Source organism: Aquila chrysaetos, chromosome 16, assembly GCF_900496995.4.
Source record: "Aquila chrysaetos chrysaetos chromosome 16, bAquChr1.4, whole genome shotgun sequence".
NCBI lineage: Eukaryota > Metazoa > Chordata > Aves > Accipitriformes > Accipitridae > Aquila > Aquila chrysaetos.
The window spans coordinates 12023467-12161652 of NC_044019.1; the positions used below are offsets into that span (position 1 = coordinate 12023467).

The following is a 138186-nucleotide window of genomic DNA, read 5'->3' on the forward strand; positions in this document are numbered from 1 at the left end:
ACCACAGCTCGGCCAGGCTTCCTGGGCAGCTGGGTGAACCGGATCCCATGTGAGTACAGTGGTGCTTGCCCTGCTCTCTCAGGCAGCGTTATCTGGCGGGGTTCCTGGAATCTGAGGCTGTGTAACCACTTCTCCCTCCCTCTAAAATCCCTTTTTCCGGTGGGGTCCATCGGGGTGGGGATGCTGCAGAGTGGTACCGTGCTGCTTGAGGAGCGCAGGGCATCCTTGCTGCCCATTTGGGGAATAGTCTCCAGCCTCAGCCTCCCTGCATGGGGCCTGTCCAGGATTATAAGGGCAATTTTGAAAGTACAACTCCTTAATGCTGAAGCACCAGGAAGGGGTTTAAATGCACTCTATATGTTTTTGCTTGGTTTTAACTCTTCTGTTCATCTCTGCTCTCCGAACATCGCACCAGTACCCAAATGGGCGCTCATTGCTGTGGCTGTGGCAGTAGGAGTTCTTCTCCTCCCCTTCCTCATCTGCGTTGTCAGGTGCTGCTGTGGCAAGAAGAAGCCTAAGAAGAAGGAGAGAGTCAACATGTGTGCCGTCAGCAGCTCCACCACAGCCAGCCTCGTGCGTCTTGCTTTCCCCTCTCCCTCACCTCCCTCCTCTCTGAGAAGTTTGCTGCCATGCTGCCTGGTCCTGGGGGTGGTGGGAGCACGGCATGGCTGGGGATGTGGTGGAGCATGTCCTGAGGGTAGTGCTACTCTCTGCCACAGGTCCAGCCCGAGATGGAGGACCTGGAGCAGGGCACAGAGCAGACGGGGCGAGGAAAGCTGCAGTACTCCCTAGAGTACAACTTCCGTGCGCAGGAGGTGGGGATGCTCGCGGCCGCGTCCCAGCAGGGAAAAGGCTTTGCTCTTGCATGGTCCCTCTTTGCTACCCACTGAGGTGGACCATACCCTCTTGCACCTCTCCACCTGCCTGCAGCCTGCCGGCTCTCGTGCCCGCATGGCGTGGAGGCATCCTCCCTGCTGCACTCACTTCTCACTGAGCCCCCCGGGTCATCTGACCCCATCCTCCTCCACCTGGTGACCTTGTGCATCACTCCTTTTAAGTTGAAAGTCGGAGTGAAGCAGGCAGCCGAGCTGAAGGCCATGGACAGCGGAGGCACATCTGATCCATATGTGATCGTCTACCTAACGTCTGATAGAAAGAAGAGGTATGAGACCAAGGTTTACCGCAAGACCCTGAACCCGGTCTTCAATGAGAGCTTCACTTTCCAGGTAGGAACTATATCTGATGATGTTTTTTTGGTCCCATCAGGAGTATTGCATGGGCCCTGTTCCCTGGGAAAAGGCATCTCCAGGCAGGGAGATGCCTTTGCAACCAGGATGGGGCAGCGTCAGAGAGAAAGACTTGTTGTCGCATCTGCCGCCCCATCCCATGGGGCAGGGCTGCCACCAAGGAGTGAGCCCAGGCTTTTGGGTCCTCCCCTGCAGGTACCCCAGGCGGAGGTGCCTGAGTCCACACTGGTGATGCAGATCTACGACTTCAACCGCTTTGCCAAGCATGACATCATCGGCGAGGTCCGGCTGCCCCTGGCCAGTGTCAGCCTGCAGCATGTCATCGAGCAGTGGAGCGACCTGGCAGCAGCCGGTAAAGTGGAGGTTGGTCTTGGAGAGTGGGAAACTCTGCCGGGAGGGATGTGCCGTTGCTTCGCTTGCCACCACTCCAAGAAGCAGGCCCTTAGGGCCAAGCATGAGGGTGGGGGAGACCCAGGAAACCTGGGGCCAGCCTGGTGCTCCAGCCCCAGGTCAGCCGGCTCCTCTGCCCAGTGCTCATCACTGGCATCTCTCCATCAGGAAGAGCAGCTGGGCGAGATCTGCTTCTCGCTGCGCTATGTCCCCAGCACTGGCAAGCTGAGTGTGCTCATCCTGGAAGCCAAGAAACTGAAGCGGATGAACTCCCATGGGCTCTCAGGTCAGCAGGGGCTGCCCATGCTCAGATCCCCCTACTCCTGCCCAGGCCTTAATGACGGCACCAAGAGCTGCAAAGCATTGAAAGCTCTTGGTGCTGAGACCTGCTTCCCGCTGCCACCACCATACCCAGCCCTCAGCCGGCTCCCAGCCTTCCTCAGCACAGATACTTCAGCTTTGGGCAGAGCTGGAGGTATCTACCAGGAGATGTCATGGCTGGATGGTTCGGGGAGCTTGTGGCAGGAGGTGGTGAGCTCTGAGGTGGCTGGCAAAGGGAAGAGGGGTGGATGCTCCCACGAGGAGTAACAAGTGGGATGCTGTGCTCTGCTTGGGAATGGCTCAGGGAAGGGGTTTTGTGGTTGAGCTCCTCAGTCAAAAATTGTCACTTGTGCCAGCTGTGTCCTCTCTCTCCTCAGATCCTTTTGTCAAGGTGCATCTCATCCTGAACAGGAGGAAATGGAAGAAGAAAATGACAAGTGTGAAGAAAAACACCTTAAGACCTTACTTCAATGAGGTGTTTGTTTTTGAGGTGCCTTTCAATCAGATCAAGGTGCGTTCCCCTGCAGCACCCAGGGTTGAGCAGGTCCCTGCTGCGGTGAGTCCCTCCCACTGACCCTCTTTCTTTTGTTCCCCCTTCCAGAACGTGGACGTGGTCATCTCCGTCTGGGATCACGACAAAGTGACCAAGAACGAGCCCATCGGCAAACTCTTCCTGGGCTGCCGAGCCACAGGCAACCAGCTGCGGCACTGGTCTGACATGCTGTCCAACCCACGCCGGCCCCTCACCCAGTGGCACAGCCTGCAGCCCCCAGATGTTGTCGACAAAGCCCTGGGGCTAAAGTCTCACCTCAAGCTGCCCCTGCCCCTCAGATAGTGGGGAGTCTCCTCCTCCACCCAGGGGAAGGATGGAGGGCTTGTGGAGGGGTGAGGGGCTTCTGCTCAGCAACATCTAGACATGTTGGTCCCTGCTCAGTGTCAGCAGAGGGGAATGGGAGCACTTTTTGGCTAAGAGATGATCTGGCTGCTGGTGCAGCTCATGCCCTGTGTAATGCCCAGAGCGGGGCGGCTCAGCACCCCAGGGCAAGGCTGGATGTGGAGAATACTAGAGGGGATGGCATGGGCACAGGAGCCGGCTCATCCCAGCTGCTCGCAGGCTGGGGGGACAAATACACAGAACTTCAAGCTCATGCAAAAACACCGAGTCCGTTGATATTTTTAAAGCAGAGGATTAATGTGCCAGGAGCCTGGGGTGGGCAGTTTCTTTAGTTGTGAATAACTCCACAAGAGGCGAGTTCTTGGGAAGGCTTTATGTGTCCTGTGAAGGCTTTTAAACAAGACCAAGATCTTAAAGCACCCTAAGAGGCTTGAGAAGAGAGAAAGAGGACAGGCTGACGAGGAAGGTGTTGGAGATACAGGACTAGCTCTTTAGTGCCTCTGTGATAAGCATGCTCTGTGTCCTGGCTAGAGGCTAAATGAGACAGCAAAATCAGCCACTGGTTGTCCACATGGCTTTACTCTTAGCCTATTCCCAGCTCGTGCTGACTCGTGCACGCCAAGACGTGACTCAGGTTATGGGACTCACCAGTGACCATCCCCATGGACCATGCAGATGAGGATGCACAGTGTCAGCTCCATCCACCCTGCATGGTCCTAGCGCAGCAAGATTTGCACCTCCAGCACCTAGAGGTGCTGCCAAGGTGGAGGGGCTGAGAGTCTTGCTTTCATATCATGATCATACTACCCTGTTGAAGGCTGGGTTGCAGCCCTCATGTCACTTCTGGGCAGGTTTCATGTAATCTGGGAGGTTTTTGTGGCCAGATGTCCTGCCCTGCCCTGCCCTGCTTCATGGGGCCTTGGAGTGGGGGCTATGTAAGTAAAGATCACTTCTAGAAGGATGAGGGCATTGGAGAGCTGCCACCATCCCTACCCAACCTTGAGTACTCTGCACTTTGTGGTGGCTTGAGAACAGCTCCTCTGAACCATCTGCAGGAGGAAGCTCACCGCATTGGGCTGGAGGAGGGACTCACCCTTGCTCCAAAATACTTCTGCTAAAAAGCAGCCATAGCACACAGATGATCTGGGCTCATATGATGGAATTTCAGCCCAAAAGACAGAAGTAATTTGCACCACGGGGAGCTGCGGGCACAATGCTAATCGCTATCGCCTGGGCTCTGGCGGGGGAGGGAGCCTGGCGCATTAATGAAGAGCCATTAATATTGAAAAGCAGTTAATCTGCAATTACCCGGAGCTCCGTGGAGCGACCATCTGAGAGTTAAACAAACACAGTGAAGCTGAGGAAGATTGTGAAAACTCTCGATAGAGATTAATGACCTGAGCTTAACCATAAAAAGTTACTGCGTCTGCTTCTTGATAAATATTCTCCAGGCTTCACCATGGCCGTGAGAAGGGAAGAAATGACAGGGTGGTTTTGAGATAGCTGTAACAAGTGGAGTGTGGCTTGTGCTGGGGAAACAGCATCTGCTGGCAGCTGCTAATGAGATGGAGGAGGAAATCAGTCACCTGAGAAAGACTTGTAAAGGGATGCTTTAAAGCCTCAACCTTCAGTCTCAGCCTTAAATCAGGCTGGAACGGGCTGTGCAGAAGGGAACATCTCTGAACTGGGTTTGGGGTCCCAAATCCATCACCAGGTTGTTTTTTGGTGATGTTCTGTGGTGATTTAGGGTCATGCAGGACCCAGAAGAGCTTTTGGAGGTGTTGGGAACAGGCATTTCTTATTTGTGCGTGTGTGTGCTTTTTCTAGCCCTCTTTTTTGAAGTCATGGCCTTGAGGTTCACTGCATAATTTATGGGGCCGGGCATAAAAGCACATACATATTAGTCCCAAAACGGACACGCTTGGAGAAGGTGCAGGGACATCCCTTCCTTGAGAAACATTACCCCCAATACCAGTGCCTGCCGCTCCTCTCTCCAGCTTTGGCCCCACTCAGAGCCTGAATCGCTGGTGCAGTCCTGGGTGAGCAAAGCTGGCGAGGGAAGCCCCTGGTGCTTTTAGGGGGGAAGCCAGGGAACCTGGGAGCAAGTGCTCAGCTGGGCTGGCGCTGGGCAGCCTGGGGTGAGCCTTGGTGCCGTAATACTCAGCAAACTGATTTGTTTGCTCAAGAGGGAAATGTGAGCGGGTGGGGATGATCTCCACCCAGCTCCAGTTTTTAATGTACTGCCGAGGCTGCTTTCTTCCTCCACCATTGCTTTTCCTTCTCAGTCTGCTTTTGCTCTCACAACGAGGCTTTGCGTGCTCTCCTCTGGCAGGATCCTCTTAGTATCTGCTGGCAGCTGTTTGAAGCAGGGCTGGTGGAGCTGGGCTTCGTTTCGTGGCTTATTTGACCCAAAGTGAACACGGCCTGCTTGGGAGCCTGTTCACAGGAAGGCGGACAGCCCTGTCTCGCATGCAAGCATCTCCTTTTCACCTCCCTGTGGCCTTGGCAAGGCTAGTTGTCCCTCATCCACCAAGGCCAAATGTCTGAGCATCTTCTGCCTGTCCAGTGCTCCTCGTGTACTTGGGAGGGCCTAGAGCAGGAGGATTCCCCAGTGGAAGATGCAACAAAAGAGAAGTTAAAGGAGGGGGGGAAACCAACTCCTCCTCAGCTTGTGTCTGTGCTGGATTCCCACGTCTGCATCTAGAGGGCAGGGCAGGTACGTGCTCTGAGCTGGCTCTCTGTATCTTCTGGTCTGTGGCCCCCGTTAGAGCCTCACCAGCCAAGATTTCTTCTTCTGGAGATGGAGCATGTATGCGAGAGGGAGAAAAAGCTGTGATGCTGTGGTGCAAGCCCCTTCCCATTGCTGCAGAGCCATGCGGCAATGCTGGGGTGTCCAGGTGGCTTTTTCTAGGAGGCAGGAGCCAGCCCTTGCCTGATCCTGCACCACAGGGCCAAAGGGGGTTTTGCTGGTGGGTTAAGAGGGGGCAAAAGCAAGTATCCAAAGCCAGTCTGCACTGTGCAAGGTGCCCGGGTGGTGGGTTGGGGGGTTTGTTTCTCTGCTTCACACAAGGGACAGTCTCCCTGCATTTAATTAGCAGCTTTGCACATTGGTGGAAAGGTGAAAAGCAGGACTTGGGCCAGGCAGAAGTCTGTTAAAGGAGACAGGAAGTACTGAAAATTGAGGTGTTTGCTATTAAGATTTATAAGCTCATTTATTTACATCCAGATCCAAGATTTCTGGCCTTCAGAAATCCCTTCCAAAGCAAATTATTCCCTTGTTTAGTGATTTTTATGATATTTGTCCCTGCACTTCAGGAAATCAAGTGGGAGAGCTGCACCAGGAGAAGGCTGAGCCTTATACGTGCTTGTCACCAGTCGTCTGCCATGAGATAAAAATGATTATGGGCTGTCATCATTCAGCCTGAGTATGGGCTGGCTGTCCTCCAGCCACAGATTTTTTGGCTAGTCTCACAGTTTTTGAGAGCTGGAGAGTATCTAGGCTCTTCTCACCAGGAGCAAGCGTGCCCGTTTTATAAATATTCGTTAGCTAGCATCATTATGTCTTGCAATTTTATGGGCAAAACGTGTACTTTGCCATGCATGGGTCTCTTTTTTAAAAGCTCCAGCTCCTGGATTTGTGGGGTCTTACGCAGGTTTGCAGCTTTTTCTTTTAAAGCACATTTTTATCCTTTGTGGTTGCGGGGAGTGGGGCAGAAATATATGAGGATGCCTCCCCGCTCAAAACCGAGAGGATGGTTGGCTTTTGATTGAGGCTCTTGCAAAGTAGCAGGGGTCCCGGCAGCTGCCCGGACATGCTGCAAGCCCGGGGTTTGCCGTGGAAGGCTGGCAGTGCGTGATGGCAGAGGGAGGCCCCGTGCCAGGGTTGCTGGCCACCGCTGAGGTTTGGAAGGTGGGTGGGAGGAAAGCCGGTACCCCTCGGCAGGAGCAGAGGAAGGGAGGTGAGGCGGCGTGGGCTGCAGCCAGCCTCCCCAGCCCGGAGCCCTGCTCTGTGCTACTCACCCTCAGGGGCGCCTGGCAGCCCCGAAACTACTTCTCTCAGGCTGCCTGGCATGCTGTCCTGCTGCTGGCTCCCCAGGGAGGGCTGCTTGGGGGAGGTGGGGGGGTAGCCTCTGGCCCCCCCGGCACCCACCGGTCCTGGCATCCTGCCCTCGCCTACAGTAAAGCACTGTGGCGGTGGGGGGAAACTTTGCTGAAGGGTCCTGCGTGACTTGGGGCAGGAGGGATGGCTGCTGTTGGCCTCTGGGAAACTCCAGTGGGAGAGGGGGGTGCTGGGAAGGGGTGCTGGGAGAGCCCCCCCGCCAGGTGCCGGTGGGAAAGGGGTGGAGGGGAGAGGTCATGCCTGGGTGCTGGGGTCTCCGGGGGGGGGGCACACGGGAGGGAGGGGACGGGGGCTTTGTGTTGAAGCTGGGAGCAGGGAGCAGGGGAGAGGAGAGCAGGAGGGGGGCGGTGGGATGGGGTGCTGCTGCCTTTCAGGGTAATTGCTTCCTCCTCTGCCCTGACCGAGTCTGCTGTGGATGTGACTTTCAGTTTCTCAGATAGAGGCAAGGAGCCCTGCCCTTATCCCTACCCTTAACCTTACTCCTTTCCCTATCCCATTTTTCCTACCCTTTTCTCCCTTTTTCCTGCCACTTTCCCCTGCCCCGACTGCTGCTGGGGCTCTTACATCTTCCTGCCCCAGACTGGGCTTGTTTTGCTTCTGAATCAATCTGGTGACATGGAGGCATTTTTAGGACCACTTTATATCCCAGTGTACCTTCCACTTCCATGGCAGGAATGGAGGAGGGTTTCCCTTGTGGGCGTAGCAGCCTCCTGCCCCAAACAGCCCAGTGCAAGGAACAGGACTGATAATGGGTACGTGGAGACGCTCCCCAATGGCTCCTTCCATTTGAACTTTGTGGGCAGACCTAAAAAACCTAAACCTCCCATTTCTCCATATTTCAGGTCTCGGCAGGAAGAAGCCAGGGGAGAAGCAGCAGAAGAACTTCATAGCTTTCATGTTGCTGGCCAAAAAATGCCCCCCAAAGATGATCGGCATTACGGGTGAGTGGGTACCCAGCAGTGATGACTTGTTGCATGTCAACAAGATGGGAATTTCTCAACCAGCCTTGCTAACTTCACATAGAGGTGATGAAACCCCTGCGGGCATTTATTGCAGTTCAATTTGAGCAGAAACAAGCACAAAGTCAATTAGGAATAGGAGTTCAGCTGGGCTGAAATGAGGCCTTGACCTGCAAACAACCTGACCCATATCTTATTTTAAGTCCTGTCAGCAGTGTCAGGAACGATGGTAGGTTTGCAAACAAGTGTTTCATCACCCTGCTCATAAACATGGACATTGCAGATGTCCCTGTCTGAGCCACCTATCTAGGGGCAACAAGCCCTCTGTGGGTAATGGGCACTTTCAGTCGTTGCTTAGGACAAGAAAAATTGCACCCTTGGAAGAGCCAGTGAAGAGCCCATTGCCTGTGAAGGAGGTGGCTGGTTCAGGTGGAGACTTCTGCCCAGTTGGCATCTGGGTTTGCCCTGGACGGAGAGCATTTTCCTCTTAACTTACATAAAAGTCAAAGCAGTTTAGACATAGGAGCCTGAATTTTGGCACGAAGGGTGTCACTTAAGACAGCCCAATTAAAACACTTGGCCTCGGTGTTATAAAAAGCTGGTGGAGAATGTCACTCTGGATCTGACAGAAGACATGTTCACATCTGCAAAAGCCTCCTCTGAAGGTGTCTCTGCTTTGGTTGCACTCAACCCCCACCACCCCTGACTTTTGTGCATGTGCTAAACTCAGGTCTGGCTCCACAGGGGAAAATTCATGTCTCAGATACTGCCCGAATTAAGCAGCATCAGGGATGTTCTTGAAAGATGCTTGGTGGGGTTGGGTGTTGAGTTTTCCTGGCTCCGCCCTTGCCTAGTCTGAGCTCATGTCCTCCCTTCCCAGGCCTGATTGCGAAGCACCTCCAGAAGACCTTCCAAAGGCCCATCTCCTTGCAGCTGTCTTCTCCCATGGCTCTCTCTGTGTTGTGCAGGTAGGTGAGGCTGCCAAGGGTCTTCGCAGCTGCCAGCTTTTTTATAAAATGTGGTGTCTAGGTGCACAGCACTTGCAAAAAGCCAGTGAGCTTGAAACGGGTAATTTCTGCAGAATCGTTGCCTACATGGCCACTGGTTTGTAGGGCAGTTGCTGACTTTGTGATTTATCACTCTCTTTCTTGGGCTCTAAGGACACTTTTTTCTCCTACTAACACAATATTGTCGCTGCTGCTTTGTTTTGGCACAGAGAGCCTGAAAGACCTTTTGAGAGCAGAGACATGTTGCAGCCATACTCATTTGAGCACACAGAGGTCTCAGCCTGTTCTCCAGACATGTTCTGGATCATGTCCTGGTCTTTAGCAGGCTTTGAGGATGTGCAGACACACAGAGGATTGTGATCAGGTGTCAGGTCACTGCAGTAATACTATCCAGGGGCAGGCTCGGTAGGAATGCCAGAGGGATCACCTCCCGGACACATCAGCTGCTGAAGGCCTGGGCACGGACCAGTGTTGGGCAGAGATGTTGGCTTTCCAGAGGGCCTGCCAACTCAGGCTGAGGCTGCAGAGAAAGGGCCACACTGTGGTAGGGTGCAAGGCACCTTCTGGTCCAAGTGTCCTGGGTGGAAATGGGAAAAGCTCCTGCGAGGTGTGAGGTGTGTGCCTGTGGCTGAGCTGGAAACCAAGCGATCCTAACCCTGGCTATGAACACAGCCTCTCCATCACTACAGACTGAAGCCCCCAGGTGCTACTGTGGTCAGAAGGGGCTTCATCTAGAGGGGTTTTCTGTTATTTGCCCTCTCCCTGCAGCTGCTCTTTACCCCTTTGTGTTTTCAATTTGAAACGCTGTCTTTCCTCCTGGCTCCAGTTTGCAATGAGTTGCAAACCCCTCCAGCAGCCCACACCGAAGAATATCCCTCTGGAGTGGAAGAAATCATTAAAATGCCTTGTTTCTCTTCAAGGCCAGTGTTTATATCGAAAGCACCTGCGTGTGGGTACTTGTGCATGTCCATGTGGAGTTGTTCTGTTCCTACAGGCTCTTGTCCAAACTTGGTGATGAGTAAAAGTGAAGCACGTGAAGAGAAGGGTGGGAATGTGGTGTCTGTAGCCCTGCAACCTGGCAGGACGCACTGGTCACTCTGCTTAGTGCCATCAGCAGGAGGGGACGACCGCTCCAGCAAGCCGGCACCCCAGGACTGGCAGAGCAGTCTGCAGGTCCAGGTGGGCCTTTATGGTGCGCTCGTGCCTGTCCCAGGAGAACAGGATGGCTGGATATTTGGGCTGGTTATGTGCAAGGTCTTCAGGGCCTCTGGTGTCTCCTTGTGCTGCTGTGGGCAAAGCCAGCTGCCAGCTCGTGTCTCCTTGCTCATGCAGCTGCAGAGCCACGTTTCTGTAGTCTCACCAGCCCTTTCCTTTTTCTTGCAGATGGAAGAGGCTGAGAGCAGAGGGGCAGCCCACAGCACTGGTGCAGGCATACCTTTCTTGTGCCCACGGATCCAGTCCCACCCCTGGTCCTCCCCTGCCTTGTCCAGCAGACTCCCCTTCTAAGGCCAAGCTCTCCAGCCACTTCTCACCACTGTCACAGGGCTCTGAGCCCAATTCCAGCCCCCTGCCCCATGCCAGCTCCAAAAAATTCCTCAGGGGGAGCTGGAAGAAAAATCCACAACCTAAGGAGCCCACTGGCCCAAAACCAGGGGAGCCTGCATGCTCCCCCTTTACAGGACCCATCGTTGCTCAGATAACCGACTGCACCTACCTGGGGAATCTCAACGCTGCCTACAGCGGGCAGGCGCTGTGCACAAACAGCATTTGCAGCATCATTGACATGAGCAGCCTGCCCAGTGACCGCAGCCTCAGTGTCATCCCCTGCACCTGCCAACAGGGAGGATTCAGGCACAGCTGGTCATGCCTCAAGGTTGACATCCAGGCTCCGCTCCATGGGGATCGTCATGAAATGGGGCAACCCCGCTTCCAGGGCATCAAGTGCATCGAAGCTTCACTGGAGAAAGGGAATTGTGTCATCATCCACTGCAGGGATGGTTACTCTCTAGGTCCTACTTGCATCATTCAGTACCTGATAGCTACTGTGAGGGCACAGTACTCGCTGAACATCCAGGAGTGTTATCGGGTCCTGCTGGTGGGTTTGGAGATGTCCCTGCAGCCTGAGGGCATCAACATCACATGCCTGAAGTACTCCCTGTCAAGGAAGATGGCATGGAGCTAAATGGACAGGGTGGCTGTGTTGTTTGTCAGCGGCCGTGAAAAGGAGAAGCCAAAAGCCTTAACTCCACCTCATGGGTGCATGAGGTGACTGTAGCTGTGGGGTATGCAGGACAGCACTAGCACAAGATGCACAGGTGATGGCCTTCCTTTGTAGCGGTTCCTAGAGACTGGTGGAGGCAGAAGTAGAGCATGGGGAGGTCTTTCAGAGATACACTGGAGGGAGAGGAAATGTCCTGGGCAGGATGGGAGCCATGTACTTTGCTTTGGTCTGATGTGATTTTGGGAAAGCAAAGGGCAATCGGACATTGGTTTGCTCAGTGGTCCTGCCTGAGCTTTTACCATGAGAACAATTGCTGCTGAGCAGAAGACTTGTTTTTTTGCTAACAGTGTCATCCTTGGAAATAAGACATAGTGTCATCTGGTGTCATGTCACTCCATAGTGCCTGCCCACTTGATTCTTGTAGGATGTTGAAGAGGAGGCAAGGTGTAAGGGTGTGGGAGATGGCCATGAGGGACATCGTACATGGATCCATCAGCCTAGTCCTTCCAACACGTGGTGGTTCCCTGGACGAGCCCGGCCCAGAAGTGCCACACCTGAGTCTCTCTAAAGCATAGGGCAGAACGTCCTGCATGTGCCAGGTCTTCCCTCTGTCTGGCCTCACAGGTTGGTGAAAGTGCTCTGGGAATGGTGGACCGTACCCATGATGCATTCCTCTAGTATGAGTGGAGGGGACCGAGGGAAGGGAACAAGGTCATCTGCTCCACAGGAAAGGTACCCAAGTGTGAATGGTGCATCCATTCCTGGCCCCTGTGCAATACCCTCACTCGTGCTTCATATTCACAGAGCCGAGCACGTAGAGCAGCCTAGAACTTCCTTATGTCTTCCTTGAGTTTTTCTGCAATGAGCTTGTTCATTCATCACTCAAACACTTACACTACTTCCCTTGGATACCTCTGTCTTTCTTAATGTTAACCATACCTCCTAACTTCAGGATGGTTTTGTTTTTCTGTTCTTCCTGGTCCTTACTGTGTTTCTTCCTCCTGACATTTTAGGTCTGGGGCCTCTTTCTTTTTCTGGGAGAGCTACCCTACAGCTTAACCTCTGTGCAAGGTTAATTCTAGGGAAAGCCTTATGCAGATTCAGAGGCTCAACCTTCTGCTCACCCTATTACCACACCTCACCATCCACTCCTTTCATATCCTACAAACACATCTGTATCTGTTGTGAGATGGACCCAAAACAAAATTTTGCTCATGGGAGTTCTTTCTTTGAACTGCTTTATTTAACTATTTCAGGCCAACACTTCCCTATCACAAGGTGATAACCAAAACCTTGAACTCAGGGCAAATTTCTTTTGCTGTGCTGCAAGCCTGGACTCCAGGAGGTTCAGAAAGCCTTCATTTTACAGGGCTGAAGGAAACTCCTTGGGTGTGGGGAATTTTTTAATAGAGAACTCCACCAGTTTGGATCTCTCCACCAAGAGCTGAGCTGCTCTCTGGAGGACCAGTGGGCCAGCAGTGGCTGGAATGTGTGTAGTTGCGTAGGAGATAAAGAAAATGGCTGTAGAGACTTTGGAAAGAACAATAGTTGGTTTAACTCTAGAGTCAAACATGGCTTATGGAGTTGGCATGGAGAGGTTAAGCGGCTAAGATGTCCCTGAATGGGGTGATTTCAGCTGTTGGCTGTTGAGGGTGGCTGCTGTCTGTCTGAAAATGTGCTTGCTTTGGTCTCTGTTTTTTCGTTTTCTGAGAAACTGGCTTTAGCTGGGACAAGCAGACATTCCTCCTGCCAAACTGTCTGTTTTTTGCTGAAGTCCAGGTGGGAGATGGGTGCTGGGTGCAGTGATGCCTCTACCAATGAGTCTTCCTCAGTCGCCACAGTGAGGTATGCTCCTGAGGGCTGCTGGAGGTTAACCTCCGTGTTTTCTAGGTCTGCCTGGAGCTGAAGACCCCTGTCTCCATTAGAGCTTCCCATCTGGGGGATATGAATGTGCAGGAGGTGGGCGGGGAGAAGGGTTGGATCGGGCTGATCCTTGTTAAAGCTCTTCCCAAGCCCAGCTCTTTCACTAGGTGCTGACCCACAGCCATTGCATGGGAGCCCAGATGAGGGCAAAAGCAGCCAAAACCTCTGCTGAACTGCATCTTTGCTGTGTGTTTTCAGGAGTCTCACGGTGGATTTGCAAAGGGGGTAGCTCAGATCTACAGGCCAGCATACACTGACACCAAGATGTTCACTACCCAAACCGTCTACCTCTTGACGTTTCAGAGGGACAAATCCTGAACGGACCCAGCCTTGCCCACACTAGGAGTTTCTCCCTCCTCTACCTGCTATGGGGGAAAACCCTTGCAAGACACCAGCCCCATCTCAAGGACTTGCTCTTCCTTCACCGGCATCTGCAGCATTACTTGCACGATGCTGAAGGTGGTGAAACAGGAAGCCTGCATCAGCGGATTTGCCACTATCTGTATGATGTCTGAGAGGTGCCTGGAAAATATTGTCAGGCCCGTGTCTGAATCAGCCTAAAAAACCCCAGCTGAAAGGGGAGGGAGTGTCTGGGCGGGTGGAGGAGGGTAGGAGCTGTTTGGGCTCCTGTCTCCATGGGATCCCCTAAACACACACACTACTTGTGCTGTGACCAGGGCTGGTGAATATTTCCAGCTACATTTCCACCTGCCTCTCCTTCGGAGATATGGGTCTGGGTCATCCCACGGCAGGGATTACCTTTCTTGCTGGTAGTGTGGGGCTGCTCCCCCACGCTCTGCTGCCTCTCCCCAGCCCCTGCGCTGCAATGAACCTTGGGGCTGCCTGCAGCAGCTCCACAGGTTTGTTTTTTAAAAGACCTTAGCTGTGTTGAAATATTTCGCATGGGGAGGAGCCGCAAATGTTTCCCATGTGGTAAGTGAGGTTAAAAGAGTGTGCTAGAGATGGGTGGCTTGCTCAGGGATCGCTCTTGCACGTACTATCAGTGGTAGATTGTGGGGTGCAGCCTTTTTCCCCTCTTCATTCCTGAAGGTCAGAGCTGTTGCCAAGCTGTTGGAGGCTAATGGAGCCATGCCCTTGGCCATGGATAAGCCACACTGTCTCCAAGGGGAAATTTTATTAGTGGCCTTGCAGGTGGATGGCTGTGTGCAGGGAGCCCAGGCTCCCCACAACCTTGAAACCATATCTAGTGTGGCTGGTTGGTGGGAGGAAGAGGGAGAGGAAGGCTCCCTCCTCGGCACTCCCAAGGAAAAGCACCTCCCTGGCTACTCCGGGGTTGCTCCGCTTGCCCACCCCACGGGTAGAAGGTGTCCTCCCCCTCCCCACCCCTCCATCCCCGGTGGCTGCCCTCTCCTCTGGGGCTGCCTGCCTGGCCTGCCCCAGCCAAGGGAGGTGCACAAGGGACTCTTGCACATCATTGGTCTGAGAAGGTCTCCATGCCCTTAAAGAGAAGGTGGATTTTCTGCTGAGCCACCCGAGAAGCCCTTTTATACCTCCTTATTCAGTCAGCTGTCTGCAGCTCTCCAGTCCGTCCTGTCTGGCCAGTGGGACTCTCTGATTTTCTCCTCCAGACTTGGGTGAGCCATTTTGCATGTCTCTTAATGACCCAGCTTGCTCTTATGGGGTGATGGGGGAGCAGATTCACTCACCTGAGTTTTGGGGAGATAAATACCAGGTGGGAGTGACCTGCTGGGAGAAATGGGGGATGCTATAAAACCTTCTCTACCCATTGTCTGTTGGAGAGGGTCTGTGCATTGGAAAGTCTCCCTCTTTTCCAGTGACCTTCTTTCTCTTTGGTTTCATGCCTTCCCCTCCCTTAGTTGGTTCTGCTCTGCAGCTTGAGTGGCAAGGGAGCTGCAGGCTGCCTAATGCTGACCTGCTTAGGGCCAAGGACACGGGGATCGTTGCCTGCAGTAACATGGCAATGCTACCTACTTACGCCCCTTTCTCCAGCTTCCAACCCGGTCTTTGCAGTGCCTTCCTCCCCAAAAACACCCTCAGACAGGGACTGACATCCAAATTTACCATGTCCCCTCCTAGAACAGGTGATTTAAAGCCCATGTTACAGGCAGCAAGCTGCAGCTTGGTGTTGTCCCCTCGCTTTCTCGGCATCGCTGTCGCCGAAGTGGGTGCGTGCACGCGCGGGGCAGGGATATAAGTAAAAATAGCTGGCGTTCCTCAGCCGCCCCGTCCCTCAGCTGTAGCCCAGCCACCTGCGGTGGCTTTTGCTTTGCATCGCCCCGACCTCCCTGAGTCACGGGGGCTGGCACCGGGGAAAGGCTGCTGTCCGAGGAGACAGCTGCAGCTCCTTCTGCAGCTCCCTGACCATTTTTAGAAGCACTTTTCCTCCCTCCTCCCTAAAGTAATGTGATGGGCCTGCACATTTTCCAGGATAAAGTTTCCTTGGCCCTGCAAGCTGTGCCTCCTCCCTCGGGCATGAGCCCCCATTAACACTTCACCTCCTGACAGAGCCTCCCAGGTCTGCGGATGGCTGTGTTTCGGGGGCTTGCCTGCTCTGCAAAGGACTAGCTTAGTTTGGGCTCAGCTGACACTCCTGCATCCTTCCATTAGGAGATACAAGCAGGAGATCTAGCAAGCTCTGCTGGAAAAGTAAAATTCTATTTACAGGGAAATAATTTACAGCAATAATTCCCTAATACTCTGCGTTGTACCTGTAAAATTTCCACTTAAAGGAAATGCAAGGAATCATCTGAGGAAACTCTTTATGCCTTTACCAACTCAATGACAACTTTCAACCCTGTTCTACATCATCTGTGCTGAGGTTGTTTCAACACACTCTGCTGCCCCATACAATGGGTGCATATACTGGCAGCAGCATCCTCTGAAGTCCTTCCTTGTCACCTGGGGTCACTGCTAACCCTCCGCAGGCTTTGGGGTATTTCTTGTTCACAAAGTGGAGCGAGACGGCATGGCAAAGTGAAGCAGTAAACTGAAAATAGCTTCTTCCTCTGCTTCATTGCATAAAATGGTTTCCTGGGGGTCAAACAAGAGATGTACCTGCAGGAATTACTGTCGCAAATTTCTCTTTTTCTGGCACAGTGCCATTTGGTCTGGTCCAGAAGTCCCCCAGTGCTGAGGTTTGTGTGGCTGTGAGTAGGCATGTGTTTGGCTCTCATCCACAAACTGCAGCCTAGTTCCCTATGTGATGAAAATTTGGAGAAGTTGGGAAATAAGAGCAAACCTGTTCCTCTTTTTTTTTTTTTTTTCTAGAGGAATCTTGCTTTGTTTTTAAACCCAAGAAAGTCACCAGCAGCATGAATAATTGTGAACCTTTTTTCTTGGTTTTCATTGCAGGCTCACAACCATCTAAAGCAAGATGTCTGAGTAAGTTCCCATTTTTCTGTCTCTAATATGTTGTTGGCATTTAAAAACTTTTGTTCAACCCCCAACTTTTTGCGCTTGTTAAGATTCCTCTGCTTGTTTCCAGTTCAGATGCTAACTGCCTTTTTTAACTCTTTCCCCTTTCTCTTCCTTCCCTTCCCTTCCTTGTCCGTCTGCTCTTCCTGAACAGTGACGAGGTAAGTGTGTCTTGCTGGGGTTTTTCCTATAGCGATGCTCGTGGCTTCAATCCTGGCTTCACTGTTCCTCCTTAGGAAAAGCAGCTGCCGGGTGGGGAGGCTGGAAGAATGGTTCATGGCAAGGCTTTCTTGCTGACTCCTCCTGGTAAAGATGGGAAGGAGAAGAAAAATCCCTTTTGAAGGTCTTTTCTGCCTCCTGGGTTGGAGTTAGACGGTTTTTTCCCTCCTTTCCTGCTTCCCCAGCAGGCCACAAGATGGTGCTGGGAAGGCGGTGGTCCGGAGCCGCCTCTCCTCTACCACCCACCCTCCACCCAGCCCTTGGCCTAGCATCGTCTCCTCCCTCCCCACACCTAGCCCCTCAGTTTCTGCCCACCGAGCACTGCCAAATCGCTTCTCAAAGGCGATCCAGGGGAGACCTGGATCTAGGGGAGTGTGAGCAGGGTGGAGGTTGCATCCTTAGCAAGTTTTCCCCGGCTTCTGGCAGAGCTGGAGCAGGGCTGGGCTTGAAGCTTGGCGGTAGCTGGGGAAAGGCAGGGGAAGGGTGTGGGAGGGTTGTGCGTGGCTTTGTCACTCTACATCTCCTCTTTGCAAGTTGCTCCATCCTTCATCTCTGCTTGGCATCTTCCCATATGTCCAAAAGACCACAAGCTCGAGCTTGTCCTCCCTGAGAGAAAAGAGGGTTTCGGGGACACATAGAAACTCCACAACATGGTGCTGATGTCCAACAGGTGCTTTTATTTCCTATCAAACCCAGTGCCCCTAGAAAAGGCTGGGAGGGCACTCTTTGCTAAGGTACCAGTTTTCAGGTGGAGAATAAGCCCTGGGCTAACAGTGCTCAAGGGCTATACGCTCTGTCATGGCCTGCATTCATATAAGTAAAATCCTGCCGGTTAATGGCGCACCGCATCTCTGAGCTGGATGCCTTTTCTCTGTAGAGCCCTCCAGTCCTGTCAGGAGGGCCTTAGCACCATTTGCATAGGCAAAACCCGTCAGATTTTGTTACATTTTGCTCTGCAGATCCTTATCCACTTCCTCCTCTATGCAGCACAGACTCACACCCAAATGCTGCTTTCTACTCCCCCACCACGGCATATCAGATGTCAGGGTGCATTTCCCCTGCCCCAGACACACTCAGCCTTGCTTGGTCTTCTGGGCAAAATGCTAAGGAAACAGGCGCAATGCAGCGGCACATCAAAGTCGTGGCTTCTTTTATAAATAGGAGACCTGTTGCTGCTGTTCCAGTGCATCATGGGTACAGAAGGGCAGGCTTGGTCTTCCAGGCTCCCCATATTATTTCTTACCTGGCATCCCAGGGAAGAGGGAGCTGGCTTGTGTCTTGCAGCCGCAGCCTCGTGGCCCTCCACCTCTCCTGGCCAGACTAGCCTCCGGGCCTGTAGACCCTGTAGTCGTGTCTGTCCTCCAGCTGTGAGGAACCCCCTTCAGTGTCACTTGCACTGGGTCTTTTCAGCTCCAAGAAATTATGCAGCCTTCATGTTTTCACCGGCCTGTCTGTCCTTCTCACTAGGTGTGCCATGGACCACTCAGAAACACATCCCACAGCTCCCGCGTGCCCAGGGGCATCACTGCTGTTAGCTTGAGTGCAAAGCAAAACACATGTCTGAGTGAAGAGGAAATTAGAGAAAACACTAAAAGTCGCAAGAAGCCAAGTTTGAAGTTATATTTTATATGCTTATCTTCAAGTTTGTCACCCTCATTATCTTTTCCTGAGGCACTTTGTAGGTTTTAGCTACCTGAGGCTGGCAAAGCTGGGTTCAGCAGGGACCCTCTTCTTTGAGTGCCACTGGTTTGGGGACCAACTGTGTGTCAAGCTGTCCGTCCTGGCTGGAGCCAGATCCCTGCCAGGGCTGCGGGTCCTCAGTGGACTGGCAGGGCTGCATGGGGGAAGGGGACAGAAAGGGGAAGGGACACTTGGTAACCTGCTTTTCTCTCATTCCTCCCACTTGCAGAAAAAAAGGAGGGCAGCCACTGCCCGTCGGCAGCACCTGAAGGTACGTGGCACTGCTGGGGCTGGGCGAGGTGTGTCCCAACCATCCCATCTCCCACCCTGGGCCAGCCAGTTCTCAGCAGTCTCCCTTCTGGAAGAGACCATGATGCACAATGTTGGGGCCGCTCACCCCACTCCTTACTGGGTCCCCCCCAGTATCCTTTGGTTGGAGATGCTGGTATTGATGGGGAGCTCCCGAAGCTGCCTCTCCATCAGAGCTCTCCCTCCCTTCCCAACCCCCCTGCCCTCCTCCCTTGCCTCTACCCGGTGTTGACCATCCTCCTGCTGCCTTCCAGAGTGCTATGCTCCAGCTTGCTGCCACTGAAATAGAAAGAGAAGCAGCTGCTAAAGAAGTGGAAAAGCAAAACTACCTGGCAGAGCATTGCCCTCCTCTGTCACTCCCAGGATCCATGCAGGAACTTCAGGTAAAGACTTCTTTAACCCTTTCACCGTGCCAGAGCAGAAAGGATTTGGCTCCATCAGTCAGCCTGGTGGATCTCGAATGGCTCTCCCATCTTGACCCCCTTCTCGCCTGTGGGTGCCCTGGAGCTGGCTGGATGTGGAACTGGCTTGAGAAGCAGCTGGAGTCTCTCTGCAATAAACAGGGGTCTGGCTGGCAGGAAAGCTGCGTTTCTAAAGATGTGTTGAGGCAGCACTTGCATGAAGCCAGTAACATGGAGACTAGGAGCTGGCCTGCAAGCCACTCTTCGCCATCTGGTCTTGAGCCCATCTAGTCTTCTGGACTGAGGTCTTTCAGAGCCAGAGTGGTCAGGAGAGAGGAACCACATGTGTGGGTCCTAGCAGTCGACATCCCTCTCTGCTTTTCCTCCCAGGAGCTGTGCAAAAAGCTTCATGCCAAGATAGAGTCAGTGGATGAGGAGAGGTATGACACAGAAGTGAAGCTACAGAAGACTAACAAGGAGGTGAGTTTTCCCCAGAGCCATCCTTCAGGGGAGTCTCCAACCCATCCTTCATGCCTCCCCACACCACTTGGGTCCATCTGACAAAATCCACGCCTTGTTCTCTCTCTCTGCTCCCCCTCATTTAATCCCCCCACAGCTGGAAGACTTGAGCCAGAAGCTCTTTGACCTGCGGGGCAAGTTCAAGAGGCCGCCCCTGCGCAGGGTGCGCATGTCCGCTGATGCGATGCTGCGGGCCCTGCTGGGCTCCAAGCACAAGGTCTGCATGGACCTCCGAGCCAACCTGAAGCAAGTCAAGAAGGAGGACACCGAGAAGGTACTCCTTCCCTCTCCCCTGTGCCCATGCAGGAGTTGGCCCCTGTTTTTTGGGACTCATGCCTCCCTGTGTGATAGACAGGGTTGAGCTTTAGCCTTTCTCCGTAATGTTCTTCCTGCTCAATATTTTCTCCTCGGGAACCCATGAAGTTGAAAAAGGAGGGTGCAGCCCAAAAAGATGTACAGCATGGGTGGAATTGGGTTCCTCTAGCTGACATGAGGTTTTCCATCGGTGGACATGGCCCTGCCTGGGTGGGTTCTCACCCTGGGGGGCACCGCGCTCACCCATGCACCCATCCCTCCCCCAGGAGAAGGACCTCCGTGATGTTGGTGACTGGAGGAAGAACATTGAGGAGAAGTCCGGCATGGAGGGCAGGAAGAAGATGTTCGAGGCTGGCGAGTCTTAAGCACCTGCCTCTCCACACCCATCCTCCGCTCTCTCCTGTCCTCACCTTCCCCCCGGGGCTCAAGGGCACTGACTGTGTGCCGTTTTTCTCTGTTTTTGCGAAGAGCTGCATCCTGGCAGCAGCAGTGTAAATAAAGCTTTGGCAGGAGAGGCGGGTGTTGCCTGCCTGGGGGGCCAGACCCCGACCCATGCCATGGTGCCAGCAGGGTCTGCCCCTGCCATGGGGATCCTGGTGGGGACGGGAGGCTTTGGCGGGGGCCGTGCTGTGGGGATGGGGATGGGGTTGGGGGACCTCTCTGATGTTGGTCCCCTCCAAAGCTGGAGATGCTCATTGTCCTTGTTGCGGGGAGAAAAGGCTGAGGCCGCGCCACTGTGCTCTGCTGGCATCCTCCTGCCAGGCTGTACCACCAGCTCCTGGCCATGTCCTTCACCAGTGGTGAAGAGACAAAAAGATAAGAGGCTAAGCTCCGGGAGGTGTTGCAGAACCTCCACCCATGGTGGCAACAGCAGGAAGCCGTGGGGTAGGAGCAGAGGTGGGAAGGGAGGTGAGGGGTGAGGGCCGCAGGGTAGAAGCAAACTTTTCAGCTCCAGCGGGCTTTGAGAGATGCAAAGTCGGGACAAGCTCGGCAGCCTCTGTGGCAGCATCCTGGTACTGGTGCACTGTAGGGTGCTGTGGTTTAGAGATGCTGGCTGTCCCCAAAGCTGAGGGAGCAGCAGGTCACTCCTCTCCTTGCCACGGGGGGATGTCCATGCCCCCGGCTTTCCCTTTGGGTTAGCCCAGCACTTCCTGATTTCAAGCTGCTGGCAGAGGCAAAGCATTAAAATAGTCCCAACAGTTTTAAAAAAAACAAAAAAAACCCCCCAAATTTGCCTTCCGTCTGCCCCTCTCCCATCCCCCCAAACCCTCAGCCCATGAAGTTTCCGGCACAGCTCACTTCTGCTGAGCACAGGAAAAGCAAAACGGTGGCAGCACCCTCGCGCCAGAGCTGTCCGCCGGGCTGCCGTGCCACCCGGGGGAGAAGATGTCGGACTCGGAGGGGTGCCAGAAGGGTGCGGAAGGTGTGAACCAAGTGGGAGATGAATCCCCTGGGGAGAGTGAGAGGTGAGGCCTGGGGACCCGGTACCACAACACCACAGCTGCCTTCGAGTCCCGGGAAACTGGGAGGCTGGGAAACGGGGCGGGGGGTGATGGTGGGAAAGGAGGATGCACAGCCAAAACGATGATGACCCATGAGACTGAAATGGGTCAGATGCTCTGGGCGGCTTTTGACAAGCTCCTCCAGCTAGGGAGAGACTTAGGCTTCCTAAAGGTCTCATCTCCTTTGAACTTCAAAGCCCTTGGGAGGGGGTTGATCAAGTGGGAAACGGCAGCTCCAGCAGTGGGCAAGCTCAACAAGGGGTCTGGCGACCTGGACCTGCTCCACAGCTGAAATCAGCCCCATCTTTCAGAGCAGTGGGTGGAGATCGGCTGCTTGCTTTCCTTGCAGGAAACGCTGGGCACATCTGATTTCTTGCTGTCCCCTATGTCTCTAACCAAATTAACCTAGCAATGTTTCAGGCTAGCTGCTGTAAGGTTAGACATCTCCCTGTGGCTCCGCTCTGCTTTGTTGCTTTATCAGCAGAGATTGTAAAGTTTGGAGTCTGTTCGCTCCAATGCAGTAAGCTTTCCATGGGGGTTAAAAGAAGACAGATCAGTGGCGGAGACCACATCTGCCTGTGATGGAGGCAGACAGAGATAAGCTCAGCTGAGGTATATCACCCAGAAGTACTCAGATTTGGACTGGATTCAGGCTGAGCATCCAGGGAGTTGGGGGGTTGCCTGATTTTTTGCCTCCAGCTTCAAAGCTTACATTAGCATTTCTCCCCAAGGCTTCTGAAAGCCAGTGCAGTTAATGTTGATGGAAGAAAACCCCCCTTGAGTGACAATGAGAGTAGAAAGGTGTGTCATCTCCTGTCGCTAATGGTTGCAGTAAGTGTTTTGGCTGACACCTGACAGCAATTAGCCTTGGCTGAGGACTTGACTGGAAGCTTCAAAAGGTGCTGGAAGGCTCCATGCGTGATTCTCTGCTGAAACAAGGGGGAAGCCTTGGCTGCTGGGGGAGCACAGGGGTTTCTCAGCGTGATCTATGTGATTCCCAGCATTGCTCCAGCCTGGCTGTGCCTCCGCCACAGGCTCAGCTCACCTTGCAGGAGCAAGGAGCAGATGCTGGGGGTGGCCCACGGCAATCGTGCAGCAGCAGGCGCAGGTATGCCAGCACAGCCAGGGCCAGCAGCAGGGGCTGCTGGTGGGGCAGGGTCAGCTTGTTCCCTTCTCTGTTTCCTGCTAGAGTTTCAGCTAAATAAGAGGCTGTCTGGAGGGGTCTGTTCTGTAGCACTCCAAATCTTGCAGCCTTTCGATACATGTTTAAAAAGTGCGTATGTGAATACTGATGGCAGGGTGGCACATCCCTTCCTCCCTAGCTGCATTTTAGAATTTTAATGAAATATGAAACTTGATGGCAAAAGTAGTGAGCAAAAATAACTTCCTTTTTGTTTTTAAAATACAGAGAATTACTTTTCCTCTCAATTTGTGTAATAGTTTCATGTGCAACTCTAAACTTCTCCTGCTTTTACTCGCGCTATTTAAACGCTTGCTAGGCTCTGGTGATTTCCACTCCCAAAATGGAGGAAGGAAGCATTTACTTGTTGTTTGGGGCTACCTTTTCTCACCCTGTGGCTAGCTCAGCTCTCTTATCTCCTCTCCTTGAGGACAAAGCTCTTTTCAAGCTGACCTGTGTATGGATGGAGTCAGGACAGTGCTCCTAAGACAGCTGAAAGCATGCTGGAGGTCTGAGCAGTGAGTCTTGTGATGGAGCTGCCAGGAGAGTAAATCCCAACGCTCCCTGGTGTAAATGCACAGTGAGGAGATATGGGGAGAAAAAAGGTGCTGGGTTTGCTTAAACAATGAATCTTATCTATTTAGCTGTGCCCAGGGTATATAGAAGAGGCGCTTGCATTAGAAAATGTCCTAGGAATCCTAATTTGGATGTAGCTTATTCTGTTTCCCCATACAAATGGGGATATGCTGGCAAAGTCTTGCTGACACCAGCATAACACCACCTAAACCAAACTGGTGTTATGCTCTCTTCCATGAACTGGAATTGCTACATAGGAAACTACTGCTGTGTAAGCCTGATGTGAAAAGAAGTGAGCAGCTGTGGGTTGCTCTGGAGAGGTGGCTGCTTGGGTTGTCCTGCCCTGATGGGACACCATAATGCAGGATGAAGGAGCCAACCCTCCTGCTTTGACAGCAAGAGGTTGGGAGCCTGAGGTGTGGGAGAAGCCTGCCTTGCACCAGGGCTAGATAACCTGATGTGTATTGGGTCTGTTACTCAGAGCAGTCTCCATAAAGCTCTGGAGGCATCAGGTAGCCCTTGACCTTAGCTGCTACACCCATGGCTATGCCCATCCCTACGGCTTGGGCTGTGCTCTGCAGGATATTCTCACCTGAGTGGCAGCACAGATCATGAGGCAGGTTTCTCTTGTCTATGGGGTCTGAGATGAGAGACTGGCTTCTCCCAAATTCCCCTGTCTTCTTCCTTCTGGGGTTTCCCACCCCATGAGCTGCAGGGAGCCCTTGGCAGCCCATGTATGGTCACTGCCTGGGAAGAGGCTCTGCTGTGCTAGCAAGCCCCAGGCTTTTCTTTGCCTTGTCTATTCCCAGCTGTCTTGAATTCTCCAGATCCTTAGAGGAGTCTCAAGGGTCCTTACTAGGATGACTGCTGTTGCTAAGTATACCCGTGGCTGGAAGGAGGTTGCCTGGGAAAACTGATATGTGGAGAGTCTTTGGACCCCTTGGTGCACCAGATTCCTTGGGGGAGGGATGGAGGGATGTCTGATCCCTGCTCAGGAGTAAGTGGTCACAGTTTGACCCAGCTTGCCTCATTAAACTGGAAAAATAGTAGGGAAATGAACAGGGGAGGGCCAGATGGATAATTTAATGAAGCTGGGCAATACTTTAGTGTTTCCAAATTGGATATAGGTGCTCTGGCAGTGGCATCAGGGATAAAGAACTGTCTCTAATTATAGGGAGGTATCAGGTGCCTTCACTGCCCCTTTCTCCTTGGGTTTAAAAAAAAAAAAAAAGCCTGACTTGCCTTGCCTTGCCTCTGAGCTTATTTTGCAATGTAAAGCTATGGGTTTGGAGGTGTGTGTGTTAAAGTAGGGGATCGCCCAGCAGCCTTAATTTGAATTTAACTTTTTTTAAACTGCAGAAGACTGGAGGGCTGGCTGTTTTAAAACTCTTGGGGTGAAGTCTGGCTCTGAAGCTTGAGGGAATCCCTTGCTCCTGGATTTTGGAGAGACCTGGCTGTGGGGAAGGGTGGGCTGGCTGTCCCAGGAAGCATCCTGGTTTTGCCAGACCAGCATTGCTGGGGTGGGGGGTGGTGCTGGGGCTCCTGCTCCTCTGGAGGAAGGGGGGCAGAGGCACAGCCCAGCCTGCACCCCTGTGGTACCCAACCCCTCTGGCTGCGGGGGCCCAGGCATCCTCTGGCCGCACCCAATGAGGGGGTGAGCTCTGCTTGGCCTGATTTGTCCGACAGCACCAATAAATCTGCAGCAATGAGGAAAGCGGAGATGTCCAGGCAGAGTTTGGGGGCATGGCAGGGTTCTACCACTTCCATGGAACAGGCAGGCATCCCCCAAGGTGGAAACGTCCCCAAGGGAGAGCTGCCGTCAGGGGATACGATGACACTTTGGGACGGGGGGTGGTCCTGGCCTTGGGACAGCTCAGGGTCTGTTTGCAGCTGTGCTGCCCACATGGGCTAAACTGCGTAGGCTTTCCCAGGTTTGTGGCAGCTGAAACAGGAGGACTTCTGCTCCATGGGCACGGCTGAGTTCAGCCTAGGGATGTGCGGAGGGGTGGTTTGGGAAGGTGGGAGGAAAGAGGGATTTTCTTCTACCCCCCCCTAGTCTGGGCATCCTCCCCAGACACATGGGGTTTTTTTATGGTGTGCTGCTTCAGAGGGTTTCAGGCCTTTCCCAGATTCTGAAAGCCCTTTTCCTAGCAGTAACTGGAGGGATAGAAGGTATCATGGCTGGCTCTGCAGCAGCGACGTGGTTAGCATCGGTATGCCCTGGGGATCCTGGGCCCCTCTGCTCTGACCCCCACTGACCCTGCTAACCCAGCCCTGGCCGATGCTCTGCCTGCATCCCCTCTTCACATCCATCACCCCTGTGACCCACGTGCCTGGCTTTGGGGTCTGTGCGGCGGCTGGGCGGGCTCCTTGCTGCCTTGGTGCTCTCCCCAGAGCTGGGCTTGCTCCCAGCTAGGCACTCATCCAGCCTGGCTGCTGCCTCCGTTGGGACACTGACTTGCCTCTGTGCAGACCGCCTGGCCAGGAAGTGCTCCGAGGCCTTCTTGGTGCCATGTTTTCATTAGGAACAGCTTTTTCTTTGCGGGGGTGAGAGTCCTGGCTTGAAGAAAGTTGTTGCCCAGGCTCCGGGGGGATTGGTGGCTGCCAGGCTTCTGGGACTCCGAAGTCCAGAAGTCCGAGTCTCCGATCTTCAGGGGCTCAGAGAAAATGCCACAAGGATTTGCTGCTCTCACTTCATCCTCCACATGCAGCCCTCCCAGTACAGTCCAGCTGCGCGAACCTGCCTGGGAACGACAGTGCCTGCTCACCCAGCGCAGGCGAGGAAGGGCTCTGCTCTGCCCAAGGCAACACCCAGCTTGCACAGCAGCTCTGACCTCCCATAGCTGCAGTTCCTGCTCCCTTAATACGAGTCCAACAAGCTCCTCATCAGGCTGAGTCTTTGGGCTCACTGAGGAGGTGCTTTGGCATCCTTTGAAGCCAAATGCATGGGAAATTGGCTCTCATGGGGTGGTCCTGTTCTCCTCAAGCCCTTCACAAGGAGAAACCTTGAGGTTTTACATTAATGAAAGGAAGACACAGGGGTGTACTTGTGTGATAGGAACTCAGGGGTCTCTTTACCCACGTTGTGTTCTGGATCATGGTCATCTGGTGTATGGGTCAAAAATCTGTCCTAGGAGCTGCTGCGCATGCTGGGAAGGCAGCTGTCCTGCATGGCACGACTGCAGTATGATCTGAACTAGAGCAGAACCTACAGTGCCCAACCAAGGTCAGGGTGTCACCATGGTGGTTGCTCTCTGGCTATCCCAATGGCCTACTGCCTCAGGGCAAAGAGGACGGGTTATCTCTACTGCAAGGCCAGACTGCTGAGGTTGAGATGTTTAGGAAGGGGAAGAGATGCCCTAACTGTAGGACTTGCCCACTGTGGGCTGGGTACCCAGAAGAAGTGGTTTCTTATTGGACTCATGTGACATCTGTCAGGCCTTGGCATGTGTCTTAGATAACCCAAGACATCCTCAGTGGCACTTGACACCTATGTTTAGGCACCTGAATTGCTCCCTGATTTCCCAATATCACCTAGGAAGCACAGGCCACTGCTGAGGTTTGAGCTGAGCTCTCCCAAGGCTTGGCCAGATATCTTGCAGTCCTCAGGCTTTCCGGGTGCTCCACAGAGGCTCAGTCACGAATGGGTTAACCAGCCCCGCTTGGAGCCTGTGTGTGTTTTCCTTGCCAGTGTATCCGTCCTAACACACACCAGATGTGTGAGGCAGCCGCTGGAGTGTCTTAATCCCAGGTTTCGGCACTCAGAGTTGTCTTTCTCACGGGCAGGTCTGCAGCGGCTTTCTGGGGGCTCCACCGCTGCTCGTGCAATGCCTGAGCAGGGAGGCTGGCAGCCCCCATCCTCTGCAGGAGAATTTGCAGCAAGGCAGGATGAAATATCTTCTGTTATTTGCTGCTTTAAACAAGTCACTCCTGGGATGGGCTGCTGGGGCTGGCAAGCAGAGCCGATGCCAAGAGCTCCATCTTGAGCCATATGGGGTGAGTGTTAAACCCAGGAACTACTTGGGTTCACCCTATCTCAAAGGAGCAGTGGTGGTTCATACCAGCCTGGTGTGTCTGATAACTGTCCAGGGAATACATGGGTAAAGAGGAAAATACATGAGCAAACCCAGGTGGATTTATTAATGAATGGAAAGCCAGTCAGTGGGCTTCTATTATTAGTTTGACTGATGACTTGCACCCAGTGGTCTAAAAACTTGGAGCCACCTGGGAGCAATGGGTCTGAGATGTGCAAGACTCCGTTTATTTGGAGCTCAGTTTATTTGGATTTCTCTTGTTATTGCACAGACATGTAGGCCCAAATGCTTTTGCTAGTGTACATCAGCACCATCCCACTGTCTGCCATAAAGCTGTGCCAGTTTGCATCAGTTGGAGGTCTTTGGTTCTTTCGCCTACATGCTCATTTTGAAAATAGATCCTTTGCTAGGGATTAATTCTGCGTTACCGAGAAGGCTCTCCCCCAGCTCTAGGTATCTGTTGCTTGCTGCAGCTAAATAGACAGTATGTGCAATGCCTTTTATCAAGCCCTTGCCAGACAGTTTGGAAAATATGATCTCCTGTGCTCGTGCATGCATGTGCTTTTCTGCTGCAAAAGCAGTTTCCTTCCAGTGAAAGCTTGCTCCGGAGCCATTAGCATTGACAAACCCTGAACTATTGACAGACCCCAACTGATCATGACTGCCAGCTGCTTGGGAGGGGCAAAGTTCTCCCCCAGTAAAATTGTTGGCAATAATTATTTCCCCTTAACATAAGTGCCTCCTTGCAGTTGTGTCTTAGCTTCACGTAACAAGAGCTGACAGCAGTGTGTCCAAGCTGTCTTGAAGGACAGACGAATGTGATATACAGGCTGTGCACCCCTGCTCTGGTGGGGCTTCTCCTTCCTTGGGGTGGCATTTGTCTCTTCTGCTACTTCTCCACTCCAGTTGCCATCTTCCTGCATACAGCCTTAGCTACCCCTTGTGCAGAAAGGCTCATCTTTTCTTTTTGTTGGGCCTCACTTCGGAGCATTATTGACTATCCTCCGCCTTGATGGAGGCACGTGTTGGTCTTCAGGCTTTTTGGATACATGATGGTACTTTTGCCTGCCCTTTGACGACAGCTCCCATCTTTTGCCCAGCTCGGTAAGGGAGGCATGGATGGATACTGGCAAGCTGAGACTAGATGCCTTTCCCCAGGACAAGGTGCAGCTTGAAGTGAGGGTATGGCTTGGAAGCAGGAACTGTCAGATGATGCTTGGGGGTTCCTTCTTATCCATTAGTCTACCCTGACCCCAGCTGGAGTAACCAGCCTGGCAGTGTGAGGCAGGGATTAATGGTTGCTAAAACTGCTTGTGTTGCACAATCGGTGCTACATCAGAGCCTCGAGCCAGCTGCAGATGAGCTAATAAGTTTATATCGGGCAGAAGCTGTATTTCACTTCTTGAAAGCTGTGCTGTGCTGGTCAGCGGAGCAGCATGGCTTGGGCACAGGGCTGTACTCCTGCAGTGGTACTATCCTACAAGCCTAGCAACAAAATGTGTTGCTTGGCTTTGGGTGATGCTTGAACACATCAGACAGGTGCCACTTGGTGAAAGAAGGTGGTGCCTCTATTACAGGTTCCGCCCCTCTTACACTAAACATAGGAGATATCTGAAGGCATCTTCAGCTGCCCAGTGTCCATCTAATCCATGTAGCCAAAGCAAAGGCCACTCCATCTATTTTAAATGGACATCCAAAATTCAAATTAATTCAGCGGCTTTCCAAACTTTGGTGAGCAGATTAGAGACAAGGCAATGTGATGCTGTAAGAAGGCCTTTTTTAGACATTTCCTACAGTGTCTGCTGGTGGGGGGGACAACCTCTTGGCAGTAGTTGCCTATGGCTTATTCATCCCGGCTGGAGTCCTTTGTCCTGCTTCTTGGCCCTGCGGTGGTAAGGCATCCCAAAGAGGTGGAGTTGGTCTCCTCCGGGCCAATAGTTCTCCTCTTGTCCTGTAATGACCCTCCTGCGTGGGCTGGGAGTGTCTTATCTGCAGCCATTGTTTTGTCTTCCTGTCTCTTTCCCAATGGCTTTGTTGATTTAACCTAATATATAGATATGGTGCACGCTGCCGTAACCATGCTGGCTCGATGTGCTGGACCAGCTGCACTCCTCCAGGGCTTGGCTGAGTCACTTGGCCTTGGCCCTGGTCTATAAAACCTGGATGGTAGCTCACTGCAGTGGTTATTTCTCCCTGTTTGCACAGCACCTAGCGCATCAGAGGGTCTGATCTCCTTTAACCACACTGGGCTGCCTGGTTAATGCTTATACCATCTCTCTCTCTTTGCTTCCCTCCTCCCCCTTTTTTAAATCCAGCTTTCAGATGTTCCTTTTAACTCCTTCTCCCTTGGTCCCCTCATCCTTTGTCCTTGTTTGTATCACCCCTGGAGCAAAACCATCTTCTCTTACAGGGCTTGTAAGCTTGTGTCTTCCCCTCTCACTGGCAAATGAAGCAAACTCTTGGGATTTTATGTTTATGGACGTACCCATGAAATGCCCCACAGGGAGAGTGCCTCCTCCATTCTGTGTGAGGGTGAGGTAGAGGAAGAGGGATGTTCCTTCTAGACCTGGCTTCCTCTCCCTCTCATTTCTGCCTCTTTGGGAGTCATAGGAAAAAAGTCATTATTGATCCCAAGCCAAGTACTTCAGACTTAGTATGACACGTTGTTTGTTGACTCTTTGGACCCAGCCCACAATTATACATGTTCTTCATGGTGCTCCTCTGAACGTGTGGGCCAGGCAAAAGCTCTGAGCCAAGACAGCTGCCGCCTACGGCACCCCCTCCCTGAACGCCCGTGGGGTCACGCGTTCGCTTGAGAACATCCCCTCCTGACTCATGGCCAGGGCAGAGGAAGGCTTGCTGGGGAGCATCATTGGGACTGGACTCCTTCCCCTGCACCCTGAGCTTATTGCACAGATGAGATGCCCTGCCCTCCTGACAGCACACTTCTGGAGTTTGTAACGAGCTGTTCTGGTGTGAAGGAGACAATGTGCTGCTTTTGGCTGCTAGACACCCTGTTTCCTTGGGATTATCTCTGGCTGCCTGTTTTGGCCTCTGTATTTGGCTGCCCAAAAGCGAGTGCTGGCAGAGCACGCTGGACTGAGCTAACTGGGAATTAGGGCTGAAGGTGAGATGAGCAAACCCTATCCATCAGGCTAATGTGTAAACCACACCATCTACACAGCTGACGTACCAACTGGTGCGCCCCTTTCACTGAACTGGGGCTCCCAGGGGGCTAGGCAAGTGCTGATGTCTGCCAGGCTAGTTTCAAAGTGGGGGTTGCACATGCATGGTGAAGAGAGGTTGGGGAGGTGTCGGGATAGGGAGAGAAGTTTGGGATGGCAGAGGGAAGGATGCATCACTCAAAAGGCAAAACAAGAGAGACCTCATCTACTCCATCGTCCTGGGGGGCTGCTGGTGGAAGTGCAGGGTCTCCAGCTGAGACAGGGCTGCTTAGTTCTTGCTGAAGAGGTGAGGCTGTTTCTCTGAGAACATCTTCTCTGGGTGGGATCCCACCACTGACACGCAAGCATGGACCTCTGGAAACCATGCTGGCAGCTGATGGCGCCTGTAAAGGAGTGGCCCTCAAAGCAACTGTGCGTTGGGGCTTATGCTGACAGTGCTCTGCATCCCAGCAATATCAGAGAAAATTGGGCTGCATTTCTTTGCTAGCAGGAAAAGAGTCTTTTTCTTTTTGTTTCTTTTTTTCCTAGACCATGTGTTAGCCTCCAACTGATTTTGCAACTAGTCCTACATAGCAGAGTGATTGTGTAATTAACAGGAACTGGTGCGGCCCTATCTCTCTGGGACTCCCGCCCTCCTTCCCGCAGCGATGGAGACAGACTGGCTCCCTCCCGGCGTCTCACCTTCTCTGCTTCCCCTGCTGCTGGGAAGAGCTCTGGGAAGCTCTCTGGTGCCCTGCAGCATGTTTCTGGGTGCTCCAGGCATCCCTGCTCCTGTAGCTGGGTACGGTTTCGCTGCAGAGATTTATGGTGGTTCTCCTAGCTTAAACTGTGCCAAAACGTAACAGATGAATTAATTCTTTGTTTTTCTTCCCGTGTCCGCTGTACTCCTACCCGCTTCCTGGTGGGACCAGGAGGTTTGTTTCTGTGAAAGGATACGAGCAGCTGTGGGACTGATGCTGACCTTACTGTTCTTGGATACATGGTGTGACTCAGACTGATGCACCTGGGCTTGGCAGCAAGTGAGGGAGAAGAGGGGACAGAAGGAGCCTCTGTTCTGCAGGGTGATGGTGTGGGATTTCTCCTGCACCGCTCTTTCTCTGTGGTCCCTTAGGCCCATCCATTTTGCTTTTGAACAGTGGGTTTAAATGCTCCCTGCCCCACGGATACAGGGGATAGTGACTCTGTCCATGTGTCAGTGCACAGTTGCCTCCCTTCTTGCAAGCTCTGAGTTTAGAAAGAGGGTCCTGCTCTGCTCTCCTCTCCCTGTGGTCCTGCAGGACCCTGCTGATGCTGGAGGAAGGATGAGTTTTCTTGCCATATCTGATGTCTTTCTCAAAGATGAAAGCCAGGGAGAAGGGCAGGAAACCTTCCCCAGAGGCTGAGTAGCACAGCCACCTTGTGAAGGCAGGAGGATTTTCCAGGCAGAGTTCGGTACCAGGAATTTCTCTCCCCGAGAGCAATGCAGAGCTCAGCCTGCTGCCTGTTGCAGTGTAGGGACCCCTTTTCTCACTGCTTCACTTCTGGTGTTTCCAAATGATCTTAGCACCTTAGACCAGTAAGAGCTAATGTCGTGACCCCTCTCTGGTCCTGGATTTCATCATCTAAGTGTGGTTTTTGTCAGCCCTGTTCATTGAAGGCCCCCATCTTTGAGAGGCAGTCAGTCCTGGGCTTGGGGTGGAAGTCTGCCAAGTGCTTGCAAGATGAGGAGCTCACGCTGGCATCCTCCAGGAGACAAACCTGGGTGTGGAGGCAAGGCTCTCTTGCTGGGAGAATCAACAGCTTTCCCCTCTACCCATTTACACAGAGGATTTCGCCTCTGGTAAGAAGTGGTTTGCCATTGCCTCTTCCCTTCCCCACACCCAGCAAGCTCCTGCCTTCTCCTGGTGACAGCAGCTGCATTCCTCCTCGCCCCTCCTCAGCTCCCTGCAAATTGCCTGGCATCTCTGCCTGAAACAAGAGTGCTGCTGTGATTTCATCCAGCCCCCAGTTGTTGCTGGCCCATGGCTGCTAGCTACGTCTCTGTCTGCCAGGGCTCCTCCATCTTGCACCCTTGGCTGGCTCAGACCATAGGAGTCACTGGCAGGTTTGGGCCGATTCTCTCCAAAAAGAAAACCCTGTAGGTGCATACTTCATTTCAACTCTGTGGGCAATTGCGGTGAAGTCAATAGGAGTGTTTGCGTGCTTAAACCTAATTACTCCTGTAAGCACTTGCAGGGCTGGGACAGGGTCTTTTTCAGCAACAGAGACCTTTTGTGGTGGATCTCTTGCATCTTCTCACCCAATTTAGAAAGAAAAAAATGCAGTGTGACAGCATCTGAGCAGCCCACAGAGTGAAGCCAGCAGCAATGTCTGTGCTTAGTGGTTTTTGTTGTTCCTGATCACTTAGGGGCTGCTTAGTAAATACCTGCAGAAAAAAATAAACTGTTTTGAAATGAAGAGACGGTGGAAAGGAGAGCGAGCACTTCCTTCTGATCTGGCTTTAATACACTTCCTTTTTCTTGAGATTTCTGGGTATATTTTGTGGATAACTTCCCCATTTCAGCTTACCAGGTGGCAAGAAACCCTTCTGCAGAAGTGATTGAAAGGAAACGTGTAAATGAGATGAGAGGGACTGAAAGCAGAAGGAAGGTGAGGGTCTGAGCAGGGTGGTGTCATCATAGCTGCTCCCATCTTGGAGATGGCCAGAGGAATATTCTCACTTACCATAGGGGAACATGGGCAGGCCATGCCATGAGCACCATGACGTGCAAGTATAACGTGGGGTGGAACTTGCTAGGTACAAGTCCAGGCACCTGCTGGTTTGGTATAGCAGAAAATCTCTTCACCCAAAAAAGCACATGTGGACCAGGAGATGAAGGTTAGGGGAAAAAAGGCTGGTTTTTTCCAGGACTGCTCCCACGATGAGGTAGCATGAAGAGCAATCCTCTGAATGCACGGCAGATGGGCATTTTGTTTTAGCAGGTGGCAATGTTGTTAGTCCTTCATCAACCACTCATGCCCTTTAATCTCCTGAAATATCAGTGCTTCATGGAGGCAAGCCAGATTTTTTTTGCTCTTGCCCATTTTGGTGGCTGGGGAAACTGAGGCACGGGAGGGTTGGTCAATTGAGCAGGTGAGGGGGAGGTTTGAGAGCAGAAGCAGGGTGTGTGCTGCTTGCCTGCCAGTGGCTTCCCCCAAAATCCAGCTGCTATGTCCATCCCAGGAGAACATTTTTCTCCGGTGCAGCATTTCCCAGCACAAAGCCCCTCTCGCATTAATCTGGGTCTTGGTTTGCCTCCGGGCGTTCGGGGACCTTTTGGAGGTGAGCCCTTCGTGGAAGACTTCTGCTGTGAATGGACCAGGAGTGATTTACAGCCCACCGAGCGCAAGTTGCTAACCTGGATTTCTGCTCCCAAGTTGCTTTGTGTAATCGGGAAAGCAGCGGTAAAGGTGGAGGGAAAAAAAAAGAGGGGGGGGGATTGAATAAGGGAAGGAGGAGGGGGCTGGAGAAGATGAAGGAGGGAGAGAGGCGAGTTAAAGCAGAGGAGGGCGAGGGAGAAGCCCCCCTCGCCGGGGAGCGCCGGGCTTTGTGCTGCGGGACCCGCCGCCGGCTGCGCTCCGGGAGATTCTCCCGTGACACCTCCACGAGGCGGAGGGGGAGGAGGAGGAGGAGGTAGAGGTGGAGGAGACAAGCCGGGGGTGTGGAGCAGGGAAGGGGGGCTAGCAGAAACAAAAGGAAACCAGCTGCAGAACTTCCTGAAGGCGGAGAAGGGGGGGACGCGGGAGCGGGCGCGCAGGCAGACGGGCGGGCAGCTGCCTGCGGTGCTGGGGAAGGGGGCGGCAGGCGGGACCCTGCCCGCGACTCAAGCCGTGGCCACCATGACCAGCGCGATCCTGAGGAGGAATTCCAGTAAGCAGGGCCTGCAGAACCTCATCAGGTGAGAGCCCACCTGCCCGCGGGGGAACCCGGCTCTCCGGCTGGCTGCTGCCTGCGGCTGGGGGGTACCGGGGTGGGAGGGGGGGAAGAAAGGGAATGAATCCCGGATCGACCATCTTCCTGCCCCTTTAAATCAGCTGAATTTCTTCCTCGAGCCCGGTTCTCCAGCAGACGCGATGCGTTGGAAGGAAGGAAAATAGATACCCCCGCTCCTTCCCCAAAGCAATATGAGAAAAGCAGATTTGAACTTACTGATGGCTTTTCCAGGAGCACACAACTGAAATAACTGAGCACAACTGTACTGTGACACTCACCTGAGCCGGCTAATTTCCCCCCTCCCTCTCCGTGCAAGGGATGTCTCAGTGTGTGTCTTTTTGTGTCCCCTGAGCGCTGAAGGCTTCTGCCTAGAAAAAGGATTTTTTTTTTTTTCCGTAGGAAATGTACGTTGTGCATGCTGTGATGTGCATTTTCAATTCGGAGATCTGTAAAGGGCCAGACCCTCCCAGGACTGCAAGCTGACATTGCTCTTTTGATTTAATTAATCGCCATAGTGCTTTGAACCTTTCTCTCGGAATACAATTGCCAGGGCAGGGAGGTGGACGGTTCAGTTAGGTTTATTCCCTTTTGTCAGCCGGGGCTGAGCCGGGGAGGACGGTTACATTGTCTGCTGGTGCTGGGATTCCCTTCCATGCGGTCACTCTGCTCTTCCCTGGGGGCTGGAAATGCTGCTTTCCCCTGTGGGTCTCTGGGATCCTCCTCTGGCTGATGGTGGTGTGCCATGCTGACGGCTCTGGGCAGAAGAGAGGCACTCCTTGCCTCTTTATGTTTGATTGAGCAGCTGGAGGGGTGAGAGATGGATTTAGGGGGTGCTGGACTCGCATCCTGCATCTCAGGCACCTCTTGGGTCCCTTGTGCTCGCTGGTGCCTGCTGGTCTCCCGCTGGGAGGTGGAAGATGTCAAGGTGGGGGTTATTTGGACAGGCGTTTTCAATTCAATTTGGGATTTCCCTGGCTGGTAATGCAGCCTCTAAACCTCACCTCTCGAATAAGTTTCTGGCCTTGGAAGGGAAACTAGCTCCTACAGCCATCCAGTCCCTCCCGCCTTTTCCTGGGGCCTGTTCTGGACCCAGGGGAGTCAGCAGAAAAGCTCCCACTGGGTTGCACAGGCCCCTGGGGTAGAAAGCAGGCACGAGGAGCTGACTCCTCTCTCTTCATCTCCTGTTCGGCCCATCGCGCTCTTTCTCTGGTCTCAGCCTAGAGCGACTGGGATCTCGGTTACACATCCCTGTTTCAGAACAGGGCTTGGTCAGGGGCTTGCGAGGGCTATGGAAACCTCTGCGTGGGTGTGCAGCAGGCAGGGATGGGTTCAGATTTGGAGCCAGCTGGTACTGAGGAGGGCCAGGCAAATGAACTGGGGTGGGAATCACCTGCTCGCAGCTGGGCAGCAACTTATTTTGCAGGGTGGCAGATGGGGGGCGGGGGGAAGCACATGTGCCTCATACACAGAAAAGGGGTGTCTGAAGAGCTGTCCTTGGCGCAGCCCAAGCCAGGGGTGTTTTCCTGTCCTTAATGGTGTCTCCAAGTTCCTCCTTCTGTGGATAAGGGACTTTTGGTGCTCCAGAGACTCATAGGGGCTTTTACCAGAGGAACTCTGGGATGACATTTGTTCTCAGTGGGGTTATTACATTTAATCTGGCCGAGGTTTGGCTTTGTGGCTGTGTTTTCCGATCCTGCTTACAGATGAGGAGGGAGGTGGGGTGTGAAGATGTGTGAGGGATTTCATCTATGGTTTACACCCAAATAACCCCACTAATGCTCACAGGAGTCAACAGGAGAATAGGCAGGATCTGCTCCATGCACAGCCCAGCCTTTTTTGTAGTTGTATTTTCTCCCAGAGCAGTTTCCCTCCTAAGCCCAGCCACAGGGCTGGCTCTGCAAGCCCTGCTACCTCAGGTGCAGGCACAAGCTCCTTCAGTCAGTGAATGGCTTGAGGCTCCTGGCTTGAAGATATATTTCTGTTGAGATTGCTGTGCTCTGCTTTTATCTGTCCCAAGGTGACTGCAGGTAGAGCAGTTACACTGCATAGGTCCTAGGCTTTTCCGATGTGCCCGAGTGCATCAGTGACCTGGAGCACAAGAGTGAAAAGGGCTGCTCAGATCCATATTCACAAGCACCAGGGATTTTGGTGTGATGCCAGGGTTTACCTGGCCACTCCTTCTGCAGAGCATCAGCAGGGATAACCAGGGAATTACCTTCTCTGAGCATTGCTCAGCCAAAGGAGCTGCTTGCCAGGCTGTCCTACAGCTGGGTTAAGGGATCCTGAGCTGAAACCAGTGTAAAAGTCTTGTGGATTTTGGGTTGAAGAGCTGAGTCCCAATGCTTAAGCATCCAGCCTTGTGCTCGAGACAAAACCCCAGTATTTCAAAGTGGCCTATGCCTACGTGCAGAGCAGGAGCGCCTGGCTGCGATGACCCAAACATCCAGTCCCAGGAGCCAAATTTGCAAGAAATGGCTTTTCCACCGACCGTGCTGACAGGTTTAGCGCACGCTGTGCTTCAGGGTGGGTTGCTGTGCTGGAGAGCGGTAGGCCATGTTGGAGGCACAGCAGGCTGAAGCGCCGAGTCAGCACTCCGGGAAACATCCTTCACCTCTTCCCAGCCTGGAGGTGGGTTGGAAAAATTACCCCTCCTTGTTCCTCACTGGCTTTGCGGAAGGTGCAGGCAGGAGCATGCTATTTACATCTGAAAGGTTGGAGGCTGAAAAGAGCCCAGGGTTATGCCTTGCGATGCAGAGCATGAGTGGCTGAGTAATTACCTGGGAAAGGCATGGGGAAGAATGGGCAATTGCAGGGTTATCTACCTCCCCTCCTTTGCCCTGTGTGCCCAGGCACTCCCCTCCTCGGGCATAGTCTCTCTATTGGGATATCCCTAGGGAAAGATTTCTCCCTTTGTAGCACGTAAACAGCAAACAGCGGCGATCCCTCACACGCCTGCAAGACTTTGTATTTTTTAAAGTCCTCTCCAAATGTGAGTTGCTTTATCTTGTTATCGTGTTCTATTTTTCCTTATCCTTCTAATGAATTCCTATAAATAAGATAGGGATCCGTGCCTGTCATGTTGATTCATTCAGTTCGTTATCTGCTCCTGCTGGAATTTTACTCTCCCTCTATTTATCGAGCCTCGAGTGTTTCACAAAAGAATATGGCTGTTTAATTAACCTACAAATCAGCCTCTCTGTGTATCAGCTGTGCCGCTCCTCGAAACTGGATTATCGGGCCTCTTGGTTGACACTGCTCCCACCAAGTGCTGCGGTGGCTTGCTGCAGTTGCACCCCCATAGCTGGGCTGTCGGTGCCTGGCTGGGGTGTGCAGCCGTGGGGTGAAGAGTGCGTACAGATGGATGTGCGTTCGAAGCACTACCGTTCTCATCTCGGCTGGTTTGGTTTTTATCCAGCATGTGGGTGAATCTCGGGTGTCATTAGGAAGTGAGCTGTGATCTGTTCTTGGGGGCGGGGGGGGAAGGATAGTTTTCTTGCACACTGCTTGTATGCTTCCTAGCACGATGGAGGACCTGGCCCAGAAGAGGGGCTCCAAAGTATGGCTGCTGCACAGGCAACAAATAAACGAGTGTCTATAATTACATGTCTTTGCAATGCCATAGAGTCTGAAGTGCAAATAATGCTGTGGGGAAGGGGGACTGAATCTTGAGGATGAAAAAGCTCAGGGGAAGAAAATGAGTCAGAAAATTAGATCGGGTGATAAACCTAATTATTTTCTCTGTAGGATGGGACTTTTGTGTCTTTATCTTCTGTGGAGTCATTAACATGGGAAGACAAACTGTGAGATCTGAAATCATGCTTGCATGCCCCTGTGTTTTGGCCCACCATACATGATGGAGACACTTTCTGCCTCCAGCCGATGCCAGCACTCGTGGTCCTGGTGCCGGCAAGGCAGCTGCATGGCCCCTTCTTTCTCCCTGCAACGCGCTGCTGCGTTGTTGAGCAATGCCCCGGTGATGCTCAGAGTCTCCCAGCGTTAGGGTTAGCTTTAAAATTCCCTGAATTCCTTGAATTTTGGTGTGTGTCTTGATTATAATATTTAGTTTGATGGGGATGCGGGGGCTTTGCACACCTCTGCGGGATGCCTTCCTTTCAGCCTGCATGCGATGTTTCCTGGAGCTCGCCAGGATGTGTCTCAGCAGGGAGGATGCTACTCCAATATTTCTGTCTTGACCTCCTGAGCGCTGAGCTGGGAACAAGGAGCTTGAAGTGCTTGGAAGGGCTGGATGGTGCTTCGAAGGGGGAGAACATTTTTTTGGGAGGTGGTTGATGCCAGGACATGGTCTGGGCATGGTTTGTTGCCTGGGAGGTAGCTGCTGCCTCCAGGGGTTATTGCAGCATCTCTTTACTCCACCTCCCTGGTTTGTGAATAGGTATGGGGAGGGAGGAAAGCTTCCCGTGAAGAAGTGGGGCAGCTCTTTAGGGGGAGACGGGAAAAATGCATGTGCAGAAATGAGCCAGTAACAGAGCTGCTGCGTGGGGAGAGGAGGGAGGGATGGTGGCATGGGGTTGGTGGGGGACACAGCGCCTTCATCAGTGCAATTCATACTTTGCAATGCTGCCTCAACATTTCACAGGGAGTCTATTGTCCCTGCAGGGCTTACCCACCATGGTGCTCCCCTTCCGGAATCCTCCCTATTTTGATGTTTTTATTAGTGGGCTTTTTTTTTTTGTCCCTCTGCGTCCCACCGCCAGGGCCAGGGCAGAGCTGATGGCCACCTTTGTGACCCCCACAAGTGGAGGGTGGATGGGGAGAGAGAGATGACCAGATGCTGCTGGTGGGGAGGAGCGGCCAGGAGAGCCCTTTGGGCTAGACTGATCACTGGTGCTGGTGGGGCATGCCCAGGAGCGATGTCATCGCATTTTGCAAGCCAGGAAGGACCTGGGGCTTTGCAGCCCAGCTGAGCCATGGGGCAGGGTGGGGGTAAGGGGCCAAGCCAATGCATGGCAGGTGCCCCCTCCCTGGGTGCCTTGTGGGATGCCCACCCTCTGCTTTCACTCCAAGGAGGGCAGCTCATCCTTCTCTCTCCAGTTGCAGCGGCTCATCCATCCCCTCTGAGAACCCTGTAGACCCATTCCCAGATTTCTCCAGCCCTGGGGCTTGTTTCTTCAGGAGCACTCCACCTACCATTGACTTTTGCCAGAAGCCAGCTGGTGGTCTTTTTTGCTTTAAGCCTCGCTTGTCTCAGACTTCTACCTGCTCTCAAGCCATTGGATATTTAGGGCCTGAGCTTGAGCCCGTGGAAATTTTGGGGAGCAGTAGTGAGCCTCTGAGCCCCTCAGGGCTGCAGCTGCAGGTTATCTGCATCCTCTGGTGGGTGGAGAAGGGTCACCACGTGTATCTGAGCGTGGTTCAGCTGGAAAGGGCACTGGATGGGGATGCTGAGGTCTGAGGCTTTGCAGCTGGGTTGGTGTGTAAGAACAAATTTTCAGCTTCCAGACTTTTTTTCCTTCTCCCACAATTTGTATGACTTAACTCTTTCAATGCAGAACGCCAAAACAGGCACCAAACTTCAGCAGCGCCATCCCTCAGCTCTATGGCGGGCAGAGAGACAGAGGGCAACCGGGGCTGCCAGGTGCCTCTGTACCACGGCAAGAGGCTGGCACGGCCATGCCCTTAAGCACAGGAGTTGCAATCAGTATTTTGGGGCAAAGACTGTTTTTTCTCATGAAGACTCACTGCCCTAGCGCAGCAGGGACCGAGGGCTTGCTGCTGACTCTGGTTCCTGTTGCAGTGCAACTCATCAGCAATGGCCATAAACGAATGGAGCCTCAACTCTCCCAGGGAGCGGAGCAGTGCATTCCCACGGCCTCCCTGCTGCCTCCTGCCAGTGCTTGGGTAGCAAACTCCCTCCTGCTGCCAGGGTCTGCAGGAGCTGGGGGGGACCACATCGCCCCAAGGGCTGCAAAATGAAGGACTCACAGCCAAGCCAGCAGTGCTATAAAGGCAGCATACCTGGTACGACTCTTACCCCTGCTTCAAGCCAGGATTAAAAGTAAGGCTATCACTTGCCTCCTTAGGCTCAGACTTGTTTTCCAGCATGAGTGTATCAAGAAGGATGCTGGCTGACTGTAGCCAAGACATGGAGGCTATGGAGGCTTGCTTCCCTCTCAGAGGGGGGAAAAATAAACTACAAAAGCTGGGTAAGGCAATCTGAACCTCTCTGACAAGTCTATTTTCTCCTCTGGCGTGCTTCTTCCTTGCAAAAACAGAGCTCAGACTTCTTGCTCTTTAGAAAAAACTGATTTCTTGAACCTTAGGACTGAGATGGAGAGACCGTGAGAAAGGGCTGCAGTTTGAGGTCCTATGCAGCACTGATTTCTCACACCTACTGAATACCGTGGAGTGCTGGGAGGGCTTGAACTCCAGGCCTTTCCTCCCCCCCACCAAATTCCTGACCGGTGATGTTAATACATTACCGCACCAGCCTATCTGTGTGCTAAGCACCCATGGTCCTGGGGGTGCAATCCATCATCTTGTAAAGGATTCAGTGGGATTCTGTCTGCTATGATTAAAACCAATAATAATAAAAAGAAACAGTCTTTCCCATCGGCTGCTTCGTGCCTCTATGAGTGAGCTGTGCATCACCAATGGCATCTGGAAGCGTGGACCATGCCCTGTGCCTTTCTGGAGCTGCTGTCCTGTGAGAGGCAGGAGGGGACAGATGAGTCTCGTGATGAAGGACCAGCCCTGCCTGCACCCCTCCTCCGAGGTCTACTCCTGCCATTCACCACCAGCTTTCTCAAATGTCTCTCGTTTTGCTTGTGGAAGTGGTAAATTACCAGCTTGGGGCTTTCCCTGCCCGTCATGCCACAGTGACAGGTCAATCTTTGCAGGGAATTTAATTAAAGCTAAACCAGGCAGAGTTTTATACCTGGCACGTGTGGCTGCATGGCTGCACATCTGCACATCCTTCTTTGAACGGAATTGGGATGTGCTTTTGTGGAGAAAACCCAAGATTCATTTAAAAAAAGAAGAGTTACTTTTGTTTTTAAGGGGGAGATAGGTCTTTGCCATGCTGCATGTGGTTTTTCTTCCATTTCTGCTTGATGAAAGTTTGGGCCGTATCATATTTTGTTCAGACGCCTTGGTGTGTCCTTATCGCCCCATGCATGATGCCTTTCCACACCCCCCCCTGCTCCAGTGGGTCGGCGGGTACAGGCTCTGCGCCTGCCCCTGGGTGTGAAGTGGCTCTATCCTGCTGTTCGCATCTTGAAGGCGAGCCGTGATTTATAGGAGAAACGGGGAGACGTGGCTGAGACTGCGCAGCTATGGGTAGGGTGGGGAAGCTTGGTATGAGAAAAAGGCTGAGGGTGAAGCATATATATGCATTTTTTTCCTTGCCCCCCTGCCCCCCTCTTGTTCAAACTCTGTAGCCTGGACTCTGAATGGAGCAATGCAGCTGAGGAATTACATGAATGTATGGGAGGGAGAGGCTTGTGCAGCATCTCTGGCTGCCTTTGACTGACAAGCTGATCTTTCAGAGCTAGGATAACCATCTCCCTCAAGACTAGGCTGAAATAAACTCCAGGCTGTGACATAATAGTTTTTGATTTTATTTCTTTTCCCAGTCTCCCTGTATCGTACCGCTATCCATACCCCCTTCCTTATCCAATGGGGTGATTACCTAGCTGTAGTCTTTGCTATAAAGCCATATTACTCCTAAGCCACAGAAACCCATCCATCGAGAAGCGTTAACTGTTGCTTGTTCTCTGACACAGTGATGGCTGTACCGTAGATGCTTTGCCAGCCCGTGTCCCCTGGTAGCAGGGAGCACAGCTGTGGTCGCTGGTATTCAGCAGCGGCCTCTTGGCAGAGAGTTAATGAGGGATTGGGATGCCAGCTGGACCTCCGCTCCATACCCTATGTCTTCCTAGCTTCGTGGTGACCTTAGACAAGCCCTTGGGCTTAGGGACAGGTTTCTGAAGGTGTCTTGATAGGTGGAGGTAAACCTGGGTCTTAGAGGGATCTTTGGAAAGGGCCGAGATGCTGAACTCAGATGCCTAACACTGGTGCTTGTGGTGTGAGGCATCCCCTGGGACACTGCTTTGAGCCAGGGCATATGTGATTTGCCTGGATGGAGAGAAACCGAGCCATGGCAGCATGACTGTGCGTTGCATGCAAATGTCTTCAGCCATGACTTCTGCGGTGGCCCGACCCCAGTTGTCCCAAATGACGTGAGTGGAGGCATTATCTGGGTATTTCAGCATACTGTCACACAGATCCATTATATGCTGTTTATATGAGATTAATAAGTGATTAATTTGTTGGTGGAAGGTCAAGTGGGTAAGGGAGATGCTCCATTGTAGCCTTTTGAAGGTGTCCTCTTCCATTTCATGTGACAGGGTGAGCCGCACATCTCCATACCCCTGCCAATCGTGTCTGGGCCCTTTATAAACTGGTGATAAATGCAATATGAAATAAAGCCTGGCAGCTCTGCTTGGCAGCAGACTGAACTTGTTGACGGTCCTAGGCCATATTCTGCACCAATATTGTATCTGGCACTGTGACAAGGCAATGGAAGCTGCAATGGATTACGTGGGAAGGTGAAAGTCCCTTGCATAGGTTTCTGGCATCTCCCTTTCCCCTAACCTCAACAGAGAGGCCAATGGGATGGCTGCCAAGGGATGCAGGGTCACCCTTCCCAGTTCTTCTCTAGTTCATGCAGCCCCATCTCTTGCGGGTGGTATTTTCAGCAGTGGTAGACGCTGTTGCTTTCGCAGGTGATGGGGCAATATATCCTCTGGGAAACAGCAGCCGTCATGCCAGGGGTTGCACATGGCTCCTCCTAAACCTTGTTCCCAAAACCTCTTCCCTCGTGAACCCTGGCTTTGCGGAGGCAGCCTGCCTGACAGAGGCAGCAACCAAAGTCAACACTGTCCTGGCCCAGTACCCTGGCGAGCTCAGGAGACAGGAATGTCCAATGTGCTGGTAGAGGGTTCCTGGGCTTTTCTGGCGCAGGTCTGCAAAGCCCAAAGCCTCTGGGAGGCATTTCATTTTCCTTTCTGGAATTAGCTTTAGTGCTGAAGGTTGGATTTGGGCCAGCAAAGCTTCCTTTGAGCCATTGGCCGTGCAAATGACTCCTCAAGTCTGCAGCGTTTCCCTTAAACACAGCTCATCTGGTGCCAGAAATTTCCCTCGCCTGAATATTATAATCTCCTCAAGTGCCGGTGAGGAATTGCCCAAAGGAAACGTGACCTTTCCAGCAACGCTGGCTTGTCTGGAGCGGGCATTCGTGGCCATGTGGAACAGTGCAACCAGAGCGCGGGTGCTTGTATTGTTCTGCAGGAGGAGGTGTTTTGTAGGGCAAATGGAAATAAAACCTCTCCCTTGGCTGGGGGTCTGGAGAGGGGTGAAGTCAAGAGCTGGATCTGAAATGGGCAGCCAGCCCCAGTCAGAGCAGAAGTCTGAGCATTCCAGACGCTTGGCAAGCTGTGACTCCGTGGCCAAAGCTGAACCAAGGTGCTTTCCGCCTGTCCTTAGACCTGCCAGATCTCCTCACCTCCTCAGGAAGAGATAAGCCCCTTCCACAAAGAGAGTTTTGCCCCAAACTAAGACCTCCAAAAGCTGTTGGCAGAGATGTAGGGACTGCATAAGAGAAAAGATATGGCCCCGTAATGAGGTCTTGGTGGATCAAGGCTTGCTGCAGCTCCTGGCTGCTGGGGCAACAAAGTGGTCTCTCTACCCTTCCTCCCTCCCTTCTCCAGTCCCCCTAATGTTTACATGAGGGGGGGAATTTCCTTTCACCTCACATGAAAATCCCTCTATATAGGCAGGTGACTGGATGCAGGATTGTAGCACGCTGTAGCTCATCTTGCAAGTCTTCAAGCTTCAAGTCTTGCTTTCCAATTCCCCATCCTGTGTTGGGTGAAATGAAGTGGAGAGCTCTCAGTCCCACCAGCAGCTATGAGCCTGCTTCTTCCCAAAATTTCCCCAGCGTGGGACTGACCTGGGAAAGTGCTGGCTAGAGGTGAAGGCAGGGGTACATGGTATCAGCCCAATCCTGAAGTGCTGGGTAATTATTTCTAGAAATGGGAAAGGTGGTTGTGCAATACCACTGTGGGCTGAGCACGTTGAGTTACCACATGTGATTGTGAGCAATTAGAGCAAACGGGAGACCACGGCCCCTTCTTAGAAAACGGAACTGTTTGGAAATTAAATCTTTCCACCTTTTTGCTTTGAAAGGCAATTTAACAGCTGACCCCCTCCTCACACTTGGGCTTGTCCAAATTGGAATGGCACATTCTGTCTGCAGTCCAACAAACCCCTATAGCTGACTGAAATGCAAGGACTTTGGCAAGGTTTAGTTTCTCATTTGTTTGGGGTTTTTTTTGTTTGTTTTTCACTGAAGACAAATATTTGTGTGCTAGGTCAGTCAAAAAGGAATCGTCCTTTTTCCTCTGCTTGTCGGTGTGACTACTGAACCTCAAAGCATCACTTATTAAACCTTGCTCTGCTGCCAGCCTGTTTGAGCGTGAGAGCGAGCTCTGAATCCGCTAATAAACTGGTTTTAGGTGTTTGCTGGAGGGTGCTGATATTTCTGAACCCAGGGTGAGTGGGGGCTTGCTGGGGGCTCTATCAGCAGCCCTTATTGCTGAGAGGAGCAGGCAGGGAGCTCCCAGCATTGCAGCCCCACCATGATGCTCAGTGTGTCTGAGCCGCATCCCAGCACGGCAGCGGGCAACTTGGAGGCAGGTTTGCTCTGTGGCAAAGGGAGCTGGGAAAGATGTTTCCCTGCTTTTGCAGAAAAATCCTTCTCCCCAAAATGGTCGCCCCCGGCTCTGTCCTCAGCCTGTTCAGAGGATGCAGGGACAGAATAGCGAGCCGGTGAGGTCATGGGGAGAGAGTTAGTCACATCCAACTGGGAAAGGGAGAGAGCTGCCAACCAACGTTGCTCTCACACCATGGAAAGCTCGCATGGTTCGGAGGGGACAGGAGCCAGGGGTTGGTGCAGCGCTGCCTCTGCAGCGGCTTCCCAAGGAGCTGGAGGAGGGGTTGGAGGAAATAAATCGAAATCTAATTTGTTCTGGCATAAACATGGACCTTGCTTCTTGTAACTGGGGCGATATGGGTGAGAGGGGGTTAAGAGCCTTTCCAAATCGGAGACTATCTGGAGCTGTCACACAAGGGAGGGAGATCATGGCAGAGTTTAATGAATGACTTCATTTATATATTAAAAAAAACCCAACACAACAACATGGTGGCTTCCTGCCAGGCCCACAGACAAGGGTTTCTATGGGAACCTGGGGGAAAACAATAAATAGGAGTGTGGGATGAGTAGGGAAGGGAGGAGGGGAGCCCGGACTTCGGTCTGGGTCCGCTTTTTTCCCCATGGAGAGCAAGGTGGCAAGGGGCGATGAGGGGGCAGAAGCGGAAAGAGTGGCTGAATTTGCTGCTTGCAAAAAGACCCCACCCAAAATAAGGCAGGCAGTAATTACACGTTGGCGAAGCGGTCTCTTGGCCTAGTCCTGGGATGTGCTTCATTCCCTGCTCCCCCGTGGGCTCAGCAGGGATGGGGGACCTGTCTCCATCTGGCTCTGCATCGTGGCTCTGCTGTCTCAGGGGAGGTGGGTGTTCGGGTGGGCAGGGATGCGGGGTGACCCCCAGCTTCCTGCCAGGGTGGTGGTGGGACCACTCCGCAAAGGGATGCTAACGGGGCTAAGCTCGGCAGTCCTGCCAGGACTGCCGAGTAAAATAGGCTCCGAGTGAGTCTCCCCTGGAAAGGCTGACAAGGTTCATAGTGTAATTAGAAAAGCCAAATTTTTCTTTAACAAAATGTCTCCATTAATCCTGACATTTTTTTTTCTTCTTTCCTTTGATGTGAGGGGGGGAGATCTGTCATGACCCTCAAATGAAAACAGCATCTTGGTGAGGCCCTCTCATACGGTTCATAGTCCAGGCTGTGGGCAAAGCTGGGCAGGCTGGCAGAGTGGCACTTCTGGGGTCAGCTGAAACCTGCCCATTGTTCACTCAAACTGGGCTGAGACAAGTCTCAACTAAGGCATTTTTGTTTTCTTTCTTTGTTTTCCTTTCCACAAGCTCTTTGCCCCAGTCAGAACTGATACTACACCTTATCTCCTACCGATCAGGTTCATCTTATGGGGACTGCAGTCCTCAGGGTGTGCCCGAAGGTGTGGGAGGCGCAGGTCGAGCTGGGTCCTGCTGCTCACAGGAGAACGCCTTCCCAACACCCATGTGTGTGCCTTGCACAAGAGCATTTCTGTAAACACCAGGGGAAACAGCCTTCATGGTCTGTTTTGGACCTGGCCGAGCCAAGCATCTGCCCCAGCATCAGCCCCGGGTACCACGAGTTAGACCTGCCCCGCTCCAGCTGCCATCGCAGGCCCTTTGGGTGAGCGGTGACCGTGCTGTGGCGGCGTGTCCCTTTCTGCCTGCATCCCAGCCGGTGCCACCAGCAGTGGAGCGGGAGCCGATCCTGCGTGGGGACCAGCATTATCGCCGGAGGAGGAATACGGCAGCTGCCTTATCACTTCCTTGGGGATGCGAGAGGCCGTTCTGCTGACAGAGGTGTTGTTATCCGCTGGCTGAGATGTCTGGCAGAAGCCAGGGCGGGTTTTTCTTCTCTGCAGGGGAGGAAGGAAGCTGGGCAGGACAGAGCAGGACACAGCCGCTGCCCTCCACCACGGTTCCTTCTGCTCCTGGTCAGGCAGGAACAGCTCAACTGCTTAAGAAAACTGACCCCCAGGGTGCAGATCTTGCCCTCCCTGGGCCAAAGCTTGAGGTGGGGGAGTGGGATTTCTTGCAGCACTCCAAGACCCTTTACAAACCCCTCCTGGGATGCAAAGCTGCTTTGCAGGGAATGGTGCTTCTCAGTGGGCTTCCAGCCCACAGGAAGGTGGCTGGTCTGGGAGGAGGGGGATAGGCGCCACATCTTCGTCAGGGTTGGGAAAGGCTCTCCTGCACCCCTCTCCCAGTCCGTGTGTCCCACCTTTTCCTTGCACGTCAGTCAGTCCTGCTGCAGAGCCATGCTGATGGAGGCAGGGATGCCGCTTCGAGGAGCGCCGCTCATGGTGGGAGCGCTCCTCTGCAGGAGCCCCCCGCTTGCCGGGGGGAGCCCAGGAACCTCGGGGGATTATTGCCAGGTTTCACAGGCACTGCCCAACGGCGTTAAGGATGGATTTTCCCTCTGGCTTGGCAGGCTGACAGCGCAGTGGAGCGTGGAAGACGAGGAGGAGGCAGCAAGAGAGCGGCGGCGGCGGGAGCGGGAGAAGCAGTTGAGGTCCCAGGCCGAAGAGGGCTTGAACAGCACTGTCTCCTGCTCAGAGAGCGTGGGTCCAGCACAGGAAAACCAGTAAGAAATACCCATGGATAAATCCTTCAGTGACACACTCTCTCCTTGCAGCAAAACCCTCCTACATCCACAGAGTGGGTGTCTCTGTTGTTCGGGGTGGTTTGGGGAGATGGGGAAGTTCCCTAATAGGTTTGGGTTGGGGGATTTAGCCCAGATTAACAAATAGTGTGTTTCTAGCTTGGGCAGAAAAAGCCAGAATCCCTGCTTTGCTCTTTCTTTTTTGGCTGGGGGCTGGGTTTTCTACTGCCCTGAGAGTTTAAACTAGGACAGCTTGGGTAAGACGGAGCTCAGGCAGGGAGTCCCCATCACCAGGGATTTCAGTGCCGGGTTAAATTTCAGCTTGTGAATCATCCTACGCTGAAACTGATGGAAGTTCCCGATACGTGCGAAGACAGACACGTGCCTGAGGATGTGATGCACAACCCTGGGCAGATCATGGTGCTGGCGGCCAAGCAAGTGATCACCTCTCCTGGCTGGGCTCCTCGCTCTTCCCTTGGAGGATGCTGCCCCAGCAGTGGGGAGCATGGAGCAGCTCCTGAGTTGGTGCAGTTCACAGCTCCAAGGGTTAAAGTTTAATTTGATGCTTTAATGAGCAGGTCCTAAATGGAAGTAGCTCAGGAGGCATTTATGGAGAATCTGAGCTATCTGCTGTCAGTGAGGAAACTCCTGGAGAAGAGATAGGGTGACCAGTCACGTCCCCAGCATCCCACCACAGCATCCCACCGCAGCCTCCCTGTGTCCACGGCACAGCAGCCCAGGTGCAGTGCGGCACTGAGGCTGGCACAAAAACCAGTCTGCACTCTGAGTTGCCAAACTCTGTCTTAAAGACCCCAGTCTTCCCACTATTCATGTGTTCAACTTATTTCTAAATGTATTAAACACAATGGAAAAGTGGCGGCAGAATTTGGGATTTTCGTCAGAGAGAAGCAGCAGCTTCATTTTACTGGAAAACAGCAAAAGCTGTTTATAAAAATCTATTACTTTCAAAATTATTCAGGACTTTTTTTTTTTTTTTTTGTCTAAAAGTGTTGCAAAGAAGCTTCAAAATTTTTTGTAGAAATACACCCAGTGATATTCTGCAGACAGAACCACTGCAGTCTGCCCTAAAAGCAAACAGAAGCTCTGGAAAGTAATAATAATCATTAGCTTTTCCAAACCCCTCTTCACACAGGGGCTGGAAAATAATTTGTAAAGGTCTTTAAAATGGCAGACAAGATCTCTGGTCTCTGCTTTACTGGGAGATGCTGTGAGTGGCCTTGGGCACAGAGCAGCGTGCAGCAGCCCCAGTAACCTAGCTTGCAGGCTCCAGTCCTGTGGGCATAGGCACAGACACGCTGCTGGCCCCATGGGACCGTTGGCATTGCCGAAATTTAATTGAGTGCTTAAGCATCTGTGAAGGGGGCCATGACAAGCAGAACAACTCCTAAAATGAGGCATTTTGCTCCCCACTTCATGATGCTTGATCCTGCTGGGCCAGGCTTCACCAGAAGGATGTTTCTTCTCTGGCCATCCCCTGGTTTCTTCTGCAGCTGCTGACGGCCACCTGGGCTTGCTCATGCAGCCGGGGTCAGCCCTAGCTATTAATCTTCCGCAAAGCTTTGCTCTCTCTTGTGTAAACACTGTCCGCTCCTTCCCTCAGCTCTTCCCGCGCTGGGACTCATCCCATCCGTGTTACTCCTGTTTGTGCAAACCCACCCTCGGCATTTCCTTGCACTAAAGGGACAGAGTGAAGCTCCTCTCCTCCCTTCCCCCCACTAAAAAAAAAGAGAAATAACCTGCAAAACAGTGGGTTTGCAGGAAAGACACACGTGGCCTTGGGACCCAGAGGGATGGACATCAGCTTAAGCGGTGCTGATGGGGCTGTGCTGGCTTGGTGCTTCCCCTGGGGCCGTGTTTGCAGAGGGGCACAGGGAAGCAACCAGTTTTCAAACACATTCGGCTGGTCTCCTTTGCTCCCGGGGAGCTTTTCTGATAGCCTGAGCACATGTTTGTGGCCAGGGCCACAAATACTGGAGCAATTCTGCCTTGGGCATCATCAACGCTGCAGCTCGCCTGAAGCCTTGACCAGGGACTCAGCAGATCCATAGTCCCATCCTGGCTCCACATCAGATTTCCTGAGTGTTATCCTGGGGCATCCACAAGCTACTGCTACACATGCAGTGGAAAATAACCCAGCCTGGGCTTCAGTGTCCTAGACCTACGTGGCATCACTGCTCGGCAGTCTAAGGGGATGCTGAAGTGCGGCAGGAGCTGGGCTGTGCTCAAACTTGTGGCTGAGCAGCCGTTTCTGGTGCACAGTGCCTGCTACCCTCCCTGGTGAGCCTGGTGAGGGCACGTGTTTTTTGTAAACCCTCAGCTCTTGCAGTCAGTTCAATATGAGACTCCCAAATCTCAGAGAAATGCCCTATATTTCAAGCCACTGGCATCACGGAGGAGGCTAGGCATCTCATGACACCTCCTAAGAGCCCAGAAAGGCAAAGAAAAGACTCACCCACATTTATTATGTATTTTGATCCTCTGAGTTTTAAACTAATCTGTGAGTCCCACATACTAATTCTCACTCCCAGGTGATGTGACAGCCCTGCGTCCCAAAACCATCCGTGAAGCCACCTCCTCAGGCCAACGCCTGCAACGTGGCTGCCCACCCAGGATCCCCAGCCAGCAGGCTAGTCTCCTTGTGAATGCAAGGAAAGAAATAGGAAAAACCCAACAAGCCCCATGCAAGGCCAGCCCGCATCTGGCACCAGCAGCTGTGTGCTCTGGGAGGGCTGCGGCTCCGTACAGCAGTAGAGTATTCACAGGCAGGGAGCCAGAGTCATGCAAGTGCACGTGACTGGCTCAAAGCTGGACGGGAATGTGAGGATCCAACCCAGAACTTGAGCCAGTGTCCTAATCTCTGGGTCTTCATGCCTTCCTCATCCAGCGATCTGTTCAGGCCAGCTCCTGCTGATGTCTTTTCTATTGGGACAAGCAGCAACCGAGTTTGAAACACCTCTGGTCCAAACAAGCTAGGGCCAGCTCCGGCGCAGAAGAAAACCAGGGACTTTTTGGTTTTGTTGTGCTGCTTGTCTTTTGCTCTCCTGTGTGTGGTTCCAGAGACCAGGCAGGCAGCAGGGTGCTCCTGCTAGAGACGTGGAACTGCTCCTTCTTCATCTTGCAGTGATGCCCCAAGAGACTCCCTCTGTACAAGGGTGCTCCTAAGCTCATGGCAAAGGTGTCTTTCCTGTAATGGAGAATAAAGCTTCAAGGGGGATTTGGGAGCAGCCGGAGGAAAGAAGATGCAATAGCTGGAGGGAGAGAAGGGCAGTATCAGGCTGGGGCTCTTTCAGGTCAGGTTTGGGGTTTTTTTGCATCTCATTCTAATTTTCCTTCTTGCTGTGTTTCAGCTATGACTTTAAGCCATCCGGGACTTCAGAGCTGGAGGAGGATGAGGGGTTCAGTGACTGGTCCCAGAAGCTCGAGCAGCGCAAACAGAGGTGGGTATGACACAGCCGGACTGAGGGGAGGGGAACCAACATGCCCAACAAAAGGATAGTCCCTGAGGAGGGGTGACCAAGCCCAGGTCAAGCCTAGCATGCATAAGAAAAAGGCCAGAGGCTGGAGCATCAGCAGGACAGTACGGGCCCCGCACGGCTGGGACGGATGCTCTTCACCTGCCATTTGGGCTAGTGGGGAGGAACAGGCTCAGGGACTGCCCCGGGCTTTGGGGATGTTCGGATTGAGCTTTGCACTCCAAGCAATGGCAGCCTGCCAGGACGCCTGGGTTTGGAGGAGTGACAACAGTGGATTTAAGCCACCTGAGCTGCTGCAGGGGTTGAAATGGCCCCTAACGTAATCCAGGCCAGCCTAAAAAGCTGTTCTAAGTTATTGCTGCTTCCTGGCTCATGTCAGCATAGTGGGTGTTGTAGCCTCACCCCACCTTGTGCTTGACTCCTCTTTCAGCAGGGGAAAACAGGCAGCAAAGAGCCCCGAGAGGTGCTTGTGTGCCAGCTGTTTAGTCCCCATTCCCATCACTCTCCCCTTGCTGAGCTGAACCAAACTCCTGCCTTAACTACTTCCCTTGGACCATCAACCTGCATGTGAACTCTGTGACTCAGCTCTCTCGGCAGCTTGATTTTATAGGGAATTTTGCCCCTGTGATGACACAGCCTCTTCTTTACCCCTGAGACTGAAATAATGCCTAAGATTAATATTTACTGATGAACAAATAAATAGAGCTTGCCTTTTTCCAAACACTGTAGCTAAACCACTCTGCAAGCTGTACCTTTTCAGCCCTGACCCCATAAGCATTGCTCAAGCACCTCACCATGGTGTTGATTATCACATCTGTGGGAGCAATTAGAAGTCAGCCCCATCTGCTTCTCAGCGTGCTGCCTCTTTTTCCGCCTCCCTTGCAAAGAGCTTGTCCGGAGAGAAAGACTGCTGCTATTCCCTCCTTGGCCTTCAAAAGAGAATTAGCTGGAAGGGTGGTGTTATCCTCTCCAGGAATTGCTCCTTGGATTTTTTATGTGATGCTTGTGTTTATTCTGTAGTGGGTCAGGAGGGTGCTGAGCAGGGGAGGAGGCATCCATAGCAGGTGAAGCCTATCAGATAGGGGTGGTGCTTTAAAGGCAGTGGCTGTAGGTGAGCAGGCTTTTGGCTGGAGGCTGGGTGGGAGAGGCAGCTGAAGGTGCTCAGACGCTGTGGGCTTCCTGGGAGAGGGCTTTTTGCAGAAGCTGGGCCTCCTTCCTTCCTAGCAGGTGCCTGTGCCCTATAAAGTCCCTTCAGCAGTTTTGCCCTTACTCATCTGCCTCACCCAAAGGACAGGCTTGGAGTGAGCACAGGTAAGCTGGGTGTCTGGCTGGGATGCCCGACGCTGGAAGAAAGCAGTGCTGTGGCCAGGGTTTTCCAACTCCCCTCTCTCCTGCTTAACTGAATGTGGAGCAAATCCTGTTTTTTCATGTGAAGGATGTTTAGGTGGTGGCTACAAATGAGGGGACAGGGACAGTTGCTCTCCATTGGATGGTAGCTAAGACAGCTTGTGTGTCCCTGGAGGGCCTTAGTGCTAAGGTGCATTTTCTTTTTGGTTCTGGTTCCCCACTTTGTGGGGGGAGATCCATGCTATCAGCTGCATGTAAGAAGGTGGGAGCCGTGTCAGACTAGCTGCCTCCCATACAAAATTGCTGGGGTGCAAAAGGTATCCTATAGACTGCATTGTATCTCTTGGCCTTAATTTTTAATATGAGCTTGTACTTTAGCTGGAGGCATTGCTGGCATCCTGGGTAAGAGAAACTAGTTACCTGGGCCCTTGGGGCCCATTTGCTGCTGATGACTGCGCTGTTGTGGGAGTATGATTAGTAGCAAGCCAAGCGAGCCAGCAGATGCATCAGCTTTTTCCCCATGTGGTCAGTGAGGAGGGCTGGACAGTGGCTGTCCTGTGAGCTGCCTTCCCAGCAGCAGAGAGGTGGGTGGAAAAGTCTTGTTTGAACTTTTTTTCATGTTTCGGTGCTGGCTGGTGAGTCAGCCTTGCACTTTGGCAGCTGCCTACTAACCAGCTCTCTAGCCTTGCTCTCATAAGCTGGGTGATTTTCTAAGAAATGGATGGGAGGAGAAAGCTAATCTTTGGCTGGGGAAAGTAAGATGACAATAACATCTTGGTGCATGGCTGTGAGCTGGTGGGAGCTCTGGGGTTACGTGCTCCCACTGACTCTGTGCCCAAAGGCACAGGCTGCTCTGCTTTTGCAAAGCTGATTGCTTAAACAATCTGGGTCTCCTCTCTGCAGCCTCAGAGACCTGGAGGAATCCTCTTGTACAAACCCCATTGTGGCTTTTTAAACCTAAGCCAAGGGGTGACCCTGGCTGCTCTGGGACTCCTTTGTTTTGCTGGGCTGTGACATGAGTAAAGGTGTCATTTATTCCAGTGGGCAAAGCTGAGGCTCGGGGTCAGGTGTAGATATAGTGTTGCTTGTGAAGCACTGTGCCTTGGAAACAAAAAAAACCCCTGTGTGAGTGGCTGTGTAGGCTTGCCCTGCAGTTTAGCTTCAGCTAGGGAAAAGGGGAATCTTGGGAATCATGTTCATGTGTTGTTGGTTGGTTCCTTCTCCAGCAAGAGGGTCTGTTAACATGGAAGATGAGCGTAGGCATAGGAAGGCTGCGTTTGGTGCTGGGAACTGTGGGGCAGTATCAGATCTGTGTTTGTGCACCAGGACCACAGAGCACACTGGCTTGCCTGGGATTCGGGCTGTAGCTTAGCAGAGAATTGAGCCAGCACCACATCACAGTGGTAGTGTCCTCTCTGCCTGGGGTCTGAGTGGAGCTCTGATCTCTGTTTTCCTGCGGGTCTTGCCCGCGGTGAGGCTGGAAACACGCAGATACCTTCAGCTCTGCCACAACTCTTGGTTGAGCTGTGTCTTGGACATTCAAAGAGTGAAAGTGTGATGTGACTGCTGTCGTGTCTGGCTGCCTGGAACTGGATGGGACCAGGAAGTGGCTGTGAGCCCTGGTGTAAAACACCCCGCAAGTTGTAGGCTTGGGGGAGTGATAAATTCATATTTCTAGAGGTCTGAGGCACCTGATGGTGTCTGTAGGCTCATAACAACGTGCTTTGCTGCTTTGACCTCTCTCCTCCACCTCTAGGTCTCCACGACAGTCATATGAAGAAGAGGACGGTGGTGTGAGGGAAGCTGAAGTCAAACTGGAGCAGATCCAGCTGGATCAGGAAAGCCCGGAGGAGGTCCAGGAGGAGAATGTAGTTATCAGGGAGGAAGAGAGGCTGTGCCAGGAGGAAGAACAGCTCCAAGAGCAGGAGGAAGAGGAGAGAGCCGAGCAAGAGGTGGGATCAGGAGGAGCTGACCACCTCCTCTCCCCAAGGCTGGTGGCAGAGCTGGGGCTGGGGGCTGCTCTCCAAGAACTCAGCTCACCATTGCTGCTAACGCTGCTGGGTGTTGAGCCCACACAGACATGCTTTCACGGCATAACCGGGGGCTGGTGCCACTCTTGCCTATGTGCATTCTTGGGGTCACTGCAGGCAGCCTCTGCCCTCTTGCAAGGGTGGTGTGTTTGCTCCCAGTGTTTGTGGTGGTTTAGTCATGTCCCTGCAATACTGAGAAGGAAAGTGCTACCATTTCTCCTGTGGTTTTGTGGGCAGTGAGTAGCTCTTCAGGAAAACTCACATCTAAACTTTACTGCTTGTTTTTCTCTTTCCAGCCTTTACTGCATCTTTGGAGCACTTTGGCTTGATGCATCTCTAAATCTTGCATTGCTGCCAGCTGAGGTTTTCTTTCTTTGCTTTTCTGACGAGGTGTAATTCCTGGTTAATGAGAGAGACAAAGCTGGAACTTGAGTGGTGTGCAAGTCCGTTAGGGTGGCTGAGCTTCAAATATCTGTTGTTGTAAATGGATTTTGACTTGCTGAGGCTAGTATGCTTTTTGCATTTGAACTGTGCGTGTGTCTCTTTCTAGCCATTTATTCTGAAGGCAGCTGCTCTCTCTCCTTGTGGCCTCTAAATGAGAATTTTGTGTTTTCCTATCTCAATAGTGGTAAGAAATCTTTATTAACTGATGCAAGGACCCCTTTCGATACCATTTTGGAACCTTGAATCTGCAAAATTTCTCTGATTCCTCCCCCACCCCCAAATGACACTTGAGCTTCTTCCTGGATGTTTCAAAATTAGATGATGTGAACAAAAAAGTTTCTGTGCTCACGTGTTTGTTTAGTGTGATGCAGGAAGCCTGGAAAACAGGGAAAAAAATCACTTTTGTTGCATAGGAAGCAGTTTGACCAGCTCATTTCCTGGCTTGTTAATTTTCTGCATTCAGGAAAAGAAGAGAAGAAGAAATGAAGAAGAAGAAGAAGAAACACCAGAAAAACGCCAGAAGGCCCCAAGCCCTGCCAGCCTGGAAGAAGAAGAAGAGCTGTGTTCTGACCACACCGCCATGTGCTCCACGAAGGTTTGTGTTCCTCGGGCCCCTCTGGAGGCATGGTAACTATTGCAATAGAGCATCTAATGATGAGGAAAGATGATCCAGGGCTTACGGTAATGTAGGGTGTGAATCCTGTTATCCCACTCCTGCTACAGGCTGGGACAAATCACTTTATCTGTTTCCCTCATCTTCCTTGGTTGTCAACCTCCTCTCCTCCTTCTTTGCCTGCTTGAGCTGTTGGAGGCCGTAACTGTCTTTGTGTATACTTTGCCAATCACCGTAAAAGTCTAAAGTTCATTGAGGACTCCAGAGAATTTTGTAATACTGAGAAAGATGTCTGTGCTTTCAGCTTGTGAATTTGTTCAAAGACTAATCAGAAAATGAGATTTCCCTTCCCCCCAAAACTTGAAGCACTGCAATTTCCCTATCTTACTTGGAATAAAATCAGAAAGTGTGACTTAAGTTTTTTAAATGTATGGGGATTCCTGATCTCTGAAGCATTGTGTCCTTCCCAATTGCATCTGTCTGCATTGATGCTCTTGTGAAACTTCCATTTTTAACACCACCTGAATTGCATCTCATGATGTCTGTTGCATTTACTACAAATCCTCAGTTCTGTGCATGTGCTTTTAAGTACAATAGATACAGATAAGTGATTTCTGTAGTGAATGGCTTTTTGTCTTTGTCAGCCCTAAGCTTGTTGATTATAGCAGTGAGGGAAATGGTGAGGAGCCTGGGTAGCCTGTTAATCTGCTGATGGTATTATCTTTGGTTTTTTGCATTTAGATATGTGCTATTTGCTTAGTCAATATTTCCTGGATGGGGAGGATTGTATGAGCACTTCCTCTTGCACCAGTAAATGGATTGTAAGAGGAAGGTTTCATCATCTACAACCATCAGATTCTTGCTCTTTATGGAGAAGCCTTTTTAAAGTCAAATAAAAAGAGGGGAGAAAGGGTGGGTTTGGGTGCAGACCACGTGCTAATGTTAGGTTTGAAAAGTGGAGTGGGGGTGGCCAAAGCATATCCCTGGAGTGGGACTGGTGGGGAAATATGGGAAATGCTTCCAGTGCCTTTTATGTGCTGAAACTTTTGTCATTACAACTTCAGAACACAAATGGCTTCTGACCTGAGCTTAACTGCTGCTGCTAGGATTAGCCCAGGGAAAGGTTTAGAAATACAGTCTCTGTGTTTTATAACAGTGATGTCACAGCTCACCAATACACAAAGCCAAAAGTAAAGCTGTTCAGGAAAAATATGAGCTTGGGATCCTTCCAAAGGAAGGAGGATCTTTACACCCCAGCTAGCAGGGCTTTGTGCAAACACTAAGAATTAAACACGTTGACCACCAAGAAGGTGTTTTGGCACAGGATCGCTCAACAGAAACACTGCTTGTAGTGGAAAGATGAAAGCATCTGCAGTGGGTGGTGAGGTGCCCTGCCAGCTGTGGCTGGTGGAGGCCAGGTACACATCTGGGGCAGGCAGTTGTTGGATTGCAGTGTGATGGGGTGTTTGGGGTTCAGAGGGCCAGTGTGCCTGGGGGCTGAAATAGATGTGAGGTGGCGGGGAGGAATCCTCATACCAGCCCTGTTTTGTCTCAGGGCTCTTGTGAGCTCTGAGTTTTGAGGTTAGCTGAGTGAGGAACTGTGTGGTTTCTTCTGGCCTTCAGAAAGCACTTTGGACCAGAGAAATGCATGACTCTTGCTGCAAGGAATTGCCCTACTGGGCAGGGGGCGGTGGTCTCCAAATAGCTTAGGGAAAGTTTGTTTCCACCTAGACCGTCATGCTGAGATCTACTGTCACCTACAGCCTTTTCTAGGCCCCTCTGTGTTTAACTTGATGCTCATTTATGACCTTTTGGAAGCACCTGTGGGTGGTTTGCATCTGCACAGCATTTCTTTGGCAGGGTTGGCAAGGTTTTTTTGTATTGATATCTTATCTGCTTGTGGTTGAGAAGCTGACGTATAGGCAGGCATCTACCAGATTCCCCTTTCAGGTGCTGTTATGCCCCATGAAGTGCCAGCCTACCCATCAATGTCCCAGAGGGATGAGCAACCCAATCTCTGAAGTCCCGGCTTGGAGGCAAGCATTGATTCCTGCAGCACCGAGCAAAGGAGTGAGCTGGCAGCAGGCAGGCAGCCTGCCCAGCAGAAAAAGCTGGCTGGTGGGATATCTGTCACGCTGCTGTGTTGGGACCATGCAGAGTGACTCTCCCTAGCACATCTCTATTAGCCAGGGTTGCACCATTTGGTGGTTGTGCTCTTCCCTAATGAGCCTTGTGCTCTTGGGCACTGCTGTTAAATGTGGCCTCTCTGTGATGCTGTCTTGTCTTCTGCTTAGCTAAAATTTAGCACCAGCATCCTGCAAGCATCTTAAAATGAGCACTTAGTGCTGCTTTTTATCTGCTAACTTGGTAGGTTATGTTTCACATGGCACAGGCAGCAGTTATACAGGGAGAGAAGGCTCCTTGTTACTTGGTTGCTGCTCCTTGGCTCTGTAGGAGCTGGTGTTAAAAACGAGTCTCCCCTTTGGCTTGAAAGTGATTTTTTTTTCTCTCTGTGTTCTTGTTTTCCGGGGCACGAAGGAGCTGTGAGGTTTAGCAACATTTCAGCTTTCATTTATTCAGTGGTTGTGAAGTGTTTGCTTGCCTTCCTGTCTCAGCCAAAGAGTTCTTGCACAGGAGCCTCTTCTGCAAAACTTTTCCCTAATGGCTTGACGTGAAGGGCTGCCTTGCAGGTGGCTCCATGTGCTGACTTGCCCTGTCTGTGTGCTTCTCTGGTGTGGATAAGTTGATGTAACTCATGTCTGTGCTGCTCTTGTGCTTGGCTCCTCTTCTGCAGACATGGCTGGCAGTGCCCCTAGTTTTCCCCCTTGTCTTTCCACACTTGCCACTTTCTCTGTTGTCTGGCTAGGAAACCAAGTGTCTGAGAGATACCTAGTCCTTGAGCAGAGGAAGTAGAGAAAATGGTCTTGGTTTCTGTTTCAGCTGTCAGCCCAGCTGCATGCTGTTGGTTTGCCCTGAAACTGGTTGGGCTGCTACTGTGCCCTGGTGCTTTTGGTTGTGATTCTGCTCACCTGCCTTGGAAAGGGGATGCTCACTGTCTCTCTAACCAGTGTGGGAACATGGAACTGAGGCATTTCTAACCAAAATCTGGGTGAGGGATCAGGGAAGAGAAATGTTTTGCGTTATGGTCAGCTGAGGTGACCTACATCCACCTGAGGTCCATGGACAAAAGTAATGTCTTTGTCTTCTCTCTCTCCCACTTTAGATCACAGACAGAACTGAGTTGCTGAACCGCTCAATAAAGAAAAGGTATTTCTAGGGTTGACCTCGGGGTAAAGCATGTCCCTTCCTGCAAATGGAGGATGCTGGAGGGCCCTGCTGTGGGGAAGGGCAGGAGTGACAGGCTGCCTGTGGCCCTCAAAGTCCTCTCTTCTTCTTGAGGCACTGGGGGATTGCCTTAATCCTCTTCTCTCCTCTGCTCTTCAGTAACAGCATAAAGAAAACTCAGCCTCCCCTCCCTGTGTCGAAGATCGATGACAGGCTGGAGCAGTACACACAGGCTATTGAGGTGGGCTGCTGTGTTGTCTCTGTGTCCCCACTCCCCAAGGAGCCCTCTTTGCTGGGCATTGCTCTCCCACCGTGCCTCTTAGTCTTACTATCTGGGAGGTGACAACTGAATCGATTCCCCTTGGGTGGCAGCAATGCTTTCTCTTGTCTCTCTCTCCCTCCACAGTATAAAGTAGGTTTCTTTAGCAAGCTGTCCCATCCTTGTTTCCTCATGTTCCTTGCTTAAAGGGTGGAAGTATCTGGCAGGAACTAGCAAGACCCTACAAGTCTCCTTTTACAGCCCCTCATCCCTGAGGACCTCCAATTGGGGGGTGTGGTGTGGAAAAACTACACACTCCCTGATGGTGATCTTTCTCCATCTATTTTCCAGACATCCACAAAGGCTCCAAAACCTGTCCGGCAGCCCTCTCTTGACCTTCCCACCACAAGCATGATGGTAGCCAGCACGAAAAGCCTCTGGGAGACTGGAGAGGTCGCAGCTCAGTCTGCCACGAAGTCCCTGCCCTGTAAGGTATGGCATTTGCAGGACTTGCTTGTGCAGGGGCAGAGGTGTTGGCCTCTGGGCACAACACACATTACATTTGCATTAACCTGTTGGTACGGCTCATTGGTGGTGCCCACCAGCTCTAAAGGCATCTATATTAGAGATCCAATCGCCTTCATCAGGATGCAAGGTGTACCACCTCAGAGCTTTCCTTCGTCTGTGCTAGGGCCCCAAATTGTTTCTTGGTGGCACAGCTCGGAAAGCCTCTGTGATGCTGGTTGAGGCTCTGTTTTGAAATGGAAATAAAATCAGCTGGTGGGGATAATGTGTGTGTCTTCTGCAGGGGCTAGGACTGAGCACCATTTGTTGAGCACACAGTTGCAAGATGATAAATTTGTACTTGGAAAATGCAGATTATTATGTATTGCTCTCTTAATTTCAGTTTCTGGTCATTGAGAGTGAGGCTGATTCTGTAACACATTGGTTGCAAACCTGTGTTTGTGAGCAAAATTCCTTCCACATAAGAAAAGCCTTGATGTTAACATGTCTTGAATAGTTGACAAACTTAAGAAAATAAACATCTTGGATCTCTGATGCAGGCTCTTGTTAAAGAGAGTGAGAGGAAAACATAGGATATACTGGGAATAGGAAGAAGTTTTCACAGTCACGGGGTTTAGCTGCAGCTGTCATAGCTCAGATGATGTGATATTATAAATAAAAAAGGACATCAGATGTGTGGGTTTGAAAGGGATGTGAACAAAGGCATGTTCAGCAGCGTTAGCAGTAAAGGGTAATGAGAACATCATCTCCTCAGGATATCGTGGCTGGAGACATTGTGAGTAAAAGAAGCCTTTGGGAACAGAAGGGCAATCCCAAACCCGAGACCAATATCAAGGTGAGTTAGTATCTGTGTGAGTATGAAAGCACTTGCTCTGCTGTGAAAAAAGAGCTCTTGGTTGGATTCGAAGTATTGAGAAGATGGTGATGTTCTGTTGGGACAAGGGCTGCCTGTATCTATCAATGCAATGGCATACCTAAGAGCTCTTCCTAACAGCTGCTATTGCTTCAGCCCTAGTAAAAATGGGGGCAAAAATTGTTTTGTAACCAGTAATACTGAAGGGTCTCATGACTAGCATGTTGTTCTCAGCCCATGAGTTGGGAGCCCCAGCCTTCTAGGCTCAAATTCAACCGCACATGTGAGTTACTTTGGTCTTGTTATGCTTTTTAATCTTGAGAATAAAGAAAACATGCAAAATTAAGTGGAACTGAACCTAAGACAGTACCAACACTTGCACATGGATCTGGGGTTTTGTGCCTACCGGTACATTTGTGGGAATGCCTATTAAAATGCAGCAAGTGGCTGTTGCTCGAACTGTCCAGGCTGGGAGAGGAAGACAAAGTATCTTGTCTGTTCCTCCGTGGGTACTGCTGCGAGAATGTGGTAAATGAAACTGGCTCTTGCTATGGGTGAAACCAGCCCTGGCTTGGGAGGTCTGGGCTCTTAGATGAGCCCTCCCTCATGAGACCTGGTGTTGCATCTTCCCTTTCCTATTACACATCCTGTGCTCGCTGTGTTACTTTATGCTTATAGAAAGCGGTGGTCAGGCTGTGCAAAGAGTTCATGTGGAAGGGGCAAGAAGGGAGTACAGAGGAGGCTGACTCCAAGCCCTCTGGGATTACAGACAACCATATTGCATACTCCTCTGGCTTCAGTTATTTGATCTTGACTGCCTATTTGAGGGAGAAGAATGCTGACTTTGGCTCTTTCTTTCTCTCCTGTTCAGTCTACTCCTTCTGGCAAAAAGTATAAATTTGTTGCAACAGGCCATGGCCAGTACAAGAAGGTGTTGATAGATGATGCTGCAGAGCAATAGTATGCCTGGAGAACTCATTAACCAGGTAGGTGGAGTATGACCTTGTGCTGTGTAACAAACTCCTGGTGGTGTTCTGGCAAGATGTTGGGGTTATTTCTGCCAGCTACACTTTGGGCAAGTTGGAAGGTACTGTATGATAACACCTGGAGCCTTGCTACTGGGCAGACACCTGCCTTTGAGCTGGAAGGGAGTGGGTATACAGCAGGGGTTTGTTTTGGTCTCTAACTTTCTGATGCTGCTAGGAAGCTGGATACCTGTGGTTAATCTGCAGAGTAAGTCCCTTAGCTACTGCTGTTAGGGTGAAGATGTATTTGCCTTTGCTAGTTCAAAGGAACAGTCTCTAATTGCCTGTTTTTCTTATGCTCTCTTATGTTGCAAGGAGAAGTAGATAGCTAGAGGTCGTTCTGTCTGAGCATAGCGGCTGAGGTACTCCTGAAATTCAGATGCTTCTGGGGTCTAATTCCCAGATTTACTGAATTAATCAGGGGAAAAACTTTTTAATGATTTCAGTAACCTCTTGGAACCAGTCCTTAATAGGGTCGAGTGGGGAGGACATGAACATCTGCTGTGCTGGGTAGACCAACAGAGCAGAAAGGACTGTCCTCTGATGTGCAGTAAGGGGGGAGGCAGAGCTGGGTTGCTGTTTCTGCCCTCTTGAAACAGTCTTTGGATCTCATGCTCATATTGTGTTTATGTTAATAGATATCCTGGTGTTATCTTGAGTGGATGATAGTAGAGGGCTGTGGCAATAAGGAGGAACGGTGTAAAGGGAGGTGATAACTGGTTGGATGCAACCAGGCAGCATCTGGCACAGTCAGAGGAGAGGAAGTTGTCAGGGGTGAAAACAAGCTCATTCTCTTTTTTCTTACTATAAAAAAGAAGCTTTATTTCATAGCCAAGCTTATAAATAGCTCTGTCTGCTACAAAACACCTTTTGTTTCTGAATTCTTCTGAGGGCTGTGTTCTTTCTCCCCCCCCCCCCCCCCCCCCCCCCCGCCAAGGAGCTGACTTTTGAGTGCAGCATGTTGTTTTGGTTTTTTTTTTTTGCTTTTCTGGTGTCGATTTAGAAGAGAAGGTCTCTCGAATGCCACTTTGAGGTGGGCAGCAGTACAAACCCAAGCCTGCCCAAAGCTATGTTTTTAGATGTAAAGAAGGAGGAGACCGCAGGAGTTGTATCCTCAACTTGCTTCTCTGCCTGTGGCTTTCAGAAACCTATTTTAAGGTCTCCTTTTTGATCAGTCCTCTTCTTTTTCCTGAAGTCTGTTTCAGTGCACTGGGTGAGATCCTACTGAACTTAAATTCTTTATAGCAAACAGGTTTTGCTAGGTTGTCAGCAAACAGGACTTGTTTGCCCTACTTCAGCTTCTGCAAGGAGCTCAAAGGAAAGTGCCCTTGGCTCTGGTCTTTTTCCAGCATCCTTTCTTGAAAGGCCAGTGACTGTCACAGGATGTCCTCTAGGATCCACCCAGTACTCCAAACAGCCATGGCACAACACTGTTGCCCTGTGGGCTCATTCACAAGGAAGGGTTTTTGACTCTGAATAGCAAAATGACTGATAGCTGAAGGATCTTGGCTTTTTTACCATCTTAGGTTTTTAGCTGGCTGTGTGCTGTGAGGTCCCTGCTCCCCAGCTCCTCTCAACCCCCCTGAACTATGTTCATCCTTTTTCCCTGCTGCCAGATCCCTTTGTTGTTGCCTTTTTGCTTCCAAACCCTTCTGGCTCACACCTGTGTCGCTTGCTCAACACCACCTTATCACCTTTCTAGTTCCTTAAGCACAGGTACAGTTTTTCTTCCTCTTCCCCCTTCCTGAGCTGCAGGACCTCTGAGCAGGCTGTGGAGCAAGAGGTGTTCTGTAAGTGGCAATTTGGGCTCTTAGCAACTGCCTGAGGCTGTTTGACACTGAAAAACAACCAAACTCCGTGCCCAGCAGTGTTCCCCTTCCCTTGCTCAGCATAGCGCATCAGGCTGGGACACGCTGCAATGGCTCCCAATGCAGAGCGACTGGTGGAAATCTGTTGTCTCCAGGCATCTGTTCTCTCCTCTGTGATGCTCTCGTGCCAGGGTCTGTCTCTGCACAACTTGCCATGCCTGCTGTATGCCTCTGCCCTTCGCTCTTGGGGCAAAAGTGCTAAACCATGCAGCCATACCTGCCTTCCTCTGCTTCCCACTGTGAGAATTGCTCTCCCCACTTGCGATTTTCTGTCCTCCATCCCTGTGCAGTTGGGGCTGAGTTGTGGACAGAGCCTGATGGGAAGCCCAGCAGATGCAAAACATAAACCTTATGTGAGAGTCACTGGTTTGTTCTGGGTGGTCATCCTCGCTGCAGGACACAGTGGATTGAAGCACAATTGCTTCTGAAACCGTCTTCTACGGCCAGATTCACGTAGTCTCCCAAGTGTAATCAATATTGGCTGTTCTGCTTCATGCTAATGCTGTGGATCTTGTGAATGCAAACTCTTGTGCATAGGCATCCGTTTAGCTGTGCTACAGTAAAGTGCCATTTTGTCACCGTGTGGTAAGGTCATCTTGACCTGCATTAGGCATTCTACATGTTTTACGCTGCACTCTGATTTTTTTTTTTTTTTTTTTGATTTTGTGTTGCTGTGTGGATCTCTTTCTATGGCCTTCTCCTGCAGCATGTTGAATTATCCTGCAGAGGCTTACCTGGGATCCACTCGTGATTACTGGCACACTTCTAACCTACCTCTTTTCAGCTTTTTCTTGGAAAACTGGGGGGTTTGCGAAATCCAAACTTTAGATACTTGGGTTATTCCCCCCCCCCCCCCTTTTTTTTTTTCTCCTTAGAATAGGCAAGGGGTTACAAAACAGAGAGGATAAGACCAGCAAAGGGAAAAGTTCAGAGAAGGTTTGAGGATAACTAAGCTCTTCTTATAGCATCATTGCAAAATTGGAAGACTTCAGAAAAGAAAAAGGGACTTTTGGTTTTGTTTCTATGTCTGGTTGCAGTTTGGCTTGGGGAAATTTTGGTCAGCTCTATATCCTCTGTGCATGAAGAGAATGTAAAGAGCTGTGTATTGAGTTTCCTGTTTGGACTAAACATAGCAATCCTATATTAGCTGTGTAGGAACATCCCAGCATATGACAAAGTCCCTTGTGAAACAGAAGTAGCTGATCTCCAGATGTCATGCTTATAAGCCTGGTGGCAATGGAGATGCAAAGGGTGACTGTAATGGTGGAAAGCACAGTTGTCTCTGTGGATGGACAGAGCTGGGGATTTTGTTTTAAATACCCTTTTTTTCAGGACATCAGGCACCAGTAGGTATGCAACTATCACGATGATTCCCCTGAAAACAAGACTACATGCGGTTAGTAGAACCTCCTGGAAAACAGCACCTTGTTAAATACACAGAGTTGGATACCAAATGCTGAAGCAGGCTTTTGTTGGTTATCATGAAAACACCAGTCCCCAGCTGTACTTAAAAAAGCATGGTAAAATACCTAACAGAACCTGATTACTGCAACAAAGTTAGTCTTCTGTGTGCTATGATTTAGTAGACTGACCTAAGAGGACGTCAAGTGATGATGCCCATTTTTTTAGGCAGGGGAACTGCTGTGTGAGAGCAGGATGGATATTTTATGCTGTCCCCTGTCTGTGCCTTGAGTGAAAGGATGAATTTCCACCTTGTTCTCAGCGAATGGGTGTGGGGTGCACTTTTGGTGGAGAAGCTAAAGAGATGATGTGTACCCTCTTTGACTTCAGTTTCTAAAACTCCCTAGAGGAGATGTGGAGCAACCCAGATTCCTTCATGTTGCCTCACCTGCAATTGCTTCTGATTCTAGGATTTATTTTGGTCTTAAACACAACAAAATAAACTCAGATTTCATCATCCTCCTCTAAACTGGGCTGCTTCTACAGGCAATTTGTCCTCTTCACTGTGTGCCTCCCCACTCTTCCCCATGTTACTGCACACAGTGCTTGTTGTTGGCTCTTAAAAAAAGTGCATGTTTGTTTTCCTGGCTCATGACCTGTGGATGCGGTATGTTATGCTTTTAAGCTTATATACATATGGAGAGTAACCCTTAAACCCACAGCATGAGGCTGCTGGCTTGGAGGGATTTAATTTTATTTTTTCCTTACACTTGGCTCTGTTGGGGCAGTAAACTTAGTCATAGGTGCTTTCTTGCTTGGTGCCCTGTAGGAACCTCCAGAGATTTGGGCCTGGTGGAGCAGTCTGGCTTCAGCTGACTGACCATCCTGATGCCGTTCTGTTAAAGCTCTTGCTGTGCTCCTCAGCCGCTTTGGGTCTAAACTGGCTCACCTCAAACGCAGTGGTGATCTTTGTCATGGGTTTGGCAGCCAGTTCCTTCAGTTTCCGGGCATCGAAGCGTGGCTTATGTAGAAGGATGGGTAAGCGGCGGGGAAGAAAGTTTCTTTCTTCCTTCTGCAGCTTCTTCTCTTCTGCTTGCTGCTTCCTCTCCTTGTTGACTGACATCTGGTATAAAATAGCATCCCACATCCTTGTGGCCCTTGATTTAAACAGCCTGCAGTCTTGACCGATGGGTGGTTGAGAGCTCTCCTTCTCCTTGTTCGCTTCCTCCTGTCCCAGCTTTTCCGACTCGGGCTCTGGGAAGTTGGGTGCTTCTGGCTGCACCATCAACTGCTTCTTGAGGCGATGCCAGCCACTGGCATTGGCTCCAGGCGGTCTTGCTTCTTCTACAGGTGATAGTGCTGGCTCAGCTTTGAGGGGAGGGCTGGTGTTTGGTAAGCTGGGGGTCAACTGAGGTTGAATGATATGTTCTGCCTCGGTGTCTGTGGAGGTGGCCGCAGTACTGTCAGCTTGTGCTGGGGTTGCTGTTGCTGGGTGTGCTTGCCTGCAGGGAGTGCTGGGCGTCAATGATTTTAGGATGTCGCCATCTTGCTTGGGTAATTCAGGAGCTATCTCTGATCCAGATATTTCGGTGTCGCTTCCATGGGTCATAGGCTGATCGGTGTGGGCATCGGAGGGGCTGGGCTTGGGTGAAGGGGCCTTGATGGACTCTTCAGTAGGAGCAGGCCTGGGAGCTTCATTAGGAGGCTCTGCCTCTGCAGCAGAAAGGAGGGGAGGCTCCAGTGCAGGAGCCATGGCCTTGCTGTCATCGAGCAGGGTGGGTATCTGCCCTGGAGGTGGTTCAGAGTAGCTTGTTTCAGGTGCTGGAGAAGAAGGCCTCTTGTCTTCATGGCTGACAGTTTCTTGGGTCTGATTAGATGTGGACATCTTAGCCCTGGGTGGCTTGACGCTGTGGAAATAAGCATGCACCTTGGTGACATAGGTAACCTCTGGTGCCCTTTCTTTACTGGGTGTACTGGAAGGAGGCGGCTGGGGGAAAACAGATATTGAAGGGTCATGTGGAGAGGGAAGGTGGGTGTCTGTGCCTTCAGGCTGCTGTAGAGTCTTGGGAGCTCCTGGCTTGTGTAGCAGGGGCATGGCCGGGGAAGTCGTGAGCATGAGGTGTTCGGCAATGCGCCTTTGCTCAGTGACCTTCAGTGTGAAAGGCTTGCTCTTTCGGAAAGGGGAGGAGATGCGGTGGGTGATGGGCTTGATGGAGAGGTGGGTTGGGAGGCTGGCAGAGGCGGCTGCTGTGGTTTCGGGGGTCTCTGCTGGGGGAGTGCTCTCATTGTGCTCTAGGTCAGGGCTGGCCTCATTCACGGGTGAGAGGCTGGACCGAAAGGACTTGGCTTGCTCCGAAGCTAGGATGGCATTCTTCTTGGCTGCCTTCTTCAGCAGCCGCTGCAGCCGCAGGTTGTCCTTCCCAGGCTTTGGTAGAGTGGGAGGGGGAGAAAGGTGGTGGTGGATGGGAGCAGGCTGGACGGAGGATGATACCGTTATCAGCATTGTCATCTCCTGGAAGAAAACACAAAGCTTAGCGTTGGTGTGGGCTTAGCCCTGGACTAGACTCTGAAATATTTATACATAAGGCAGCCTCTTCCTCTCTCCAAAAGCTATGAGTATGGAGTCTGTATTGTAGAAGAGCATCAGTCTTGGTTTCCTTAGTCTCAAGTAGTCTCAGCCAGTCTTGGGGGTGGTGTGGCAGGGCAAGAGATGTACTGGGGGAAGCTATATTGCCAAACCTGGAGCCCTCCCGCTCCTGGCGATAGCGCAAAACCCAGTGAGAGCTCCTTGGGACCACAGACGTTCGTGTCTTGGCAAGTCCTAAAGGGATTTGGAAGGAAATGTCAAGAGAAACAGAGCAGTTCTGAAATTCTGAAACTTTGAAACATTCTCCAGAGGCACAAATCAGGAATGTTTCATAGCTTTCCAAATTCCAGTTATTAATACTCTGATACAATGTTATGTACAACAGAACAGCCATAAACTACATGTGTCATTTGAGTCAAAGTCAACACTGGCCTTGATTGATTTCAGCTGGCAGAAAGACATCCCTGTGAAAAGCAGGACCTTAAAAAAGCTGTGTTTATCTGGTGAGAAAGTGCTTTGTCACAATGCTAACTCTAACTGGTCTTTCCTTGCTGCGTCAAGCACAGTGGCCACCTTCTTCTGCACTCAATTTAAGATGAAACCAAATTTTCTCTTTCCCTTGGGAGCATTGTCACTGTCCTGGCTCTATCACTGATTCTTCAGTGAAACAGAAATAGGTTGTGTTCTGGGTCAGGTCTTATCCCCAATGGCAATTGCAGTTGGACCCCCCTTTGGCCAACAGTGCTGCTCCTGGGGGGATGCATGGCTCTTTTCCCTGCTCTCTTTCACTAACTCGCCACCATGTCCTCTTCTTTTTGGTGAGCACCAGTCAGATTTCCTGCACAGTGGAGCTAAGGGTCTGTGCTGGGGATAGAAAGATAAAACTAATCTCAGTTCTCTTCTTTCTCTTCCTGAGCAAGGCTGGGGAACACCAAAAACTCAGCCTCTGACCTGCAATGACTCTTTGGCAGCCCCCAGAAAGAAATCTGACTCAACCCTGCCTCTCACTCAGCACAGAGTTGCTGAGTTTTGCTATGAAAGGAGGCATAAATTATTGAGCCCCTTAATCCCCAGTGCTGGATGCAACTGAACATCCTGAAACAAGGAAGAGGTGGTGGGCTGATGTCAGGGTTGCCCAGAGGGGCTATTGCATGTGCTCTGCTTGGTTCTTGGTGGCTCTCCAACTGGCTCTGGTTAGTGTGGGTGTGTAGCATGATACCTACCGTGTGGGAAAACTATCCCAAATAAAACTCTCAAAAGCGCAGAACAGCTATTTGTGCTTGAGTGCCCGGTGTTGCCTTTAGGCTTGCAGTGCTGCTGTCAGCACTGGGCTGAGAAGTTGATCTGTAACAAGCAAGCAGGTGGTGTATCTGCCAAAACTGGTTGTGGATGGGGGGAAGAAGGATGACTCTTCTTTAAAGAAAAAAAAATAATAAAAAAAATGCAGCAGCAAATGAAAGCACTGAAGAGGTGGCACGTAGGGCATAAAGCCTTCAAGGTCAAGACCTCCCCATGGTAGATGAGCTGTCCTCCAGAGCAGAGGCTGTGGTGGGCAGGGCCTGGGCAGTGTCTGGTAAGTGGTGCAGTACTACCAACCAGTTTCCTCAGCACAGGAAAGACACAGACCTGTTGGAGCGGGTCCAGAGAAGGGTCACAAAAATGATCAGAGGGCTGGAACACATCTCCTGTGAGGAAAGGCTGAGAGGGTTGAGGTTGTTCAGCCTGGAGAAGAGAAGGCTCTGGGGACACCTTATTGTGGCCTTTCAGTACTTAAAGGGAGTTCATAAGAAAGATGGGGACAGACTTTTTAGCAGGGCCTGTAGCAACAGGACAAGGGGTAATGGTTTTAAACTAAAAGAGGGTAGATTCAGACTAGAGATAAGGAAGAAATTTTTTATGATGAGGGTGGTGAAACACTGAAAGAGGTTGCCCAGAGAGGTGGTAGATGCCCCATCCCTGGAAACATTCAAGGTCAGGTTGGATAGGGGTCTGAGCAGCAACCTGATCTAGTTGAAGATGTCCCCGCTCATTGCGGGGGGGGGTGTGGGGGGTTGGACTAGATGACCTTTAAAGGTCCCTTCCAACCCAAACTATTCTATGATTTATTTCAGCTGCAGACATGAGAAACCTCCTGCTGTTTTGGCGAGGGAGCTTGGAGGGGATTTTTGCCAGCTGGGGGTGACAACTGTTGGGCATTCCCAATGGCTTATCAGCCTCATGCCTTAGGCATAAGGCTGGGATTAGAACTTGCTCTGTTTCAAAAGCTACTCTTAGAAATAAGTCTGCACTGGCCTGAAAAAAGGCTGAGAGCCCATTCCTTCATCATATACCTGCTCTCCTCCCCAGCCTTGTGGATATTCTAGATTCTTCTGGGTCAGACAGCCAAAATGCCTCAGTTGGAGAGATGCATACTTGCTTTTGTGCAACACTACTCTGCTTCTGTTTGTATAGGAATTGGTAGTTGCTTGTGTGATTTTTGTCTGCTGCAAGGTGAGCTAGTACATGCATCTGATGTTAGGATTGATTGTGGAATGATTTCATCTGCTCCTCTTTAATGTCTTCCCACGGACAGCCTCTACTACAGGGTGAGCTATGGTCTAGCAGCACTGGTAAAGCAAAATTATAAGGTTGACCTGCTTCAAGCTTGTGTTGGGAATACTAAAGAGGCAGGGCAGTGAACTTCCCAACTACTGATCAGCTCTTTGAGTGTTTTCCTTGTCCTACAGACTGCTGCACCCCAGAAAGATGCAGCTTCCGACATGGGTCAGAGCAGGATCTTGTCTGGGATTTGCTGTGAGCTGCCAGATGCTACCGAGGAGAGCATGGGGGTTCTTGGAATGGGAAGTTTAGATATAATCTGCATGCACCAGGAAAACTTTCCCTCTGTTCCCAAAGTAAGAGGCTGCTTTGTGCCCTATAATCTCAAGATTTGTGGTCTCTTACAATAGTCTGTGCTCTTAAAATCACTCTTGCTACTCTCTCAGCACCCCAACTGACTTGAAACCTGCTGTGCTGTGGGTCTTGGAGACGTGAGTGGTAACTTCCATGGCATGTGACTGTGCCAGGGTCTGTGTGTTTGACTAGTGAGGCAGAGAGATGCTAAGAGACAGCAAAAGGAAATCAGCTGTTAATTTATTTGCCTTCCCTGTCATGCTTGGCTTTGTTTGATTACTCTCCTTCAGAGCTTTGTGTTCTCAGGAGAAATTCTGCAACAAGCAAGATTTGTGAGCGTCTTCCCCCCCTTGCTGTGTAATGAAGCAAAAGCAAAAGGACAGATGGACTTGCTTTATTGCTAGCAGAAAGGCCAGAGCTGAAAACCCAGGGACAATGGGGAAAATACTGCCTGAGAAACTTGGGTGGGTTTTGCTAAGTTGGAAGGAAATGGAGCTAGAACCTGAGTCAAGAGGCTTTCAAAGGGTTAAGTTTCCCTGCTGCTGGTTGAGTGCTTGTGGGTGGAGGGGAGGTCACCCACTCTTGGACCCCAACTGTTCTCCTGAACTCCGCTCCATCTGCAGGCAACCCCAAACTGGGAGAATGTCAGCATGGAGGAGTCATTTATCATGCGATGGAAAAGTCATTTGTGTGCGGGAGTCCCTCAGCTGCACCAGCTGTCACACGCGGAGCAGATAGAGAGCTGCAGGAACCCGATACTGCTGCAGATGGTCCCAAGTAGAGAGCTGCGGCTGTCGGGGGCTGTAGGAACATGCTCTCTGCTTTAGTGGCTTTCTCAGGCTTGGAAGGAAACCTGCTAATCTCCTCCTTCTCAGGAGATGGCTGGGCAGGAGCACATCCTTCCCTCTGCCTGGGCAGCTGTGACCTCTGCCGGGCATGCAGCCCTTGGCATCTACTCTGCCATGGGCACATAGCATGGTTGACTGTCCTGCAGCGCTTAAGCTTTATGGGCTGATTCACAGGGCTTTGTGGAAATGGGTGGGAGAAAACTACCTGTAATTGCTAGACAAGATGCAGCCTCTGTACAGCCCAGGGTATTGCTCGTGGCAGGCCAAATGGTATGCATAAACTTCTTGTTTTCTTGTCTTGCAGCTGAGCTTGGTCCTGGCTTGATGCAACCCTCAATGCCACTATTTCCTCTGCTCCACAGAAGACAATTGAAGGATGTTTCTCTTCTCCTGCCTGATGTCAGTGTGCTTTGGTACAGCCTGACTCCTCTCGGGGTGTAAGCAATACCCCATGCTGCCTCCGGTTGGACGAAAGGAACTAGATCAGCTGGCAAAACTGTCCCTGTTTTAACTTTCTATGTGACTCTCTGGCTTTTTTTTTTTTTTTTTTTTATCTGGCTCTGCTATGGAGATGGGAGGCTGTAGTTCTGTTCCCTCTACACCCTCTCTTCTCTCTCAAGTGTTGGAAGAGGGGGATCTGCTGCCCTGCTGAGCTGGCAGGGCTTTTGCTATGTGATGAAGAATTTCTGCTTTTGTGGCTCTTGGTGGCTGGGTGGTGGGAGAGACGGAGCTCAAAAGAAACCCGGTAAAAGAATCAGTGTTTGAAAGGAGGGCAATGGGCAGATCCTGAGCATGAGGAGACTGCAAGGACCACTTGTCACCCTGTTGGTGCCAGCTGTGGGTAAACTCTTCCCCTGTTTACAATGCAGCCTCTGACCCTCTACATTATCTTATTTGAGGGACTTCCATTTACTTGTCTCTGTGTACATCAAATCACATTCAACTTAGTCCTGTTTTTTTTCTTTAGTTCCCAGATCATCCTCTAATCACAGTTACATACCCATGCCAAAATGTTCCTGCCACTTTTCTGTCTCAACAGTGGCAATAGCAGCTTTGTTTCAAGTAGCTGCTGCCTTCCTCTCCCTGTCTAACATGGATTGGAGGTCTCCTTTCCCAGATGAGGAGTGCTGACCACTGGTATTATCTCCCTTCTCTGGGAAAGGGATTTGCTTGTTCTCTAACCTGTGGGCTCCAGTGCCAGTGATTGAAACACTTCTTCTGAATGTCAGATGTGGTGGGTATGTTGATAACCTGCCTGCTACATTCCTGGAGGTGGACAGGATATCTGAGAAACGGCTGCTGCTCTTATGCTGGAAGCTGCATGGTGAAAGGGCATCCTAGTGAGTTGTTTGGGGAGGTCAAGGCTTGCTGTGAACATGGGGAAACTGAGTCCCTAAAGAGTGGCACTCTGGCCTTGGGCCTGAGGTCTGTAAATCAGCTCCCAGGGCTGTTTCTGAGCTCTCCCACATCTTCATACTTCATGGTGTTAGCATGTCCCCCATCCCCTCTTAAAAGTCTTATTCCTACCCTCTTCCCATGTCAACATAATTTTGCGATTTGTTTCTGCCCTCCTGGAGGGGAGGGCAGCTTCTCTCTCCTCCATCAGTGTGCTTTCTGCTTAAATTTACTGCAGCCTGGATTTTTTTTTGTAAGCATTTAATAAAATTTGAGGAAGATGTTGTAACAATGGCAACTCTGAGGATTTTGTTGATGTAGGAGTTCCTGCAGCAAAGCTGTTTTCCAAGACCTTGCAACTCTCTACTTGAGCAGGAAGTGAAGGAGAAGAAGCATCAGGCTGAGTGACAAGAAGAAAAGGAGCTTGATGTATGCAAGAAAAGGGCTTTCTGTGTGCCTGCCCCATTTAGAAGATCCTTGTCATCTCACTGCATTCTTCATTGTTATTGGGGGTAATTGACTGTAAAATGGGAATGAGCGGTGTTTGGGTGAGAGATGGAGCAGCATGCGGAAGAATTTGCATGAAGTGATCAGCTAGGAGAAGCACAGAGCTTAGGTCCCCAGCTGACAGACCTCAGCAACATCACAGGCTTCAACAAAAATCACTGGTGATGTCAGCTAAAAAAAAAAAATCCTCGATAGCCTGCTTATACAGCTTAGATGAGACCAATATAGCTGTCTGTACAGGAACCCAGTGCTCTAATGAGCTGACTACCCTATCTGGAACCATCTAATGAAAAGCCTTTTTTTATGGAGCTGACCTTCTGAGTAATAACACTTCTGTGGTGTAGAGACAGCAAATAGTTTGTGCTTTCCTTACCTATGCTTTCCTAAAGTATTAGGAAGAGGAAAGTTAATCAGATATTGCTTCTAGCTGTCATCTTTCTGCTTATTGGTACCCTAGTCCTCTCCATCCTCTGCTTCAGCTCCTCCTGGAGGTAGGAATTCAAGGAGTTGGTGTTTCTTAGAGAGCACTGTGGAGCATGGACACCATCTGGCCCGATCTTCCTCACTTCAGCCCTTCCTCTGCCATGGTGGGATTTTCAAGCAAGGCTAGAGCAGTAGCAAGGGGTGTATAGAGATGTCCTGGCTTGAGGAGAAAGCAGTGGTATTGTGCCCTTGCATGCATGCGAACTGGTTGCACCAATTTGTTTCAATTCCGTTCAGCGGTTGGCTGGTGGAGAGGATGGCCACAAACTCCTGTTACTATGCCTGTGCCCGGCCAGCATGGAGAGCGCAGAAAAGGCCACAAAGGCTGCTTTTGTGAGATTCCTTCTCTAAGGAGGGTTAATTTGCAGGGCATATTGTCCCCACTTAAAGCCTATGTGGATGTAGATGTGGTTTCAACAGAAACAACTGCTGTAATTCAGGTTCTGGTCACAGCACAGAAGTGAGCAGGTTACATGGAAACTCTCTGGTGAGACCAGAGTGCACTGGTGGTGGTGAGGAACCAGGGAAAAGACCTGGCTTAGAGCAGATGCATATAGCTCTTTATGAGGTACCTATACCTGCCACAGGAAATTTTTCCACAATTAAATTAACTTTATGACATGCTGTTCTCCTCCCAAAGTAACGTGGTGCACACGTGGTGGTGGGAGTGGCAGTGGGGTTACCAGAATGGTGACCGCCACCCCCCCCCCCCCCCCAAAAAAAAAGGGGCGCTGCAGCCCAGGTGCTCTGGATGTGCATCTTGGGGAATGCTAAGAGGGGATGAAGGCTCATTTCTCCCCTCAGCAGCAAGCACAGGGCATTGTGGCTGATTTTGTTGTTCACTTCAGAAGAAAATGCGGCATCTGTGAAGTGCTTCTGCTCATGTCTCACTAAAATGAAAAGCTTCTGCAGGTGAATTTGCTGTGGAGAAACCACTGCATGTGGTGGTGAAGTTATGCTGCAACCTTTGCAAAGCAGCCTGCTTCCAGCTTTCCTGTGCGTCTCTGTGTGTCGCTGGGACCTCTGCTCTCCTAGGGATGTGAAGAGTGCTCCTGGGGACTCATCCTGCTTCTGTGAGTAAAGGAGAGCAGGCTGTGCCTCTCTGTAGCAGTTACCGGTCTGATTTCATTCAGCAGCTGACTGCTCCATCTTTCCTACATTCATTTTTCGCAATATTGTATTTTTTGCAGCATTGGCATCTCTCCGGCTTTCATTGTAAGACCATAGCTCTATCTTTTCCTGGGACTGTTGCATTTTGAGTGTAATAAGGACAAACTGAGGCACTGAGTGAGACTTTCTTGCAGGATTAAGTTTACCCTCAAAGCCTGGTGGAGAAGAGCGAGGCTTTCCTGGTCCCTGTATCTGTTGGCTGCCCGTGTTCCCTGTGCTGCCAGGCTATCCCAAATTACCATCCCCTTGGCAGGTGGATGGTGCCCAAAGAGAGGGGCTGGAACCCCTATGTGGGCTCTCAGTGCTGTGAGCTTGACGCACACCTCAAGGTGGTGCTTCTCTCCAATCTTCTTCTTTCCCCATCCTGTCTGTTTAGATTATGCAGAAGGGGAATGTCCTTTTGTACAGTATCCACTCTTAATAAATCTGTGGGGGCTACAGTAATACTGAAATGCGCTGTTTGTCCTGTAGCAGGCTTCAGGGCTGGTTTTCTTCCAACAAGGTTTAACAGGTGATTCTACGCAAGCATATGCGAGACAGAATTGAAAAACATGGTCCACGACCATTGCAATGCCTGTTTCTTGCGGGCCATAAACTAGTGTTATTTAAACTTGGGGAAAGGTTAGCTGATGGAAAACTCAAGTCTGTTTTGAATGTTATGTCTTTATATAGCACTTGTTCTGCCTCAGGACTGGGGGCTAGACTTCAGCTGGTTCTCTTTCCAGGTATAAAATAATTATAGGTTCATTTTTATGACCATCCTTATGTATATGTGCTGGCTAATTAACAGATCTCTGCTCAACCCTTGCTTGCAGCTCTGCACTGGGCCTCCAGTGAGGTGGTGGACGCAAGAGTCCAGAGTCTCCAAATGACTTTCTTCCTTGAAATGTGTCTGCAGTTTCTGCTCTTTGAAGGAAAGGTCAGGCTCGGAGACACCTGGGTCTGAATGTCAGAGCTTACCCTCCTGCCACCACCACCTTAGGGAAGGAAAATAAACAAGCTCAAAGAGCAGGGTGGCTATAAATAATGAGGTGGCAGCTGATATGCTGCTGAACAAGGCTGTGTGGTTGGTCTACTGGTAACTCCTGCCAGCTCAACACACTTTCCCTAATGCTGCATGATATATATATATATGTGGGTGTATACATACATATATTTCAAAGCAGGTAAAGAATGGATCTGACAGTGGCAAGAAGTGCAATCGGAGCTAGCATTTGCTTCAGAAACGATGGAACCGTTACAAGGATCCTGATAATGAGACAGACCATAGGTGATTTCCCTGTTATTTTTGCTTTGGGTGCCCCAAGGGGTTTGGTTGCTGTGGAACAATTTGATTTAGATCAAATTTCAAAAAGGTGCTTAATCTCTTCACGAAAACTCTAAGTAATAGTGGTTTAACAATGCTAAAGACACGCACTCTTCATCCTTCAAATAAATAGAAAAAAGTGTCATGGGCTTAGGGCTTTTGAGGGTGATGGGAAGAACAGGGCAGAGAGGGTGAAGCATAGTAAGGGGAAAATATCATTGCAATTTATATGAGCAAGCACTTTAAAGCATGAAAGCAGCAAACTGCAAGTGTAATTACTGAATCAGATGTGCTTGGTTGGGTAGGTAGTCCTTCCCCAAGGTTGTGGATGGTTGCTGTGAGCACCTTGGCTGTTCTCCTGCCTCACTCACCTCCTCTGGGGACAGCCCAAAACAGCAGCTCCAGGCACTGGTCCTGGCTCCCATCCTGCTGCTCAGTCTTTGTCCTCACTGTCTGACTGTTTCATCCATTTAGGTGTAAATAGCCTGAGGATGAGGCCCAGGCTATGTCTTGAATGGTCCAGCCTGATCCCTTATCTTCAGAGAGACATCTAGCCTAGATCTAGCATGTCCAAGGAGGATCTCCAGAATCCCACAGGGATTGCACCTTAGATGTCTAAAGCAGATGGAGCAAGCACATCTCCCAAAGCAAACACCTGAGTGATGGAGCAACAGCCTACCAGAAAAATCAGGAATCGATATTAACTGAAGAAAGATGAAATTCAGTACTTACTGATGTGTAACTTGTTTCCATCTGCAATCATTTGCATGTTGGGTGCATCGTGTTACTTGGTTTGGTTCACAAAATTAACAGGTCATTGGTTCCTTCGGGATCATTTCTGGTGCTGTTTTCTTGTGATTTTTAGAGCCCTGTAGGTAAGTTCAAAACATCAGATGGAAAAGAGTATTTACAGTAGCCAGTAAGTACAAGAGGTTTCTCAGGAATAAAGTGACTTTTTTTTGAAAGCATGAAAAGTTCCGTCACCTAAAATTAGTGTGAAGAAGGGCTATCGAGTAACACCATTGCATGCTCCCAACTTTGGCCCTGCAAAGTTCGGCATCTAAAGTACTGGAAAGGTGAAGGGCAGATGTTGGTGATGTTGCCAGGACAGATATTCTAGCAGAGTAGCTCCAGGCAACGAAACTAGTTGGAGGCTTTTCAAGTTTGTTGGTCAGATCTACTGTTTTGCAAAAATCAGGGTTGCAAAATGCAAATTTGGAGCTGTGCTTTGATTGCTACCATCCCCGGAGAGGAAGAGCGCAAATTCTGGCTCCGTCTCTGCTTGTTCCTGGTGAGGGATGTGCTGTATGTGGAGGGTGCAAGCATGGAAAAAGCTGCACCGGGTTAGGAGTTGATTGGTTTGGTGAATTTTGTTTGGGGGTTTGTGTGCAGTTTGACTCGAAGATCAGGGCTGAGACTGCTAAAGTGAGCTGGTAAGGATGGCACCAATACTTGCCTTTGCCCTGGCCAAATGTGTAAGCTGCCCAAATGCCACGCAGTTATTTACTGCCTCTTGGCCCCGGGGCGTTTCATCCCCTTTTCTAGCTGTCATCCTGGTTTGGGCTTTGCTTTTTCACAGCCTTTCAGGAGACTTTCAGTGTGCGTGCCAAGGCAGCTGGTAGGTTAAATGTGCTCACAGGGAGATGGGGAAATGTGAGAGCAGTTTCTTTGGAGGTCTACAAAGCAGCTTTACACCCGGGTTAAGCTTGGTCTGTTCCATCTGGCTTTTGAAAGGCTGATGAGCTATGCCAGAAAGCCAACACTGAAGGCAAATTCTTGGTGCTTCTCCAGTGCCACCCTGCTGAGCCTTGTTGCTTGCTGACCATGTGCACTAATGTATCTCTAATCTGAGTCACTCTGTTGCGGATCAAGGTAGCAAAGCATTTCCCACATCCATCAGAGCTGTGGCCCGTCTGATGAGGCCAGTTCTCATGGAAGGGATGCAGATGCTGGTATTTTTGGGTTGGTGTCAGAGGTGAGCTCTCCATTTGCTTTTTCCCTCTCTGTCTCCCTGATGACTGATGAGATCAGGGGTGGCTCTGCAGGACATGCTGCTCCTTAGAGCAGTGCCGACCCGTGGAAGGATTGGGGGATAGGTGCTCAGTTCTTCATGCAAATACCCTAATGCAATTAATTCCTCCTGGACTGATGACTTCAACGTCTCAAAACTGCCATTGTCTTTTAAGAGTGCTAGTGACTTTGTGTGTCTCCAACAGTGAAAATATTGTTGGGAAAAAACCCAAATAATAACAACCAGAGCCAGCCCAACTGGAAACTTAGAAAAACCTCAATTACAAATAAAAAAATTTCAACAGAATTTAAAAATGCCCAAGGACACGTTGTACCCTGCTCTGCCACTGTCACCACCAAAACCACACCAGCCTAATGAGCGTATCTGCAGCATGCACTGTATGAATGATGCACAAGGCTGGCTTATGTTTGCATCCGATGCTGAAGTAGGAGGTGTGCAGATCCCTCCCTATTTCTTACGCAAAGATGTAGAGTTTCTGCTCTTGCAGGCTAAAAGGGGCTAAGACGGGGCTAGATTCTTCTACCGACTGAGCTTCACAGAAGGGATGACGCACTAGAGTCCTCAACGGAAGTGTTGATTGCCTGCCTCCCTCCAGATGCAAGGAGGAGAATACCAGTATCAGGAAGGTGGATGGAGGTGTACATAGGTAATTTGGTCATTAATAAGAGAAAGCTTGTTTGTTGGCCTTTATTCTCCTTTTTATGCCTCTGAACCTTTGAGGTGTCATGAAGCCATCATCAGGAGAAGGTGTTGGCACCCTCAGGTTCCCCAGCCATGCTCCAGGATTCAGGTAGGTGAACCCACAACCTGGTGAATACTTGCTCTCTCCTGTGTCTGAGCGGCTGCTGCAAGATGTGCATCGCTGTGCATGGCAAGCACTGCACCAGGTCTCTTCTGGCTGGGGGAGGGAGAGACAAACTGAGGACCGAGATCGCGAGCCCAAATGCCAGGCGGGGGTATTAGAGGAGCTGGGGAGGAAGCATGGTCTTTCCTTAGCCCATTTGAGTTGTGTTTCAGATTCCTCAGCATCCCATAATTGCTGGTAAAATGGCAGTGGTCTGCTAATACATAAATAGAGGAGCTGATTTGAAAGTTTAAGGCTATTCTGATCTCTGCTTGACTGGCTGCATAAAACAGGTCATTGGATTTTACTCAGGAACAGAAAATAATTAATTATATATATATTCTGTCCTTCCTCTGAGTGTACTTAGTCACTATCTGATCTGCCTTTTTATTGGCAGCTACTTCAATTAAGTTGGAAAGAATGTTTCAGTGAACGTCGGGCATCTACTCTAACCTTGAACTGCTGATTAAAGCCCACTGCAGAATCCCTTTCTCTGGGGTGGGATAAAGAGAAGATAGGAAAGGGAAGTGGATAAGGATTTACTTTTCCTTCCCAAATGGCTTTTGTGGTTCCCATTTCCCACCTTCCCTGAGTCACGGTACAAGGTTTATAATGGAGTGTCACAAAACAGAAAAGCACATCCCCACCCTTCCCCAGGTAGCTTAATGAACCTGTTTTCCTGGATAACTTCAAGTGTTTCAGTGCTGATGTCTGTATAAGCAGACAAACACATCAAAACCAATTGTATCATGCAAAAAAACCCCCCACATCAAAACCATTTGTATCATGCAAAAAAATCAAAATATGTTGTTTTGAAAGCATTCAAATATGACTTTGGAGGGGGGGGGAATAAAAGAAACATTCAGAATGTGAATGATGGAACAACTCAAGTAAAACATATTTTCCTTGCAAATAAATTCACTGTGGATAACTTAACTGGTTTTGGATGACAGAAGGTGTCAGTGAAAATTCGTCTGTAGCTCTAGCACAAAGGTGTAAGTGCAGAGTCATGGGCAAGTTTGGGTGAGGAAGGACCTCAGGAGGTCCTCTGGCCCAACTTGCGGGCCAAAGCAGGATCCGCCTCAGTATTAGATCAGTTTGCTCAGTGTTGGTCAGTAGTTGGTGAATAAGGGATAGGTATTGTTTCACTTCAGGAGTTAGATCTCTCCTGGGTTGTTAAAGAGCACCTGTTTTAAAGGAGTGATGTAGCTGATTTTCTTTACAAACTCTGTAGTCTTTAATGAATGTGAAGCTGCAGGTAGGATTTCAGACTTCCAGGGCTGTAGAGCTTTTCAGATGGACTTTTCCAGTGCTTTTTCAGCTTGCTGGCTGAGCGTCATCCAGCCATAGGTGGCAGTGATCCATGGAAATGTTGCCCACTGACTGGTGTGCAATAAGCATGGGGGGTGAGGGTAAAAAAAAAAGGGGCGGGGAAGCATTTGGCCAACGTGCCCATCTTTATGCAATTTGTAAAATTATCAGGGCTAATGTGTGTGCACTGTATTTAAAGGCATCTCCCTGTGAGTGCGCTGGCTGCTGCAATAGGTCAGCCAACAGCCAGAAAAGATGAGAAGGGCTGATTACGGCTCCCCAGCAAGTGGCCCTGCTATGCTGTATATTGCTGCGGCCCATCTCAAATAACCAGTCTGGGTGCTCCTACCTACTGAAAAGAAATGTGATACTGGGGTAGGTTACCTAGTGGAAACTTCTCTAGATCTGTGCCCCAGCCTTTAGTTCCTATTCAAGGAGGAACACTGGTTTCCTGTATCCTCTCCCAGATGGAGATGCTGTCACTGTAAAAGCATGCCAGGCTTTGGCTTGAGGTCAGCAGGTAGCTGGACTTTATGCAGTTTGAGACCCTGGTTCATGTCTGTGCCTTGCACGTGTGCTCTCTTTAGCCTTGGTGCTGTCTTCTAACCTGGTAGCTGGTGAGAGGGGGTTCTCCAAAGACAGGTGCTCACTGCGCCCTTGCCTAACAAAATCTGATAGCTCTTGCTAGAAATGTGGCCACAGCCGGGATCATCTCTCCCTCATCTGGTCTCTGTGATCGGTACGGAGCACGAGGTAGTTGGTGGTGGTTTGCTTGCTCTCTAGGCTGGCATGGCTGTACTGCAGCAGCTCAAAGGCGAGTCCAAGTACACCTTGCTGCTGATGCAGGGAGAAGAGCTGATGTCAAGACGGTGCAAAATATGTATCCTAGAGCAGGACAATCTGCAGTAGAGAGGCAAAGCTGATGATGAAAATGTCACAGGCTGTGAATGAAACTGCTGTGCGTTGGCATCAAGAGGTGAAATAAGGACTAGAATAGGGTATGTGTGAAAAGCATAGGGTATGCGGCTAAGGCATGGAACAAATATTGGAGAGGATTATAGTTACATGCCGAAGCAGATAGAGACCCACAAAGGAAAGAAAGGGCAAACATAAAATGGGCTGTGGGGAATGAGCCTCGGTTGTGAACCAGTTGACAGCAGAGCAAACAGAGGATGTGTGCATCAGATAAGCCCTCTTTCCGGAGGGATGGAGCAGATCCCCTCAGTCCTGTGGGAGGAGGGAACTGGATCATGCTGGGACTGGAAACAAGATGCATGACATGGACACCAGCGTTCTGACAGAGGCAGCCCGTAGGATGCACAGACGTCCTTTGGGACAGTACTGAGCAGATGGGCCATGCTCGCAGGAGGTGGTGATGGGCACGATGGAGCATGGATATGATGCATAATGTAAAGACGGACATTGTCTGGAGCAGTTGCCCAACATGGACAGATCAGAAACTGAGCTAAGCGCAGACACGCGTGTACAGGAACTAAGGTGATGCTGCAGGCAGCAATGTTTGCATCTCATCTATTTGAAAATAGAGCTGCAGCAGGTAGAAATGTCTGGTTACCCGTCCCTGCTGTAGCCTGCATCAGCATCACATTTGTCAAGATGCTTAGAGGGAAATCTGAGTGATGCAGAGTGCTTCCCTGCCGCTGGTGCACAAGCAGCACCGCTCTGGCAGAGGCTGTGCAACCCTGCAAGATGCTCACATTGCTCCTGCCAACTGACTGGCAGCAAATGGGCCAGATGGGACCACAGGAGCATTCAGCCTCACATCTGCTGCGAACTGTCCTGGTGTAAGCCCAGGCTTCACATGCACTTGCACAGACACACTTTCTTTTTAACTGATTGATCCAATCCTTGGTGTAAGAGACCTGAGTGGCGATGCCCTGTCCACAGCAGGGACAGTCTATAACGGGCAGGCAGGCAAAGGCGGCTGGTGAATACCACTGTCAAACCAGGTCCACTGCGAACATAAAAGGAGAAACAGCTGGGGAACTCCCCTCCCATACATCTCCACTCTGCTACCAGTTTGGGCAAATACGGTATTTCTTGGACATGTGCCTGCCTGGTGGAGCGCCTGAGGAAAATGAGCCAGTGGAAGATGACAAAAATGCTCGATGGTGCCGAAAATGCAGCGTGAAAGCTGGTTTGCTGTGTTAGCACTTTTGGCAGAGCTGGGGAGCGGGAGTGGAGGCCACGATACCTGGTCCGGCCGTGCGTCCCCATGCAGGTGCTGCTCTCCTTGGCAGCACTGGATGCCCACCCCGGCTCCCCCACCTGGCAAACTCCCAGCCAAAGCCAGGTCACTGAGGATGGATGCACTGTCCCCCTCCCACCCAACAAGTAACAGAAGCATTGGCTTGAGCTGGGTTGCGGGAGGGAGGAGAGAGGATAAGCTGCTGGACAGCTGGAGAATACAAGCTGGAGAGGGGATTTTTGCTCGTGCATGTTACCTGGTGAATGGAAGGCTGCAGCGCTGTGCTCCTGCTCCACGGCTTTAAATGCTTGTCTTTACATCCTCGGTTGGGGACCCTTTCCTGCAAGTGGCAGGGAAAGAGTGGGCAGGAATCAATCTGTGGCCCAGGCCAAAAATATCACCTGCCCTGCAGCTCCTAAATTTTTTCCCTGCTCCTACAGGCTGGGAGAGAGGGGGTGCTGGAGCTGCCAGGCGCTCCGGAGGGCACGCTTTGCATCGCCGGGGAGCCCTGCCAAGGGGAGAGGGTTGGGAGGGAGGGGATGGAGAGCTGAAGACTGTGAGGTTTAGTGAAATGGAAACCGTGAGCCAGAGGGTTGTGTGAGGCACTGCAATCCTCTGCCGGCATAGCTGTGCAACTGTGGAGGGTGCTTGGGCAGCAAAACCCACCCAGGCACCTAGGAGATTCTAGGTGGAGTCCAGCCATCTGGGGTTTGCCCTCTCTAAGACATCCTTACTTAAATAATGCTTTTGTATTGTGCTAAGAAAGGCTATGAGTGTGGCTTGAGGTCAGATAAGCTCTCTTGCTGCATTCCTGCTCTCTCCCTTTTTGTTCCAGGTCTCCTTGAGCCCTGATGCGTGGCAGAGCCCTGCTAGTCTTTGCGAGAGGTGGGTGCGTGCCACACACCACCCGTGCATTAACGCACGTGCGATGTGTGTGCCACATGCTTCTGACTTCTTACACGCCCCGTGACTGTTCATTTCAAAGAATGTCGGATGGCAGAAGGTCCCCAAACCCCAAACAGGCTCTAACCCTGCAGTACATCCCAAGCCGTTTACGTGTAGAGGGGCAGCAGGGAAGAGCCCCTACCCAGCTGGGAGAGCAGAGCTGGCTGCTGCTGTGTGTTGAGACTGCAAGAGCCAGCGTGCCACAACCAGGTTTTAAGCAGTGACCGTGTGCCACGGAGCTGCGGGAGCCCCACAATTTGTTTCCAAGGTGCCTTTGCCTCAGATACCCCTCTTAAAGCTCTGCCTGCCTGGTGGGGTTGTAAATATAGAAACATAAGCCCTGGAGGTTTTTTTTTTTCTCCAAACATGTCCCTCCCATCGTAGCATCATCTGTGCAATTCCTCCAGCTGCTCCTATACATGGTATGACCTTTTTTTTCTGCTTCCCTTGCTTCTCCCTCCATCCCCCTCCCGCCCTGTCTCTGCTGCCCTTCCCTGCCCAGCGCAGGGAGTCTGGGGCCAATCGGCTCCTCCAGACGATCAAATGTCACTATAAGTTGAGAGCTGCATCACCTTGGGACGCTCGCAGATCCCAGCCCACCCGTCCCCTGTCCCCTTCGGCAGGGAGCTCAGCACTTCTCTCTGCTCCTCCCAGGTAAGCAGAAGCCCCTGTGAGGGATGCTGCTGTGGGGGGTAAAACCACAGAGGGGCTGAGCCTTGGTTTGAATGGAGAAGGAGGGGAGGGTTGGGGTCCATAGGATCCGGGATCCAGCACAGGATCCTAAGGAAAAGGCACTTTTTTTTCCTAGCTTTGGCTGGGCTTCCCACAAGGCTTGTGTCACCCGCAGAGATTTGGGTGCTCTGAACTCTCAAGGATTGGTGGTGGGAGAAAAGACCCTTCTAAAACCAAGGTGTAGGGCTGGGAATGAAGTGGCATTTCTTGGGGCACTTTGGAAAACTTCTCTTCAGCAGTGGGAAGGAAGCACTGACCTTCCCTGCCCTGTCACCCAGAGAAAGGGACAGCCCAGGCAGGAGGGATGAAGGGCAGGACCATTGGGGAGCTGCTGGCAGGTGAGGATGGCTGTGGGGTGTGGGGCCAGAGGGAGACCTGAGAAACACAAATGTGGTCATGGAAAACTTCCCCCTCCCACAGAAAAGAAGAAAATTGGGAGACAGGCAGGAGGAGGGGGTTAAATTCAGAGCAGTGATGGGATGCAAGCTTCAAACCCCCGCGCTTTGCTGGCCTGCCCACCTGGTGTGGGTGACTCTCCCCTGCGTGGGGGGCATCTCTCCCACCAGCCTGCAGCTGCCCCGCGGGGCAGAGCTCCTTGCTGTTGAGGGGTGGTGTGTGTGTGTGTATCCTGCAAAGGCAGGAGTGTCACCAGCACAGGTGGCTCTTATGCCAGCAATTTGGGTGGGAGGTGTGCTGCTGGTGTGGGGGAACTCAGGCGAGGCCATAGCCTATTGCTGGGGCAGGCATCCGACCCTCATGGGAGCGAGACCAGGGAAAAGGCAGGGGATGTAAGCTAAGCATGGTTGTTGTCTTTTAGTCCTCTGTCTCGGTCTTCTTGTTGCTAGCAAATTCCATGCAGGGATCAAAGAGATCCTATCACCCCAAAGATGAGGATAAAGGGTACATTTTGGGGCAGGGAATTGGGATTTTGCTATCTGTCAGTGGAGCCTGCAGCAGCGCTTGGGTCCTTCTACCCTGTTTCAGGAGCAGCGTTGCAGTGGGTGCTTTGCTCTCCAAACCCCAGGGAGAGAAACGCTTTCTGCTGGAAAGTACTGAGCAGTTCAGAAACACAGAGGAGGCAAAGGGAAGGAAGAAATATATAGTAAAAAAAGTATATGTCTATATTTATATATTTAATATATATATAAAATACACTTTTTTTAAATATATATGTATGTATATAAAATCCCAGATGCAATGGGTTTGCAGTGGCTCTTGCTGGGAAAGCATGGACATGTGGTGCTTGGTGGATCATACCGCTAGTCCTCACCTGATAGCTGTCCCTGCCAGGTCCCATCACCTGCACGTGGCCACTTTTGTCCTCCCCCCTTTCTGTACGGCTCCTGCTACCTTGCCTCCCTTGTATGGCCTGGGTTGGGAGGGGATGATTGTCAGACGGGTTATTTCCAGGGATGACCTGGAGGTGTAAGGCAGCCGATTCCCCCTCCTGGGTGCATTCTCAGCTGCTAAGAGGCTTCTTGGGATGTGCTGCCTCTGCTCTTTCAGCTGAGGGCAGGAGCATTTGGGGCCAAAAGGGATGGGGCATTCCTGTCCACCTGGAGCTGAGGAGGATTGGGGTATTTGTCCTTCCTGCCATGACGCGCTTAGCTTGAACAAAATGCAGAACATAACCTTTGCGTTCACCTTTGAGGAGTGGGAACAGGCAGGAAATTTTTGGTCTGCTGAAACTTTCCTATGTGTTTTGATTTCCTTCTGAATGGTGGGCAGTATTAACTAATTGATTTTATTACATCCTTAAACCTCAGTCAAGACCAGACCCTATTTTTCTGCCACTGTACAAACAAAACCCAGTTTATTGCCTTAAGGTGCTAACAGCCTTAATCTTAGGCTGCATTTGCTGTGTGTAAAGTGATTTCCACCAAAGGGTAATCCTGAGCCAGCTGGAGACTTTCCATTGCCTTCAGCAAACTTAATCCTAACTGCAAAAAATACTGCTTTTAGCAGATTGCTTGCTTTATGGCCTTTTGGATGTAAATATGGTTTGGTTTTGTTGGCTGCTTTGGTGACAGAGTTAGCTACGTGGACAGTGCTGGGCATCAAAGAGCCTTTCTCATCTCAGGTGGCTGTTGCTATGATGGTTTGCATTTTCCCCCTGGCTTTGACGGCCCACATGGCTTTTGAATGCCATGAAGTGGACAGACACCTTGCTGTTCTTGAGGCAAGACGTTTTCGGCTTTCCAGCCAGGGCAGTGGCAGTCAGCTACAGCCTTAAATGCCAGCTCCTCCCGACGGAATGACAAAACTTGGCTGAATGTTTGGGCCTTGCAAGGCTGAAATCTGCATCCCCCCCCTGGATTTTTTTGTCCCCCCTGCCCTAGCCTGTGGGGTTTCTGTGTCTGGCTCATCTCTGCACAGAGTCTGCCAATGCACTTGTTATTAATTCATTTTATCCAGGGCCCAGAAACCCCGTCAGGGTTGGGGTCTTATGGTGTCAGGGATGCTGGCATTCTCGCTGGGCTTTTATAGCACGCGGACAGATGCCATGTGAAATCCCATTCGCGTTTGCAGCGCTTGGATTAACAAATATGGAAGGGTGTAGCGGAACAGCCAATGTGACAACTCTCGGCAAGATGTCCTTAGAGCTAAACTGGAGACTAGATGAGCTCATTCCAGTAACTGTTAATGGAAAGCCTGATTGCAAAGACTCCCGTTGACTTCAATTGCCTTGGAAAGAACAGCATGTGCTGCATTACGTGCCTACCCTACATCGAACAGACGTTTGCTCTCTGTATGCATACGCAGGGCTCTCGAGCTGATTTCTTCTCCAGCACTGAGCAGTATTACTCTTCTCACTGGAGTGAGAGGGAAGAAGAGTTTAGCCCCAAATTCCTTTAAGTCCTTTTTTTTTCCCCGTCCACCTTTGGAGAAGGAAATCTGGGTTTATAAATTAAAAGCAGAATCTGTGGGAGGACTGGCCATTGCCCTGAGTCTTTATAGATCATGCATTTTGGAAGAAGCCAACAGCTGGGCATCTGGCAGGTTCCCTCTATGGGCTTTTGCCAGGAGAAGCTCTACTGTCCTGCTGCATAAACCAACATACTGTCAAGCATTATTACTAATAGCTTGAATAATTTTTGGAGGCTAAAATGAGATTGCAAACCTGCTAGCCACTGTGCAGGTAGCAAGCGGAAGTCTTTATCCCGAAGATTTGGTGATCTAGATAAAAAAGACCAGGGGAAAGAGACCAGAGGTGTTGTAGCATCCAAGTTAGTAACAGAAGAAGTAGCAGGAATCAATGCAGCAGAAAAGCCTTTTGCAGAGTTGAAATTCCTCCCAGACTCCTCCTGCCTGGTGGGATTAGAGTCCCCAAAGTACTCCTTGGGATGGCTGTTGCACTTGAGGAGTGGGCAATCACAGCTACCAAAGTAAAAGCAGCCTGGGACCAAGAGATCACTGAACCCAAATCTCATGTGTCCTAGCAGTAGATCACCCTCCCATCCAGCTACTCAGATCGTGTCATAACACAGCCATTGCTGACACTACTTCCAGGGCAATGCTGAATTTCAGAAAGAGGATAAATGAGGAACCAGAAGAAAAAATGCTGGCTGTTTATTGCTGCTTAGAACATGGGGGTTTTAAATCCTGTTGGTGTTAACGTGTGGTGCCCAGGGTCATTGCTGGGGAATGGAGAGAATCCCTTATAGGGCAGGGTTGGAGCCTATGGGATTACTGCCTTCCTCTGAAATAGAAAGCTGCCGAGCTGCAGTTGTTCCTTTTGAACCTAAGTCAGCCCACCTGCTCCTTCAAGACATCTCTCATATATCAGCTGAGTAATGAAGTCAGGAAAGTCATGGTTTGGGTTTCCCAATGAGGAGGAGCCTGGCTTTCTAATTTAAGACCCACTGTGGATTGGGAGGAAGTTTTGGGGGCCCCTTCCCCACCTCCTCCCCTGGCCTCAGGGCAGCTGATGCTTTTAGGTAGAGCCATAGCATTGTACAACTGCCATCACCGAACCCGGCGCAGCGTGCAACATTACCACGATGCTCCCCGAATAGCAGTGCTGCTCCCTCTGATTCCATCTGAGACTCTGATACACACATTTGGGGTCCAGCAAAGATCAGCAGAGTGGCCATATCCATCCCTCGCACTTTCCTGGCTGCAGCGTTCTGCGGGTGGTGGTCTGCAGGCAGCCCTGACTCGGGCTGCGCAGAAATGCAAGCCATGACAGCGCCGTGGATGGGTTCATTTCTGCCCTGCGGTGCGAGGACTGGTTGCAATAAATATACCTGGTTATACTGATATGAATTGCCTAACCAGGCATGTGGCCAGTTTTCATCTTGAACTAATCAACAGATAATTGTTCATGCATTCACCAGCTGTATAAACCAGACACACTTTTGGGTGCTGACGAATGAGTAGTTATCTCTGGGTGTATCGGTAGTTTCAGTTATTTTTTGTTAGCTCTGACTAACGCTTTGGAGCTGGTGCCTTCCCACTTGTGGTAGCATAAAAGAAGGAAAAATTTCTCTGATCTTGCTGGAGCGATGGAAATGTCAGATGGGTGTGAGAGGACACCCTGGCCTGTGCCCATATCCCTGAACTCTGGAGGTTTTGTAACCTAAACCCAGGTTCAGTCTTCCCCCCTGGGCCTGCCTGTGGGAAGGAGCTGAGTTGACAGGGCATGTCTTTCCAGATGATCTTTTCCTCTTCCCCTCTCCTTCTCCCCTGACCTGGCTGGCAAAGGTCCGTGCTGCTCCCAAAATGGCAGTGGTGGTGGGGGATTGGTGTGGGAAAGCAGGTGCCTGGCTTTTTTCGTCCTCGAATGTCAACCCACCTGCTCCTGCCTTGGCATTTTTTAGGAGGCACTCTCACTAATAACACCTTTTTTTTTTTTTTTTTTTCCTTCTCTTCACCTTTTGTCTAGAAACTCACTGCCAACATGTCTGATACCGAGGAAGTGTAAGTAGAGAAAAAGCCGCCTGCATGTTCGTCTCTTCAGCTGGGCTCCACGCAGCGAAGCGAGGGCATCCCCATGGGAAGGAGGGACTGGGTGCCGCTCTGTGCACAGCCTGAAGCCCCCCATGGCACTGGGGAAGGGCCGTGTTGGCTTTGGGTGTCAAAGGGTCCATCAAAGTTCACTTGATACCCTCCCTGTCCAACACAAGACGTCCTCCAAACACCTCCACCCAGCTCAGCCTGTCCTTGGTGGCTGTGGCCCTACACCTGGAGGAGGGGGAATAAACCACACAGTGTGGTGGAGGAGCCACTTTCTGCCCTGATTTAACAAATCTAGAGAAATATGTCCAAACCCAATGGGGTTATTTGACATTTATGCATCAATAGGTACAGAGGCGAGATTTAGGGCAATCGTGGGATTAGAGGCATCAGGGATAGACCTGCAGTGGTCAATTAGCCCCCTCCTCTGCTACAAGGGAGGCTCAGCTCAACCTGTGCCATTTTGTCCAGCCTGCTCTTAAAAAAAAAATATTTCCAAAGATGTGATTTGGCACCTTTTTCAGGTAATCTCTAACAAACACATCCCTCGTTTAGCGTCTGGCCCCAGGGCTGCTCTGGGGTTTGGGTTCCAAGCAAGGTGATGGTAGAGCAGGAGAAGCTGGCAAGGTGGGGGCAAAGAGCAGGAACAGACTGCAAAACTGATGTTGCTACAGCCATGGGACAAACATTGAGCAGCATCTGGTTTATGCCAAATTTTTATTAGACAGCCCTAGGGTTCAGGGAGCCTGTAGCACATCTGGGTTGGCGTGGGCCGTTGGCTGCAGGCTGGCTTGAGGTCCAGCTTCATCAGCCCCTGCACAGCGCTCGCATGTGGGTATCGTGTTATAGCCCCGTGGTGGTGGGATTATTCCTGGATATGGATCCATAGTCACCTTCAGAATCAGGAACACTATTTAAAATAAAACCCAAACCCAGTCACTTTACTACTCTTAAAACCAAATGGCTCCTGGAAGAGCAGAGGGAGAATGGGGGAAAGAAGAAACAGCAGACTTTAAACAACAGTGCATTGGGTTGCTTCAGTACATGGTTTAAAGCTTGGCGATAATATGGAGTGGAAGACATATTTATCTAGTTTCAATAACCTTTTTTCCTCTCTCGCAGGGAGCAAGGAGAGGGTAAGTCTTAAATCTGTCTCTAATTGCTTCCATGCAAGCCTGCAGCGTTCGCTGGCCGTGTCCGTCTTCTCCTTTCTGCCCATTGTTGAGATGTTAACAAAAAGTGCCGCTACGGTTAGACAAATCTGAGGTTTCTTTTTTGTGCATCTGTCCGTCTGACTGTCACCAGGTTCCGGTGATTTTACACTACTTGTAGCACTTTGGCAGTCTTCGTGCTGCAGGCAGCCCTTAGGGTTTCAGCGCCACATTGATGCCCTGGTTGCAGGGGACGCTGCTAGTTTTTGTAGGGGCACTGCCATCTGCTGGCAATTTATTTTGAGGCTTTTGTATATGTAATATTTTCTGGTTTAAAACATAAAACCCCACAATATGTATAAGCAATAAACATAAAACATTTTTTTCTTTGCTGTTTTTTCTTATACTCGGAGGCCCTCTCTGTCACCTTTTTCCTTTTGTGTGTGTACACCTGAGTTCCCATTGCCCAAGAAAAAAATTCAGTACAATATCGCCTTCCTCCCCTTTTTATACCTCCTTTTTTTTCTCAAAGTAATTTTATTTGTTATTTTACTTGCTGATTTGGAAGTGGCCTCTCAGAGACCATCTTGCCCGGCATGCCTGTGAGCGCAAAGGGCTCTGCCACGGGTAACGTCCTACCGATGCATCAAGGCTGATGGTTGATTTGTCTGCTTTTTTTTATTCCCTCTCCCCTACTTCAATGCAGAGGAGTACGAAGAAGAAGGTAACAAAAAAACTTGGAACGTAATTTATCTTTCTTTGATTCTTGGTCCTGCTTTTTCCTTGTCTGTATTTCACCCTTCTCTTTGGCGCTTGCTGCTAAAGGTGATCTGAAACACTTGATCGGTAAATCAGTCGGAAATCATAAAACAGGCCGTTAGGCCGTGAGGTGCAGAGCCTTCACGTTACAGTGAAATGCAGTATTTCTATGAGCTGTAGGGGATGGTTGTGAAGCCGGGAGCTAACCTGTCCATAAACTCAGAGCGTTTTAGAGCAGGGACTGGCGCAGAACCCACACAATGTATCATCAGGGAAATCCTGCCATTCTCATTTTGGCCCCGTCCACAGATTGAGTTTAAATTCTGAAATTGAAAAGAGCAGCAGGTTGCCCAGCTCCTGAGGAGCACCTGACAGGGTGCTGCTGAGGTTGGAAAAGGTGAGGCAGAGAACCGACTGGCAAAGATGAAGTTTTTTAATGCGCCTTTAGCTGGCAAAAGGTGATTTGACAAGCTGCGAGAGACAGAGTGCTGATGTGGAAAGATGGAGCATGAAAAGCCCTTTTCACCCGAGTTGTTTCAGCTTTTGTAGGCAACAGGGAGAGGAAGATTTTGGAGATGTATTGCTGTATTTGCTGGGCACTTTTGACACATTGGCTTCAGTTCAGGCGAGCGTAGCTGCTGGTTGTTGTCCTTCATTTTCCCAAGGTGTCTTGGACAGAGATGAGGGCCAAACTCTGGGGCTTTCTCCCAGGATCTGCCCTTAGTGTCCAAGACATCTTCTAAGGGGTCAAGAGCAAAACCTTTACTGGGAGGTGGAATATTTGCACGTGGAGGGTATGAAACCAGCTCTGAGACAGACTTGCCCCTGTGTAGAAAAGTCCATCTTGGGGATTTTGTATACAGCTTTTTTTTTTCCCCCCCCACGGATTCCCCCAAATTGTTGCAACTGGCTAATTCTTATCAGTGGTGGTGGGAACAGAGGTGCAACTGTGGCCATGCTGAGAGTAGTTCCTGCCCTAAGGTACATTATCCTTCTGTCTCTAATTCCCCCAGCATTGCTTCCGAGGGGATCACAGGCTCAAAAAAAAAAGAAAATAAAGACACCAAATGGGTTGTAGGGCTGCCTTCAGTCATCATCATGTCTCTAGTCCTGCCCGGAGGGGCAGAGCCGGGTAAGTGAAAGTGCTATTCATGCTCCATCCTTCATGCCTTGTCAAATGTCCAAAGAGTAAGCAAAGGGTGTTGCTTCTACAAGACAAGCCTTACTTAAAGGAGAAGCATTTCTTGCCTTTCTCCTTCCTTTCCTAACTGTCCACTTTTGGGTTTCAAAAATTTAATGATTAATATGAAATTAATAGGCAGGTGATGTCGTACTTTTTTAATCTGCATGACTCTTTCCTCTGAAGTGCATCTTCTCCTTGCTCCCCACTTTTGCTTGGCCTTTGTGTTCTCTTCCAAAGTCATCCATTTCCTTTCCATATAACTTTTCTCCATCACTGTCTAACCACTTTTTTCTCCAGACCTTAGCTCACCCCAATACCAGTTTCTAACAGTTTTCTGTTTTCATTTTCCTGCTTGCTGTTGCTTCTTGTTCCATGACACTTGCCACCTGAAGCTCAGGAAGAAGGTATGTGACATGGTTTCTGCTTTCTTTCTCTCTCAGTGTGGAGGAAGAACGTGTGTGAAGAAATCCAGAGCAAATGGTTCACACCCAGTGGCTGGGACTCGGTCCCAAGCCACAGACATCAATGCAATGATGGACATTGATGTCACTTATTGAGCTGGTAGGAAATTGGGCCTCGTTTTTTGTTTAAAAAAAAACAAACCAAAGCATTTGTGTGTATATATAAAAAAATAAATAAAACACATGCATATATAAAACCCAATGTATATAATATACACGCATATATATGATTTATATATATACCTATATGTGTATATATGTATACACATGTATGTATATGGAAGCGAATTTTATATATATATTTGTTTTGGTCTACCTTTTTTACTGAACTATTTGACTTTTTTTTTTTTTTGTCACAACAGCGTCAAGTCCTCTCCTTTGCCTCTAAAAGCTTACATTTTTAAAAGGGAGGGGGACACCCTGCAAAGTTTATAGCCTTCTGTTGAAAGTCAAGAATTAAATTCTTGGAAATTTCAAAAATTGATACACGTTGGTGAAAATTTTTCACCATTTGAGAGAAAGATTTAAAACTAAAGAAATTCAGCAATTTTATTTTTGGTTGAAAATTCACCAAAAGTCAGTTGTAGGAAATTTTAGCCAGCTCTAATAAAGACTAAAATATTGGACGCCTTTTTTATGTGCTTTTCATTTGTGGTCATATTCCCATATTTCAGTGACATTTATAACCCCATAATATGCCCATAAAAATGTTATTTTTAATTCTCTCTCACCCTGTAATTCCATCATTGTGTATTCTTACCCCTAACGGCCTGGGAGCTTGGCAAACCTCAAGAATGTTCCGATAAGATATTTCTCACTTTAATTTCTCTCCTCCTGTTCCCTTTGCTGTGTGACGTTTCCCACTGCAGAAGAGGTTCAAGAAGAAGGTACGTAAAACAGCTTCTCAGCCCCCCCTTTTTCCTGCAGCAGGGCTCAGTGCTGATGTGTGCCTCAATTTTGCAAGGTGGTAGAAGAAAGCAAGAGGCAAGAGAAAGATGCTGGGACAAACAATCTGCAGGCAGAGGGCTTTTCTTGTCCCTTGCACAAGTTTCACTGAGGGTGCCCCATGTCCTTGAGTATCTGCGTGGACACCTCTGCTCCGGTTTTGGGGAGGGAGCAGCATGGGAAATGCGGATACCATCCCTTCATCCAAGCCACAGCAGGCTCTGAAGGCTGATTTTTAGCTCCGGGTGTTTTTAACTCCTGCCACGGAACAACTGGGGTCTGGCTAGAAAGGTTTCTCTCAGGTGTCAACTGGTTTCTCCTATGTAGCTTGGCAGATAACGATCGGATGGATTTTTGAAATAAAATTCCATCTGTGGTAAGGTATGTGTGTAGGCATATGTCACATAGTACATATTCTATAATATGTAATATTATATATAGTACATTGTATATATTATAAGTTTATAGACTATAATATATCATATTATATATAATATAAATAATAATACTGCAGAATGCAGATCTTATTAATTATATCTATGTAGACGCTGGCAAGTAACCCCAACTGGCTCCCCACACTGCATGCAGCATTTGCAAGGTGGGCTAGGCAGGGCAGAAGAGGGGCTGGAACAGAAACTCACCCTTTGCACTTGAGAAGTTTGAGACGTGGTGCTCCGGGTATGAGGAGCCAAAGGGTGTGTTGGTTCCACATTTGCAAAGCTTGGTATATTTGAAACAAGGGTAAACCTGTTTATAATGCCATGGGAGACCCGCTCTGAGCGGTTTGCAGGGTTTTTACAGCATCCAGGTCCTGAAGGTTTTACATTTCTTGTACCTGTGTGTGCTTTGGTTGCCTGTCTCCTTTTCATCTTCACTTCTGTTTCTCTATTTCATACCCCCTGTGGTTTTTTAGACCCTCCCTGTTGCATTCACACACTCTTTAGTCTAACTGTTCTCGTTTTCCATCTTGTTGCTCTTGCTTTCCTCCATGTCCCACTTGACGAAGCTCATGAAGCAGGTATGTGCTGTTGCCTTCCGAATTGCTCCCCGCTGTCTCCTTGGCAGTGGGGGGGGGATTCAAGCATGGTGTGAGAGGAGCAGGACCCAGTTACTTTGCCTTATGGCTTCTGTTGTCCTTGCTTTCCACCTCTCCTCCATGACCAGCTCTGCTGCAGGCTAACACATGGGAATGGTCTTGGTGCAAGGTCTGACAGACGTTGGCTTGCTGGTAACCCAGCCTTTCTGCCCCTCCTGCCATGTGCGGAGCTTCCCATAAAGCCCATCCGGGCAATGGCAGGAGGTTGTTCCTCTAAAATGGGAATTAGAGAGAAATTTCAGCACGTATTTGAGCTTACTGTGAAATTTTCCCTCTCCAATATGTCTTTTGCCTCGTCCCCTCACATGGTGAAGTTGTTTCCCAACCACATGTGCCTCAAATTCCTTCCCTTCCTAGCCATTAATGAATCCTTTACTGGGATAAAACTTTTCCCTCTGGCTTAACAGAGTTTTCAGCCTGTGTAATATCAGCCCATGTAATAATGTGTTTCTCCTCATGTTCCTTTGCATCCTGTCCTGTGGCTCTTCCCACCTAAAGAAGCTCAGGAGGAAGGTATGTGACAGGACTCCTGAACTCCCGTCTTTCAGAGTAAGCTCTAGTTTAGCCAGTAAGCTGTAAGACAGTAAAAGGAAACAGCAGTTAAAAATAGGCATATTAATATAGAACAAAACTTGCTTCCATTTTGTTTTTTGTACTCCCTTCATGTTCTGTCTTGACATTGAATGCACTGGCGATGCTATGTGGTAATTGTGGTAATTAAAAAAAAGTATCAAAACTGCTGGGAAATGTAAACCTCTTAAAAAGATGAAGGTTTAAAAGCCTTCACTCTGAGACTGGTTGGGTCTCCCTGGGAAGCTTATTTTGGACCATTCGGGGTGGGTCAGGCCTCTGGCTGATGTGCAGATGTGCCCATGATTGGCCTGCTGCTACAGCAGCTGCCGATGCTGCAGCTGCGGAGAGGATTTGCACTGCTTTACCGGGCTGACAATCTTACGATAGCCTTTCCACATGTCCTTTTTTCAGTTTAAACTCTGTTGTATAAAGCAACTGGTAATAATTTTGGTGCTTTAGCTTTGCAGATGATTAAAGATGGTTTTCTTCTTCATGCTATGGACTTTCTAGACCACTGTCTCACGGTAGTACGTGCAGCCACGTGCCACCAAAAAGCTGCTGGCGTCAGGTTGTAAATCCACTTGGGAGAGCGTCAAAGTTGTGAAACAGCATGCTGCTCTGGGCTTTATGCAGGACTCCAGGAATATGCATATAAGACAAATGTCATCTGATGCAGAGACTTAAATCAGCTTTATGTTTTTAATCTCTCAGACCATTTGTACCCTTACTTCCAGTAGCGCTTTTCACATCCATATTCGTTTTATTTCCTTGCAATATATTCTCAGGCTTTCCCTCCCTCTCCATTTTGTATGAGTGAAAAGTTATTCTGATGTTTCTAACGCTCTTGTCTTCCTTTGCATTTTGCTCTGTGACTCTTCCCACCCGCTAAAGCTCATGAGGAAGGTATGTGCCATGACTTGTGAATTCCTCTGTTTCTGTCTGGAGTGGTAACACGTGCAGGAATTCTGGAGGTGGTTGAAGAGGAGACAATGCAAAAATATCCTCTGCATGCTCACTGACGGCTGCTTCGCTCTCATAGGATAAGCGGTGTGATGAGTAATAAGTACTAACCGCTGTTTTGAAAAAAATGCCCGAAGCACAGGCTGGGCATTGCTTACATATTCTCCAGCGCCCTGATGTCTCTAACCGTGCTATCCGTATGGATACCAGTTGGTACAGGGACAGTGCTCCCAAAAGCATTTCCTCTATGCCAGGCACCGGGGCTGGAGGTGGGACAGCCGTGCCCTGTAGCAATGCTACATCCCTTGGTCAAGCGTACCTCTTCCTCCTGTCCCCCTGCCACTGTGCAGAGAAAAAACTCACCTTTGCAGCAATGTATGCTGATGTGGAGAGACTTACATCTGAAGTCATGAGCAACAAGTGACACTGTGTCATACCTAGTTTTCTGTTGGGCTAAGGATTGGACCAAGTGGCATCGTTTTGGTTGCAGCGTATTTGCAGAAAACGCCAATTCAGAGAAAAGATGTAGTTGCATGCTTTTTCCATAACTATTGGGTATGTTTCTGGGTTAATGTGCATTATGCAAAAATCTGGGGTAGCAGGGTTGCATTTTTGCTTGATTTTATAATGTGAATTAAAGTCCAGATCTGGTAAGACAATCTGTGTGATCAGCAAAATAGTAGGTCATGCTTATTAAAGCATCAGCCTGCCAGCCCAAACCCATTTACCTTTCAGTTGCCTTTCTGCCTCCCCCTCTCCGCATGTCCAGCTAGGTTTTCATCGGATGTTTTATCCTCCAGGTCGGAGAGCAGTAACATGCTCATACTTACCTTCCCACATTGGTGTGCGGTTCTACACACCAGTGGTGAAATCCTGGGCACTAAGGAAATCAATGCCAGCTCCTCCGAGCCCACTGATTTCTGCAGAGGCTGGGATTTCTATGCACATGAATAAGAACAGGTTGTTTATAGCCTTTTGCACATCCAAACCTATGGGTAATGAACTTGATTTAAATACAAGCAAATATTTTTGTCAGCTAAAGGCTACCAATGGCACTTGATTTATAACATTATGAATAATGTTAGTCATCTGTATCTCTTATCTCCCAACATCCCCTGTCCTACCTCTCCATGATTTTCTAATTGACATCCATATGTGCCCTCTATTTCTCTTTTAATCTTATTAATGGTTTTTATCCCTCTAATCCCTCCACCCTGGCTAAAAAAAGTGTAAGGTTTTTTTAATCATCCTCTGTTTCTTGCTCTAATTCTCTTATCTTTCTTTGCATCTCCTTCCCTGCTACTTCCCTCTTAAAGAAGTCCATGAACCAGGTATGTGACTTCTGAATTCCTCTGCGTCAATCTGAAGGGTTATTGTGTGCTGGAAATTCAGTTGCGCTTGGCAATTTCACAATTGGGTCATGTTCTGAATTGGGACAAACTGGAAACTTTTCAAACAACAACAAAAAAAGGAAGAACGCCTTGTTTGGCAGCTATTGAAAATTATTTTTTTTATTTAGTTGAAACAAAACATTTTGTTCCAACATTTTTTTTTTCTCTTTCCTCTATGGAAGATTTCCAAATTTTGAAATGAAAATTCTATTTTAGATGCTTCTGAAGCATTGACTTTATGGATAATGTGGCGTATATAGTGTAACGCAAGAACAAATCTGGAATGAGAGATTGTCACAAGGCAAAAAATGAAAAGTTTTTTTTCTGGAGATGTTAATATCTATGCAACCTTTTATGGTTGTGAAACTTTCTTTTTTTTAACCCAAAATCTTAGCTAAATCTACATGAGTTTTGAAATATTGAAATTTAATTGAAACTATGATTTCTGTTGGAAAATGATACCAGCAACTCTAATATTATACTCAGGAATTCAAAGATGGTGGAAGAAAACAGATAAAAATCAAATATTAATGATAAACTGTAACTTGCAGCTTCCTTACACCTTCCACCAGTAATAATTTCCTCTGCTCTGTGATGTGTAATAATGAGAATAACTGTTGCATGAAAAATGTAATAACATTTTTGTAAACAAATATCTCTGTGTATAAGCTGTAATAATAGCCACTGACTGGACTCAGAGCCATCCTGACACTGTGTATGGGAACATTATAATGTTTACTCTCTGGAAAAGCAACCATTGAACTTGGAGTGTCCTCTAAAGTGTTTGTGAAAATTATTCTGTGCCATTTGGAGTAGCTTTATTAAAGTAGTCACATCTCGACAGCTGTCCATCCCAGCTATTTCACTCCGCTGTCCACAGAGGGAGACCAGCCTCTTAGTTTAGATGAGATCAGTACTTTTGCCAGGGTTGAAGTGAGTGAGGTGAAAGCTGTCCGATTGATTTTTGCATGACTTAACACTTCAACATTCATCTGTGAGCTGCTTCTCATTTCCCCCGTTCTCGACGCTTCTTCGTTCATGTCCTTTTCTTCTCCTTTTTTAACCATATTCATTCTTGTCTGTTAGCTGCTCCTAAGGTTTTTCTGACCTTGGTTTGCACAAGTTAAAGGTCATTGCTACCATCCCAGCTGCTTTCCCTGCCTCTGTACCTCTTTTCCCTGGTATTTATTGAACTGCCTTTCACTACTTGAGTGTTGGTCTTAAGCTTTGACATACATATGAGCTTGAAATTTGTGCAAAACACCAGGTATTAACAGAATCTGATTAACAATGAAGCCATACCTACAGCGTCCCCATGTTTTCTTTTCCCTCTGTAACATGAAGCATAACAAAAAGGAAAGTTTATAAAGAAGATGTAAATATAACAAGCTTAAAAGAAAACTTCTATGTCAGAGGGAGACTGTCCCAGCTTTTCATATCACTGTATGATTATTTAGTTTCTCTGTTATTAATGCTGTCTTTGTCTAACACATCTTCTAAGTCATAGCTGTGGCCCGCACAAGTTCAGAGTTATTGCTGTTGTGCAGTTCTTGCTCTAATTCCTTTATTTTTCTTTGCTGACACTTTCCCCCTAACCAAGGGCATGTGTATGACATCTAAATTCCTATGTATTAATCTGAAGCATTCCTGTACATAGGAATTTGAAGTTGTTGAAGAAAACCAGTCATGAAGAATCAATCCATTCTTAAGATTCCCTAAAATTTATTTTCCCTATAGGAAAGTATAATTATTGTTTGTAACTGAAGAGTCACCTTCTAAGAAGCTTAGAACAAACACTTTAGTGCCCCTGAAACCATTTAGGGCTGTGACTATACTGCAGCCGGGTCAGTGAGCAGGTACCCGAGCCGCAGAAGCACAAGCTGCTTGCACTGGCAGGTATTGCCTGCAGCAGGATCCTGGCACGCAGGCTCGAGCAGTTTCTACTCCTTTGCAGCAGATACAAGCCCTGTGTAGACCTGAATATTTCCAGTTCTGCAGAGCTAAGCCCCAAATCTGCCAGTGGAGGTTCTTAGATGCTGGAGCTTCAGGTGCAAGCAGAGGTACATCCAAAGCAGTACTTCCTTGCAGTAACTCTCATATCCCCATACTGCTCTGACAGCTAAAAGGGCATGTGCATAGCTGAAACATAGGTTCCACTGCACACTTGTAAAATGCTCTTCTTGGGTATGTTTTCTTTCAAATTTAAGGATCACCAGTGTTACTACAATTGCCCACTGTTTATATAATGCATGATTTAAACCACTGCAATTCATCAACATTCAAATTCCCTTTATCTTTCATTTCTATGGCATCTCCTCCATGTCTACTTCACATTCCACTGTAATTACTCTCCTTTTCCACTCTTATTAACACCCTATCCCTATAACCTAGGCTGCAAATGATACCCTTCAACCCTGTCTTACCAAAGTTTGAGGTGATCCCCTCCTGAATAACTTATTTCTAATTCTTTTATCTTCCTTTCCTATGATTTTCCCCTGACACTTCCTACTAAATGAAGCCCCCCCTCCAGGTATGTGATTTAACTTCTAAACTCCCCAGTGCCTGTCTGCTGGGATGGTGTGTGTGGGAAGTGAATACAAGGTGACGGGAGATAACAACCTATCTGTTAATGCTAGCTTGTAACTTGCATGCCTTTGGGGTGGTTGCTATTTTTTAGTTTAATTTTTTTTTTTCCTCAGTAAAGTGTAATCTGCAGTAAGGAGGAGGAAGCTTACCTGTTGCATGAAAATTTTACTAAAAACTAGGGCAACACATATACTATTGTGAAAGAGTAGCTCAGCAAAAAGTGTCCTTGTGGAATGGGTTAAATTCTGCACTGTGATATGAGATTGAATGTTTCTTCCTATACGGAAAGCTTCGTTTCAAATCTTGGGGCAGAATTTGACCCATTAACTGTACACAGGCAATATAAATGCTGTGAGATTTTGCATTATTTTTATGCCTGCTTTGCAAAATATTCAGTGGTGTGTGTACGGCTGAAAAGAAAAATCTGCCCTGCAAATGCACATTGCTGATCGATTCTCGCTTCGCCAAAAAACCTAGAAGAATGAAATGTAGACCTGCACAGACTTTTAATGAACCTTTTCTTCCTATGAAGTAATCTGTTCGTAATTCTACATTGCAAATGGATGTGAAGAACAGCAGTAGATTTATATAGACATCAAAGTTGTCTTCAAGGAAGAAAATGGCCTAAGCCATAGATCTAGAAAAGAGAACTGAGCTTCTTTGGAAGTTAGTTGAACGTTGATGATGAGTTACAGCAGGTATTTCAGTAGGTTTCCAAACCACACTGTGTTTATTTCAAATGACTGAAATATTGCTGTAGAAAAGGATGGATCCAACAGTGCTTTGAGAGTGCTGACTATGTTCATGTGCATATTTCAAATCAAGGTAAACCTTGGTACACTGTGCTGTCAGGTTGTGCTTTATGTCATGTAATGCTCAGTTTTTTTTAAGCATCATACTATTATCATAAATCTGCCTGTTTCAGCTGACTGAATTCCTTTCCTGTCCTGTGACTTCTGTTTATATGCTATTTATTTCAAATGTAATTAATTTATTTTACCTCAGGTTTACTTCTTAACTTTGCTTCCCTCTTCCCTCTTCCTCTCTGCCCCTCTTCCCCTTTGGCTCAAAAGCTCTTTTGGTGTGTGAAATAACAGGTTTCTCGTTCTCATTCTCTTATTTTCCATCGCATCTTGTTCCATGACACTTCACACCTGAAGTTCATGAGCCAGGTATGTGACATGACTTCTGATTTACTCCACCTAGTTGCAACACAAGAGTGTGTGTGTGTGACAGAGAGAACAGGAGTCCTGGGTTGGTAGAAGAGAACAAAACAAGAGAAACAAATATTAACCATGATGATCACTTGCAGCCCTTTTCTCCTTTAATCTCCATGCTTACTACTACTTTAACCTTACAGCATCTTTAACTCCTGACAGCCTCTCCAGATACCTTTTCTCCCTGCCTTAATTCACTAATTCCTTTATTTTCTTTTCCTCCTTTATCCCCCTCCCCCCCTTCATGCATTCTCTGGTCTCTTTCTCAGGCTTCCAAGAGCTTTAAATATCTGTTCTGTTTTTGTTTTTGTTTTTTTTTTTTTTTCTATTTCCTGTCTTTCCATCACTGCTTGCACCATGACACCAGCAGAGGAAGCCCCTGAAGAAGGTATGTGATGCATCTACAGACTCTCACCTTTTTTCTCTTTCAGCGCTGAGGAAACAGTGTTAAAAACACTGACCTTATTCAAGAGCAAAGAGAGCACGGGAGGGAAAAGGTCTCTCTGGATAGCTTTGGATGAACACGGAGAAAAGGGCTGTATGTTTGCCAAATCAAATCACCAAAAAGGTGTTTTTTTTCATCTTGTTCGATCTCTGGAGAGTCCAAGATTCCCAGCGTAGCAGGGAGGGAGTGGGGAGAGTTGCTCTTAGGAGAACAATGCTGGTTGTGGATTGACTACTGTGCTGCTTCTCTTTTGCTTTTATCCTTCAACCTACAGCTGATGAAGGCGGCAAATACTATGGTGGTAGCTTGGTGTTGTCTTAGGACAACAAAGTCACCTTTCTAACATCTCACCCTTTTTTCCATATTTGTTTTTGTCCCTCACTTGATTTTAAACTCAGGAACTGGGCCAAAACATCTCTGCAGCAAAGAATCGCTCACTGCGCATATCCAATCACCCTTGGGGAGTCACTGTTGCATTGAGAAGCCTGTACATCCTCATTAGGATAGTAGATGGTGAAAACCAAGCTCTAGAAGCTTGCTCTGGACTTGTCTTTTAGCTAGAACCTATTGTGTCATAGGTTTCATCAGCAAACCTTCTCTATCCTCCCAAAAATCAGGAAAGTATCTCTTAAGTCATAGTGGCATGCTTGAAAATGGAGCTGAGCCCTGCATAGACATGCCTTTCTCACCCAAACTTAGAAGGTCATGGTCTCCAGGCCTGAATCTACAGATATTTAAACTTCTGCTCCAGCCATGAACTTAAAATTGTGCTAAACATCAAGCATGTGAATAAATTTATTCAGACTGGTGGGGCAGGCCATGGGCTTAAGATAGTGTGTTCATAATACTTGGTTGAGTGGGTGCTGGAGCACATAGGTGGGGACAAGGCTGATGTGAAAGGACCAAATCTAAATGTTTGCAGGGCCAGTTTTGCTCTTGTATGTGTGTAAGATAACTTAGGCCCCCTGGGCCAAATTCAAAACCAGTTTAAATGTATAGACTGACTCACAGGCTTTTACAGGCCTTTGAAGAAGCTTGGTTGAGTTCTGACTGCCCCAATCCCTAAAACACCTGGCCAGCTGTTTTGAAAGACAAAGCCCAATGCCACTTGAAACCACCCTGCATTGTCTCTGTTTCCTTGTTTTGTTTTGTAAATTTGTTGTTGTTGTTGTTGTTCGTTTGTTTTAATTTTCTTGCTCGCTTTTCAGGCTTTTTCCTTATTTAGGGAAATATGCTGAGGACCTTTCTGAGCCCTGTTCTCTCCTTCTTTTTCTCTTTCTTTCCTTTTATTTTTAATAGCATATTAATTCTTTTTTTCCCCCAAGGACACAGTGTGAGTTAGATATGTTGCTTCTGAGAAGTGGGATTATGGGAGGGTGTTTAGGGATTTCTGAATGAAGTAAAGGCAGTTCAGATGGATTCACAGAGAAGGGGAGCACTGTGTGAATATCTCATGGATTGCGCAGGAGAAAGCAAGGTTGTATTTATGGTGGTGTGTACTCTCCCTGTGCTAACCCTTTTGGAAACCAGAAACTCAGAAACTGTCTAACCACCAGGGCAGTGAACTTGGATTTCCAGTGGCTCTTGCCTTCTTTTGGCAGGGTTGTATGTGGGGATTTTGTCACAGTTCCATGGTTCATTGGCAGAATAACCAAAATGTCAGTCAAAATCTGCCATAGGAACAGGAATTTGCTATGGCAATTCCTGCTTGTCAACCAATTTTGGCCCAGTTCCTTGACTCAGTGTCTTGAAAGAAGGGGCATTTCAAAATAAATCACAACCATGGGCTGCTTTTGGTGCATACAGTATGGACCAATGCTGGGTCATGCACTGCAAAGGACAGATTTATTACTGTTCGTTTTTTAATAAAGGCTCCTATTTTTTTGTTATCCCCTTTTCTGGTTTTCTGGAGGTACCTTTAAATATTCTAACTACAATTTCTTATTTCAAGACCAACTAACCTTAATTTTTCTTTTTATTTTTACAATTGTTTGTTGGTTTAATTAAGTTTAAAGTGCTGATTTGGTGGCAGCTGAAACCAAATTTGCAGTTATTGACAGACAGATGTCGATCCTGGCAACCAAGGTCAACAAACAAAACCAGTCATTTCCTGTCTACTTTTTTTTTCCCCCTCTCTCTGAAGTGTTGCTAACTGGCAGCTTTAAGCTAAACAGGAATGTTTCTGAAAATTATCTGGGTATGTCACGAGGGAAGGGAATCCTGTGTGAATAACATCCCTGATAGACTGGTTAATCATCACTACTTTTCCTCTCTCCAGATGAAAAAAAACCAATTTAACTAATGTGTTAAGAAGCTCACTGGCTATTTGAAAAGCAAAACAATTTAAAAAATAACTGGAGAAATACAGAAGTATGCTGTTGGCTAATAGTATTTTTCTTCAGGAGCAATTTGTGTCTTCCTTTATACGAGTGCTCTAAAACACTTTTCTAATTACATGCTGTTTATTTTATTAGCATTGCTTTAGCATCTAGAGGCCTCAACTGAGATTTGTTTTGGTAGGCAGTGTTCTTGAAGTAAATGAGAAAAGTCTACCCCCCAAAATTTCATTACTGAAATTGGTATGGGAAAGTGTGAGGGAAAGGAAAGGTTGGTTTCTGATCTCTTTTACGCATCTCTCATGTCTTTTCTCTTAATTATCTCAATAACCCATTTCCAGCCACCTTCTCAATTTTTTATTATCCAACATACTTGCAACTGATGTCTCTAAATATTTTCCAGTATCAGTTTTTGCTATTTTTTTCCTCTTATAATGTTTCATTTTATTTTATTCTATTCTGTGTCATTTGCTATTCCCAATTTCCTCCATCAGTCCCAAAATAGCTGGATGCAAATAAGCATTTGAAAAAATATAATAGCTTTCTGTATCATGATATGGATAGCAGGCCTTGTGCACCCACTCCTGAGGGGAGGCTGCTTTTACTTTTACTTTAAAAAGCTGGGTTTTTTAAAACCCGATTCAATAGACTGTGAGCTTTTTACCTCAGTTCCTCCCACTGAACCAACACAGGGAGAGTCTTGTACCGCAGAATCCAGCAGCATCCCTGAAAGTTCAAATGTAGTGTGTGGTTATGAAAGTCAACCTGGGTCCCTGTGAGACTGGGTTTAATTTACTTCTGTTTGTAAGAATAACAGTGCTGAACTTACTGGCATTACACTGGAGTTAATAACTAAAGTTTAAAAAGCATAGCAGGGAGGGGAATTGAGCACAAGCACAAATGTTAAGCAAGTAACTCGGACGACAGCACATTTCTGAGAACCAGGGAAAGGTCACTTGTTGCATGGGAACACTTCTGACTGCCAGAGGGCCCAAGCTGACGGTCTCTGTGATGGTTTAGCCTGCCTATCAGGGCATTATACCTCTCCTGGAGATGCAATATGCGAATTTTGCATGTACCTCAGCAGGAGAGGATGCTTGCTAAGAGAGGATGGCCTTTTCAAGCTGGGTTTGAGGAGCACCACACAGTGCAGAACAATAAGCATCTTCCCTATGGCACCAAGGTATCTCAGGGACATGTGCCCTAAGCTATCTTGGGAGTCAATGAACCTGGAGAAAACGTGTGTCAGGAAGCTTTTTGCCTCCTGGCCTCCATGTGGGGCATTTGAGTAAAACTGGCAAAGCCTAGTTATCATTGACATTACTGTGAATTCAGGTTAACTTTAGTGAAAGAAGTGCTGATTGAAAAAGGCAACATTTTCTTCTACCCTCCAGCCCAGCTGTCCTCCTCAGAGCTTTGGTAAGGATGGTTTGAGAAAAATAATTTTGCATTTACATGAAACCATTGCTTTCCAGATGCTACGTTTGGGACTTTTACACAGTCTCTTGATTCTTTTCTGCCAAATTCTGTTTCAAGGGTAAAAACAGATTCACTCCTAGCAAAAGGGGTTTGTGAGTGTGTGTATTTCTTTTGGAAGTCCTTGAGAATTAACCAGTTTCTCTGGGATATTTCCCCCAGGATTAAATCTCCCTTCCCTCCTTTTACTTTAGCAGCTGGCATGATCTCTGTCGTTCTAACTGTTCTCCCTCTTTTTCCCTTCCTGTTTTGCTCCATCTTTCCAAATACAGAGGAGAAGCCTAGAATAAAGTAAGTATGAGGGGCAGGGAGTTTCAAAACCCTGGCATCATTTTTCTGATCTAGCAGAAGCTGTTAAGATTGTCTATTAGGCAAATGGCCACTAGAAGCTTTTATCCAACCCTCCCTCATGCAACATCCAGCTGTTTCTGCATGCCTTTTCAGGATGTCTGCTTCTGCCAGAGGATGCCTTAGCAGTAGTTACCGGCCAGGGTCTTAAGGCCAGTTCCTGATAAAGTCAGAGGACTCGTGAACTGTCCAAGATACAGTGGTCTCACAGTACCCCAAGATATAGGCAGCTCAACAGTAAATCCTCTGTAAATCCCTCTGGCTGGGAAACTACCCATCCATCCAGGACTGCTGACAGTAGGAAGGGTGGCAAATTTTGGGCTGGGCTGACTTGAACTTAACTAAGGTTTCCTACGGACCTATGGGTCTGGGTCGCAGCACCTTACCTTCCCACTCTGCCAGCTGCCCAGAACGGAGTGTGCAGTGCTGCACCAACAGCCTCGTGGACCAATGTCTTCCCATGTGATAGGGAATGACCATAGGCTTTGGGAATGAAAAGGGTTTTTAGGGGTAGCTCCCTGCCCTGCGTGACCTTCCAGGAAGGACGATGGTCCTTAGTGCTATTCTGGAGCAGTTTTCCATTGACTTGCTGTTTCACCAGTCTGTATCTCCATCAACATTCCTCCTTGTCAGCATCATTCCTGAGGGCAGATCAGGTCAGGATGTGGTATTTAAAAAGCTGCCTGTTCTTTAAGATGAAAATCCTTTTTTTGTTGTTTGTTTTGTTTCTTTTTTCTTTTTTTTGTTTTTTGACTCTCTGCAGACTAACTGCTCCTAAAATACCAGAGGGTGAGAAAGTAGATTTTGATGTAAGTATTCCTGAAACTGGCTGTGTTTGTCTGTCTGTACCTGAGCCATACACACGTGTGCAAACCCACATAACTCCTCCTGTATTGGATACTGCTGAGGATAAAGTAAAGGACAAAAGTATGGATGCTTTGCTGCCCGTTTTCAGTGAAAGGCTACTCTCTGCTCCCTGAAACTCTCTGGATGCATTCCTTGCTAATGTGACTAAGCTAAAATCATGTATTTCTTTTTTTTCTCCTTGAATCTTTGAAGCCAATATATGAAGAAAGGAGAAAGTAAGTGTTCTAGAAGATCTCAGATCCCCTGTCCCATTGTTGTAAATGGTTTGAAAGTTGCAGGTTGAAATAAAACAGGCTTATATGCATCTGTTGCTGAGAAACACTACCCAAAATGACAATATAATTTTAATAATAAACAGAGATCCAAATACCTTCCTAGAAAGTTGATAGAAAAAAGAAGCAGGTCTGGTGTTGAAAATCTCCACAAAAATATCTGCTTTGCCCAAAAATGCAGGAACATTTTCTAGGTAAGATTCATATCCCAAAGCAAAGAGGAGGCAGCTAAGTGTATGCAAATATAGGCAGCTAAGCAAAGCCAGGGCTAAAATATGGTGTAGGGGAATGGGAGATGTGGATTCTGTTCCCTTCTGGGCTCCTGACTGTCACCTGGATGAGTCTCTGACTGTCTCTGTCCTGCATCAACAGCCATTTAAGCTAATGCCATAGATTTCTACAGATACCTGCAGACATTTTCTGCTTTTGTTTCTCTGTGTAGGCAGGGTGCTGCGAATGTCCAGGGCATGTTCCTAGAGCAATATGGGCTTACTTAATGCATTTGCCTGCTCTTCTAGGACATCCAAAAGAAAAGGCAGAACAAAGACCTGATTGAACTGCAGGCCTTGATTGACAGCCACTTTGAAGCCAGGAGAAAGGAAGAGGAAGAGCTGGTTGCCCTCAAGGAGAGGATTGTGAGTCCTTGTACTGCCATTTCCCTGTATTAGATTGAGAGATCCTCTGTAGATGGGAATTTGAATCCATTAGTCCACTGTCAGACTTTGGCAGAAAGCTGTATTGCCATGTACAGAAGCGACTGTTCATTCACCACCAAATGGCTTCTCCCCACATCTGTCCCCTCTCTCAGCCTCTTGTTTTACACCTGAGAATTGCATGAGACCCTTCTGCATGTTCTGGCAAGGGAGTAGGTAGTTCACTCTCTACGAACCAAAGCTCTTGGTGGTAGGGCGTAATACTGCAGGTAGATAAAGCCACAATGATGACTCAATGCCTCTGCCACTGCTTCTTGCAGGAGAAGCGCAGAGCTGAAAGAGCAGAGCAACAGAGAATCCGGGCTGAGAAGGAGAAGGAGCGTCAGGCAAGGCTTGCAGTAAGTGTCTTTGCAACTTTTTCCTTGTCTCAGCATCAAATTGGAGGAGATCTCTAGAGATAGAAAAAAACTACAGGTTCTGCCTCTCAGTGCGAAGAAGTGACCACCCTCTTAAAGCAAGGGCAGGAAACAGGAGTTGCCAATTCTCATCAACATGCTTATCTGATCACATTCCCTGCAGTGACACTGACTGTTGGCGAAGCTGTCAGTCTCCCCTAGAGTAACTTGCTTCTGCGTGTTGCACTCCACAGGAAGAAAAGGCAAGGAGAGAGGAAGAAGATGCCAAGAGAAAAGCTGAGGATGATCTCAAGAAGAAGAAAGCTCTGTCCTCCATGGGTGCCACATACAGCAGTTATCTGGCTAAGGTAAATAGCATGGATTGGTGGATGAAATATTAAATGTTAAACCACGGGGTTGACTGGGAACAGTGTTTATTACAAGTTGAGAAAACAGCTCAACTTTCCTTCTTCCGGATTCCTAGCAGCTTGTCTTATATGCTCTGTCACTGAAATCGTTTCACTCAGCCTGAATTTCTGCAGTCTAATGTTAATTAATATTCTGAAAATAGGCTGATCAGAAGAGAGGAAAGAAGCAAACAGCTAGAGAGACAAAGAAGAAGGTCCTGGCAGAGAGGCGCAAGCCCTTGAACATCGACCACCTTAATGAAGACAAGCTGAGGTAACATGCTTATGCTAACTTACTGGATGTAATCCACTGAAATTTGGTCTTACTATTCTGGAATCTTTGCTGGTAAAAAAATGAGCTAGAGGAGATGGCCTTCCTTGAAATTCATCATGGGACAATGTTAAGTTGTGCCCTTCCTTGATCTGGAGAATGGAGGGGAAATGGGGATGGGGAGAATTGTTGAAATGGTTTGGTAGCCATCTAGCCATGCTCCTGGCATAGCTCCATTAGCCTCTCCTGCTAATTAGGATTAGTCATTTACAGGACTAGGTACAAACTTTAAACCCAGCTCTGACATTAGTCAGAAGCCTAGAGATTGGTATCTGTAGCATTCCCAGGAGTGAGTTAGAGCTGCTAAGGTATGAGTTTGGATCTCCACTGAGGCTGGAGGCTTGGGAGCTGAGTGCTCAGGTGCAGAGCAGTTATCAGATGATCGTCTGGACTCCACACGTTGCAGTTTACACATGATTGAAAGATGAGGTTGGCTCACCTCAGCCCTGAAACAGATGAGATTGCACAATGGCAGCTGCTCTGCTTGCCTGGGTGGCCTTCAGAGTCCTCCTTCCTTCTCATCTGATTCCCCTGGAATCCTTCATTAAGAGTTAGGGGGAAAAACAAATCTATAGGAAATACGTTAGCGTGTGACACATGCAAGAGTGCAAGTCTTAAACGTTCTCAGGTGAGAAGGTGAGAAAAATGTGACCTTGAAAATGGTCAGTAGCTTTCACAGAACGGAAAGGGTTTGCAGGAAGATGTGTGAACTGCATTAAATAAAACATAAAAATCCTTATTGCTAGTGATGTGAAAATCATAGAAAATATATGACGTGGTGTGTTTCTCCCATTTTGCTTTCCCCATAAACACACAGGGACAAGGCTAAGGAACTGTGGGACTGGTTATACCAGCTGGAGACTGAAAAGTATGACTTTACAGAGCAGATTAAGAGGAAAAAATACGAGGTGAGTTGAGAAGCCATTTTGCTAACGGCACCGGGTCCAATATGTAAAAATCTCTGTGACTCCTCTGGCAAAAGCCATGTGGTGATGTCATTTGGGCCTCCAATGCCCTTTTGCAATATTTAAGCAGCAAGACACCTGGAACTGCATTCCCCTAACATACATACTTGGACTGGATTTCATATTTTAGGCTGAAATTGAATAGACTGCTCTCAGGGTTTTCAGTGCCCCATGGAAAAGCAATCCCAATGGAAAATGGACTCCCCACCCTCTGCTCAAACACATCTTGTTCATTCTTATTTATCTATAGGTAACTGTGGCCTGAAAATTCCATAATTCTTAATTCACTCATCTCCATTGCAAAGTAATATTTCTAAATCCATCTTTGATTTCACACTTGAATGTTTTAAGTTTATTCCCATCCAAGACAGATTCCCTGTGGACTGAGCTCTCTGGGGTCACTGAAAACTGTCTCCAGACAGGAGCATCTGGCTGAAGTGTCATATGGTAACAGAAAGTGGATATGTTTTCTTCAGTCACACGACAGGGCTGCACTCATCTACGTCAGGTTTCAGTGGCTGAGAAATCCTACTGGATGTCTCTCCTTCTCGCTCTCCTTTTAATTCCCAATCACACAGACACATCCTGACAGGGAATGAGCAACACCAATGTAACTATCTCAATCTCTCTTAGATTTTAACACTGCGTTGCAGGGTGCAGGAGCTTTCCAAGTTGTAAGTACAATGAACTTGCCTGTATAACAGCAGAAGCAAAGGCTACCAAATGCATGAGCCTGCTGCATGGTCAGAGGCCAGGTGCCAGACAGAAACTGGCACTTGGCTCCAACTGCAGAGAGAAAAGAGAAAACTGGATCTTGTGTCTCTCCCTTCACTTCCTTTTTCTCTCCCCTTCCATTCTTTGCAAAGAGATGAAGCAGTAATTTAGGAAAAGAGTCGGGGTCCAACAAGGATGTGGCTAAAGACCTGAGCATGCAACCCACTCAGACCATCTTGAAAATAATTCCCTATCCAAAACTCTAGCACTGCCTGTGTGTGTGAGTCACCCTGATGCACCTGGGATATATACAGAAGCTTAGGGATGCATGTGTAATAGGTCAAACTTCACAAAAAACAACGGTATGGGGTTTGGAAAGATTCTCCATCTTGTGGCATGTGCTTACCCAGATCCAAAATACTGGAGAGGGCTAGCTTAAGGATAACAGGTCAACTGGATGTGGAAAAACAGGAATTAAGGCAGTGCCAGGGGAGACGTACATGCTACAGTAACAAAACCTCTGCATAAACAAAGGATGGGAGGCTGCTGCTGAAAAGCAAGGAGAGAAAGTACAAAGAATGAGCAAAGTAGAAGGAAAATGCACAGCTGAGATGGGAGAAGAAAAGTAGAAGAACAGAGGGAAGACGATAGCAGGAAAAAAGTCAGGAGAAAGGTAAGTACAAACAGCAAAGGGAATGAAGGAGACACAAGCAAGGATGCAAGGGAGAGAAAAAGGAAGGAACTGGGACACACAAGAGTGGAGCTCTTCTTTAGCTCTAATGTCTGTTGCTCTGGTGCTTCATTGGAAAGTGAGTGTTATAGTCACTATCACAAGGTTATCATTGAAGGTAAGTCTTAAGTCCTTGGGTCAAACTGAAGACAGCTGATTCTCCTCCACTCTTGGGAAAAATACTTGGTTGCAAAAAATAATTTGAACTGCTGCGGCAGATATTAAAACTTCCATGAGTAAGTACAAAGCAGGTGATTTGCTGATCTTTCCTTCCTTGTGTTGTCCTGTTCCCGCTAACGTTTCAGTCTCTTATTTTGCTTCTGTTTGCCACGGGAAGACAAGAGCCAGGAAATACCGGTTGTTGGGCCAACCTGAATGTATGACTTTCGTTTTTCTTGTTTTGCATGCGGGGAATGTCAAGTCCTGCTTTAAATATTCAAATGTTGGGTCATCAGTTCTTGGACCTGAACAGCCAGTGGAGGACTTCGCCTCTGCTTTTGGTGTAATTCAAACCATATGTCTTGGCGAGTGCATTTTTCCACGCCAGCAAAACTAGGCAGAACCCTGACTTGGTTACAAATGAGAACGTGAAGGGGCAAAAGAGGGCTCTCTGTCACACCCTAGCTCTTGTGGGCTTTTCCAGTACCTGAGCCGGAAGAGTCCTAGGATTTCAGTAGCAAGTCCAGGGCTTATGGGCCAGGACTGAGGTGTTAAGTCAGGCCATAAGGTGTTCATCCTATGCAAGGTAGGTGTTTGCTTTCCCATGCATCAGGTTGAAATATGCAGTTTACCCATGGATAAACAAAGAGACACTCCGTCTTGTAGGACAGACTCTCTAGTGGCTTGAAGGTCTTTAGAGCCCCCACTTCAACCTTTTCCTCTGTGGCTGCTGAAGCTCTCCTTGAATATTTTCTTCTTCAGCCCCTTTAAAAGTCATCTTCTCTTATTAGGTGAGTGGCTGGGGAGGTGGTGACTGCTGCAAGCTCCTCACCTCCTGCTCTGCCAGCCAGCAAAGGTACTCCAGCAGAATCTTCCATTCTTGAGGTTCCCATCCAAAGACTACTGAAGCTCTTTGAGCTTACACACTTCCTAATGTGTAGGAGTAGGGGGAAGAGTGAGAAGGTGAGGTTGACACATACAGGTGATGGAGCCATCCAAGAGCTTTCCAGCTAGCCAGGGTGACACTCATTCTGGTTCACTTGCCTGCAGTTTGACATGTGAGTTCGTAGGAGATTAATTTGTATACATAGGAATTCTTCTAATAAGGGCTATAAAATTCTAGCTCTTCTTTCCCTTTGACATGTGAAATTGGCTTGCAGATTTATTGCCAAGGAGCAACATTTCTGTCATGCAAGCAAGGGTGAGCTTTTATTTCAAAGGAAGTATTAACCCCTACCATAGGCACCTCTTTCCAGCACTTCAGCAGATAAAACTCCCCTCTCTGTGAGGGAACAAGGTTTATCACTAAAAACCCTGGTCATGTATGTTGTTTGCAGATTGTCACCCTCAGGAACCGGATCGATCAGGCTCAGAAGCAGTAAGTACCTATATCCCCTTCCTAGCTCCTGGCTTGGGGATATCTTCTCAGTGTTCAAAATAGTCACTTCAGCCTCAACACCAACATTTTCTTATCGCAATGAAATGAGGCTAGAGATGGAAGGGCAACTCCCATCCTGCCTCACATTGAGAAAATGAATGGGAAACTGAAGTGAATGTAACAGCTAACAAGAAAAAAAATCATGTTTCTTCACACCATGTCTGCAAAATTTCCATCTGTTTATTGCTGGGGTTTTCAAACACCTGACTGAGGTGCTTTGAATACTTGAGGGAATACAACCATTGTTTACGAAGGGTAAACAAGTGGTTGTTAAGATTATAAGGAATGGTGTGTAACAAGACTAACATCATGCGATTACTGTTGTGAGTTCTTTTCACTTATCATCTCTCTCCCCCTTGTCTTCCCACAAGACTTCTATTTAATTAGATTTTTTGAGTCTTACATCTTTAACTGATCTAGGTGTTTACAGTGAACTTATGACAGACCAGGGCTAGACAAAGCCTGGGGGCCAGGGCATGTAGAAAACTAACAGACACAGGGAAGGAATTGCGGGGAAGTAAGGGAGGAGAGCTCTCCAGTGGTGGGATTTGATCTTCACTGTGCTTCTGTACCTTAGCAAAGCCATGCCAGGAATGAAGTGGTGGTCTTTGGTGATAATCTTTGGATGATAGGAGTGACCAGACACTGCCTTCCCACTTCCCCAAGCCACCCTGCTTTATCAGATGAATGTAACACTGGGGGCTCAGTTGCCTGTAGATGCCAAACATAAGGCTTGACCTTCCCGTGGTATTTTCTGTACAGAGCTGTAGGCTGATAAATCTCAGCAGAATGTGCAGCTGCAGAAGGATGCCATGGTTTGTCTGGGTGTTGCTGCTCTTTTGAGGGGCACCATCACACCACCCACAGCAGGCTGTACCATTACTGCATACTTGGTCCCCCAAAAGACATGATACTCTCTCAGGACATCATTTGAAAAGGTTGCACTGAGAGGCCCACAGCTCGTGAGATTTCTGTGTACTTAAATTTCTATGCACACTAGACTGTATCATTCCAAAGCAATGCCCGCTAATGTGTTATACAAGGATCAAATGATCCTTTTGCTTCAGACTTTATTAAGTCTCCTTAAGCACACTTTAAAGGTTAGGCATAACATCAAACATCACAGGCGCTTGTGGAGATAAAAGGACTCTGCCTTTGTCTGAGGAGCTATGCAGTTTCTATACTGGGTTTTGAACCTGCGGAAAGGCTGGCAAAAGGGACACTGAGATGAACTTAAGATAAGCAGAAAACGCTTTGCGCTCTCTCATATAGAAGGTCAATTTTTCGAATAGACCAAGTCTAACTTGGTCAAAAGGTAAAGTATCCACTATGTGTACGTCTGTGTCACTGTGCTACATCCTTCTGTAAATATGGCTAGCGCTCTTGAACCAATCCATGGGGCAGCACCACAAAAATCTCCCCAGATGTGTCATCCATATTTTTTTCTGCTCCCTGGAGGAATCAATGGTTCTGAAGAAGACCTCTCTGTTGATAGCAAGGCCCCATTACCTTGTGCTTGGCCCCCAACCACATGATCTGCTATGTCAAACAGCTGCCCCCAGTTTGCATGTGCTTTGGTTCAAGAAGCAGCCTCATCACCGTATGTGTGAGATGGAAAGGTTTGGTGGTGTGCCAAGCCCCCAAAGCCAAGGTGCTGCCTATGGGAGCCGGTGCAGAATCTAACTCGACTAACTTCACGCCTGGCTCCTCTCTGACTCCAGGCGTGTGTGCTTCTCAGTCAGAAGGTAAGTGGCTTGCATGTAGGATTGCCCTTCTGTGTGCAAGAAGATACTATTTGGAGAGAGTTTGCCTCAGGTGTTTTGCGTGGGGAGTGTAGCTGGACTGCTCCCACACACACCATGAGCAAGATGAGGATGCTGATATGAAGGGAGGCCTAAAAAGTTGTTTGGACTGTTTTGGAGTCTCTTGCTCTTGTGATATAAGGAAGAAGCCACTCTGGCTTTGCTAGAGCAAAGCAGTTATTAGTTGTATTTAAATTATTGCTCAGCTTTTTGCCTCCACTACTAGATGACTAGAGCATCCGGGGAATTTGACCAGAGCTCCCTGATAATGAGGAAATTTTGTCCAGAAACAGCTCTAAATCCTAAAATCCAGATCATAGCAGATCTGCGGCTGGATAGGCCTGTCATTTAGATTTAGGACCACCTGGACTTCTGTCCTGATAATGCAGGAAGCTGGGCGGGTCCACCTCTTTCAGGCATGCACATCCTGGCCTTTCACTAAGAGCCTGAGGAGGAATCTCTTACCACAACATCGACAATATTTTTCTCAGGATGTGCTCTATGGCAGGTGTGCCCAACATGTGAGAAACGAAAGCAGCTCAAACATAATCTAGGCACCAGAAATGCGCAGTGGTCACAGAGCCCCACCGCTTCCATCATGCTGACGTGTTTTTCTTTCCTTTTGTATTGTAGCAGCAAGAAGGCAGGAGCCAAGGGCAAGGTTGGCGGGCGCTGGAAGTAAAGAACGAGGCAGGATGGCCCTTAGTGGCATGCCGAAACCCTGCTGGTCTCCTCTTTCTTCCTTCATGAATCACTTGTGTTCCCACGCCTCAATGATAACAAAAATTGCAACATCAGCCTGGGTTGGCTATTGCTGCTGCTTTTCTTCTTTTTCTTTCTGGAGGGGTCTGGCAGCTTCCTCAGTCAAAAGGAAGGAGGTTCCCTGTGGAACTGAGATGACTCCTTGCTGGCATCTTCAATTCCTGCTGAGCATGTCCTTTATCCTCCTGACACCAACCCTATGCTGTCCTGTAGATTGCTGTGTACAAATCTCTAGATTTTGTAAATAAAGCATGACCAGTACCTACTCCAATGACAGCCATCTGGAATGGTGTTTCCTACTTTATTTAATAGCATCCCATTTTGCAAGGATTTGGGAGTTGGTCCAAATTCTTTCTTGCTACTGTTTGATCCAGCTCTACAACTAGGAATGAGGCTCAGTATCATCAACAAAGACCCAAGACTGGGGGCCTGTTTTACAGCCGCCATCCAGGCAGATAACAAAAGCTGACTGTTCTGGCCAAGCTCATAATCTGGATGCCAAATGCAGTTAAAATTGACTTAAAAGTTTGAGTGATGAAGGGAATCGTAGTATCAGGAACAAAGGAACAAATTCACAGAAGTGGTAGTTTTCAGCACACAGCATTTCTTAAATGCAGACAAGTCACAGTGCAATATAGAGAATGATTCATTCAAATACTACATTACAATGTTTATTGAGGCAGTTAACCTACATATAATACTAAAGCCCAATACTGAAGTGTGAATTACTTGGTTAATTCAGTGTAGATGTCAAAACACAAGTGGCTGTTATTAAATTTGGGATGTGAGCTATTCTGTAGGGCCTTTTGTCTCTGCCAGCCCTTGAAACGCCCTGTTGGAGGGAAGTCCACCAGGGATGGCTGTTCTCTCCTGTGTTTCCAAACTTCTGGCTGTTTCTGGTGCCTACGTTCACACTCTGGCTCTCTGTTAGCACATGCTGTGGCGTCATAGATTTGTGGGAGTCATTTAGGTGGGAAGGGACCTTCAAAGATCATCTAGTCCAACCCCCCTGCCGTAGGCAGGGACATCTATCACTAGATGAGGTTGCTCAAAGCCCTGTCCAACCTGACCTTGAACACTGCCAGTGTGATGGGGCATCCACAGCTTCTCTGGGCAACCGGGTCCAGTTTCCCACCACCCTCATGGTAAAAAGTTTCTCCCTTATAACCAATCTAAACCTACCCTCTTTCAGTTTAAAACTGCTGCCCCTTGTCCTGTCATCGCAGGCCTTAGTAAAAAGTCTCTCTCTGTCTTTCTTATAAGCCCTCTCTATATATTGAAAGGCCACCATAAGGTCTCCCTGGAGCCCTCTCTTCTTCAGGCTGAACAACCCCAGCTCCCTCTGCCTTTCCTCACAGGGCAGGTGTCCCGCCCCTCCCACCATTTCTGTGGGCCTCCTCTGGACCGGCTCTGACAGGCCCATGTCTGTCCTGTGCTGGGGACCCCCGAGCTGGACGCAGCACCCCTCCTGGGGCCTCACCAGAGCGACGCAGAGGAGAGCTGCCTCCCTCCTCTAACCAGGAGGGAAAGACCGCGTTAAACGCGGCGAGCGCTGCAAAGCAGGTGCCGTTTTGCAGGCGCTTCCCCCTGCCTCCCCAAGCCTTGTGGATCCTCTGGGCAACCCTTCCCCGACCCAAGGCTGTGTGTCCCCCCCCGAGTGGGCCCAGGGGCCGGCCGGGCCCCGGGCGGGCTGTGGGGCAGCTGTGGGAGGGGGGGCCGCCCGCCTCCCTCGCAGCCCGCGCCCTGCCCCGTGCCGCTCCTCCGCTCCAGCAGGGGGCGAGAGCTGCCGTCGCTGCCCCGCCGGGAGCCGCTCTCGCGCCGCGCTGCTTCCGGGCCGGGCCTCGGCCATGGCGACGGGCGCCAAGAAGGCCGTGTGAGCGGGCCGGGCCGGGCGGGAGGTCGGGCGGGTTCGTGGGCGGCGGTGTGGGGGTGTCGGTCGGTCGGTCGGTCGGTCAGTCAGTCAGTCAGTCAGTCAGTCAGCGGCGGCGTCTCCCCGCAGGTACCCGCTGTTCCAGCTGGGCGGCCCGCAGCTGCGGATCTTCCGGCCTAACTTCTTCATGCTGGCGGTGCGGCCCGGCGTGCCGCAGCCCGAGGACACCGTCCAGTTCCGCGTCTCCATGGAGTGAGTGCGGGGACGGCGGGGGACGGGGCACGGCATCGCTTACCACCCCGCAGCGGGAGCCGTCGCGGGTCTGGGCCTGCCGCGGAAAGGGCCCAGCGCCGCCGCGGAGGTGCAGAGGGACCCCCGCCGCTTCTAGAGCACACACCCAGTGCCACAGGTCCCGGCACACTGCCTCTTGTCGCCTTCTTCTGGGCTGCAGTTTGCCTTGTTAGCTGAGGGGTGGGAAGGCGAAGTGCCAGATAGCACCCTTTGGGCTGGGGGATGGGGCTTCTGCATCAGGGAGACCCTTTAGAGGGCTGCGAGGGCACTAATTTAAGTACGAGCTTTGTTTGACTCCTCTTTCTGAGTGTTAGTGAGGCTCAGCTTTCCCAGGGATAGCCTTCGGAAGAAGGAAGTGCTTATGAAAACGATCCGGAGGAAACGAGGTGATGTCCGGGTATTTGTCAGGGCTCTTTCAACCTGACCAGTCTGGTTGCACATGCTAAAGCCCACAAACCTGTGGCAGGTCCTGAAAAGATTAGAAACTGCTCTTCAGAAGATTGGAAAGGGTTCTTGGCTCGGGCAGTGAGAAAGCCTACCCACTCTTGCTGAATACACAATATATCTGGCGTTTTGACTGTTGAGGCTACAGAAGATAGAATATTTGTCATTATTACAGTTTATGGATAATGAATTGCTGTAGCAGTGCATGATCTATATTGAGTTTATGCTTTTGTGCAGTAAAGCTGCCTTGGTTAAAAGGAGAAGACGTACTTACTCCAGAGTATCAACCAGTCTATAAATACTCTGGCTCTGTTTTATTTTATTTAAATATTTATACTTTTCCTTCTTTCTTTACCCAAAATGTTTTTGCATTGCCTAGAATGACAAAAGTGGATATCAAAAATTACCTTGAAAAAATATACAATGTGCCGGTAGCTGCTGTGAGGACCAGGATACAGTATGGTAAGTGCAGCTGAGTAATCCAAAGGGGTGAACATACCATCCCTGCACAGCCAGAATAGACTTTTCCTATCAAAAGGTCCATTAGATTTCAACAAACTTTGGTTCCAGGTGCTTAGCTGGTGACATCTATCAGCTCAGTTGTTTATTTGTCCCTTCAGATGAATATGCACCGCTTCATATTTGAATGCTTTGATTAGATTATGACATAAGTTTAGTTTTAAGAAGAAAAATCTGAATTTAAAAAGCCTAGTCATCTTGACAGTTATCTAGGTTGTGCTCTATGCTTTTGTAGTTGGTACTATTTCTCTTTGAAGACCCATGGGTGTCTCGCTTCAGAAGGAACTGCTTCATGTGTTTTAATAAAATTAGTAATTAAACTTAATTTCAGCCATAGCCTTTTTAAAAAAAAAATATGTGAGTTGACATTACCTGGCATGCACACAGAGGAGGTGATGTGGTCTAACAAAAGGCAAAGTTTGTAGAGCAAAGAAAAGTATTCTATTAGACCAGTAGGTAATAGCAGTAAAACATCTTGACAGACTTTCAATTTTTCATCACCTGTCATTACCACATTTCTGCTACAGACTTGTATGCTTCCACTGATGGTGTTTCTCCCCTGTGCCACTCCTACAAAAAAACCCCCAAAACCCAAGACCACCAAAAACCCAACATAAAACCAACCCAATAGAAAAAGAAAAAACGTTCCTAGTTTAAGTTATGCCGAACTCTGACTTGGAGCAGAGAGACCTATCTCTAACTGAAATAAGCTAAGTTTATATAATGTCACCTTTACATTTGAGTGCTTCCAATGGTAAGAGTAGGGTTGATTTTAAAAAAGGGATAGGAAAAAAGAGCTGCAATAGTGAAAAATGGAGAATGACAGAAAAATCTTCAAAATAAGGTTGTAAAACTCAGAACATAGAAGAAGAAGAAGGAAAGATCATCTGTCATATGCTTATGTGAAAACCAGAATTAAATAAAGTCTTAAATACCAAACATGCAGTTCCAAGCAGCACTGAAAAACATTCGTGCTTGTCCTTAGAACCATTTTGTCCCCCACTGCTAATGGAAGTGATAGTAGAATGTATATATTCTGGGATATAAGAGGAAAGGGGGTTAGAATGTCTAATAATTTTAAAGCTTTAATGTCTTCTTAACATGTAGGGAATAAATTGAACTTCCCACTCAGCTGTGACCAGCATACTTGCAGAAGGTTGAGGTGCTTTGGGTTTTTTTTGTATGTGGAGTGTAATTTCCTTTTATATAAACAGTAGATCCAGCTCATTAGCTGGGTAGTAAAAATTGAAAAGTTGAAGCTGTTTAATGGTCATTTCCTCCTTGTCTTCCTGAAGCTGTTGATGTTGGGAGGACAGTTTATCACTCCTGGACCCCTACTCAGGAGACTTATCTCCTTGCTTCTTTGCAAACTTTTATGTGTGACGTGAAAGTACAAAGGCTGTCAGCAGCCTGAGGCTGGTGATGCCTCTGTTCCCTACTTGTAAACGAGGAGAGTAATGTCTACGAATTTCAGTACTTTTTAGTAATTGTGATGCTGTGCTGGTACTGGAGAAAGAGTATTCTTCTTAACAATAAATCAGAAGTAGTGAACTCCCCTCTTCAGGTTGGTCTTGCTTTGGGGAACTTGAAGTTCTGGGAAGTAAAAAGTGGGACTCTCTTTATTTTTGCAGGTGCAAACAACAAGAGGAATCACAAGAATCAGAGAGTGAAGAAGCCGGATTACAAGGTCGCCTATGTACAGCTGGTGAGTTAACATGGATGGTTGTGGGGAAAGAGGTGGGGACTGTTAACCAGCCACGCTAGAAGTAGTGTTCAGTGAATTGTCTGATTGGCTGAGTATTTCTGCCAATACTCTAATAATGATATTTTCTTTAATACATTCCAGAATGTAGAGAGATTTAAATGACTCAGTCAAAAATGCAATTCAAACGGTTAGTTTTCAAGTCCCGTATTTGTTTGAGGTCTGTATGGAAGTTATGGTCTGATGTCATATGGTGCTGCTTTGCCAGTGAGTTTCATGCTGACCCTGTACTCTGTGTGCTGGAAGGTTCATGACTTGTGTGGTTTATTGCTGAAATGTCCAGTAAGTGAAAGAATATATTGTAAGAGTAGGGAACTTCTTATTAAAGCTTTGGATTTCAGAGAAGACTAAGGCATATTCCTTGGAGAGCTTTTAGTCATGTCTAACAAGCGTGCTTTGTGGCTAAACCGGGTTCTGAAACGTATGTTGGTTGCCCAGTGGAAAAGGATCTTCACGTTCTTAGGAGTTTCTTTCATAACAGGAGCATATTATAGTTTAGACTTCTCTTGGGCTTACCTATGTAAAAAAGAAATGCAACCAGTGACAGAAAACCCCTTCACATACCAAAATTACATTAAAGGAATGCTATTTATGGTTGTAAAACCATAAGCTCAAAATTACCGTTGGCAACACACCCTCAGTGTTACTCCATCCTGGGACAAGGATTCAGTGTGGGGGGAACACTGTGTGATCTTAAAGACTGCATAAGACTTTGTATGGACTTGGGGTCAAACTAAAGAGGCAGAGACAATGGGAAATCTGATGGTTTTTTTAATTTTTCAAAGTTTAAATGTGCTTAGATGTTTTTCTCTAAGACCCTTCTGGGAAGGGGAGTGGAAAGAAAAATGAGGAGAGTGTGTTTTTCTAGACAGCCCTTACCTTTAAAAGAACAGTCTAAAGTACAATGTTAATAGGAAGCAACAGAGTTGTATTTAGATGACTAACATTGATTTACTGTGCTGAAGGTAAAGGCAACCTCATCTCTGTGAGGATTTTGCATTACAATGACTAAAAAAGACTTTCCTTTTTCAAGGAGGGTCTCTGCTTTGGTGGGCAAATTCTCCCTCCTGGATTGTCTGTTTTAGGTTTTTGTCTGCAAGAGATTAGGTATGAACAATTCATTAAGAACACAGCTGAGGAATTGAATGCCAGGAGTGATGTTGTATCTTACAAGTTGCTTTCTCTGAGTGTTGTTCCTTAGTAGGTAATTGCAGGCACTTTGTCATGGCCTCTTGCTAGTGACTTCTTTGCTTTTAGAAACTCATTTCCCAAGATTGAAGCAGACATGGATCTTTAGCAAACTGTGGTCAGTTCTCCAATTTTATTTCACTGTATTTAATGTAGTCTAGTTTTGTTTGTCTGCTGAGTTGGGAAGGAGGTAGTCTGCAACCCATAGATACTCAGGGGGAAGGAGTGGGAAGCAAAATGCTGCTGCTCTGTGGAGCAAGCCACTCATTTAACGCAATGCCTTTGTGCATTTATTTCACGTTAAACTTCTGAACCTAGAATAGTTGCTATTACCTTAAGGGTAGCTCCGCGGTGGAGTGGGGAATTATCCAGACTAGCTTGGTACTGGAGGCAGTTGCACAGCAGTAACTGTGGTCATTCCTCCAGCCTCTCATTTTGTTTGCTGGGCAATGCACAGAGCCCTGCTGCACTGTGGCTGAGGACTACTCTTGGTACATGAGACAGCAAGTGTCCCTTACCGTGTTGCCTTATACTATAGTACCACCATAAGATTTTAAAGAATGCCATGTTTTCTGTCTGTCCCATTAACAGGATCAGGGGACCACCTTTTGGTGTTGTATTTCATCTCAGGTGACGGAATCCTGACCATTTGCTGAATTCTTGTCAGTGAAGCTTGGTCTATGTATTTTCCCCTCACCTCATTCCTGGTCTCTTTGCTCTCTTTTTTTCTATTGTTGTTCGTGTCTGTTAATTCCTTTAACATTTAGGTTTGTCTGTCCTCCGTCCTCCCCCCCCCCCCCTTTCTCTTTTTCCTTTTGTTCTTTGCTTTTCATCACTAGCTCTGGTGTCTCAGACAATGAGCTCCCAGTTCTGTGTTCACACCAGCTTTAAACAGTGGGTGAGGCCAGAAACCCAGTGTCATTTCTGAAACTGAAGGTTTTGCCTTCATTCTCATTCATGGTGTGATTCAGGCCGTAACAGGCCCCATGCAGTCCATTGTTAATATCTGCCTAATTTAGAAAAGTCTTTGGTAACCACTGTAAAATCCTTATTTTCATGAGAATTAGTTTGCATCTGCCCTGAGTCAGAGTAGCTGGGCTTTCCCACCATTTTTACCAGCTGTGTTTTCTCTCATTAATCCAGTTTCAAGTTAAAACTGCTTATGACTGGAAAAATAAGGATGTGTTTTTGGAAGGTCTTGGGTTGATCTTTCTGTTGCCCACTAGGTGGAAGTATTGCTCTTTCCAGCATGACTTGGTAGCAGCTGTCGTGTGGTTTACCTGAATGAAATTGAGTATATTCACATGACCAGTTATGCTTCCCTGCTTCATAAAACATCACCTTATGTGTCCCAGCGCAACATACATGTCCATTAACTTACTGCAAGTGTCTCAAAGGTGGAAAGTGTATGAAGTCATAGTCAACATACCCTTAGGTGTCAGATTAGTGCCCCAGCTGTTCCACATGTAAGAATTGTTGTCCTTTCTTTTCCAAATACTATTTCTTGGAGATTCAGAGCTGTTTACTTTATTCTCAGGCTGTAACTGGACAAATACATGATCTGTCCAAGCATAATATTTTCACACTAAAAAAATACCTCAAATCATAGAAGGCTGTGGATCAACAATATCTTGCCATTCCAGAGCCTGCCTGCCTTTTTTTGCCTTTTGGAATGCAGTGAGGAGGGTTTAAGTTAGAGACTTATGGCCCTGGGTATCAAATGCTACTTTTTTTACACTGTTCTATTATTTTAATTAAAAACAAAGCTATATATCTTTGCAGAGTAGATAAAATGAATGTAATACAGCAACCTTTCTCCTTACTCCAATACAGTTATAATTATTCTACTGTTATTAAAAAAAAAAACCAAACCAGTGGGAAACTTTATAGTTGCATCAACATCAGGGAAATTAAAAAAAACCAACATCCCCTCCTCCTCTTTCAGTATTCTCACTGGTTTAGCTCAACAGGTGTTAGCACCCGTGGGAGCACAACTGTAGACAAGCCTCTGGAATCCAGACCTATTTTTAATTAAACCTGTTTTGAGAAATCTGATGGAGATGGCTGTAAAAAGGAGTCTGACCTTGTCAACATTAGGACTAACACCTATTTAGCTGTATGAATGATGGCACTGGTGGGAACATTTTTGCAAATGCTTTCTCCTCAAACCCCATTTAGAGTGTCCGGTACATTCATAGCAATTAACTCATTTGCACATCAGATGTGACAGAAGTTTTCTTATGACATGTAGTGAATTCAGAGGAAACTTCGGTGCTCCATATGCTGTGTCATTCCTGTGTGGATTTATGAAGTTGCTTTCTGTGCTGTTTTGCTATACGTTTTAACATCAGATGTTACCACTGCAATAGTAGGAGAATTGTTCAAATGCACTGGATTATTAAACTTAGCTGCATTTGCTACTACTGCTGGACTGAATCCCGTGCTGTTGGGAGTCCAACTTTTTTTTAGTTAACGATACTATAAACATCACTTTTCTCCTAATTCTGAAGGACAGTAGTAAGTGCTTCAATTATCTAAATAATCAGAAGATCTCACAGTTGTTTACATGATCAGTGTTTGCTGCGTCATTCCTACACAATAATATCTGTGCTGACCTTCCATTCCTAAACTTTCCAAGGGACGCAAAGGTCAAAGAAGTATAAGTGAGTTTGTGCCTGATAATCCTTCCAGCAATTTTCTGACATGAGGCTCAGCGGTGGAAGGGCTAACACTTGATTTCATAGGCCTAATTATGGTCATTTAACCTCTCATTAAAATGAATGGAGGCAATTTGTACCACTCGATGTGATAACTCCTCCTACAGACTCGGAGAACAAGGTGTGTTTTCACCCTTTCTAACGCAAAGGCTTGAAATCCAAGGGAAAAATACCTGTTTGATGCTTAGGTCACTTTTTATCTAAGGATGTTAGCATTTAACAAATGAATCTTTATAAAGCCTTGTATATAAATCAGTTTAACATTTGGGTAGTGCTGAAGCGAGAATTCGAGTTGTGCAGGAGTAGAAGTTTAATGGCTCCCATTTCTGTTATCTAAACACTGGGCCACACATCTCACTTGTACATAACCTTAGAATTTGTAGGAAAAAGGAAGGTCTCTGGGAAGACCCTAAATTGAGAAGAGCACTTCATAAAATCATCATGTTGCTTTTATTTTTCAGGTGTTTCAGAACCGCCTCTCTGACTTGTTTTGTTTTTTTCTTCTTTTTTTTAACATCGTAGGGGCTCACTTAGGTATAAGGGCATGTGGTGGTAGAGTTTATCCTAGCAAATTCCAGAGTATCAGTGCATCACCTCACATTGGTGAAAAAGTTCTTTTGCTGGCAGTGCAGTATCCACTTCCAAGACAGACTAAATTATCTGAGCAAAATTACTTTTTTGCCGGTGTCTGTCTTTTTTAGAGGATTTTCTTTTAGCACAGTTACATCAGGTAGGAAGGTGTTCTTATTTTCTACCCCTTTCTCTGTGCTTCTAAGTTAATTATGCTGGCAGAAGTTCTAAAGGAGGACCAAGCCCTAGCCTTTTTAGAGCTTATTTCAGCTTATGTGAATTTCAGTAATTCAGTAATTAAAAGGATGACCTTGGTTAAATGCCTTGCAAAAGGTAAAACAGTGAACAAATGAAAGGTTTATGAATAAGCCAAAATTTTGCTTTCTGGTTGAATATGCCAACATTTCATGTTCTAGCAGTTTGTAAACCAGATAAAACCCTAATGAACTTGGTAGAAATTTAGTTGTTTGCTTTATTTCATTTAGGATTTCATTCTGAGGATGCATTTATCATATGGTTGTCAAATGGTTGCTGTATAGAAGGGAAAACTTTTACAAATAAAAAGCATAAGAAAAAGCAGCACTGCGTAAAGGAGTGACGATCCCTCCATTCCTTTGGTAGGCAGTTTTTTTTGAGAAAGTGGCATAGGAGCTTGAACCTAAGTAGCCTGTGGCATCGTGTGGAAGATGGACTGAATGTAAATATGCCTAGACAGACTCACAATCCTTTATGTAAGTTGATGCCTTTTGGTATTTTTGAAATTTTGAAATACCCAAGATACAGGCTTCTTCTGAAAACTAGCTACTGAGCATGCACAACAGCTATTTTTCATACAGCTTTCATCACTCCAAAGTCTTACAGTGCAGTATTACTGCATAGTATTGTTACTTAAGATTTATCAACCTTCAGTTCTCAGGGTGTAGTGTCTTGGCTATTTCAAATCGTGTCTGGCTGCCAGCCAAAATCAGAATTTCTTCACAAAACAAGAGCTAGAGAGAGCCAACTTGTCTGTGCTGATTTTGATTTATTAAAAGACTCCAGATACAGATTGACATTTTCAGCTCAATATTTGACTTTCACCAGCCTTGAAATGGGAACTGTGAGCACTTTGATAAACAGCTGAAAGGTTTGTCTGGTTTTGCTACAGCCTCTGTGCATACCTTTTTGGGTTTTTTTTTCCCCTCCTTTTAAAATAATAACTGTTTTGCAATGCTTAGTGAATTACCATGGATGTTGTTAGTATGCTTTAGGGACAGCTTTCCTTCATTCTCCAATAAGGGAAGTGCATTGGTCCTGGAAGCATACCAGAATGGAAGTGCTGCATAACAAGAACAGTCCCTTACTACACTGTTACCAATATAAATAGTTCTCAAATTTTCAGTGTAGGTGGTATGCCTACCATGTTAGCCTGAACTGTTTTCTGACTTGTTTAACTAAAATGGCTTCCTCTCCAGGGCAGATGAGTCCTTAGAATCGGCCCTATCTGTTCTATAGGTACCAGGGGCCTGAGCGACTCACCCACAGTGCAGTTAAGACACAGTAATTTTTTGTAATATGAACAAATTCTTTTCCAAATGGTTCAGTGTGCTAAAATCCCGGGCAGCGCTTGGCCTCAAGGGTGCTTGCTGCTGATCCTGCTACAGGAAGAGTTTCAGTAGGCTGCAGCTTTGGGATTGTTCAAGGACATTGATAAGGCCAGTTTCTGTGCCTCAAAATGGAGCTATACTTTAATTGTCATAGAACAGCTATTATAAGCATACCTGTTGGTAATTTAAAGGTACAAAAGAGTTGAAACCCCAGAGTATACACTGTGGAAAGGAAAACCTTGATTTGTTCCAGTTGATCTTATCCAGGCTAGAATCAAGGAAAGAGCAATGTACACAGCAGCTCCCTTGTTGTTTTTGTAGTATGGTCAGGCTTTTAGGAAACCCCCAAGAAGTATGCACTACAAAAACAACTGGAGCATTGCTGGGTATGAGTTGATATTTCCTAGATTCTAGTCTGGATAAGCTCAACTGGGATAAGTCATGCTTTTTCTTTCCAAAGTGTATGCTTGAGGTTTAAATTCTTTCACACCTGTAAATTACCAGGTTGAGTGTATATGGCTAAATGAAACATAGCACACATTCACCTGGGTCAGGGACATGGTGACGGGGGTTTTTTTGATTTAATTATGTCACATTTCTGATCCCAAAATGTAGTATAGGTAGCTGTGTTGTGGAAGGTTGCTTTCATGTCCTTTGTGGAACCATTTCATAACTGGGCCTCTTGTTTGATTATATTTATTGCACAAATGTAAAGAATGGCTGATCTGAAAAAAAACCAAAACAACGCAACTGTTTTCACCTGAAGCAATTAAATGCTTTTGTTGAGATTTCCGCATGTGGCATTCTGCCAAAGAAGTTAATGTATGGTAATGTTTGTCAGTATTTTGGAGAGTAATTTTAGAGTTATGAGCTATCAGTTAAGAGTTTTATTATGCAAAGTCCCATACAGAATGGAAGGGCTAATATTGTTGGGTTTAATGAAGTTGTGCTTAGTGCAAACACCACACGTAAGTAAGTAGGTAATGTTAATGGGATACAACATTTCCACAGAATAATGGTTTCCTGCTGTTAGATAAAAAACAGAGACCAAGCAAATGTTTATTTTCCAAGTGGGAGACATAGATCTGATGATGATATTTCACTAAAATGACTTGTCTGTTAGGCAAAATGACTGATGCAGATGTAATCACTTTAATCTCATTAGTGATGTATGAGACAGATTGTTCCCACTGTAATTGTTTTACACTACAGTTTTTATTCCTGTTGATAAGAGACCTCTAATATCTGTTATTCCGTATTCCCACATTACACCCTACAATAACAGCTGCTAGGACTGTTCTCTCTTACCCTTACCTGAGATCTAAACAGCTATAACCACTACTCATATCTTGAGTGTTAACATAATGAATGCCTGCTCCACCATATATTTCCCTGGTGGTGTTACTTTAGCAAAATCACTTATTTTGCTCATCTTGCTCTTAGCATGTGGCTCATACAATATCTCTGAGCTGGTTCAAAGTCTTTGAAGAGGTGTCCATCTCCTGACCATTCATCTGTAAAACAAAGATGTCAGTGCCTTAATTAGCACACAAAAGATGAGAGGCTGAATGTTAGCTTTTGGGGGGGGTGGGAGGATATATATCTGTCTTGGGGAGAGGGGTGGAAAGAGATCTTGGGAAGTTAAGAGGTACCGTTTTGCACTAGCTGAAACTTCAGTGTGGTCTTTCATTGTAAGTATATGCATCATAGCTACTGCAGAAAGGCTGGAATGTCTCTCTGACCATTTGTTTTCTCTTCAGGGCCAAGGACAAACCTTTCAGTTTCCCAACCTATTTCCAGAGAAAGAACAAGACACAGAAACTCGCTCTTTTGAGGACTTCAGGAATAAATATATGGAGAGAGAGAAGCAGAGGCAGAAAGGTGACCCCAGACGAGGTGGAGTCCCTGATTGGTTTGGACTTTGATGCAACAAGCCAGCTGCCTTTCTTTAGGCTCAGAGGGATTTTGATCAGCAGAACTTGTACTCTTCCCTTGTAACGACTGAATGTTTATTCTTGAGCAGCCCTTGCTAGCGTGTCTTTTTTCCTGGCTTTTTGTGCACGACTACAACAAAATGGCCCTAAAGAAATAAAAAGGTAAAATAAATCTTACTGCATCAGGTCTTTCCTGTGAACTTGTGGACTATTTCTAAAACGTGGAATTGCTTGTTGTTGTTTCTGACTATGAGAGTGTCATTGTGCTTACCACCTTCTTGTTTCTACGGTTTGTTTTGAGTAGAAGTAGGAGGCATTTAATTTCCCAGGATGAGTGTACTTTGCATTGAATAGAATGTATAAAAGTCAAGATAGGTCAGTCAGAGGTGGACATGAAGGTGTAGATAACTGAACTATAGGCTCAGGACATAGGGTCCCCTTATTGTCAGTTATTGTGTCCTACTGTCCTGTGCATTGCCTTCCTTGCAAAGCGACCCCTCCTTTCCTGGAGATGTGCGTGTGATCTGATTGCACTCCTTTAACGGTTGTGTGGCATTTTGGAGACAGGGTTTATAGGATAGGCTTGTGACCGGGCATGTGTGCATTTGATCCCCAGAAGCATCAAGGAACAGACAAACACAGTGCACAGTCTCTGCTTGCTGTTGTGCAGTGCATGTAGTTCCCTTCCGTGGCCAGCCTGCCCCAGGAATGTTCACTGGCACGCTTGTGCTACTATTCCTTTCCCTGTCTGCAGCTACCTTGCAGTGCTGGCAAGAGTCCTGTGTGGACACAGTTGTATTGGCATAGAAATGCTTCTGCTAGTGTAGGCTGTTTTCTGCTCAGGATTAATAAAAAGACTCTTTTTACTTTTTCTGGTGCAACTCCCTCTACTTCCAAGTTGCTGATGCCAGGGCAGTGGTAGAACTTTTCTAGGCCTTCAGGGCTGCCATGTTCAGGTTTTTCATTTCTTGGCTCTTCGGCTGTTTCTCCTTTCTCTGATGAGAATATTTCCTCTATTCCTTTGTCAAGTAACGTGCTCTGCTGTTGTGTCAGAAATGGCAGAGGAAAAGGAGGGCTAGGAAGGACTTCACCACAGATCAAGAAGGATGTGTTTGTGCAGGTCATTGGCTGTAACACCAGCACATGCAGGGTTAAACGTATGGCTAATGTTTCCCTGGCTTTTGAATTCTGCCACTTGGTGCAATTGGCAGGGTAGTGAATGAGCCCATGCCTTGAATGCTTCTACCCGGGTGCTCTCCCTTTATTGTTCTGTGTCTGAACTTCTTGTTTGGACAGCTAGCAAGATGTTTATAAGGAAACAGCTGTTCCCCAGAGAGGCAATCCAAGTAGGATTTTACGCACCCCCTTCTATTCATTAGTCACCTCTTTCCCCCTGCTACTTCCCTTCTGCACGACAGTCCATCTCCTTCTGTGGTTTGTTGCTTACAACCCCAGTGACTCTCCCACCCCCCTCTTTGTCCAGTTTCCAAGGGGGATTGTGCATGATGATCCAAGTTAGCCGGTGCTTAAACAGAGAGGTGCTCTCAGAGAGGAGGGAGATAAGGGAGGATTTGCTACTCCCAGCCTGCCAGCAGAGTTACAATAGTAGATGTGGAAAAATACTGACTTCACTGAAAACAGTTTATATGTTTGGCATATCTGCAACGCCAACACTTCCAGAGTTTTGTAGTGACGTGTGACACTCCAGGTTAAACCAGGAGCTGGCCTGCACTTTTAAAGTAGGATGACTGAATTTGTCTAGACACAAGGGTTTCCTCTGCTGTACACAGCATCCCCTCTGGCCCTTTTTAAAATATTTTTTTTTAAAGGAGCTGTTTTTCAGACTCCCAGCTCAGTGTGGAGCTCATCCATATTGGGGCTGGGGCTTTGTTCCTACGATGTAATACGGAATTTGCTATTTTTTTCTTCACTTTCCTTTGTAGTCACCTCCAATATAGGTAACTCCATCTTCACCATGGTGAAGATAAAATGAAAAGAATTCATCTAGTGCTGCCATATATCTTCCTAACTGGTTGGTCAGCCTTGAGCAGCCAAACAGTCACGTATGTGATAGTTCTGGGTAAATGAGGCCATATTCCATGTGTTAGGTGTAACAGCAAGACATATATTAACCATCAGCCTCTCTGCCTTCCCTGTTACGGTCCTCAGCAGAGGTTGGAGTCACCAGCTTCTGTACTGGCATTGAAGACCCAAGCTGAGAGGAGTTTATCTGCAGTCCCAAATATGCTCTAGGCTAAGTGAGTATCAAAAGCCCCTGGGTAGGTCTACCATGCTTTGCTACTCTGTGATTTCTTTGTGGGTGATTAATTTCTAGCTCATGTTCAAGACAGGTTTCTGTCTGGAGTGGCACAAAAGGGAAGAAACAGAGACACGAGTGTACCCATATCTCTATGAAGTTGCTGCAACCAAATTCTGGCAGATACTCAAGCTCCTTGAGAGCAATGTTACCAGCTACCTCTAAAATAGTATTCCTGTGAAATTAAGGTAAGATTAAAAAAAGAAAATTCAAAGCCCCTCACCCACCACTATTTTGCTTTAATGCTTCTGATCGCCATGGAAGTGGGATTAAAAAGATCTCGAGTCTTTCCCAGTCCCTTGTTGGCCAGTGTTTCTGAGGAGGTGCCAGTGCTTAATATGATCTGGTGCTTCACTGCTTCACAAATCCCATCCCCAGACTGTACAGGTAGGCTAGAAGATAACGAAGATGACACTTGAATATTAAGGCAGAGATTGTATCTGTACCAGAGGGAAGTACAGCGAATGAGTGGTGAAACTAGGACAAGGACTCAGAATTATGTAGTCTTGTTCGCTAAATTGTGCTCCTTCCAGCACATCCTGATGTTTATTTGGAGTGATGCAAGGGATCAGCAGATCTTATGAGGTCCCGTTTAGTCCTGCTGTCAGAGGTGTTGATCTGTCCTTGGCTATGTCAGCAGCCATACCTGTGGGCCAAGGACTTGGATATTATGTGTGAATAACTTCTCCAAGGACCAAAGTAATGACTTGGTTGAAGAGGCTGATGTTCACTGTGGTGCAGGAGAAGCCACGTCCCGCACTTGGCGTGCACAGCTCTGCAGCTGCTGGCTTCTCTGACGTGCAAGGGAGACATTGAACGCAGTTTCTTTCCCCTCTGAATGTGTGCAACCCCCCAAAGAGAGTGATGTGCTGGAACAGTCAGTGGATGCGCAATTGACTGCGTAGGCCACTCTGGTGGAGAAAAGCATCCAGCTACGATGAGTGTTGTCCCAGCAATACCAGTACACTTCAGAGGGAACACGCAATTGCTTTTTTGTTTGGTTGTATTTACTGTTTTTTTAAAACAAACCAGAATGAATTGCAGAGACAGTGAAGTGACTGTGTAAGTAGCTCTTCTAACATTACAGCTTTGAAATGAGTTTTGTGTTCTAGGTCATGCTTGGTTGGGTGCTATGGACAGGTTCCTTGTTGGTTGAAGCGGATCACATAAGACTGTGTGGGTGTCTGCAGGTGACAAAATTACTGTTTCTTGTGACCACTTGTCACCTGAGCCTTGCTATGTGAACTCAGAGGGTGCAAATGTTTGTCTTCACAGTTCCCTTGAAGTATGAAGGCATGTAGTGCAGCTCAGCTGTGAAGTGGTTAGACACAAAACTGTGGTAGCTTCATCTTCTGTGTGTGAGCCACACTATGTCAAAGATCAAGTGTGGCCTTCACGTCAGTGGCCAGTTTTACGGTCCTGTGCATCGTTCCCTGTTTGTCAGGCTACTGGTGGTTAAAAGAGAAAAGGCTAAATAAAACAAATTACAGGAAGGAAGGAAGGAAGGAAGTACAACCTTGTGGTGGATTCTGGAAAAGGTATATGCTAATCCACTTAGCAAATATTCCTGCTCTGTGCAAAGGAAAGCCAAGTCACAGGATAGCTCGCTTTCATGGCTGAACATGCTTAAGAATGGGTAATCCAGAGTTTCTGATACCTGCTCCCATTCTGGGACCCCCAAATTATGCATCTGGTGGCAGAAAGAGGTATTCAAGGAGTTGATCCACTGTTGACCCACTGTCGTTAGCACTTCTGAATGAATGAAATGGTAGGAAGATTTTGCTTACTTTATCCAAGGCTATCTTGCTGTGGAAAATGTCTTCATGGCTGGGGAATTCCCACTCCATCCAGGTTATCCCAATTACATCAAAGTTGGTTTGTTTTTTTGTTTTGTTTTGTTTTTTTCAGGAAAATTATTTTACTTATTTGAAGTTTCAGGTTATAGGACAGACTACTTCAGCTCTGGTGTGTTTGTGGAATGGCTTGCAGAGAGTGGTAAGGGTTGGATAGAGGACGTCTGCTTAGTGTGTGAAACAGGGCAAGGTACACAAAGCAAGCACTATTTTTGCTAGGAGGACTGAGAGCTGTAAAACTGTTATCTTCACAATGCTGCTTTCTCCTGAAGTAGAGTTCAAGGACTGCTCAGAGTCCAATTTAAAACAGTTGTCTGAGAATGGCTTTCCAGGGTGGCTTATATGCCAAGGCTTATAGGTACCATGGCTAAAAAGGAACATTGTGATAATCCCTTTTGACCTCCTGAATAACACAGACCATAAAATTTCATGCCATAGTTTCTGTGTATAGGCCAGAAGCTTGTGGTTGAATGTTACCTGGAATGGATTTCAAGGCTTGAACTTGACAAGCATTGCAGGACGAAGTAAGTTTCCTTGAATAAGCTGGGACCAAACAGCATGAAAGTCAGCAACTTGTTGTCATCTGTCCTGTGAATTTCTTAAAGTGGTTGTAATGGGGAAGACTGAGTGTTGCTGTTTAGGAAATTGTGTGTTTGTAGAGAAGAGAGGTAATTTTTATAAATATTATTTTCTTTAAATGCAAAAGGTTTTAGACTAGCTAAGATGATATCCTGGCTGAGCCATTTCTTTTAGAGAGATTTATGGCTGTTTAGACAGAATTTAGCTCTTTGTGTATAGTACGGATTATCAAAGTGTGCGCTGCTGTTGTGGACACACCCAGCTTGCAGAATTTGGGAGATGTACCACAGTCAGTTATTCTGTGGCCTGAGAACACAGTAACAAGGGCCTGGTGCAAAGCTAATTGTTTGTAATTACAAACCGGGACTAATTATCAGTCTCTTAACCTTTCCTGCCTTCAGCTGTTAGTAAATGCTGCAAATGAAAAGTGATTAAAATTTTGGAGAATTTGTGCAGTGCAGAATTAGGCACTGCATTTTCTTCTGTGGTGACTGGGACTTTAGAGAGCATCTTGAGGCCACACACGGTATTCTAGGTAGGTAGGTCTTGCTTGGGATCTAGCCCTTAGTGCTCTCTTATGTTTCATTTTCCAAAGTTCTTGGTTTAGGAGTCAGACCAATGTTAGTGATTCAAGGCTTGGAAAACTTCCTTTCCTGAAAAAAGGCTTGGGAAACTCCTTCTGTTGAATCAGTGTGGTTTAGAAGAATTTTGACTGTTGCCTGTCTGTATGTACCTGGAAAAGAAAAGTTTCTCAGAGGCAGAGTATAGTTTCGTGTAGCTAAGCAAGTGAAATGAGCCAACTAGAAAGGGAATGGCTGTGGGGTGGGCAGGTGATATTCTCGTAAGTGGAGGGAGAGGCCAGGGAGTTGTTCTGCATCACGTGGCACATTTCCCGTGAGCCTGTGCTGAAAACAGAGCTGGAGAAGGCCTCTTAGGTCATGTAGCCCATCTTCTCAAATGAAGAGAGCCTGCTGCAGATCGAGCTGTGCCAGCGCTTGCACACATGGCAAACCCAGTGTGTGGCGCGTCACAAATGTTGTCAAAGACTGGTTGTCATACCCAGAGTCTCTAAACATCCTGTTTATCCTTGCAAGGAGGAACACTTGATTGAAAGATAAATAAAAAAAAAAAAAAAACAAAAACCAAACCAACCCCAAAACTGGTGCTAGGAACAACATTTGCCCTTGGGCTAACAAACCTGAAAACAAAAGAAAATAAACATAGAATGGAGGCAAACACATTTCCACACAAGGCCAGATTCTAAAAGGGATTTAGGAGCTTAGCTGCTTTTGGCATGCTTGAAAAAGAAAAAGCCGCCTGAGTGCCAGGATTCTTAGGGCTCTGTGTGTGTGCGCGTGCATCAGGGAAGAGCATGGGGAAAGATGGGGTGTCTGTGGTGATGTGAGGGGGGAATGGAGGATGTCGGAGCTGCAGAAAGCTTTGTGCAGGGTCACCCTTGGGGCATAGCTTGCACATTTTAATCTATTGGAAAAATTAAACATGCTGAAAAAAAAGAAATCTCCAAGTTGGCAGTGAGATTTTTTAATTTTTTTTCTCCCTTCCCCCTCTGTTTGTTGTTCATTTGTCGCTGCACGGGAGGTCTGTTTACTTTGCTCAAGAGAATGAGGGACCCAAGAGACGCTGCTCTGCATGCAAAGCTTTTATGGAAGGGGCTAGGGGAAGAGAAGGGGAGGAACTTCCAAGCCTTTTGAAACAGAGCTGAAAGAGTTTGTGGGCTGTTTCTTTTGCTTCTTTGCCCAATGCATGTTGGGTCTGATGTTGCTACTGCTTATGGGCCATGGACTTCAAAGATGGGTCCTGCTGTTAAGGGCTGATCAGGCAAATCTCTACAGCGTGAGCATGGGGAGGCCTGAGAAACCCTAAGACTTGATGTTGAAGCTCTGAGTAGCTGTCAACACCGCAGTGCCCCCCACTCTGCCTGTGGGATCGCTGCTGGTAGGTTGCTTTCAAACTGGAGGTCGTGCTACTGTCTCCCACCACCTCCCTGTTAACCCTTCTGAATGAACTGGCCCTGAAGTTTGGGGTGAATCCATCCATGCCATTAAGATGCTCCCATGGAAGAGCCAATGCAGCCCTTCATTCCAGGGATTTAGTGTTTAAAGGAGACTTTTCCAGAGCTGTGTGGCAGCTGCTGCTGCTGATCTTTGTTGCTTTAGATGACTCAGTCAACTTCTGAATGCTTCCGTTTCCCCAGCTGGGCTTAATAGTGATTGCAACCTGACTGGGGATCCAGGAGAAGGAAGGGGAGATCTGCATTACTTTTGCTTGCTGGCATCTCAGTGGATGAGGCAGCTTTGTCCAGCCGGATTTTCCTCATGTCTTATGATGCTGAAACAACTAGAAAAGGACAGTGGGCAGAAAACTAAGGCTGCTGCGCAAGGCGGGGTGAATGTCTTTACAGTAACAGATGGGCACATCTCTGGGGATACTTCTTTCAAGTGCATTCTTCGAGGTTCTGGGCCCTGAGAGCGGTGGCATGTGGCAGGCAGCTTACTGCAGTGTGAGGGAGGTCAAGGGAATGGCTGATGAAAGAAATTAGTATTCAGCTGGAGCAGACTTCGGAGTTATGTGGTGTTCTGCCATTTGGAGTTTTCTTATCCTTTTTGACTGGTGAGAGAGGACAGGATCTGATGGGTCTGCCTATAGCCTCAGTCTTGTGTTCAAAGTGGGTATTTTCTAACCCAAGTCAGTTCTTCTGTACTGCCCTAATGCATACCAGAACAGAGAAATTTCAATTGGCAGATGGAGTTGACACCTTTTATCTCCATGTTTCCTGTTTTAACTGACAGGAAAGCTGCTCGGCAATTCTGGGATGTCTTTCTGTGTTGTAAAGGATCCCTTAAATACTGGGACACACCATGTTGTTTTGGCCACTTTGTCTCCAGGAGGATGGGGAGTTCAGGAGCCAGCTGTGATTGTAGTTAAGGAAACAAAAAAAGGCCTCTTGTGAAAAGGGATTGAAAAGCCTGTAAATACTAATTCTAGAGGAGAGAGGAGTGAGAGGCAACATGATCAGAGATGGGCTATCTAGAAGTACCACCCTTTACGATATATGTGAGTGGGGACTGTTGGTGAAACAAAAAAGAGGGCAAGATAGAAACCGACACAGAAATATTTTCACTTGAGGTTGGGTTAGATTAGTGTTGTGCAATTCTTTGCCACAAAGTATCAGGGCCAAGAACTTTGCTGGATGCAGACACACTCTGGCTGTTTCTGTGGATAACCAAGATATCAAAGAGCTAATGGTAATGTTAAAAGAACAAGAGTTTTGGGAAGTTGTCAGTGCCACATTGCATCAAGGCACAAGCTGACTCCAGCAGATGGAGGTGGGGATAGGAAGAGACTTATTTCCTTAGGAAGCAAAATAGCCTGCAAGCTGTCTTTTACAGGGTTTCTTTTTCTGACCTCTGGATCAGCCTGTCGTATTGCAGAATCCGAGCCGGGATGGAACTTGGGAAAGATGGCAAGTTTGGCAGCTGTCTTGGCTACAGTAAGTCTAGTTGTTTGTTAGACCCTGTGGGAAGGTAGACCACCTTTTGCATTCTTCAGCTGTCAGTTGTGAATGCCTTGATTTCCTCCCCCCAAAGAAAGATAATTTCTGTGGCCAGGGAATCAGGAGAGTGAACTGAACTTCCAAATTGTACCTAGCTGAGCTTGGATCAGTTCCTTAACCTCTCTTTCTGCCTTCGTTTTGTGTCATAGAAATTATCTAGGGATGATCACTCTCCTCTGGCCCGCACTTGTCTTTCTGGGTAATATCTAGGAGTCCTTAGTGAAAAGTGCCCGCTCCATTCCCTGTATGGTTGAGTATGATACACTACACAAAATATTGATATACTGAGGTTGAAGGCTGGTTTCATAATTTGCTCTTTTTTTAATCACTCTTTTAACTATCTGGAAAAAGTAATATGGGAGCTTTGAACAGGTTAGCTGTAGAGCCATGGCATTCAGTAACAACTCCTCAGTAAAAGAGCTGGGGTTTTTTATTGTATTTTCTTTTCACTGCTTTTAATAGCTATAAACAACCACTATGTGGAGCATGTCTTGAAACATGTGTCCATCTGGGTGAGGGGCCTTTGTATCAATTTCAAGCCTGTGGAGCGGAGAGCATAACAGGTCCCTGACTGCTCCAGCCACTTCCTGCCTGCCAAGGAATGCTGGAAACAGAGGTCGTTATTGCACAAGTAATTAAAGGTTCATCAGCCCTACCTCTCTGATTGCTTAAGGCCATTGTAGTAAGGGACAAATACTCCTGCTTGCCCACTGTTATTTGTTTTCTGCTTGCTCTGTTTTTCTTGGCTTGAGAAGAGGAATTATGAAGACTCTTGAGTAGAATCTGGGAGTGCTGCGGTCTAATGCATTTGGCTGTGGCCCTGGGTATGTTGTGGAACACTCTAGTACTGGGAAGTGAAGTGTCTTCAGGGCCCCCTCTCTTCCTGCTTCTCCCCCAAATCTAGACACCAGAGAGTTTGTTCTCAAAAAGCAGGTCCAAGTTGCCCAGGCCCTGGCACAGGGAGAGCAAAGAAGCCAGGCTTGAGGAAGTCTGTAGAGCTGTGCCCCTAAATGGCTGAAGTGCCTCCTGCCCTCACGTTAGCAGATACAGGGATTTTCCTCCAGCTGAGCTGGACTCCAAAAATGTGATATTGGCTTATAATGGGAGGGTTTCCTATGGATTTTCTTAAAGGGATTCTTTTCTCTTTCTGTGGTTTGAACTCTGAAGTTCAGATTTTTGTGTGTTTTCTCTCCATTACAGTATGCAAGAAATTACTTTCTTTGTCTTTTAAATAGACGCTGAGACTCACATATGGGCAGGGGCCTCAAAAAAAAAAAAAAAAAAAAAAAAAAAAAAGTAAGTACCAAATATTGTGAGTCTTTGACAGAATCACAAGAGCAGGGCAGAGTGAGCCATCCACCCTTTAACCATCTGTCCCTTGAGATCTGGAGAGTCTTTTATCTCAGGGGAGCACAGCCCACAGACATGGGAAGTCATGTTGCTGTCCTCCAGTTTTTCCTTCTGTGGGTAAGTGATCATCACCACCACCACGACGAAAGA

At 48.2% G+C, this 138186-nt stretch overlaps 6 protein-coding genes and 1 long non-coding RNA gene across 61 annotated transcripts in view; 6 read left to right on the forward strand and 1 right to left on the reverse strand.

The window, feature by feature from the left end:
• Window positions 1-3073, forward strand: part of SYT8 (synaptotagmin 8) — a 5748-nt gene extending 2675 nt beyond the window's left edge. The window contains exons 3-10 of the mRNA XM_030039746.1: window positions 1-49; window positions 416-573; window positions 720-815; window positions 1059-1226; window positions 1443-1610; window positions 1806-1923; window positions 2336-2469; window positions 2560-3073. The exon at window positions 1-49 is cut by the window's left edge and continues 86 nt beyond it. Of these exons, the coding sequence (XP_029895606.1) occupies window positions 1-49; window positions 416-573; window positions 720-815; window positions 1059-1226; window positions 1443-1610; window positions 1806-1923; window positions 2336-2469; window positions 2560-2793 (1125 nt within the window). The 3' untranslated portion in view covers window positions 2794-3073. The remainder of the gene's footprint in view (window positions 50-415; window positions 574-719; window positions 816-1058; window positions 1227-1442; window positions 1611-1805; window positions 1924-2335; window positions 2470-2559) is intronic.
• Window positions 3074-14488: 11415 nt separating this feature from the next.
• On the forward strand, window positions 14489-20434 carry TNNI2 (troponin I2, fast skeletal type). 2 transcript variants are annotated; one of them, XM_030039203.2, is made up of 8 exons: window positions 14489-14678; window positions 16417-16446; window positions 16634-16640; window positions 18608-18649; window positions 18942-19070; window positions 19479-19568; window positions 19705-19881; window positions 20189-20434. In XM_030039203.2, the coding sequence occupies exons 2-8, from the start codon at window positions 16439-16441 to the stop codon at window positions 20285-20287; spliced, it is 552 nt and encodes a 183-aa protein (XP_029895063.1). In that variant the 5' UTR covers window positions 14489-14678; window positions 16417-16438; the 3' UTR covers window positions 20288-20434. The 2 variants fall into 2 exon arrangements, with proteins under 2 accessions (XP_029895063.1, XP_029895064.1); XM_030039204.2 differs by having other exon boundaries at window positions 14563-14678; window positions 16634-16644.
• A 753-nt stretch (window positions 20435-21187) lies between these two features.
• On the forward strand, window positions 21188-72857 carry LSP1 (lymphocyte specific protein 1). 2 transcript variants are annotated; one of them, XM_030039201.2, is made up of 11 exons: window positions 21188-21388; window positions 47532-47684; window positions 51071-51160; window positions 54300-54495; window positions 55481-55612; window positions 58854-58897; window positions 59075-59156; window positions 59526-59666; window positions 60454-60534; window positions 61424-61538; window positions 71478-72857. In XM_030039201.2, exons 1-10 carry the CDS (start codon window positions 21309-21311, stop codon window positions 61511-61513), a joined length of 1089 nt encoding a protein of 362 aa, XP_029895061.1. In that variant the 5' UTR covers window positions 21188-21308; the 3' UTR covers window positions 61514-61538; window positions 71478-72857. The 2 variants fall into 2 exon arrangements, with proteins under 2 accessions (XP_029895061.1, XP_029895062.1); XM_030039202.2 differs by lacking the exon at window positions 21188-21388 and adding an exon at window positions 33938-34316.
• LOC115351842 (pollen-specific leucine-rich repeat extensin-like protein 1) lies at window positions 65584-82827 on the reverse strand. Its single transcript, XM_030039200.2, has 3 exons — window positions 82684-82827; window positions 76767-76903; window positions 65584-67358 (listed from the first exon to the last, which is right to left on the reverse strand). Exons 2-3 carry the CDS (start codon window positions 76785-76787, stop codon window positions 65715-65717), a joined length of 1665 nt encoding a protein of 554 aa, XP_029895060.1. The 5' UTR covers window positions 76788-76903; window positions 82684-82827; the 3' UTR covers window positions 65584-65714.
• A 989-nt stretch (window positions 82828-83816) lies between these two features.
• TNNT3 (troponin T3, fast skeletal type) lies at window positions 83817-115753 on the forward strand. 50 transcript variants are annotated; one of them, XM_030038650.2, is made up of 20 exons: window positions 83817-84026; window positions 88990-89024; window positions 90183-90196; window positions 90918-90935; window positions 92546-92557; window positions 93484-93501; window positions 95154-95168; window positions 96120-96131; window positions 97505-97519; window positions 101326-101337; window positions 101753-101770; window positions 105912-105930; window positions 106751-106796; window positions 107645-107761; window positions 108100-108177; window positions 108429-108542; window positions 108746-108855; window positions 109730-109820; window positions 110511-110551; window positions 115354-115753. In XM_030038650.2, exons 2-20 carry the CDS (start codon window positions 89005-89007, stop codon window positions 115400-115402), a joined length of 819 nt encoding a protein of 272 aa, XP_029894510.1. In that variant the 5' UTR covers window positions 83817-84026; window positions 88990-89004; the 3' UTR covers window positions 115403-115753. The 50 variants fall into 50 exon arrangements, with proteins under 50 accessions (XP_029894510.1, XP_029894508.1, XP_029894512.1 ...); XM_030038648.2 differs by lacking the exon at window positions 95154-95168 and adding an exon at window positions 100098-100109 and having other exon boundaries at window positions 101750-101770; XM_030038652.2 differs by lacking the exon at window positions 95154-95168 and adding an exon at window positions 100098-100109.
• Window positions 115754-117238: 1485 nt separating this feature from the next.
• MRPL23 (mitochondrial ribosomal protein L23) lies at window positions 117239-128535 on the forward strand. 4 transcript variants are annotated; one of them, XM_030039585.2, is made up of 7 exons: window positions 117239-117355; window positions 117482-117604; window positions 118467-118549; window positions 120238-120311; window positions 121402-121475; window positions 125465-125574; window positions 128190-128535. In XM_030039585.2, exons 1-7 carry the CDS (start codon window positions 117330-117332, stop codon window positions 128261-128263), a joined length of 564 nt encoding a protein of 187 aa, XP_029895445.1. In that variant the 5' UTR covers window positions 117239-117329; the 3' UTR covers window positions 128264-128535. The 4 variants fall into 4 exon arrangements, with proteins under 4 accessions (XP_029895445.1, XP_040985207.1, XP_029895444.1 ...); XM_041129273.1 differs by lacking the exons at window positions 125465-125574; window positions 128190-128535 and adding exons at window positions 122148-122186; window positions 124194-125440; XM_030039584.2 differs by lacking the exon at window positions 125465-125574.
• A 1775-nt stretch (window positions 128536-130310) lies between these two features.
• LOC121233868 lies at window positions 130311-131207 on the forward strand. The gene is made up of 3 exons (XR_005934155.1): window positions 130311-130426; window positions 130533-130621; window positions 130715-131207. It is a non-coding gene; the product is annotated as an uncharacterized LOC121233868 (long non-coding RNA).
• The last annotated feature ends 6979 nt before the right edge of the window (window positions 131208-138186 follow it).

What these genes read in the sequence shown, in the direction of transcription:
- TNNI2 (XM_030039203.2), top strand. An exon ending in CCCGTCGGCAGCACCTGAAG is followed by an intron (nt 18,650 to 18,941) that starts GTACGTGGCACT and finishes GCTGCCTTCCAG; the next exon opens with AGTGCTATGCTCCAGCTTGC. An exon ending in GATCCATGCAGGAACTTCAG is followed by an intron (nt 19,071 to 19,478) that starts GTAAAGACTTCT and finishes TTTTCCTCCCAG; the next exon opens with GAGCTGTGCAAAAAGCTTCA.
- LSP1 (XM_030039201.2), top strand. Translation starts at nt 21,309, where the DNA reads ATGTCGGACTCGGAGGGGTGCCAGAAGGGTGCGGAAGGTGTGAACCAA. An exon ending in TCCCCTGGGGAGAGTGAGAG is followed by an intron (nt 21,389 to 47,531) that starts GTGAGGCCTGGG and finishes CTGGCTTGGCAG; the next exon opens with GCTGACAGCGCAGTGGAGCG. An exon ending in CCGCCATGTGCTCCACGAAG is followed by an intron (nt 55,613 to 58,853) that starts GTTTGTGTTCCT and finishes CTCCCACTTTAG; the next exon opens with ATCACAGACAGAACTGAGTT.
- LOC115351842 (XM_030039200.2), bottom strand. Translation starts at nt 76,787, where the DNA reads ATGGAAACAAGTTACACATCA. An exon ending in TGGAAACAAGTTACACATCA is followed by an intron (nt 67,359 to 76,766) that starts GTAAGTACTGAA and finishes GTTTTCTTCCAG; the next exon opens with GAGATGACAATGCTGATAAC.
- TNNT3 (XM_030038647.2), top strand. Translation starts at nt 89,005, where the DNA reads ATGTCTGATACCGAGGAAGT. An exon ending in AGCGTCAGGCAAGGCTTGCA is followed by an intron (nt 108,178 to 108,428) that starts GTAAGTGTCTTT and finishes TGCACTCCACAG; the next exon opens with GAAGAAAAGGCAAGGAGAGA. An exon ending in GTGCAGGAGCTTTCCAAGTT is followed by an intron (nt 110,552 to 115,353) that starts GTAAGTACAATG and finishes TTTGTATTGTAG; the next exon opens with CAGCAAGAAGGCAGGAGCCA.
- MRPL23 (XM_030039584.2), top strand. Translation starts at nt 117,330, where the DNA reads ATGGCGACGGGCGCCAAGAAGGCCGT. An exon ending in ACGGGCGCCAAGAAGGCCGT is followed by an intron (nt 117,356 to 117,481) that starts GTGAGCGGGCCG and finishes GTCTCCCCGCAG; the next exon opens with GTACCCGCTGTTCCAGCTGG. An exon ending in GAGGACCAGGATACAGTATG is followed by an intron (nt 118,550 to 120,237) that starts GTAAGTGCAGCT and finishes TTATTTTTGCAG; the next exon opens with GTGCAAACAACAAGAGGAAT.